The sequence below is a fragment of the Protomyctophum parallelum genome (assembly GCF_964188405.1).
Source record: "Protomyctophum parallelum genome assembly, chromosome: 7".
Lineage (NCBI taxonomy): Eukaryota > Metazoa > Chordata > Actinopteri > Myctophiformes > Myctophidae > Protomyctophum > Protomyctophum parallelum.
Genome location: NC_139705.1, coordinates 35,764,442 through 35,907,965, shown reverse-complemented (window position 1 = coordinate 35,907,965; position 143,524 = coordinate 35,764,442). Strand labels below are relative to the sequence as shown.

General features: G+C 41.1%; 3 protein-coding genes across 7 annotated transcripts in view; 1 reads left to right on the top strand and 2 right to left on the bottom strand.

The window, feature by feature from the left end:
- Positions 1-45,557: 45,557 nt before the first annotated feature.
- Positions 45,558-52,355, top strand: rnf223 (ring finger protein 223; the record flags this gene model as incomplete). Its single annotated transcript, XM_083769791.1, has 2 exons — positions 45,558-45,718; positions 51,598-52,355. Exon 2 carries the CDS (start codon positions 51,699-51,701, stop codon positions 52,353-52,355), a length of 657 nt encoding a protein of 218 aa, XP_083625917.1. The 5' UTR covers positions 45,558-45,718; positions 51,598-51,698.
- A 6,094-nt stretch (positions 52,356-58,449) lies between these two features.
- ptpn11b (protein tyrosine phosphatase non-receptor type 11b) lies at positions 58,450-120,486 on the bottom strand. Of its 4 annotated transcripts, none has more exons than XM_083769956.1 (16): positions 120,372-120,486; positions 92,985-93,107; positions 81,226-81,420; positions 77,524-77,716; positions 76,294-76,413; positions 74,603-74,716; positions 73,289-73,385; positions 72,479-72,558; positions 69,748-69,903; positions 66,294-66,425; positions 65,789-65,943; positions 64,302-64,369; positions 63,348-63,499; positions 61,615-61,715; positions 60,996-61,079; positions 58,450-59,097 (listed from the first exon to the last, which is right to left on the bottom strand). In XM_083769956.1, the coding sequence occupies exons 1-16, from the start codon at positions 120,383-120,385 to the stop codon at positions 59,007-59,009; spliced, it is 1,875 nt and encodes a 624-aa protein (XP_083626082.1). In that variant the 5' UTR covers positions 120,386-120,486; the 3' UTR covers positions 58,450-59,006. The 4 variants fall into 4 exon arrangements, 2 of the variants coding, with proteins under 2 accessions (XP_083626082.1, XP_083626083.1); XM_083769957.1 differs by having other exon boundaries at positions 76,294-76,410; XR_014569533.1 differs by having other exon boundaries at positions 59,026-59,097; positions 60,941-61,079.
- Positions 120,487-130,348: 9,862 nt separating this feature from the next.
- agrn (agrin) overlaps positions 130,349-143,524 on the bottom strand; it is a 346,246-nt gene continuing 333,070 nt past the window's right edge. For both annotated transcript variants that reach the window (XM_083770140.1, XM_083770141.1), the window contains exons 34-36: positions 135,290-135,514; positions 133,351-133,454; positions 130,349-131,118 (exon numbers count right to left, since the gene is read on the bottom strand). In XM_083770140.1, coding sequence (XP_083626266.1) covers positions 130,958-131,118; positions 133,351-133,454; positions 135,290-135,514 — 490 coding nt within the window. In that variant the 3' untranslated portion in view covers positions 130,349-130,957. The remainder of the gene's footprint in view (positions 131,119-133,350; positions 133,455-135,289; positions 135,515-143,524) is intronic.

Here is a 143,524-nt window from a genome sequence, read left to right as displayed (position 1 = left end):
TTTTTTTAATTAAAAAAAAAGAATTATCCTCGTTTTTCATCATTTTGGACCATGGGTATAGCCCATATCGTACAGCATACTATAGCACGCCGTTTTTCATCATTTTTGAGGATTTGAAAAAAATGAAAAAAATGATGTATAGCCCATCGTTTTTTTAATTTTTGAAATTTCTTTATCCTCGTTTTTCATCATTTTGGACCATGGGCTATAGCCCATATCGTACGGCATACTATAGACTATAGCACGCCGTTTTTCATCATTTTTGAGGATTTTAAAAAAATGAAAAAATAAGAAAACGATGGGTTATAGCCCATCGTTTTTTGAATTAAAAAAAATATATCCTCGTTTTTCATCATTTTGGACCATGGGCTATAGCCCATATCGTACGGCATACTATAGCACGCCGTTTTTCATCATTTTTCATCAAAAAGAAATTTAAAATTAAAAAACGATGGGTTATAGCCCATCGTTTTTTGAATTAAAAAAAATGAATTATCCTCGTTTTTCATCATTTTGGACCATGGGTATAGCCCATATCTTACAGCATACTATAGCACGCCGTTTTTCATCATTTTTGATGATTTGAAAAAAATGAAAAAAATGATGGGTTATAGCCCATCGTTTTGAATTTTTGAAAAAAAATTATCCTCGTTTTTCATCATTTTGGACCATGGGCTATAGCCCATATCGTACGGCATACTATAGCACGCCATTTTTCATCATTTTTGAGGATTTAAAAAAAATGAAAAAATAAGAAAATGATGGGTTATAGCCCATCGTTTTTTGAATTAAAAAAAATATCCTCGTTTTTCATCATTTTGGACCATGGGCTATAGCCCATATCGTACGGCATACTATAGCACGCCGTTTTTCATCATTTTTCATCAATTTTTTTTTTTTATTTAAAATACGATGGGTTCTAGCCCATCGTTTTTTGATTTTCTTTTTCTTTTTTTTATCCTCGTTTTTCATCATTTTGTATATGGAATATGGAACACACTCACACTCGCGCATACGCACACGTATAATGTCAATACAGTGACACTCCTCAGTTTTAATTAGACATTTCAATAGCAGTATACACAAAATACACCTCCTCCCAAAGTGTGTGCTTTTACATAAAGAATTCTCTTTATTATTTCATATATATATATATTCATATACATTTTCATATAATTGTTCCAATACCAGTAAGTCAAAAATAATAATCATATATAATATATATATATATATATATATATATAGAAAACTAATTGCATAATCTCTACTATATTTAATTTGACTTTTCACTTCCTCCTAAAAAAAACGACATAGAGAAAACCTAAACTCTCCTCTCATTGGCTGCGATAATAAAACGACATGGAGAAAACCTATACTCTCCTCTCATTGGCTGCGATAATAGGCGCTTGGAGGGATCAAAGATATAATAATACAAAAAAGAAAAGGAACACCTGAACATTGCATCTTGTGGAACTATATTAGAACATCTCTTCAGCAGCTAATGTCGGCCATCTTGGGTTTAAGACACAGGCGTCCTGGTGACCGGTGTCCATGTGTGTTGGTTCCCTCAATGGGGACGTCCTGGTGACCGGTGTCCATGTGTGTTGGTTCCCTCAGTGGGGACGTCCTGGTGACCGGTGTCCATGTGTGTTGGTTCCCTCAATGGGACGTCCTGGTGACCGGTGTCCATGTGTGTTGGTTCCCTCAGTGGGGACGTCCTGGTGACCGGTGTCCATGTGTGTTGGTTCCCTCAGTGGGGACGTCCTGGTGACCGGTGTCCATGTGTGTTGGTTCCCTCAGTGGGGACGTCCTGGTGACCGGTGTCCATGTGTGTTGGTTCCCTCAGTGGGGATGTCCTGGTGACCAGTGTCCATGTGTGTTGGTTCCCTCAGTGGGGACGTCCTGGTGACCGGTGTCCATGTGTGTTGGTTCCCTCAGTGGGGATGTCCTGGTGACCGGTGTCCGTGTGTGTTGGTTCCCTCAGTGGGACGTCCTGGTGACCGGTGTCCATGTGTGTTGGTTCCCACACACAGTTTGCTGCTGGCTGGGAGCTCCTGGTGTCTTTGGCAGTTGTCCTGCGAGTCTCATTCTCCTGGCTGCTCACCCTGAATAACGAAAGGACCTGTAAATGACAACACAAAAACTAAGGCACTGGTGTCGTACTTCTGGTTTACCAGAACGGGGTGCAACTCCCTGCAGTGCCCTGCTCAATGTGTTGTATTTACATGGTTCATTGGTCCATGGTCTCAGAGGTCATCGCTATAGTCTTCATCATTGTTGAGGATTTAAAAAAAGGTGAAAATCGAGGAAAAGCGAAAGGCTATAGTCCATGGTCACGGTCCGCATACTGGTCAAGGTCATTTATACTGGTCAAGGTCATTTATACTGGTGAAGGTCATTTATACTGGTGAAGGTCATTCATACTGGTCAAGGTCATGTATACTTGTCAAGGTCATTAGTCCATGGTCTCGGAGGGCATACAATAATAGTATGTCGGTTTTCAAGATTTCGGAGCATGGGCTATAGCCCATATCGTACGGCATAATATAGCACGCCGTTTTTCATCATTTTTGAGGATTTGAAAAAAATGAAAAAAACGATGGGTTATAGCCCATCGTTTTTTTTTACCTAGTTTTTCATCATCTTTGAGGTTTTGAAAAAATTTGAAAAAAAACAGCCCATTGTTTTTAGAGATTTACCTCGTTTTTCATCATTTTGGACCATGGGCTTTAGCCCATATCGTACGGCATACTATAGCGCGCCGTTTTTCATAATTTTTGAGGATTTGAAAAAAATTAAAAAAAACAAAACATGGGTTATAGCCCATCGTTTTTTGAATTTTTGAAAAAAAGAATTAACCTCGTTTTTCATCATTTTTGACCATGGGCTTTGAAAAAAAACCCATCTAAAAATAGATGTCTAAAAAACGTCTAAAAATAGACGTCTAAAACACGTCTATTTTAAGACGTGTTTTAGACGTCTATTTTTTGATGTTTTTTATCCCATTTTTAGACGCTCGTCTAATAGCCCATATCGTTGAAAAAACTAAAAACCTCGTTTTTCATTTTTCTTTTAATTTTAGAATTTTTTTTCATCATTTTGGACAATGGGCTATAGCCCATATCATACGGCATACTATAGGACGCAGTTTTTCATCATTTTTGAGGATTTGAAAAAAATGAAAAAAAACGATGGGTTATACCCCATCGTTTTTTTAATTTTTGATTTTTTTTTTTATCCTCATTTTTCATCATTTTGGACCATGGGCTATAGCCCATATCGTACGGCATACTATAGCACGCCGTTTTTCATCATTTTTGAGGATTTAAAAAAATGAAAAAAACGATGGGTTATAGCCCATCGTTTTTGAAATTTTGAAAAAGAAATTATCCTCGTTTTTCATCATTTTGGACCATGGGCTATAGCCCATATCGTACGACATACTATAGCACGCCGTTTTTCATCATTTTTGAGGATTTGAAAAAAACGGGGAAAAAAAACGATGGGTTATAGCCCATCGTTTTTTGAATTTTTGAATGTTTTTTAATCCTCGTTTTTCATAATTTTTGAACATGGGCTATAGCCCCTACCGTATGGCATACTATAGCACGCTGTTTTTCATCATTTTTGAGGATTTGAAAAAAAATCTAAATTTAAAAAAACTTGGGTTATAGCCCATCGTTTTTTGAAATTTTGAATTTTTTTTAAATCTCGTTTTTCATCATTTTTGAACATGGGCTATAGCCCCTACCGTTCGGCATACTATAGCACGCCGTTTTTAATCATTTTTGAGGATTTGAAAAAAATTCAAAATTTCAAAAAACATGGGTTATAGCCTATCGTTTTTTGAAATTTTGAAAAAAAAATTTACCTCGTTTTTCATCATTTTTGAACATGGGCTATAGTCCCTACCGTACGGCATACTATAGCACGCCGTTTTTCATCATTTTTGAGGATTTGAAAAAAATTCAAAATTTCAAAACACATGGGTTATAGCCCATCGTTTTTTGAAATTTAGATTTGTTTTTTAACCTCGTTTTTCATCATTTTTGAACATGGGCTATAGCCCCTACCGTTCGGCATACTATAGCACGCTGTTTTTCATCATTTTTGAGGATTTGAGAAAAAAATCAAAATTTCAAAAAACATGGGTTATAGCCCATCGTTTTTTTAAATTTTGAAAAAAAAAATAACCTCGTTTTTCATCATTTTTGAACATGGGCTATAGTCCCTACCGTACGGCATACTATAGCATGCCGTTTTTCATCATTTTTGAGGATTTGAAAAAAATTCAAAATTTCAAAAAACATGGGTTATAGCCCATCATTTTTTGAAATTTAGATTTTTTTTTTAACCTCGTTTTTCATCATTTTTGAACATGGGCTATAGCCCCTACCGTTCGGCATACTATAGCACGCCGTTTTTCATCATTTTTGAGGATTTGAGAAAAATTCAAAATTTCAAAAAACATGGGTTATAGCCCATTGTTTTTTGAAAAATTAAAAAAAAAAAAAACTCGTTTTTCATCATTTTTGAACATGGGCTATAGCCCCTACCGTACGGCATACTATAGCACGCCGTTTTTCATCATTTTTGAGGATTTGAAAAAAATCAAAATTTCAAAAAACATGGGTTATAGCCCATCGTTTTTTGAAATTTTTAAAAAACGATTTAACCTCGTTTTTCATCATTTTTGAACATGGGCTATAGCCCCTACCGTACGGCATACAATAGCACGCCGTTTTTCATCATTTTTGAGGATTTGAAAAAAAAAAAAAAAAAATCAAAAAACATGGGTTATAGCCCATCGTTTTTTGAAAATTTGAAAAAAAAGAATTAACCTAGTTTTTCATCATTTTTGAACATGGGCTATAGCCCCTACCGTACGGCATACTATAGCACGCCATTTTTCAACATTTTTGACGATTTGAAAAAATTTCAAAATTTCAAAAACCATGGGTTATAGCCCATCGTTTTTTTTAATTTTGAAAAAAAGAATTACCTCGTTTTTCATCATTTTTGAACATGGGCTATAGCCCCTACCGTTCGGCATACTATAGCATGCCGTTTTTCATCATTTTTGAGGATTTGAAAAAAATTCAAAATTTCAAAAAACATGGGTTATAGCCCATCGTTTTTTTTAATTTTGATTTTTTTTTTAACCTCGTTTTTCATCATTTTTGAACATGGGCTATAGCCCCTACCGTTCGGCATACTATAGCATGCCGTTTTTCATCATTTTTGAGGATTTGAAAAAAATTCAAAATTTCAAAAAACATGGGTTATAGCCCATCGTTTTTTGAAATTTTGAAAAATAAAATTAACCTCGTTTTTCATCATTTTTGAACATGGGCTATAGTCCCTACCGTACGGCATACTATAGCACGCCGTTTTTCATCATTTTTGAGGATTTGAAAAAAATTCTAAAATTCTAAAAACATGGGTTATAGCCCATCGTTTTTAGAAATTTTGAATTTTTTTTAAACCTCGTTTTTCATCATTTTTGAACATGGGCTATAGCCCCTACCGTTCGGCATACTATAGCACGCCGTTTTTAATCATATTTGAGGATTTGAAAAAATTTCAAAATTTCAAAAAACATGGGTTATAGCCTATCGTTTTTTGAAATTTTGAAAAAAGAATTAACCTCGTTTTTCATTATTTTTGAACATGGGCTATAGTCCCTACCGTACGGCATACTATAGCACGCCGTTTTTCATCATTTTTGAGGATTTGAAAAAAATTCAAAATTTCAAAAAACATGGGTTATAGCCCATCGTTTTTTGAAATTTTGAAAAAAAAAATTAACCTCGTTTTTCATCATTTTTGAACATGGGCTATAGCCCCTACCGTTCGGCATACTATAGCACGCCGTTTTTCATCATTTTTGAGGATTTGAAAAAAAATCAAAATTTCAAAAAACATGGGTTATAGCCCATCGTTTTTTGAAATTTTGAAAAAAAAAATTAACCTCGTTTTTCATCATTTTTGAACATGGGCTATAGCCCCTACCGTTCGGCATACTATAGCACGCCGTTTTTCATCATTTTTGAGGATTTGAAAAAAATTCAAAATTTCAAAAAACATGGGTTATAGCCTATCGTTTTTTGAAATTTTAAAAAAAATAATTACCTCGTTTTTCATCATTTTTGAACATGGGCTATAGTCCCTACCGTACGGCATACTATAGCACGCCGTTTTTCATCATTTTTGAGGATTTGAAAAAAATTCAAAATTTCAAAACACATGGGTTATAGCCCATCGTTTTTTGAAATTTTGGAAAAAAAAATTAACCTCGTTTTTCATCATTTTTGAACATGGGCTATAGCCCCTACCGTATGGCATACTATAGCACGCCGTTTTTCATCATTTTTGAGGATTTGAAAAAAAATCTAAATTTCAAAAAACATGGGTTATAGCCCATCGTTTTTTGAAAATTTGAAAAAAAATATTACCTCGTTTTTCATCATTTTTGAACATGGGCTATAGTCCCTACCGTACGGCATACTATAGCATGCCGTTTTTCATCATTTTTGAGGATTTGAAAAAAATTCAAAATTTCAAAAAACATGGGTTATAGCCCATCGTTTTTTGAAATTTTGATTTTTTTTTTAACCTCGTTTTTCATCATTTTTGAACATGGGCTATAGCCCCTACCGTTCGGCATACTATAGCATGCCGTTTTTCATCATTTTTGAGGATTTGAAAAAAATTCAAAATTTCAAAAAACATGGGTTATAGCCCATCGTTTTTTGAAAATTTGATTTTTTTTTTAACCTCGTTTTCCATCATTTTTGAACATGGGCTATAGCCCCTACCGTTCGGCATACTATAGCACGCCGTTTTTCATCATTTTTGAGGATTTGAAAAAAATTCAAAATTTCAAAAAACATGGGTTATAGCCCATTGTTTTTTGAAAATTTGAAAAAAATAAATAACTAGTTTTTCATCATTTTTGAACATGGGCTATAGCCCCTACCGTTCGGCATACTATAGCACGCCGTTTTTCATCATTTTTGAGGATTTGAAAAAAATTCAAAATTTCAAAAAACATGGGTTATAGCCTATCGTTTTTTGAAATTTTAAAAAAAATAATTACCTCGTTTTTCATCATTTTTGAACATGGGCTATAGTCCCTACCGTACGGCATACTATAGCACGCCGTTTTTCATCATTTTTGAGGATTTGAAAAAAATTCAAAATTTCAAAACACATGGGTTATAGCCCATCGTTTTTTGAAATTTTGGAAAAAAAAATTAACCTCGTTTTTCATCATTTTTGAACATGGGCTATAGCCCCTACCGTATGGCATACTATAGCACGCCGTTTTTCATCATTTTTGAGGATTTGAAAAAAAATCTAAATTTCAAAAAACATGGGTTATAGCCCATCGTTTTTTGAAAATTTGAAAAAAAATATTACCTCGTTTTTCATCATTTTTGAACATGGGCTATAGTCCCTACCGTACGGCATACTATAGCATGCCGTTTTTCATCATTTTTGAGGATTTGAAAAAAATTCAAAATTTCAAAAAACATGGGTTATAGCCCATCGTTTTTTGAAATTTTGATTTTTTTTTTAACCTCGTTTTTCATCATTTTTGAACATGGGCTATAGCCCCTACCGTTCGGCATACTATAGCATGCCGTTTTTCATCATTTTTGAGGATTTGAAAAAAATTCAAAATTTCAAAAAACATGGGTTATAGCCCATCGTTTTTTGAAAATTTGATTTTTTTTTTAACCTCGTTTTCCATCATTTTTGAACATGGGCTATAGCCCCTACCGTTCGGCATACTATAGCACGCCGTTTTTCATCATTTTTGAGGATTTGAAAAAAATTCAAAATTTCAAAAAACATGGGTTATAGCCCATTGTTTTTTGAAAATTTGAAAAAAATAAATAACTAGTTTTTCATCATTTTTGAACATGGGCTATAGCCCCTACCGTACGGCATACTATAGCACGCCGTTTTTCATCATTTTTGAGGATTTGAAAAAAAAAAAAAAAAATTCAAAAAACATGGGTTATAGCCCATCGTTTTTTGAAATTTTGAAAAAAAAAATTACCTCGTTTTTCATCATTTTTGAACATGGGCTATAGCCCCTACCGTTCGGCATACTATAGCATGCCGTTTTTCATCATTTTTGAGGATTTGAAGAAAATTCAAAATTTCAAAAAACATGGGTTATAGCCCATCGTTTTTTGAAATTTTGATTTTTTTTTTAACCTCGTTTTTCATCATTTTTGAACATGGGCTATAGCCCCTACCGTTCGGCATACTATAGCACGCCGTTTTTCATCATTTTTGAGGATTTGAAAAAATTTAAAAATTAAAAAAAACATGGGTTATAGCCCATCGTTTTTTGAAATTTTGAAAAAACGATTTAACCTCGTTTTTCATCATTTTTGAACATGGGCTATAGTCCCTACCGTTCGGCATACTATAGCACGCCGTTTTTCATCATTTTTGAGGATTTGAAAAAAATTCAAAATAAAAAAAAACATGGGTTATAGCCCATCGTTTTTTGAAATTTTGAAAAAACGATTTAACCTCGTTTTTCATCATTTTTGAACATGGGCTATAGCCCCTACCGTACGGCATACTATAGCACGCCGTTTTTCATCATTTTTGAGGATTTGAAAAAAAAAATCAAAATTTCAAAAAACATGGGTTATAGCCCATCGTTTTTTGAAATTTTGAAAAAAAAATTAACCTCGTTTTTCATCATTTTTGAACATGGGCTATAGCCCCTACCGTTCGGCATACTATAGCATGCCGTTTTTCATCATTTTTGAGGATTTGAAAAAAATTCAAAATTTCAAAAAACATGGGTTATAGCCCATCGTTTTTTGAAATTTTGAAAAAAAAAATTAACCTCGTTTTTCATCATTTTTGAACATGGGCTATAGCCCCTACCGTTCGGCATACTATAGCACGCCGTTTTTCATCATTTTTGAGGATTTGAAAAAAAAATCAAAATTTCAAAAAACATGGGTTATAGCCCATCGTTTTTTGAAATTTTGAAAAAAAAAATGAACCTCGTTTTTCATCATTTTTGAACATGGGCTATAGCCCCTACCGTTCGGCATACTATAGCACGCCGTTTTTCATCATTTTTGAGGATTTGAAAAAAATTCAAAATTTCAAAAAACATGGGTTATAGCCTATCGTTTTTTGAAATTTTGAAAAAAATAATTACCTCGTTTTTCATCATTTTTGAACATGGGCTATAGTCCCTACCGTACGGCATACTATAGCACGCCGTTTTTCATCATTTTTGAGGATTTGAAAAAAATTCAAAATTTCAAAACACATGGGTTATAGCCCATCGTTTTTTGAAATTTTGGAAAAAAAAATTAACCTCGTTTTTCATCATTTTTGAACATGGGCTATAGCCCCTACCGTATGGCATACTATAGCACGCCGTTTTTCATCATTTTTGAGGATTTGAAAAAAAATCTAAATTTCAAAAAACATGGGTTATAGCCCATCGTTTTTTGAAAATTTGAAAAAAAATATTACCTCGTTTTTCATCATTTTTGAACATGGGCTATAGTCCCTACCGTACGGCATACTATAGCATGCCGTTTTTCATCATTTTTGAGGATTAAAAAAAAATTCAAAATTTCAAAAAACATGGGTTATAGCCCATCGTTTTTTGAAATTTTGATTTTTTTTTTAACCTCGTTTTTCATCATTTTTGAACATGGGCTATAGCCCCTACCGTTCGGCATACTATAGCATGCCGTTTTTCATCATTTTTGAGGATTTGAAAAAAATTCAAAATTTCAAAAAACATGGGTTATAGCCCATCGTTTTTTGAAATTTTGATTTTTTTTTTAACCTCGTTTTCCATCATTTTTGAACATGGGCTATAGCCCCTACCGTTCGGCATACTATAGCACGCCGTTTTTCATCATTTTTGAGGATTTGAAAAAAATTCAAAATTTCAAAAAACATGGGTTATAGCCCATTGTTTTTTGAAAATTTGAAAAAAATAAATAACTCGTTTTTCATCATTTTTGAACATGGGCTATAGCCCCTACCGTACGGCATACTATAGCACGCCGTTTTTCATCATTTTTGAGGATTTGGAAAAAAAAATCAAAATTTCAAAAAACATGGGTTATAGCCCATCGTTTTTTGAAATTTTGAAAAAAAAAATTACCTCGTTTTTCATCATTTTTGAACATGGGCTATAGCCCCTACCGTTCGGCATACTATAGCATGCCGTTTTTCATCATTTTTGAGGATTTGAAAAAAATTCAAAATTTCAAAAAACATGGGTTATAGCCCATCGTTTTTTGAAATTTTGATTTTTTTTTAACCTCGTTTTTCATCATTTTTGAACATGGGCTATAGCCCCTACCGTTCGGCATACTATAGCACGCCGTTTTTCATCATTTTTGAGGATTTGAAAAAATTTAAAAATTAAAAAAAACATGGGTTATAGCCCATCGTTTTTTGAAATTTTGAAAAATAAAATTAACCTCGTTTTTCATCATTTTTGAACATGGGCTATAGTCCCTACCGTTCGGCATACTATAGCACGCCGTTTTTCATCATTTTTGAGGATTTGAAAAAAATTCAAAATTAAAAAAAACATGGGTTATAGCCCATCGTTTTTTGAAATTTTGAAAAAACGATTTAACCTCGTTTTTCATCATTTTTGAACATGGGCTATAGCCCCTACCGTACGGCATACTATAGCACGCCGTTTTTCATCATTTTTGAGGATTTGAAAAAAAAAATCAAAATTTCAAAAAACATGGGTTATAGCCCATCGTTTTTTGAAATTTTGAAAAAAAAATTAACCTCGTTTTTCATCATTTTTGAACATGGGCTATAGCCCCTACCGTTCGGCATACTATAGCATGCCGTTTTTCATCATTTTTGAGGATTTGAAAAAAATTCAAAATTTAAAAAAACATGGGTTATAGCCCATCGTTTTTTGAAATTTTGAATTTTTTTTTTAACCTCGTTTTTCATCATTTTTGAACATGGGCTATAGCCCCTACCGTTCGGCATACTATAGCACGCCGTTTTTCATCATTTTTGAGGATTTGAAAAAAAATCCAAATTTCAAAAAACATGGGTTATAGCCCATCGTTTTTTGAAATTTTGATTTTATTTTTTAACCTCGTTTTTCATCATTTTTGAACATGGGCTATAGCCCCTACCGTATGGCATACTATAGCACGCTGTTTTTCATCATTTTTGAGGATTTGAAAAAAAATCAAAATTTCAAAAAACATGGGTTATAGCCCATCGCTTTTTGAAGTTTTGAAAAAAAAATTAACCTCGTTTTTCATCATTTTTGAACATGGGCTATAGTCCCTACCGTACGGCATACTATAGCATGCCGTTTTTCATCATTTTTGAGGATTTGAAAAAAATTCAAAATTTCAAAAAACATGGGTTATAGCCCATCGTTTTTTGAAATTTTGAAAAATAAAATTAACCTCGTTTTTCATCATTTTTGAACATGGGCTATAGTCCCTACCGTTCGGCATACTATAGCACGCCGTTTTTCATCATTTTTGAGGATTTGAAAAAAATTCAAAATTCAAAAAAACATGGGTTATAGCCCATCGTTTTTTGAAATTTTGAAAAAACGATTTAACCTCGTTTTTCATCATTTTTGAACATGGGCTATAGCCCCTACCGTACGGCATACTATAGCACGCCGTTTTTCATCATTTTTGAGGATTTGAAAAAAAAAAATCAAAATTTCAAAAAACATGGGTTATAGCCCATCGTTTTTTGAAATTTTGAAAAAAAAATTAACCTCGTTTTTCATCATTTTTGAACATGGGCTATAGCCCCTACCGTTCGGCATACTATAGCATGCCGTTTTTCATCATTTTTGAGGATTTGAAAAAAATTCAAAATTTCAAAAAACATGGGTTATAGCCCATCGTTTTTAGAAATTTTGAAATTTTTTTAAGCCTCGTTTTTCATCATTTTTGAACATGGGCTATAGCGCCTACCGTTCGGCATACTATAGCACGCCGTTTTTAATCATTTTTGAGGATTTGAAAAACATTCAAAATTTCAAAAAACATGGGTTATAGCCTATCGTTTTTTGAAATTTTGAAAAAAGAATTAACCTCGTTTTTCATCATTTTTGAACATGGGCTATAGTCCCTACCGTACGGCATACTATAGCACGCCGTTTTTCATCATTTTTGAGGATTTGAAAAAAATTCAAAATTTCAAAAACATGGGTTATAGCCCATCGTTTTTTGAAATTTTGAATTTTTTTTTAACCTTGTTTTTCATCATTTTTGAACATGGGCTATAGCCCCTACCGTTCGGCATACTATAGCACGCCGTTTTTCATCATTTTTGAGGATTTGAAAAAAAATCCAAATTTCAAAAAACATGGGTTATAGCCCATCGTTTTTTGAAATTTTGATTTTATTTTTTAACCTCGTTTTTCATCATTTTTGAACATGGGCTATAGCGCCTACCGTTCGGCATACTATAGCACGCCGTTTTTAATCATTTTTGAGGATTTGAAAAACATTCAAAATTTCAAAAAACATGGGTTATAGCCTATCGTTTTTTGAAATTTTGAAAAAAGAATTAACCTCGTTTTTCATCATTTTTGAACATGGGCTATAGTCCCTACCGTACGGCATACTATAGCACGCCGTTTTTCATCATTTTTGAGGATTTGAAAAAAATTCAAAATTTCAAAAAACATGGGTTATAGCCCATCGTTTTTTGAAATTTTGAATTTTTTTTTAACCTTGTTTTTCATCATTTTTGAACATGGGCTATAGCCCCTACCGTTCGGCATACTATAGCACGCCGTTTTTCATCATTTTTGAGGATTTGAAAAAAAATCCAAATTTCAAAAAACATGGGTTATAGCCCATCGTTTTTTGAAATTTTGATTTTATTTTTTAACCTCGTTTTTCATCATTTTTGAACATGGGCTATAGCCCCTACCGTATGGCATACTATAGCACGCTGTTTTTCATCATTTTTGAGGATTTGAAAAAAAATCAAAATTTCAAAAAACATGGGTTATAGCCCATCGTTTTTGAAGTTTTGAAAAAAAAATTAACCTCGTTTTTCATCATTTTTGAACATGGGCTATAGTCCCTACCGTACGGCATACTATAGCATGCCGTTTTTCATCATTTTTGAGGATTTGAAAAAAATTCAAAATTTCAAAAAACATGGGTTATAGCCCATCGTTTTTTGAAATTTTGAAAAAAAAAATTAACCTCGTTTTTCATCATTTTTGAACATGGGCTATAGCCCCTACCGTACGGCATACTATAGCACGCCGTTTTTCATCATTTTTGAGGATTTGAAAAAAAAAATCAAAATTAAAAAAAAACATGGGTTATAGCCCATCGTTTTTTGAAATTTTGAAAAAAAAATTAACCTCGTTTTTCATCATTTTTGAACATGGGCTATAGCCCCTACCGTTCGGCATACTATAGCATGCCGTTTTTCATCATTTTTGAGGATTTGAAAAACATTCAAAATTTCAAAAAACATGGGTTATAGCCTATCGTTTTTTGAAATTTTGAAAAAAGAATTAACCTCGTTTTTCATCATTTTTGAACATGGGCTATAGTCCCTACCGTACGGCATACTATAGCACGCCGTTTTTCATCATTTTTGAGGATTTGAAAAAAATTCAAAATTTAAAAAAACATGGGTTATAGCCCATCGTTTTTTGAAATTTTGAATTTTTTTTTTAACCTTGTTTTTCATCATTTTTGAACATGGGCTATAGCCCCTACCGTTCGGCATACTATAGCACGCCGTTTTTCATCATTTTTGAGGATTTGAAAAAAAATCCAAATTTCAAAAAACATGGGTTATAGCCCATCGTTTTTTGAAATTTTGATTTTATTTTTTAACCTCGTTTTTCATCATTTTTGAACATGGGCTATAGCCCCTACCGTATGGCATACTATAGCACGCTGTTTTTCATCATTTTTGAGGATTTGAAAAAAAATCAAAATTTCAAAAAACATGGGTTATAGCCCATCGTTTTTGAAGTTTTGAAAAAAAAATTAACCTCGTTTTTCATCATTTTTGAACATGGGCTATAGTCCCTACCGTACGGCATACTATAGCATGCCGTTTTTCATCATTTTTGAGGATTTGAAAAAATTTCAAAATTTCAAAAAACATGGGTTATAGCCCATCGTTTTTTGAAATTTTGAAAAAAAAAATTAACCTCGTTTTTCATCATTTTTGAACATGGGCTATAGCCCCTACCGTACGGCATACTATAGCACGCCGTTTTTCATCATTTTTGAGGATTTGAAAAAAAAAATCAAAATTTAAAAAAAACATGGGTTATAGCCCATCGTTTTTTGAAATTTTGAAAAAAAAATTAACCTCGTTTTTCATCATTTTTGAACATGGGCTATAGCCCCTACCGTTCGGCATACTATAGCATGCCGTTTTTCATCATTTTTGAGGATTTGAAAAAAATTCAAAATTTCAAAAAACATGGGTTATAGCCCATCGTTTTTAGAATTTTTGAATTTTTTTTAAGCCTCGTTTTTCATCATTTTTGAACATGGGCTATAGCCCCTACCGTTCGGCATACTATAGCACGCCGTTTTTAATCATTTTTGAGGATTTGAAAAACATTCAAAATTTCAAAAAACATGGGTTATAGCCTATCGTTTTTTGAAATTTTGAAAAAAAAATTAACCTCGTTTTTCATCATTTTTGAACATGGGCTATAGTCCCTACCGTACGGCATACTATAGCACGCCGTTTTTCATCATTTTTGAGGATTTGAAAAAAATTCAAAATTTCAAAAAACATGGGTTATAGCCCATCGTTTTTTGAAATTTTGAATTTTTTTTTTAACCTCGTTTTTCATCATTTTTGAACATGGGCTATAGCCCCTACCGTTCGGCATACTATAGCACGCCGTTTTTCATCATTTTTGAGGATTTGAAAAAAAATCCAAATTTCAAAAAACATGGGTTATAGCCCATCGTTTTTTGAAATTTTGATTTTATTTTTTAACCTCGTTTTTCATCATTTTTGAACATGGGCTATAGCCCCTACCGTATGGCATACTATAGCACGCTGTTTTTCATCATTTTTGAGGATTTGAAAAAAAAATCAAAATTTCAAAAAACATGGGTTATAGCCCATCGTTTTTTGAAGTTTTGAAAAAAAAAATTACCTCGTTTTTCATCATTTTTGAACATGGGCTATAGTCCCTACCGTACGGCATACTATAGCATGCCGTTTTTCATCATTTTTGAGGATTTGAAAAAAATTCAAAATTTCAAAAAACATGGGTTATAGCCCATCGTTTTTTGAAATTTTGAAAAAAAAAATTAACCTCGTTTTTCATCATTTTTGAACATGGGCTATAGCCCCTACCGTACGGCATACTATAGCACGCCGTTTTTCATCATTTTTGAGGATTTGAAAAATAAATCTAAATTTCAAAAAACATGGGTTATAGCCCATCGTTTTTAGAAATTTTGAATTTTTTTTAAACCTAGTTTTTCATCATTTTTGAACATGGGCTATAGCCCCTACCGTTCGGCATACTATAGCACGCCGTTTTTAATCATTTTTGAGGATTTGAAAAAAAATCAAAATTTCAAAAAACATGGGTTATAGCCTATCGTTTTTGAAATTTTGAAAAAAAAAAATTACCTCGTTTTTCATCATTTTTGAACATGGGCTATAGCCCCTACCGTTCGGCATACTATAGCATGCCGTTTTTCATCATTTTTGAGGATTTGAAAAAAATTCAACATTTCAAAAAACATGGGTTATAGCCCATCGTTTTTTGAAATTTTGATTTTTTTTTTAACCTCGTTTTTCATCATTTTTGAACATGGGCTATAGCCCCTACCGTTCGGCATACTATAGCACGCCGTTTTTCATCATTTTTGAGGATTTGAAAAAAATTCAAAATTTCTAAAAACATGGGTTATAGCCTATCGTTTTTTGAAATTTTGAAAAAAAAATTAACCTCGTTTTTCATCATTTTTGAACATGGGCTATAGTCCCTACCGTACGGCATACTATAGCACGCCGTTTTTCATCATTTTTGAGGATTTGAAAAAAATTCAAAATTTCAAAAAACATGGGTTATAGCCCATCGTTTTTTGAAATTTTGAAAAAAAAATTAACCTCGTTTTTCATCATTTTTGAACATGGGCTATAGCCCCTACCGTTCGGCATACTATAGCACGCCGTTTTTCATCATTTTTGAGGATTTGAAAAAAAATCAAAATTTCAAAAAACATGGGTTATAGCCCATCGTTTTTTGAAAATTTTATTTTATTTTTTAACCTCGTTTTTCATCATTTTTGAACATGGGCTATAGCCCCTACCGTACGGCATACTATAGCACGCCGTTTTTCATCATTTTTGAGGATTTGAAAAATAAATCTAAATTTCAAAAAACATGGGTTATAGCCCATCGTTTTTAGAAATTTTGAATTTTTTTTAAACCTAGTTTTTCATCATTTTTGAACATGGGCTATAGCCCCTACCGTTCGGCATACTATAGCACGCCGTTTTTAATCATTTTTGAGGATTTGAAAAAAAATCAAAATTTCAAAAAACATGGGTTATAGCCTATCGTTTTTGAAATTTTGAAAAAAAAAAATTACCTCGTTTTTCATCATTTTTGAACATGGGCTATAGCCCCTACCGTTCGGCATACTATAGCATGCCGTTTTTCATCATTTTTGAGGATTTGAAAAAAATTCAACATTTCAAAAAACATGGGTTATAGCCCATCGTTTTTTGAAATTTTGATTTTTTTTTTAACCTCGTTTTTCATCATTTTTGAACATGGGCTATAGCCCCTACCGTTCGGCATACTATAGCACGCCGTTTTTCATCATTTTTGAGGATTTGAAAAAAATTCAAAATTTCTAAAAACATGGGTTATAGCCTATCGTTTTTTGAAATTTTGAAAAAAAAATTAACCTCGTTTTTCATCATTTTTGAACATGGGCTATAGTCCCTACCGTACGGCATACTATAGCACGCCGTTTTTCATCATTTTTGAGGATTTGAAAAAAATTCAAAATTTCAAAAAACATGGGTTATAGCCCATCGTTTTTTGAAATTTTGAAAAAAAAATTAACCTCGTTTTTCATCATTTTTGAACATGGGCTATAGCCCCTACCGTTCGGCATACTATAGCACGCCGTTTTTCATCATTTTTGAGGATTTGAAAAAAAATCAAAATTTCAAAAAACATGGGTTATAGCCCATCGTTTTTTGAAAATTTTATTTTATTTTTTAACCTCGTTTTTCATCATTTTTGAACATGGGCTATAGCCCCTACCGTATGGCATACTATAGCACGCTGTTTTTCATCATTTTTGAGGATTTGAAAAAAAATCAAAATTTCAAAAAACATGGGTTATAGCCCATCGTTTTTTGAAGTTTTGAAAAAAAATTAACCTCGTTTTTCATCATTTTTGAACATGGGCTATAGTCCCTACCGTACGGCATACTATAGCATGCCGTTTTTCATCATTTTTGAGGATTTGAAAAAAATTCAAAATTTCAAAAAACATGGGTTATAGCCCATCGTTTTTTGAAATTTTGAAAAAAAAGATTAACCTCGTTTTTCATCATTTTTGAACATGGGCTATAGCCCCTACCGTACGGCATACTATAGCACGCCGTTTTTCATCATTTTTGAGGATTTGAAAAATAAATCTAAATTTCAAAAAACATGGGTTATAGCCCATCGTTTTTAGAAATTTTGAATTTTTTTTAAACCTAGTTTTTCATCATTTTTGAACATGGGCTATAGCCCCTACCGTTCGGCATACTATAGCACGCCGTTTTTAATCATTTTTGAGGATTTGAAAAAAATTCAAAATTTCAAAAAACATGGGTTATAGCCTATCGTTTTTTGAAATCTTTGGAAAAAAAAAAATCCTCGTTTTTCATCATTTTTGAACATGGGCTATAGTCCCTACCGTACGGCATACTATAGCACGCCGTTTTTCATCATTTTTGAGGATTTGAAAACATTTCAAAATTTCAAAACACATGGGTTATAGCCCATCGTTTTTTGAAATTTTGAAAAAAAAATTAACCTCGTTTTTCATCATTTTTGAACATGGGCTATAGCCCCTACCGTTCGGCATACTATAGCACGCCGTTTTTCATCATTTTTGAGGATTTGAAAAAAATTCAAAATTTAAAAAAACATGGGTTTTTTGAAATTTTGATTTTTTTTTTAACCTCGTTTTTCATCATTTTTGAACATGGGCTATAGCCCCTACCGTTCGGCATACTATAGCACGCCGTTTTTCATCATTTTTGAGGATTTGAAAAAAATTCAAAATTTCAAAAAACATGGGTTATAGCCCATCGTTTTTTGAAATTTTGAAAAATAAAATTAACCTCGTTTTTCATCATTTTTGAACATGGGCTATAGTCCCTACCGTACGGCATACTATAGCACGCCGTTTTTCTACATTTTTGAGGATTTGAAAAAAATTCAAAATTTCTAAAAACATGGGTTATAGCCCATCGTTTTTAGAAAATTTGAATTTTTTTTAAGCCTCGTTTTTCATCATTTTTGAACATGGGCTATAGCCCCTACCGTTCGGCATACTATAGCACGCCGTTTTTAATCATTTTTGAGGATTTGAAAAAAATTCAAAATTTCAAAAAACATGGGTTATAGCCTATCGTTTTTTGAAATTTTGAAAAAAAAATTAACCTCGTTTTTCATCATTTTTGAACATGGGCTATAGTCCCTACCGTACGGCATACTATAGCACGCCGTTTTTCATCATTTTTGAGGATTTGAAAAAAATTCAAAATTTCAAAAAACATGGGTTATAGCCCATCGTTTTTTGAAATTTTGAATTTTTTTTTTAACCTCGTTTTTCATCATTTTTGAACATGGGCTATAGCCCCTACCGTTCGGCATACTATAGCACGCCGTTTTTCATCATTTTTGAGGATTTGAAAAAAAATCCAAATTTCAAAAAACATGGGTTATAGCCCATCGTTTTTTGAAATTTTGATTTTATTTTTTAACCTCGTTTTTCATCATTTTTTAACATGGGCTATAGCCCCTACCGTATGGCATACTATAGCACGCTGTTTTTCATCATTTTTGAGGATTTGAAAAAAAATCAAAATTTCAAAAAACATGGGTTATAGCCCATCGTTTTTTGAAGTTTTGATTTTTTTTTTAACCTCGTTTTTCATCATTTTTGAACATGGGCTATAGCCCCCTACCGTTCGGCATACTATAGCACGCCGTTTTTCATCATTTTTGAGGATTTGAAAAAAAATCAAAATTTCTAAAAACATGGGTTATAGCCCATCGTTTTTAGAAAATTTGATTTTTTTTTAAGCCTCGTTTTTCATCATTTTTGAACATGGGCTATAGCCCCTACCGTTCGGCATACTATAGCACGCCGTTTTTAATCATTTTTGAGGATTTGAAAAAAATTCAAAATTTCAAAAAACATGGGTTATAGCCTATCGTTTTTTGAAATTTTGAAAAAAAAATTAACCTCGTTTTTCATCATTTTTGAACATGGGCTATAGTCCCTACCGTACGGCATACTATAGCACGCCGTTTTTCATCATTTTTGAGGATTTGAAAAAAATTCAAAATTTCAAAAAACATGGGTTATAGCCCATCGTTTTTTGAAATTTTGAAAAAAAAAAAAACCTCGTTTTTCATCATTTTTGAACATGGGCTATAGCCCCTACCGTTCGGCATACTATAGCACGCCGTTTTTCATCATTTTTGAGGATTTGAAAAAAAATCAAAATTTCAAAAAACATGGGTTATAGCCCATCGTTTTTTGAAATTTTGATTTTATTTTTTAACCTCGTTTTTCATCATTTTTGAACATGGGCTATAGCCCCTACCGTATGGCATACTATAGCACGCTGTTTTTCATCATTTTTGAGGATTTGAAAAAAAATCAAAATTTCAAAAAACATGGGTTATAGCCCATCGTTTTTTGAAGTTTTGAAAAAAAAAATTACCTCGTTTTTCATCATTTTTGAACATGGGCTATAGTCCCTACCGTACGGCATACTATAGCATGCCGTTTTTCATCATTTTTGAGGATTTGAAAAAAATTCAAAATTTCAAAAAACATGGGTTATAGCCCATCGTTTTTTGAAATTTTGAAAAAAATGATTAACCTCGTTTTTCATCATTTTTGAACATGGGCTATAGCCCCTACCGTACGGCATACTATAGCACGCCGTTTTTCATCATTTTTGAGGATTTGAAAAATAAATCTAAATTTCAAAAAACATGGGTTATAGCCCATCGTTTTTAGAAATTTTGAATTTTTTTTAAACCTAGTTTTTCATCATTTTTGAACATGGGCTATAGCCCCTACCGTTCGGCATACTATAGCACGCCGTTTTTAATCATTTTTGAGGATTTGAAAAAAATTCAAAATTTCAAAAAACATGGGTTATAGCCTATCGTTTTTTGAAATTTTGGAGAAAAAAAAAATCCTCGTTTTTCATCATTTTTGAACATGGGCTATAGTCCCTACCGTACGGCATACTATAGCACGCCGTTTTTCATCATTTTTGAGGATTTGAAAAAAATTCAAAATTTCAAAAAACATGGGTTATAGCCCATCGTTTTTTGAAATTTTGAAAAAAAAAAAAACCTCGTTTTTCATCATTTTTGAACATGGGCTATAGCCCCTACCGTTCGGCATACTATAGCACGCCGTTTTTCATCATTTTTGAGGATTTGAAAAAAAATCAAAATTTCAAAAAACATGGGTTATAGCCCATCGTTTTTTGAAATTTTGATTTTATTTTTTAACCTCGTTTTTCATCATTTTTGAACATGGGCTATAGCCCCTACCGTATGGCATACTATAGCACGCTGTTTTTCATCATTTTTGAGGATTTGAAAAAAAATCAAAATTTCAAAAAACATGGGTTATAGCCCATCGTTTTTTGAAGTTTTGAAAAAAAAATTTACCTCGTTTTTCATCATTTTTGAACATGGGCTATAGTCCCTACCGTACGGCATACTATAGCATGCCGTTTTTCATCATTTTTGAGGATTTGAAAAAAATTCAAAATTTCAAAAAACATGGGTTATAGCCCATCGTTTTTTGAAATTTTGAAAAAAAAGATTAACCTCGTTTTTCATCATTTTTGAACATGGGCTATAGCCCCTACCGTACGGCATACTATAGCACGCCGTTTTTCATCATTTTTGAGGATTTGAAAAATAAATCTAAATTTCAAAAAACATGGGTTATAGCCCATCGTTTTTAGAAATTTTGAATTTTTTTTAAACCTAGTTTTTCATCATTTTTGAACATGGGCTATAGCCCCTACCGTTCGGCATACTATAGCACGCCGTTTTTAATCATTTTTGAGGATTTGAAAAAAATTCAAAATTTCAAAAAACATGGGTTATAGCCTATCGTTTTTTGAAATTTTGGAAAAAAAAAATTCCTCGTTTTTCATCATTTTTGAACATGGGCTATAGTCCCTACCGTACGGCATACTATAGCACGCCGTTTTTCATCATTTTTGAGGATTTGAAAAAATTTCAAAATTTCAAAACACATGGGTTATAGCCCATCGTTTTTTGAAATTTTGAAAAAAAAATTAACCTCGTTTTTCATCATTTTTGAACATGGGCTATAGCCCCTACCGTTCGGCATACTATAGCACGCCGTTTTTCATCATTTTTGAGGATTTGAAAAAAATTCAAAATTTCAAAAAACATGGGTTATAGCCCATCGTTTTTTGAAATTTTGATTTTTTTTTTAACCTCGTTTTTCATCATTTTTGAACATGGGCTATAGCCCCTACCGTTCGGCATACTATAGCACGCCGTTTTTCATCATTTTTGAGGATTTGAAAAAAATTCAAAATTTCAAAAAACATGGGTTATAGCCCATCGTTTTTTGAAATTTTGAAAAATAAAATTAACCTCGTTTTTCATCATTTTTGAACATGGGCTATAGTCCCTACCGTACGGCATACTATAGCACGCCGTTTTTCATCATTTTTGAGGATTTGAAAAAAATTCAAAATTTCTAAAAACATGGGTTATAGCCCATCGTTTTTAGAAAATTTGAATTTTTTTTAAGCCTCGTTTTTCATCATTTTTGAACATGGGCTATAGCCCCTACCGTTCGGCATACTATAGCACGCCGTTTTTAATCATTTTTGAGGATTTGAAAAAAATTCAAAATTTCAAAAAACATGGGTTATAGCCTATCGTTTTTTGAAATTTTGAAAAAAAAATTAACCTCGTTTTTCATCATTTTTGAACATGGGCTATAGTCCCTACCGTACGGCATACTATAGCACGCCGTTTTTCATCATTTTTGAGGATTTGAAAAAAATTCAAAATTTCAAAAAACATGGGTTATAGCCCATCGTTTTTTGAAAATTTGAATTTTTTTTTTAACCTCGTTTTTCATCATTTTTGAACATGGGCTATAGCCCCTACCGTTCGGCATACTATAGCACGCCGTTTTTCATCATTTTTGAGGATTTGAAAAAAAATCCAAATTTCAAAAAACATGGGTTATAGCCCATCGTTTTTTGAAATTTTGATTTTATTTTTTAACCTCGTTTTTCATCATTTTTTAACATGGGCTATAGCCCCTACCGTATGGCATACTATAGCACGCTGTTTTTCATCATTTTTGAGGATTTGAAAAAAAATCAAAATTTCAAAAAACATGGGTTATAGCCCATCGTTTTTTGAAGTTTTGAAAAAAAAATTAACCTCGTTTTTCATCATTTTTGAACATGGGCTATAGTCCCTACCGTACGGCATACTATAGCACGCCGTTTTTCATCATTTTTGAGGATTTGAAAAAAATTCAAAATTTCAAAAAACATGGGTTATAGCCCATCGTTTTTTGAAATTTTGAAAAAAAAATTTAACCTCGTTTTTCATCATTTTTGAACATGGGCTATAGCCCCTACCGTTCGGCATACTATAGCACGCCGTTTTTCATCATTTTTGAGGATTTGAAAAAAAATCCAAATTTCAAAAAACATGGGATATAGCCCATCGTTTTTTGAAATTTTGATTTTATTTTTTTACCTCGTTTTTCATCATTTTTTAACATGGGCTATAGCCCCTACCGTATGGCATACTATAGCACGCTGTTTTTCATCATTTTTGAGGATTTGAAAAAAAATCAAAATTTCAAAAAACATGGGTTATAGCCCATCGTTTTTTGAAGTTTTGAAAAAAAAATTAACCTCGTTTTTCATCATTTTTGAACATGGGCTATAGTCCCTACCGTACGGCATACTATAGCATGCCGTTTTTCATCATTTTTGAGGATTTGAAAAAAATTCAAAATTTCAAAAAACATGGGTTATAGCCCATCGTTTTTTGAAATTAAAAAAAAAAAATTAACCTCGTTTTTCATCTTTTTTGAACATGGGCTATAGCCCCTACCGTACGGCATACTATAGCACGCCGTTTTTCATCATTTTTGAGGATTTGAAAAATAAATCTAAATTTAAAAAAACATGGGTTATAGCCCATCGTTTTTAGAAATTTTGAATTTTTTTTAAACCTAGTTTTTCATCATTTTTGAACATGGGCTATAGCCCCTACCGTTCGGCATACTATAGCACGCCGTTTTTAATCATTTTTGAGGATTTGAAAAAAATTCAAATTTTCAAAAAACATGGGTTATAGCCTATCGTTTTTTGAAATTTTGGAAAAAAAAAATTCCTCGTTTTTCATCATTTTTGAACATGGGCTATAGTCCCTACCGTACGGCATACTATAGCATGCCGTTTTTCATCATTTTTGAGGATTTGAAAAAATTTCAAAATTTCAAAAAACATGGGTTATAGCCCATCGTTTTTTGAAATTTTGAAAAAAAAGATTATCCTCGTTTTTCATCATTTTTGAACATGGGCTATAGCCCCTACCGTACGGCATACTATAGCACGCCGTTTTTCATCATTTTTGAGGATTTGAAAAAAAATCTAAATTTCAAAAAACATGGGTTATAGCCCATCGTTTTTTGAAATTTTGAATTTTTTTTAAACCTCGTTTTTCATCATTTTTGAACAAGGGCTATAGCCCCTACCGTTCGGCATACTATAGCACGCCGTTTTTAATCATTTTTGAGGATTTGAAAAAAATTCAAAATTTCAAAAAACATGGGTTATAGCCTATCGTTTTTTGAAATTTTGGAAAAAAAAAATCCTCGTTTTTCATCATTTTTTAACATGGGCTATAGTCCCTACCGTACGGCATACTATAGCACGCCGTTTTTCATCATTTTTGAGGATTTGAAAAAATTTCAAAATTTCAAAACACATGGGTTATAGCCCATCGTCTTTTGAAATTTTGAATTTTTTTTTAACCTCGTTTTTCATCATTTTTGAACATGGGCTATAGCCCCTACCGTTCGGCATACTATAGCACGCCGTTTTTCATCATTTTTGAGGATTTGAAAAAAGAATCAAAATTTCAAAAAACATGGGTTATAGCCCATGGTTTTTTGAAATTTTGATTTTATTTTTTAACCTTGTTTTTCATCATTTTTGAACATGGGCTATAGCCCCTACCGTATGGCATACTATAGCACGCTGTTTTTCATCATTTTTGAGGATTTGAAAAAAAAACAAAATTTCAAAAAACATGGGTTATAGCCCATCGTTTTTTTAAATTTTGAAAAAAAAAATAACCTCGTTTTTCATCATTTTTGAACATGGGCTATAGTCCCTACCGTACGGCATACTATAGCATGCCGTTTTTCATCATTTTTGAGGATTTGAAAAAATTTAAATATTTCAAAAAGCATGGGTTATAGCCCATCGTTTTTTGAAATTTTGAAAAAAAAGATTATCCTCGTTTTTCATCATTTTTGAACATGGGCTATAGCCCCTACCGTACGGCATACTATAGCACGCCGTTTTACATCATTTTTGAGGATTTGAAAAAAAATCTAAATTTCAAAAAACATGGGTTATAGCCCATCGTTTTTTGAAATTTTGAATTTTTTTTAAACCTCGTTTTTCATCATTTTTGAACATGGGCTATAGCCCCTACCGTTCGGCATACTATAGCACGCCGTTTTTAATCATTTTTGAGGATTTGAAAAAAATTCAAAATTTCAAAAAACATGGGTTATAGCCTATCGTTTTTTGAAATTTTGAAGAAAAAAAAAATCCTCGTTTTTCATCATTTTTGAACATGGGCTATAGTCCCTACCGTACGGCATACTATAGCACGCCGTTTTTCATCATTTTTGAGGATTTGAAAAAAATTCAAAATTTCAAAACACATGGGTTATAGCCCATCGTTTTTTGAAAATTTGAAAAAAAAATTTAACCTCGTTTTTCATCATTTTTTAACATGGGCTATAGCCCCTACCGTACGGCATACTATAGCACGCCGTTTTTCATCATTTTTGAGGATTTGAAAAAAATTCAAAATAAAAAAAAACATGGGTTATAGCCCATCGTTTTTTGAAATTTAGAAAAAGAAAATTAACCTAGTTTTTCATCATTTTTTAACATGGGCTATAGCCCCTACCGTACGGCATACTATAGCACGCCGTTTTTCATCATTTTTGAGGATTTGAAAAAAAATCAAAATTTCAAAAAACATGGGTTATAGCCCATCGTTTTTTGAAATTTTGAAAAAAAATTACCTCGTTTTTCATCATTTTTGAACATGGGCTATAGCCCCTACCGTTCGGCTTACTATAGCATGCCGTTTTTCATCATTTTTGAGGATTTGAAAAAAATTAAAAAATTCAAAAAACATGGGTTATAGCCCATCGTTTTTTGAAATTTTGATTTTTTTTTTAACCTCGTTTTTCATCATTTTTGAACATGGGCTATAGCCCCTACCGTTCGGCATACTATAGCACGCCGTTTTTCATCATTTTTATCCTCGTTTTTCATCATTTTGTATATGGAATATGGAACACACTCACACTCGCGCATACGCACACGTATAATGTCAATACAGTGACACTCCTCAGTTTTAATTAGACATTTCAATAGCAGTATACACAAAATACACCTCCTCCCAAAGTGTGTGCTTTTACATAAAGAATTCTCTTTATTATTTCATATATATATATATTCATATACATTTTCATATAATTGTTCCAATACCAGTAAGTCAAAAATAATAATCATATATAATATATATATATATATATATATATATATATATATATAGAAAACTAATTGCATAATCTCTACTATATTTAATTTGACTTTTCACTTCCTCCTAAAAAAAACGACATAGAGAAAACTTAAACTCTCCTCTCATTGGCTGCGATAATAAAACGACATGGAGAAAACCTATACTCTCCTCTCATTGGCTGCGATAATAGGCGCTTGGAGGGATCAAAGATATAATAATACAAAAAAGAAAAGGAACACCTGAACATTGCATCTTGTGGAACTATATTAGAACATCTCTTCAGCAGCTAATGTCGGCCATCTTGGGTTTAAGACACAGGCGTCCTGGTGACCGGTGTCCATGTGTGTTGGTTCCCTCAATGGGGACGTCCTGGTGACCGGTGTCCATGTGTGTTGGTTCCCTCAGTGGGGACGTCCTGGTGACCGGTGTCCATGTGTGTTGGTTCCCTCAATGGGACGTCCTGGTGACCGGTGTCCATGTGTGTTGGTTCCCTCAGTGGGGACGTCCTGGTGACCGGTGTCCATGTGTGTTGGTTCCCTCAGTGGGGACGTCCTGGTGACCGGTGTCCATGTGTGTTGGTTCCCTCAGTGGGGACGTCCTGGTGACCGGTGTCCATGTGTGTTGGTTCCCTCAATGGGGACGTCCTGGTGACCGGTGTCCATGTGTGTTGGTTCCCTCAATGGGGACGTCCTGGTGACCGGTGTCCATGTGTGTTGGTTCCCTCAGTGGGGACGTCCTGGTGACCGGTGTCCATGTGTGTTGGTTCCCTCAGTGGGGACGTCCTGGTGACCGGTGTCCATGTGTGTTGGTTCCCTCAGTGGGGACGTCCTGGTGACCGGTGTCCATGTGTGTTGGTTCCCTCAATGGGGACGTCCTGGTGACCGGTGTCCATGTGTGTTGGTTCCCTCAGTGGGGATGTCCTGGTGACCGGTGTCCATGTGTGTTGGTTCCCTCAGTGGGGATGTCCTGGTGACCGGTGTCCATGTGTGTTGGTTCCCTCAGTGGGGACGTCCTGGTGACCGGTGTCCATGTGTGTTGGTTCCCTCAGTGGGGACGTCCTGGTGACCGGTGTCCATGTGTGTTGGTTCCCTCAGTGGGGATGTCCTGGTGACCGGTGTCCATGTGTGTTGGTTCCCTCAGTGGGGATGTCCTGGTGACCGGTGTCCGTGTGTGTTGGTTCCCTCAGTGGGACGTCCTGGTGACCGGTGTCCATGTGTGTTGGTTCCCACACACAGTTTGCTGCTGGCTGGGAGCTCCTGGTGTCTTTGGCAGTTGTCCTGCGAGTCTCATTCTCCTGGCTGCTCACCCTGAATAACGAAAGGACCTGTAAATGACAACACAAAAACTAAGGCACTGGTGTCGTACTTCTGGTTTACCAGAACGGGGTGCAACTCCCTGCAGTGCCCTGCTCAATGTGTTGTATTTACATGGTTCATTGGTCCATGGTCTCAGAGGTCATCGCTATAGTCTTCATCATTGTTGAGGATTTTAAAAAAGGTGAAAATCGAGGAAAAGCGAAAGGCTATAGTCCATGGTCACGGTCCGCATACTGGTCAAGGTCATTTATACTGGTCAAGGTCATTTATACTGGTGAAGGTCATTTATACTGGTGAAGGTCATTCATACTGGTCAAGGTCATGTATACTTGTCAAGGTCATTAGTCCATGGTCTCGGAGGGCATACAATAATAGTATGTCGGTTTTCAAGATTTCGGAGCATGGGCTATAGCCCATATCGTACGGCATAATATAGCACGCCGTTTTTCATCATTTTTGAGGATTTGAAAAAAATGAAAAAACGATGGGTTATAGCCCATGGTTTTTAAATTTTTTGGAGAAAAAAAATGAATCCTCGTTTTTCATCATTTTGGACCATGGGCTATAGCCCATATCGTACGGCATACTATAGCACACCGTTTTTCATCATTTTTGAGGATTTGAAAAAAATGAAAAAATGAAAAAAAACGATGGGTTATAGCCCATCGTTTTTTTTTACCTAGTTTTTCATCATCTTTGAAGTTTTGAAAAAATTTGAAAAAAAACAAAACATGGGTTATAGCCCATTGTTTTTAGAGATTTACCTCGTTTTTCATCATTTTGGACCATGGGCTTTAGCCCATATCGTACGGCATACTATAGCGCGCCGTTTTTCATCATTTTTGAGGATTTGAAAAAAAATCAAAATTTCAAAAATAGCCCATCGTTTTTTGAAATTTTGAAAAAAACATTACCTCGTTTTTCATCATTTTTGAACATGGGCTATAGCCCCTACCGTTCGGCATACTATAGCATGCCGTTTTTCATCATTTTTGAGGATTTGAAAAAAAATCAAAATTTCAAAAAACATGGGTTATAGCCCATCGTTTTTTGAAATTTTGATTTTTTTTTTTAACCTCGTTTTTCATCATTTTTGAACATGGGCTATAGCCCCTACCGTTCGGCATACTATAGCACGCCGTTTTTCATCATTTTTATCCTCGTTTTTCATCATTTTGTATATGGAATATGGAACACACTCACACTCGCGCATACGCACACGTATAATGTCAATACAGTGACACTCCTCAGTTTTAATTAGACATTTCAATAGCAGTATACACAAAATACACCTCCTCCCAAAGTGTGTGCTTTTACATAAAGAATTCTCTTTATTATTTCATATATATATATATTCATATACATTTTCATATAATTGTTCCAATACCATTAAGTCAAAAATAATAATCATATATATAATAATATTATATATATATATATATATATATATAGAAAACTAATTGCATAATCTCTACTATATTTAATTTGACTTTTCACTTCCTCCTAAAAAAAACGACATAGAGAAAACCTAAACTCTCCTCTCATTGGCTGCGATAATAAAACGACATGGAGAAAACCTATACTCTCCTCTCATTGGCTGCGATAATAGGCGCTTGGAGGGATCAAAGATATAATAATACAAAAAAGAAAAGGAACACCTGAACATTGCATCTTGTGGAACTATATTAGAACATCTCTTCAGCAGCTAATGTCGGCCATCTTGGGTTTAAGACACAGGCGTCCTGGTGACCGGTGTCCATGTGTGTTGGTTCCCTCAATGGGGACGTCCTGGTGACCGGTGTCCATGTGTGTTGGTTCCCTCAGTGGGGACGTCCTGGTGACCGGTGTCCATGTGTGTTGGTTCCCTCAATGGGACGTCCTGGTGACCGGTGTCCATGTGTGTTGGTTCCCTCAGTGGGGACGTCCTGGTGACCGGTGTCCATGTGTGTTGGTTCCCTCAGTGGGGACGTCCTGGTGACCGGTGTCCATGTGTGTTGGTTCCCTCAGTGGGGACGTCCTGGTGACCGGTGTCCATGTGTGTTGGTTCCCTCAATGGGGACGTCCTGGTGACCGGTGTCCATGTGTGTTGGTTCCCTCAATGGGGACGTCCTGGTGACCGGTGTCCATGTGTGTTGGTTCCCTCAGTGGGGACGTCCTGGTGACCGGTGTCCATGTGTGTTGGTTCCCTCAGTGGGGACGTCCTGGTGACCGGTGTCCATGTGTGTTGGTTCCCTCAGTGGGGACGTCCTGGTGACCGGTGTCCATGTGTGTTGGTTCCCTCAGTGGGGATGTCCTGGTGACCGGTGTCCGTGTGTGTTGGTTCCCTCAGTGGGACGTCCTGGTGACCGGTGTCCATGTGTGTTGGTTCCCTCAATGGGGACGTCCTGGTGACCGGTGTCCATGTGTGTTGGTTCCCTCAGTGGGGACGTCCTGGTGACCGGTGTCCATGTGTGTTGGTTCCCTCAGTGGGGACGTCCTGGTGACCGGTGTCCATGTGTGTTGGTTCCCTCAGTGGGGACGTCCTGGTGACCGGTGTCCATGTGTGTTGGTTCCCTCAATGGGGACGTCCTGGTGACCGGTGTCCATGTGTGTTGGTTCCCTCAGTGGGGATGTCCTGGTGACCGGTGTCCATGTGTGTTGGTTCCCTCAGTGGGGATGTCCTGGTGACCGGTGTCCATGTGTGTTGGTTCCCTCAGTGGGGACGTCCTGGTGACCGGTGTCCATGTGTGTTGGTTCCCTCAGTGGGGACGTCCTGGTGACCGGTGTCCATGTGTGTTGGTTCCCTCAGTGGGGATGTCCTGGTGACCGGTGTCCATGTGTGTTGGTTCCCTCAGTGGGGATGTCCTGGTGACCGGTGTCCGTGTGTGTTGGTTCCCTCAGTGGGACGTCCTGGTGACCGGTGTCCATGTGTGTTGGTTCCCACACACAGTTTGCTGCTGGCTGGGAGCTCCTGGTGTCTTTGGCAGTTGTCCTGCGAGTCTCATTCTCCTGGCTGCTCACCCTGAATAACGAAAGGACCTGTAAATGACAACACAAAAACTAAGGCACTGGTGTCGTACTTCTGGTTTACCAGAACGGGGTGCAACTCCCTGCAGTGCCCTGCTCAATGTGTTGTATTTACATGGTTCATTGGTCCATGGTCTCAGAGGTCATCGCTATAGTCTTCATCATTGTTGAGGATTTTAAAAAAGGTGAAAATCGAGGAAAAGCGAAAGGCTATAGTCCATGGTCACGGTCCGCATACTGGTCAAGGTCATTTATACTGGTCAAGGTCATTTATACTGGTGAAGGTCATTTATACTGGTGAAGGTCATTCATACTGGTCAAGGTCATGTATACTTGTCAAGGTCATTAGTCCATGGTCTCGGAGGGCATACAATAATAGTATGTCGGTTTTCAAGATTTCGGAGCATGGGCTATAGCCCATATCGTACGGCATAATATAGCACGCCGTTTTTCATCATTTTTGAGGATTTGAAAAAAATGAAAAAACGATGGGTTATAGCCCATGGTTTTTAAATTTTTTGGAGAAAAAAAATGAATCCTCGTTTTTCATCATTTTGGACCATGGGCTATAGCCCATATCGTACGGCATACTATAGCACACCGTTTTTCATCATTTTTGAGGATTTGAAAAAAAAGAAAAAATTCAAAAAACGATGGGTTATAGCCCATCCTTTTTTGAATTTTAGATTTTTTTTTTAATCCTCGTTTTTCATCATTTTGGACCATGGGCTATAGCCCATATGGTAAGGCATACTATAGCACGCCGTTTTTCATCATTTTTGAGGATTTGAAAAAAAAAAAATGAAAAAAACGATGGGTTATAGCCCATCGTTTTTGAATTTTTGAAAAAAAAAAGTATCCTCGTTTTTCATCATTTTTGACCATGGGCTATAGCCCATATCGTACGGCATACTATAGCACGCCGTTTTTCATCATTTTTGAGGATTTAAAAAAAATCTAAAAAATAGATGGGTTATAGCCCATCGTTTTTTTTATTTTTTTATTTTTTTAAATCCTCGTTTTTCATAATTTTTGACCATGGGCTATAGCCCATATCGTACGGCATACTATAGCACGCCGTTTTTCATCATTTTTGAGGATTTAAAAAAAATGAAAAAATGAAAAAAACGATGGGTTATAGCCCATCGTTTTTGAAATTTTGAAAAAAAGAAATTATCCTCGTTTCTCATCATTTTGGACCATGGGCTATAGCCCATATCGTACGGCATACTATAGCACGCCGTTTTTCATCATTTTTGAGGATTTAAAAAAAATGGAAAAATGAAAAAAACGATGGGTTATAGCCCATAGTTTTTGAAATTTTAGAAAAAAAAATAATCCTAGTTTTTCATCATTTTGGACCATGGGCTATAGCCCATATCGTACGGCATACTATAGCACGCCGTTTTTCATCATTTTTGAGGATTTGGAAGGGGAAAAAAATGAAAAAAACGATGGGTTATAGCCCATCGTTTTTTTAATTTTTTTAAATCCTCGTTTTTCATAATTTTGGACCATGGGCTATAGCCCATATGGTAAGGCATACTATAGCACGCCGTTTTTCATCATTTTTGAGGATTTGAAAAAAAAAAAATGAAAAAAACGATGGGTTATAGCCCATCGTTTTTGAATTTTTGAAAAAAAAAAGTATCCTCGTTTTTCATCATTTTTGACCATGGGCTATAGCCCATATCGTACGGCATACTATAGCACACCGTTTTTCATCATTTTTGAGGATTTAAAAAAAATCTAAAAAATAGATGGGTTATAGCCCATCGTTTTTTTTATTTTTTTATTTTTTTAAATCCTCGTTTTTCATAATTTTTGACCATGGGCTATAGCCCATATCGTACGGCATACTATAGCACGCCGTTTTTCATCATTTTTGAGGATTTAAAAAAAATGAAAAAATGAAAAAAACGATGGGTTATAGCCCATCGTTTTTGAAATTTTGAAAAAAAGAAATTATCCTCGTTTTTCATCATTTTGGACCATGGGCTATAGCCCATATCGTACGGCATACTATAACACGCCGTTTTTCATCATTTTTGAGGATTTGAAAAAAAACGGGAAAAAAAACGATGGGTTATAGCCCATCGTTTTTGAATTTTTGAAAAAAAAAAGTATCCTCGTTTTTCATCATTTTTGACCATGGGCTATAGCCCATATCGTACGGCATACTATAGCACGCCGTTTTTCATCATTTTTGAGGATTTAAAAAAAATCTAAAAATCAAAAAAACGATGGGTTATAGCCCATCGTTTTTGAAATTTTGAAAAAATAATTATCCTCGTTTATCATCATTTTGGACCATGGGCTATAGCCCATATCGTATGGCATACTATAGCACGCCGTTTTTCATCATTTTTGAGGATGTGAAAAAAACGAGGAAAAAAAAACGATGGGTTATAGCCCATCGTTTTTTGAATTTTTGAATTTTTTTTAATCCTCGTTTTTTATCATTTTTGACCATGGGCTATAGCCCATATCGTACGGCATACTATAGCACGCCATTTTTCATCATTTTTGAAGATTTAAAAAAAATGAAAAAATGAAAAAAACGATGGGTTATATATAGCCCATCGTTTTTGAAATTTTGAAAAAAAAATTATCCTCGTTTTTCATCATTTTGGACCATGGGCTATAGCCCATATCGTACGGCATACTATAGCACGCCGTTTTTCATGATTTTTGAGGATTTGAAAAAAATGAAAAAATGAAAAAAACGATGGGTTATAGCCCATCGTTTTTTGAATTTTTGAAGAAAAAAAATATCCTCGTTTTTCATCATTTTAGACCATGGGCTATAGCCCATATCGTACGGCATACTAAAGCACGCCGTTTTTCTACATTTTTGAGGATTTGAAAGAAATGAAGAAAAGAAAAACGATGCGTTATAGCCCATCGTTTTTGGAATTTTGGAATTTTTTTGTATCCTCGTTTTTCATCATTTTGGACCATGGGGTATAGCCCATATCGTACGGCATACTATAGCACGCCGTTTTTCATCATTTTTGAGGATTTAAAAAAAATCTAAAAATCAAAAAAACGATGGGTTATAGCCCATCGTTTTTGAAATTTTGAAAAAATAATTATCCTCGTTTATCATCATTTTGGACCATGGGCTATAGCCCATATCGTATGGCATACTATAGCACGCCGTTTTTCATCATTTTTGAGGATGTGAAAAAAACGAGGAAAAAAAAACGATGGGTTATAGCCCATCGTTTTTTGAATTTTTGAATTTTTTTTAATCCTCGTTTTTTATCATTTTTGACCATGGGCTATAGCCCATATCGTACGGCATACTATAGCACGCCATTTTTCATCATTTTTGAAGATTTAAAAAAAATGAAAAAATGAAAAAAAACGATGGGTTATATATAGCCCATCGTTTTTGAAATTTTGAAAAAAAAATTATCCTCGTTTTTCATCATTTTGGACCATGGGCTATAGCCCATATCGTACGGCATACTATAGCACGCCGTTTTTCATGATTTTTGAGGATTTGAAAAAAATGAAAAAATGAAAAAAACGATGGGTTATAGCCCATCGTTTTTTGAATTTTTGAAGAAAAAAAATATCCTCGTTTTTCATCATTTTAGACCATGGGCTATAGCCCATATCGTACGGCATACTAAAGCACGCCGTTTTTCTACATTTTTGAGGATTTGAAAGAAATGAAGAAAATAAAAACGATGCGTTATAGCCCATCGTTTTTGGAATTTTGGAATTTTTTTGTATCCTCGTTTTTCATCATTTTGGACCATGGGGTATAGCCCATATCGTACGGCATACTATAGCACGCCGTTTTTCATCATTTTTGAGGATTTGAAAAAAATTAAAAATGAAAAAAACGATGGGTTATAGCCCATCGTTTTTGAACATTTTGGAAAAAAATTATCCTCGATTTTCATCATTTTGGACCATGGGCTATAGCCCATATCGTACGGCATACTATAGCACGCCGTTTTTCATAATTTTTGAGGATTTGAAAAAAAATTAAAAAATAGAAAACGATTGGTTATAGCCCATCGTTTTTTGAATTAAAAAAAGAATTTCCTCGTTTTTCATCATTTTGGACCATGGGCTATAGCCCATATCGTACGGCATACTAAAGCACGCCGTTTTTCATCATTTTTGAGGATTTGAAAAAAATGAAGAAAAAAAAACGATGGGTTATAGCTCATCGCTTTTGGAATTTGGGATTTTTTTTCTATCCTCGTTCTTCAGCATTTTGGACCATGGGCTATAGCCCATATCGTACGGCATACTATAGCACGCCGTTTTTCATCATTTTTGAGGATTAAAAAAAAAAAAAAAAAAAAAAAAAACGATGGGTTATAGCCCATCGTTTTTTGAATTTTTGAAAAAACCAAAAACCTCGTTTTTCATCATTTTTTACCATGGGCTATAGCCCATATCGTACGGCATACTATAGCACGCCGTTTTTCATCATTTTTGAGGATTTTAAAAAAATTAAAAAATAAGAAAACGATGGGTTATAGCCATAGAGTTATATATCTATAGAGAAGACACCCGAGTTCTCCTCCCATCCACTTGCATTAAGTTGCTCAAAAGTTATAGTCCATCGTTTTTTGAATTTTTGAAAAAAAAATTATCCTTGTTTTTCATCATTTTGGACCATGGGCCCATATCGTACGGCATACTATAGCACGCCGTTTTTCATCATTTTTGAGGATTTGAAAATAATAAAAAATAATAAAAAGCCCACCCCGTTATAGCCCATCGTTTTTTTTTTTTCTTTCTTTTTTTTGGGGGGGAATTTTAGATTTTTTCTTATCCTCGTTTTTCATCATTTTGTATGTAGTAGCATGCCAAAGTTTGTGCTATTGCCATAGAGAATGCATTGGGCGTTTAAGTTAAATAACTCAGAAACTATAAAACATTTCAAAGTAAAAAAGTTCCAGCATGTGTCTCCACAGTAAACTGAATAATAAAAAGTGTGAATGGAGTTTCTAGGTGAAAGTGATTTGTGACGTGCCAATGTCTGCCATTGAGCCCCATTGTAAATTTGAAAGCACTATATTTCTAAAACTATGAAACATTTCAAAGATTCCTTTTCAGGCAAACATGTCCACCGTAAGATGAACCTAAGTAGGCTAGAATGGGGTTGCTAGGTGTAAGTATGTAGGACTAGTAGCATGCCAAAGTTTGTGCTATTGCCATAGAGAATGCATTGGGCGTTTAAGTTAAATAACTCATAAACTACAAAACATTTCAAAATAAAAAAGTTCCAGCATGTGTCTCTACAGTAAGCTGAATAATAAAAAGTGTGAATGGAGTTTCTAGGTGAAAGTGACTTTTGACGTGCCTATAGAGCTGCCATTGAGCCCCATGTTAAATATCTCAAATTTTGAATGGGATTTCTAGGTGTAAGTATGTAGGACTAGTAGCATGCCAAAGTTATACATTTCTCATATTTGGTTTCGGAAGGCATACTATAGCATGCCGTTTTTTTTGGAGGATTTGAAAGAAAAGATGAAAATCATGAAAAAACGACATACTATAGTCCATGGTTTCGGACGGCATACTATAGTATGTCATATTTTCATGATTTTGGGACAATATGTCATAGCCAGGACTTGAACCTGTGGCCTCCTGCTTCCCAGACTAGATAATGACAGAAGAGCCAGAGACTTGTTTTCATTGTGGTTAATAAACATTCGAACACACACACACGTATATATATACTGTACCAGTAAGACTCCTGATGGCGAGAAGCGACCTCGCCCTAAAGGGCGATGTCACATGCACGCATCCGCCTGGGTGACAGCAGACTGCTGGGCGAGCGCTGGCGCTTTGGCATGGAGTTTGATATAGTTAACTGCCATGGCTCAGTGGTCCAGGCACCATGGCTGGTAATCCAGTCTGGCAGCGTGCCGCGGGTTCGACTCCCGATCCCGACGGCCCTTACTGCATGTCTTCCCCCCCATCTCTCTCCCCATTTCCTGTCAGCCTACTGTCTGTCCCTCCATAAAAAATATAAAATAAAGGCGAAAGCCACAAAAAAACATTTAGATATAGTTAACTGCGACCTGCGGTCGCAATGGACATACATGGTTTTCAACCGACAGAGCTGAATACCAAATAAAGCTTTTTATCAAGGTCAATCATTGATTGGGATCACACTTGGAACGTAGGCCTTCTTCCAAGATGCAAACACTTCTAACCATAAAGATAGGAGATACTGAGATAGGCATATGACCTAAAGTGATTCCTTGTAATCGTATTCCCTATATGTCCTGTTTTGACCTCCTTTGCAAGAGGTTTGTTCAATGCCTTTTAGTAACCATGATGAGTCCCAACCAATGCAGTGGTGGAAGAAGTACTCAAATCTACTCCTTAATTAATAGCGCTAATAATAGTGAAGACATACTTCATTACAATTTAATAATTCATAAAAACATACTTTATAAAGTCAAAAAGTAGTCATTTTACAGGATGTTTATTTCAGAATCATATATCATGTAATTTGACAATAATTATTGATTACTTCCGTGTTTATTACTTTAAAGTTGCAGTTGGTAAAGATCGATTTCATTTTAACATTTGTTATATAGTATACTGCTAGCTTAATTTAACCTTTAGATATATTTAAAAATATATAATTTGTAATAATAATCTATATGTGCAAAGTTACCTCAAACTAAAAAGTAGCGTACTTCCCTAAGCAGCCTATACTTACTTCTGAAATTAAATAAAAATAACCTCTACTTAAGTAGCCTATAGTACTTTTTTAAACAATATATTTATTGACATTCTTTTTCATTTTTATAAAACATTACAGTTATTGCTTGTTAATAAAATGTCCCTATGAGTCCTCATTTAACTGAGAAAATGCACTACATTCCACCACTGAGTCCTCATTTAACTGAGAAAATGCACTACATTCCACCACTGAGTCCTCATTTAACTGAGAAAATGCACTACATTCCACCACTGAGTCCTCATTTAACTGCCATATGAGCCAACACTTCAGTCACTCACAACACAAATGCATGCAATCGCTTTAATTGTTTGTTGTGGCTGGAGTGGTTACAACTTACAATCATGTTTAGGTTGCCGTTTATTGCACCAATTTTGCACAGAAAGGTCCAAGTACAAGACCTTACAAGAAACAGCTTAATTGGGCCTATATAATTCTATGTATAAATTGTTACATTCATCCTACAGCCAGATCAGTTGTATTTTCTTTGTTCACAAAAAAACACTAAATCAAAAACGTGCCTGCTCATTCATGATGTAGGCCTATCATGAGCTTGTTGATTTTCTTTTTCTATTTTTGACCATTTCTGACCAAATTTAACCATTGTTGCCTATAATGACCCCATAAATAACTGGTTTAACTAACTTGTGTGAGGAGTGGAGGCGTTTTCTTAATGTCATTAAGTCAGTCATCACAATGTGCAGCTGCAACCTTTTGCAAACAATGAAACTTAACTTTGAAATGAGATGCATCAATTCCTTCCTCTATTGTCTGTATTTAGTGGGTACACCCCTGCATCATTTTAACTTTAATGATTAAAGGATGTGTTGCATGACAGGGTGGGGGCTGGGGGTATTTTAAACTTGCATACTAGAGCAGTGGTTTGCAAACATCTTTGTGTCAAGGACCCCTAAATTAAAATATTTTATCCCGGGGAATATATTTTTGTTATTAGATAAGAGATAAGATTTTGTACATTTAACAACCATCTACTGAGGAGATAAAGCCGATTGATTGATTTGGAATTCTGAATAGTCATTCTTTATACATTATCTTATCGGGGTAACAACTTCTAGCTAGCCAGTGAAATAATTGTATTGAAACAAATTGGAGTGCCGTGATTTAATCAGGCATTATTATTATGTCACGATGTGAGTCAAGTTGAGTATAGGACCCAAACGCAGGATGTGAGGCAGAGGCAGGGAAAGTCAGTGTTTTATTGCGACCAAACAGGAGTCCAGGTAGAGCAAGTCAAAAAACACTAGAGGCAGTCGGAACAAAACTAGGAACACAAAGAAGGCAAGGGGAAAACTATACTGGGAAAACTAGGGGATCAACAAGCAAGGAATCAAGGCTACAAAAATACTCACTGGCAACATAAACAACAAACCAACAGAGAACTGAAAACACAAGGGTATATAAATAGACAAGGACTAACTAGACACAGGTGAAATACAACAGACAAATCAACACAGGGATTGGCTGGGATACTAACAGGACACAGGTGGAGAACACTACACTAACTAGAAAAAGTGCCCTTCTGGGCACAGGTCTCAACCAGGAGGATAGGAATGTTTAGGAGTAATATAAACATGTTTTTTGTTTGTTTGTTCCAATCTTTGCCAATCAGGATGGAATATGGGAAATGGTGCAGATCCGTGTTGATCGCACGCATGCACAATCCACCTGTTGGTGGCGCTATAACAGGCCAATGTGAAATGGGTGGGCTATATTCCTCAGCCTAGTAGGAAAGTGCGTGAAAGATTTCACGTCAAATTGCACGCTGCGTTCATGATTTGAGGCTTTTTGTTCAAAACAGGCCAATCCTGCAAAATTTGAAAGCCAATGTTAGCCAATTAGGATGGAATATGAAATATCAGACACATCCGTCTTGAGCACATGACTGGAGATACTGTGTAACGATTTGCGGGATTTTTGGACAAAATCCGGAGGAGTAATATCCAAAAATGTTTTTTACAAAAGTCGGCCTCCTGGTGGCGCTCTAAAAGCCAGATGTGAACTAGAGAGACTGTGTACCAATTTGCGCGATGTTTGGACAAAATCTGTAGGTGTACTGTGCAAAAACTTGTTTTGCACAAAGCGGCCTCCTGGTGGCGCTATAACAGGCCGTTCTGGAGATTTTGGGGCAGAGGTTCATCGTTGGCATCCAGGGAGTGTGTGTGCAAAATTTGGCATCGACCGGGTTAACGGTGCCGGAGATTAGCTGCTCACGGACACACACACGGACGGACACACGGACGGACGGACGGAGTGCAAAACATACTCTCCCCCCATGCCTTCGGCCTGGTGGAGACAATTACAGGGTTAGACAAGGCAGGTAAACATGGGCAACACAGGAAACAAAGACACAGGTAAAAGGTAAAAGTACACAGGTAAAAAAAAAGGTAAAAGTACACTAAAGTAAAACCCAAAACAAGGAACATAGGGAAACACATCAGGGTGACAGAACAGGTCACGGATCATGACATATTATATAAGGAGGAGGAAGATTTTTTTGTGTACAGTATTTGTTAAAATGATGTTTTTATGTGGACACGGCCACCAGTTAATTAAAACCTCTTGAGCCCCATTTCCCCCGCCGGCGGGGGCAGTGGCTGTCCACCACTCAGCGGGTCAATGGAGACCCAATTGGTCTCCGGTTTCAACTCCGATGTTGCAGATTTTCCCCCTAAACCCCCCTGGGGTTTAAAAGGTTTTAATTAAGGGCACGTTCGGAAATACCGCACCGGAGCACACTCGCCTATTAGTTTGCATTGCACAGTGCGCTCAGTGTGCTATTTCCGAAGTATGCCTGGTTTGCCTGGTGGGTGGTGACATGGTGATCCACCTGAACTGAAGCCGCACCCACAGCTATTGTTGTATAATAAGGGGGTAGAGTTTAGGGGAGGGGATGATATTATGATGTGATGTCATATCACTGTATATTTTCATTGGCACGTTTGACTGTCAAGGTTTCAGAATCCAGGAAGAAACCCTAAATACAAAAGGGAAGACATCATTGCAATTTGCACATAACAACCACACCAAGGGGTCGAATTAAATACTGTTACCTCATAAACACATGAAAAACTGTGAAAAGAAAATCACGGTCCCCCATCGTTAAAGAAACTGTTCCTCATTTTGCTGGGGAACCCCACCCTCCAAGGACCCCACTTTGAGAACCACGTGCCCCAGGGGGTAACTAATTGTGTCACCCCCCGATCTCTGTCTGTGATCGCTTCAATTATTACACATCTCTCTCCACAGGCAGATTGTGGGGCAACTGAGCAAGAGAGGAAACGGTAGCTTCATTAACCCCGGGTGGAACTGTAGACATGTCCTTTGTGCCGGTATGTCATGTAGTTATGAGGATTCACAACAAAGGCACACGATGGTCACTCTGTCCGGTCAACTGTCCTGTAGGTCTGTGGTAGTTCTCAACCTGAGGCTGATTTTGGCGGGAGTTCCCAGATGACAGTAAAGTGACAATTTATATCATAACCTGAAAAGGTTGAGAGCCACTGCTGTAGGTCAACTGTGACCAGATGTCCCCCGTTGCGTGGGACAGTCCCTCATTTCCAAGACTTTTCAGGCGTCCCACAAACTGAGACCCTGTCCTCACATTATGACTGGCAGGCATCAGTGTTCAATTGCCCTAATAGTTAGTCCCCTAATAAATAGTTGGCTTTCTGCTGTAAAGCTCTCTCATTGTCTCTTTTCCTGCTGTTAAAATGAATATCCCCTAGTTTACAGACAACAGTAACAAGACAACCATACCACTCATGATGACCAAAATTAACATTTTAAACAAAATGTGAGACACCAGAGGGGTTTAATAATAAATGTATAGGCAATATTGGGCCTATGGTTGAATATGACATCAAGGCATTTTAGTAATAAGTTGCTAACCTCAAATGAATGTTTGAATCTGGTCACCTTAACTGTCACGTAACTCGGAGTAACACCTGTGCAATTGTGCACGTCGGCCACATCGTAATATCACCTGTGTTTCTACTGTTGTTGTTTTACTGATTAGCCTAGACTGTTGACACTTATAACAATATCAGGATTTCTGTGATATCATATAATGTCAGTGAGTGTGATTGTGTGTTATTTGCTCAAGAGTCTATGGACACTGTGAATGTGTTTTGATTTGTTCTGCAGTGCAGGCTTTAGTATTCTGGTATATTGTGGGTAGGCTACACCATTTTGCGTACATATTTGATTGTGCTTTTTGGGCGGGATACAGTGATTTAGTGTTATTCTGCATAGTGAAGGCTACTGTTTACTGGTGCTTGATGGTGTATCTGCAACCTAACTGCTGTGCTGTCTCTGGTGACAGAATTTCCCACGCAAGATCAATATCAATGTCCGTCGGTCTGTTTCAGTATATTGTATATTCTGAATCTATTATGGCATTAAATATCTTCGCCAAAAACCTACAAGCTCACAACACGTCACACGCAAGTTCCTTTTGCCGCCCCAGAATAGCGATGTTAGGATTAAGAAATGCTTAAATTGACAATTTTACTGTGTATAAAGGGCATTAGCACTACAGCAAAAAAAGAGACCCCAATGACCTTGACATACATGCTGCAACATGACAAAAGTTTGCAATGTTGGCTCTGGGTCAACTTCTGTTGGAGAAGAGGCAAATGACATGTTTTATCTTCTATCTCCTGTTTAAGCAAATGTGGGAACATGCCCGCAGCTGACTGAAACGGACGGAGAGTAAACATTGTATATTTTTATTGGCCTCTCCTGGACTGTGTGGATGCAGCTTCACCACAGTTAGCCCACTCACATGTAAGAGTCTGCACATTCTGCCAGAATCCAGAATGATTCTGGACTGGAAAGCAACTAGATGAACATGCACAGTAGTACTTTGAACAAAACTGAAGTTTTGTAGGTGAATAGGCCATACAAAAATGCTATTTGCAGGGCAATACATTGCCCATGAAAGTTTAAAACATTTTCCAAAGATTTTCAAGATTTCTCCACAATCTTTTTGTTTATTATTTATTATTTTTTATTTAGCTGATCTATAAGCTCATAATGCATCACAATGTGATATGATGTGAGCTTGTAGATCAGCTATTTCTGGATAACCGAAGTATAAAATATAGGGCTTAAAATAATGGTTAAAAATGAAATGACACCTGTATGCCATGTAAACTGTCCACTGTGGCACAATTTTAAACTGCCTAAAACCATTCTGAACAAAACCGAGGTCACATGCATTACTTTCTGAAATCCCCCATGCCCACATGCTACTGTAACTGAGTTTACATATTCCAGTCAAGGAAATAAAGGATAATTTTGAGAGCTTTTCCGCATCATCAAAGCTCACGCCCAATAAATGACTTTGGTGATATGAAACCGTGGTATTTGTATTATGGTTACTAAATAACCCAGGGAACGGGCTACTGCTAATGGCCCCAGACCCATTAGTCATTACCAAGAAAAGAAAACTACCAAACTATGTGCAATGACTTTTTCAATTGTCTTGTCTTTGTGCACTGGTTGTGACTGTTTTCCAGTCGTTGGCAATAAAGATATAGGCATGTGACCTAAATTGATTCTTTGCAAACTTGTAAAGCAATATTCCCCTTGAGTAGCCTATGCTTTGTTTAGAACTCCTCGCAATTGTTCAATAGCTCTTAGACCTAAATGAGGGGTTTTCAACCCATTTCACATCAAGGCCCATTATCTATTAAATTATTCAGCATTTGAGCCACGGACCACCATTTGATGTGATTTAGCCTTGCAGACCAAAGACTATTTTGTTGTCGTTGGATAGGATTTTGTCTACAATTCCATGCTGTATTGATGTTGGTACCATTAGGAGCGACAACATGGCATTGATGAAAATAATTGCATTTATTCTAATTGTGCATTATCTAATTGTGTAGACCGTAGACTTCTTGTAAATTAGGTAAAGCAGATGTTTAACAATTTTGTAACTCTTGAGAGCGTAAAATGAAACTGGTCCATTTGGTTTCATTTGGTTTCAAGATCTACAACCGTCCATTTGGTTACCACTTCTCCATCATTTAGCTGGGGACCATCTGGAACCCCCTCAAGGACCACTGGTTGAAAACCACTGACCTAAATGACACAGTAGACCTCATTTGACTGCACTCCCACTTTCAAGACTCAAGATTTTCTATTTGTTACATCTTACCTACAGTACTATAACTTGCGTGTGCGCAGTATTTATTTAAATAAGGCCAGGTTTGCAATGTATAAAAGTTAAAACATTCTGGCATGATATTTGTGATACACTGGCTAAAATTATAGATGCTCCCTTCCCGTTGGATCCTGAACTTTGCCTCTTAGGAAACTTCAGTGCAATCAGTGCAAATTTAGGTAGACACAAAATAAAATGTATAGGGTTAGGGTTAGGGTTAGGGTTAGGTTGCACTCAGGGTTGCTAGAAAATGTATTGCAATAACGTGGAAGTCTGACTCCCCCCCACCTATCGCAAGATGGTTCTCAGAATTGAACAGTTGTGTCCCTCTTGAGAAGATTACATATATTTTGAGAAGTTCAAGGGGTTTTGAGAATTTTTTGAAGATTTGGCAGCCCTATTTGAATTACATGGAGACTTTGTCCTTACCTGTATCAGTATTGTTATAGCTATCTCAGTCTGGATCGATTGCTTCCGGAAACAATTTTCTCTGTATAGTAGATTTGTCTCTTCTTGTTTTGTTTTGTTTAGTTTAGTATAGTTTTTATGTTTGTTTTCCACGTTTTTTGTATAATATTATTATTGTTATTATGCTTTAACTGTGTTGTCTTCTATGTATGTGGGTTTGTATGTGGGGAGGGGAGAGGGCTGTGGACGGGGTGTTCTGTGTATTTTGTGAAAATTGAAAATAAAAACAAAATATTAAAAAAGAAAAAATAAGGTCAGGTTTATTAGTATTAGTTTGATTTAAAGTACTCAGGGGCAGTAATAATTTCTCACTCTTTCTCACTCTCATTATTCAATAGCAGATGTAGTAATACACATTAAAATTGAATGTGTATTGTATTGAATGATTCAATGATGTCTGGCAGGTCTGTGCTGCTAGCCGTGGTATCAATGGCATTAGCAAGTAATCGTGACATTGCTGAAAAACTACAATTGCACATTGGTTAAAATTTGAACTCAGAGTTAAATTAACTCATTAGCTAAGCCCTTGCAATAAGGAAGTGTGGTGTATTGTGTCACTCAGAGTGATGTGGGAAGACGTTGCTTTGTCACCATCTGCTGCCTTATCACTGATTAAATGGAAATGTATCTATTGTCCCCTGTGTGTGTGCAACTGCATTTATATTGGCTGATGCAACGGAGGGTGGGGGCACATGTGCTTCACTTGCGTAACGGACAACCATGTTTAGTTTTCATTATTGTTCTATTCTATCTAGTCACGGATGGTGCATATGGCATTGTGTACGGTTCGGGACCGTATAGCCACAGTACGAGCTACAGTATGGTATACAAGGTTGTTTCCCAAACGGTGTGGACTGTAGACACAGGAGAGATTCACTCTCTTCAAGGTGTTTCGCCTCAGATGTGTGTGGTTTCGAGGTTAAGTTTGGGAATAGTTTCTGTGAGTGTGTGTTAGGTATATTAGGGGTGTGTCCCTGGGTGAAGCACCCTGGAGAGAGTGACTACTGACTTGCGGAACAGAGGATGTGCTGTCAGATAGATGGCTGTTCATGGGGTTGACCGGGGTCCCCCAGGGCTCTATTGTATTTCCCTCTACATCAAAGCTGTCAGTTAAACACTGATATTTGTGTTGTCTGCAGGGACAGGTAGAGTTGGGCGGTGTGTGTAGTGTGTGTGTGTGTGTGTGTGTGTGTGTGTGTGTGTGTGTGTGTGTGTGTGTGTGTAAGGGGATCAAAGTAAAGTAAGGTGGAAAATTGGGAGGATGTTTATTCTGTCCCTTGACGCCTACACCCCCCCCCCCCCCCCCCCCATCACACACACACACACACACACACACACACACACACACACACACACCTCTGTCCTCCAGAAACCCCCCAAAGCACCCCCCACACACACCAGCCTGCCCTATCCACCTCATTTGCATAGAGTACTTGAAAAACAGGGGGCAGGTGACACCGGCCGACAGAGGAACGAGGGACCTGGGGCTGAACACACACGTCACACACACTCACTCACTCATACACACACACTCTCTCTCTCTCTCTCTCTCTCTCTCTCTCCACACACACACACACACACACACACACGCACACCTGTCACTCAGACCAGCCCTCAAAGGTTCAGTACCCACCCAGAGAAGAGAGTCAGTGCAAGACACCAGAGAGACAGAGAGCAGCTCCCTACTGGGACCTCCTGGACAAATTCATCACACTTTAAAGTCTGCTGAGGGAGACGCATGTTGACGCCACAAAGGGAGCGAGGGCCCAGCAGGTGATAACCTGCTAACCTAGAGGACAGAGATAACGGCCGACTGCACCTCTTCACTGAACAATTAGGTAAGCTGAAACATTACTTTAAACATTTAAAGTGCCGTTGTGTAACTGCAGGTTATTCTAAACTCGTTCACTTTGTGAATCACTGCTTGGTTCCGTTTGTAGTACACTCTCAGAGTTACAAATGAAATATTACAATTGTACACTCTCAAGAGTTACAAATGAAATGTTACATTTGCACAGTCTCAGAGTTGCAAAGGTTTGAATCTGCAGTGAACTTCACCGAAGCGTTACTTTAACACTGTCACAAATGTTTGAATGAACTGTGGAGGATTTTCTGTGTAATGTGTAGACTTGGACACAGCACCATTGTTTCTGCACCGGCTGCTGTTGAGTGAGGGAAAGCAATTTCACCCATTGAGCTGTTCAACAAGTGAAGTTTGAATTTATTAGTGTCTGTGTGTGTGTGTGTGTGTGAGAGACTGTGTGTGTGCGTGCGTGTGTGCTTTAAGTTTTAACCCAGAGTGTAAACTTACTTTTTTTTAAGCTTATTTACACAACCTAAATATACCATATTGAGCCAAGCACACAGATCCAGAGCAAACAAAGGGAAAAGCTCAAGAAATGTATAGGCTTTGCAGCTGTAATGCATGAATGCATTTTATCCTCATGGACAATAAAGCCTGAAGGGGTTGCAAACGTGACAGTGAAAGCGGACCATTGTTAAGCTGTTGGGAATGATATTGGGATATTATAATACACGTATGTATTATGTTGCGTTCCTGGGAGCAGCACCTCCTTGCACTCGGCTCCGCTCTCCACTCTGTGTTGCGGTATCTCAAATGGCAGGGAGCTCAAATTACATTTACTTTTCAAATCCAGAACAGGTAGGGTGAGCAAATGAGCACACCGGTTTGGGAGCTTAAAACATACAAACAGGTGACCTCAAAGTAGTGAGTCCACCACACCTGTCTCCATGGGCAGAGTGGGGGTGGGGGGGGAAGAAAGAAAGAAAGAGTTTTCTATTTAACCAACCTGGTGACCAACCAACCTTGGACATGTCATCAGTTTTCCAAAACTTTCAAATTTTGTTTTGTTAATATAGCCTACCATCGTACAATGGAAGCATACCGTTATACTATTCTGTAGAGCTGTAGTTCCAACAGGCTGTTTTTGCCTCTGTTTTGAATACACAAATCATGGGTCTCGTGAGAGACATGGTAAATGGGTCAGTTGAACAGTTGAGTGCAGAACCAAAACACGTGCTCGCTGATAGTGATTGGAGGCGGGGGGGGGGGGGGCATATGTAGATAGCAGATCATATCCCAGACAGGCAGTGAGCAAGTTCAAACTATAACCACCAAACAGTGGCATTTAAACGTTTGGTTTGGTTTTGATTTCTGTTAACTCACGTTTTGGTTTTAAGAATTCTAGTCTGAATTGTAGTTTACTATAATAGTCCTGCTACAGAGACAAGAGGCAAAGGCCATCTCTGTGTAGTGTTGTGCTGCTCTGTCCTGGCAACAAGCGGCAGCAGCGTTTTACAGTTAATGTGTGACTATAGACTCATACCCAGGCCAGCAGCCCAACACTAACCCTGCACCTTTTAACCACTCCTTGAAAGGTTAGGGAAGGATTTCCCCTGTTGTGTAAACTGGCACTTAACGGTCTCACTTGGCATCCGGCATTCACCTAGCTGTGTCTAGAAATAATAGATTGGGACTGTTTACACAGTGTCAATAAGTGTCTGCTTTGAAATTAAATAGTTTGAGAACCAATAAGGCTCTAGACTGGAGAACCTCTTAAACTTGCGGGCCCCCGGGCAGTGGTGTAAAAGTAACTAAGTAAATTTACTTAAGTTCTTTACTTTTGAGGTATTTGTATACTTTCCAATAGTAGTATAGTATTTCCAATTTCCAGTACTTTTACTTCTACTCTACCACTACATCTCAGAGGCAAATATTGTACTTTTACTCCACTAAATGTGTGTGAAAACTGTGAAAAATGTGAAAACCTGAGTTACTATATAGTTACTTTGTAGATTTTGATATTGATTACAAAACACACAGTAACCCAATATACATTTCGGCTATTTGAAAATAGCTGATCTACAAGATCACATTGTAAGCTTGTAGATCTGCCATTTTCAAAAGATATTTATGCATTTGAAAACGTGAAAGGAGACATTCTGATTAATGAGTACTTTAAATACATTTGAATGTACTTTAAATTAAAGTACATTTTGAATTCTGGACTTTTACAGAGTATTTCTATATTGCAGTATTTTTACTGTACAACATTTGAGTACTTTCTGCGATCCCAAAGCAAAGAACGTTAATAAACAAAGAACACCTATGCATCAACAGCCCCGCCCGGTCTGGTCTTTCCAGCAGACGTCAATGTCAGTTAAACTGTCACGGAAACTAACGAAGGATGAAGCTGGGATGGCTGGAGCTAATCCCCCAGACCCCCCACACACACACACACACACACACACACACACACACACACACACACACACACACACACACACACACACACACACACACACACACACACACACACACACACACACACACAGTTACACACCACTACTTTCAGCTCATTGACTTCTGACAACTATGTATGTGTTGTTACATTGTTGCCCAATGCAGGGATGGTTGCTATGTACTTAAAGCTATCACTGGCTAACCTGCATGGCTTCAGGCTTTTGAGAACGGTTTCTACAGACCATGACCTTTCGCTGGTTTTCTGTGACTTTCTATGACTACAGGTCAACCCTGTAGAATCTGGGCGTTTTGGAGGAAAGCTTCACTTTTAATGATTGATTGAACTGGACCAGTGCTCCTCAAATTGAGGTCCGTGGACCCCCAGGGGTGAGCAGGTTCAAGGGGGTCCCCAGCAAAATGAGGATAATGTTGAACTTGTCATTGGCTAGAAGTTAACCTTATTGAATGTATTGTACATTCAACGACTGGAATTTAATTTAAACTAAATATTTTCAAATGGGGGTCTGCTGCGTAATACACATCAATAGGGGGTCTTTAACGTGAAACGGTGGAAGTATCTCAGAATCACTGCACTAGCAACACAGATTTCAAGATGACAACACTATTAAAAAGCTTTCAAGGAGTTTCAAAATGTTCACAATTATCGAAAATAGCTACAAGTATTGTTTTCAATATATATCGTACGATGGCTACCATATAGGGCTACCAGTACAGACAAATGGATGGATGGATGGATGCACACAGGGAGTGCAAGAGAGAGAGAGCTTGACAGAGGGGGTTTGACGGAGTAATGGGGCAGAGGCTGCAGCGCTATGTAGGAATGCCAAGGGTAGATGGAGCGATGGGCCTGAGAACAAGCAGGTACATTGTGTGTAGCTGGACACAGGGGCAGAGCCCCCCCCCCTCCTCCCGAGGGCACGGCGAGGAGAACACCTGTGAAATGACCACTCAACTCACCCCTGCCTACACTGTAAAAACCATGAGCGCTCAGAGCCAACAAATGGAACCAAATTGACTCAGGGTTTTATAGTGCACACACGCACAAAGGGCACCAAACATGGAATCATTTCTAATAGCGACTATAGCCCTGAACATGGTACATATAGCGTCCTGCATTACACTGTAATTTTATGTTTAATCTATATTTTACGATGGCGTAACGCCATATAGTATATACATAGCAAACCTCCAGCAAGACCAGCCGAGTGTCAAAACCTTTAACGTCTGTCACATGGCAAACACTCTGTTTGTTCTACAGTTCAACTGCCATGCTCCTTGTTGACATAATGCTAGTCTATTGTCAGAGCAAGTATTCTGAAGCGTAGTGGTTAACATTTGCTGAAAAGAAAAACAGTCCTCAAGTACAGTTTACTTTTACTTGACTCGAGCAATTTGTTATACTTCTACTCCGCTACCGAGACAAATATTGTACTTTCTACTCCTACAATTATGACAATTTTACTTTGCAGATTTAATTATTAATACTAAACATACATTAACTGATTAATGATGTATTATTATAGGTTAACACCCCCCCCCCCCTCCTATCAGCTGCAACATGAGTGATAAACACATGAGTATGTTTCGTATACTGTAAATATTTGTTGATGCCAATCATTTTGTACATTTGCTAATTTTAAACGCAGGACCTTTGGATTCTTCCACCACTGTTGAAGGGCATGCACCCTCCCTTGCTGACGTCTGAGAAAAGTAGACTTTTAAACAAAGCGACCTGTGTACTTTTCACTGCTCCTGCCCCAGATAGCGACACAGAAGTGACCAGAAACAATCTTTCAAGAGTTACTGGATGTTGAAGGTGCCCCATGGGGCTCAGGGTGGGGAGTTATTGTAGTTATTGTACCATAGTTACTGGATGTTGAAGGTGCCCGTGGGGCTCAGGGTGGGGAGTTATTGTAGTTATTGTACCATGGAGGGTACTAGGGTTGCATGGCATGAATGGAAGTCTGGCATATGCACTCGAAATGTTTTCAGAGATTAATGAATGAGCTGTATCAGGAAGGGGGAATCCTCAATAGCTGTGTAGAAGCATTATATTTCTGTTTCAAATAAAATGGGTGTTAAATAGCTCTATAGTCCGATAGCATAGCACTCGCTGAATGTTAAGTAACAGGGGTATGCAACACCTTTTGCACTAAGGTGCTGGCCGAATTAGACGCCCTGCAATCCTGATAACTTTGTAAAAAGGATGTACTAGCTGTGCCCTCTGTGTGGAGGCTAAAAATAGTCGGTGCAAAGTTCAGTAATTCAAACAGAAAAGCAAGGAAGGTGAAATGGATGGAATGTCACTGATGGTGAATCCTGAGAACTTGTCAAGCACAGTACAATCCTTAAAGTGCAATAATTCGGAGAGTTAAATAGCGTTTGTTCAGTAGCAGGCGTCTCCCTGTCTCTCCACCACTTTAGAAAACAGAAAATACATTTTCAGGATGGGATGCCAATGATTAGTATCAGGACATAGAGCTGTAAGTGGGCATGAAAACCTATAGGCTGTTTGTTTTCCAGTTCAGGTTAAACTAGAAAAAGTGCCCTTCTGGGCACAGGTCTCCACCAGGATAGGAATGTAGGACATTGCAGCTTGCCTTCATCTGGTGGTTGGATAAAAGGGCAACAAAAGTAAATCAGGATGGAGTCTGAGAAATCTGAAAGACCGGTTTCGTTGAATGGCTCTAGAGAGACTGTGTACCAATTTGCGTGATCTGTAGGTGTACTGTGCAAAAACTTGTTTTGCACAAAGCGGCCTCCTGGTGGCGCTATAACAGGGCGTTCTGGAAAGTTTGGGGCAGAGGTTCATCGTTGGCATCCAGGGAGTGTGTGTGCAAAATTTGGCATCGACCGGGTTAACGGTGGCCGAGATTAGCTGCTCACGGACACACACACACACACACACACACACACACACACACACACAGACGGACACACACACGGACGGACCGAGTGCAAAACATACTCTCCCCCCATGCCTTCGGCCTGGTGGAGACAAAAACTACAGCAGATGAAATACACGGCAGCTGCAGCTAATCAAATTAATAATGGGTGTTAGATTTAGATCTGTGCTCATGGGTGTGTCACTGTGCAATAGACAGACAGTAGTCAGCATTATTTTAATGCGGTTTGACAAACCTATCCACCGGTCGGTCCTCCCTTAAGCCAATTATAAAGATGCTCTATCACTAGCTATCACTGGTCTATAAGGTCAGTCTTATGTAGCTTGAGTCATGTTTTAAAACCCTGCTGCTGTTTTTAACCTGAACTGGAAAAAAAATATCAGTTTAGGGCTTCATGCCCCTTTAACCTTTCTATTTTTCTTCTTGCAACCCATTTAACACTGAGGATTTGCAGTTGTAATGAGAAAACGAGTACATGTCAAAACAGTCAAACTAATCTCTAATTCTCTTATTCTCTTCCCTTCAGATAACCCACACCTGGTATTTGGAGCTAGCTGGAAAGGGGAAAGGAAGGCTCATAATCAAGCAAGAGGAGCTGTGTGAGGAGCAAAGCAAGGCCCTTTGAAGATGGCGAAGGCCCCTCAGATTTGGCACATCCAGCTGGCCATGCCCCAGGAGCTGTTCGCCGGCGAGCTGGAGTGCACCATCTGCTGCAACGCGTACGACAACGTCTTCAGGACGCCCAAACTGCTGGACTGCAAGCACGCCTTTTGCCTGGAGTGCCTCTCGCGCCTCATGGCCATCTCGCTGACCGAGCAGGACGGTGGCGGGAGCTGCAAGCTCTTGTGTCCGCTCTGCCGCCACCCCACCACGCTGCCCGAGGAGGGTCCGCCGGCCCTGGCCACCAGCCGCGAGCTTCTCTGCAAGCTGCCCAGCAACCAGCAGCAGGAGCGTCCGGTCTGGCTGGAGGGCGAGAAGCTGTGCTGCAAAGACCCCGCAGCGCTGTGCATCTGTGTCAACATTGGCGCCAGCAAGGCGGGCTCCGAGGCCCCGGTCCAGACGAGGCCTCGGCCCACACACCCGTTCGACCGGCTGACCAACTGGAAAAGGCTGCTGCTCTTCATCGTGCTCATGGTGCTGCTGGTGGTCATCGTGCTGTGGCCCCTGCAGTGCATCGTCACCACGGGTAACATGCGTTGCGTGGCCCCCTACCGCCACGACGGCATCACCACCACCACCTCGATGGCGCCCGACATCACCAGGCCGCTGCCCCGAGGAGTATAAGTGTGGGGGAAAAAGATAACCAATGTCTTCCTTTCCCCCACAAAATGTATCTCCTCGCATGGTATATAGGTTTGAAAATCGTTAAAGGTTGATAAATTAACGATTTTAAAGTGTCGGGATGTGATTTCAATTGTTCTGCATAGCCTGGCTGACAGTAACTTCAACAAAGTCGTATACTGGTGTGTGTATATATCTAACTGTTGATGGAACTGACCTCCGGAAGCTGCTGTGTAGAAAGCTCCAACCCATAGGTTTGATGTCCTATCCAGGAAATGCAGGAACCCAACCCAGGTCTCCCACCTGAGAGACCATAGACGCATCCATGAGGAAATCCCTGCTTGACCAGGAGAGATATTGTGGTTATGAGTTCCAGGCACTACTTGGAACTACTACTTGTCAACCATTAGGGTTAACATAATATGCCATACAGACTGGTTAGGGGTGGGGGTAAAAAATCATACATGGATGCCAAATTCTTGCACTTTGATCAACTTCTGTGAAAACTGTACTGTGTTGTAAATACGTAGATAGAATATGTTGTAATATTCAGACAGCCACCCATCGTTCCTGTATGGTACAGTTTGTGCTCATACCTTTCCAACCCCGCACCGTGCAATATAGAGACATGACAGCAACATGATTGTTCGTCCCACAGGATTTGGCAGGTCTTTGGAATCGCCAATGAAAAATAGTAGTGACAATTGTAAAAGTGTTCGACAGTCGATAGAAAATGAAGAACCCATACAAAATGCCATGTAAATGTGCCAAGTGGGCCGAGTTACTTTGTCTCACTCGAGCGTTGCTCGATCAAAACATTTCCTTTTGGTTGTGCAACGAAGAATAAATTGGTGGTCTTATACATATTTGTACATATGATTTGAACATGTTTTGATATGCATTTTGTTTACAGGTGTTAATAAAACTAAAGAAACAAAAAGGACTATAAAAAGCTTCATTACTCGTTCATGACTGTGGCTAATTTCACTGGGTTAAAAATATGTTACTGTAACTTTATTTTTAACCTGAATAATACTAGCAGTTAACTAAAGCCTGATTTATACATAGCTGCGAGCCTGCGTGCCCAAAATAGCTGGACCGCAAGCACACCTTCTGCCTGGAGGGCCTCTCGCACCTCATGATCATGACCGAGCAGGATCTACAAACTCACAACATCACATTGCATCACAAATTCGCAACGCACTGTGAGCTTGTAGATGTGCAATCTCTTGGCACACGCCACCAGAACAAAACTACTGTATGGAAGTGATGCTCCTCGTCTAAGACATACATAAGTTGGACAACATATCGCTGCCGCCAGGCAGAAACCATATGTCCATATTTTAACTTTGTAAAATGAATGCCCTATGACTGTGATCACACTACAGTGTCACACAAAATAATCAAAAATAGCAGATCTGTTTATTTCTTGCCTTATAATCTAAACCCTTGCCTTATAATCAATTTTAAATGAATGTATCTATTCATTGATCAAGGTGCCTCTATGAATGGACATGCCTCCTACCAATACAACCTATGAACCTACTTCACTCTTTACAGGAAGTTGTATTTCTTCCCTGTGGGCAAAGGTTTACAGTGGGATTTTCCACAGGGTGAAATGGCGATGAGAAAACTGCATAATGTCTGAACATGACATTATTTGTTTGGGTGGAACCGCAATAAATAAAAGGACAATTTCCGCATCATTCACCAATCACCATGAGTCATAATTCCAAAACAACAACAAAGTAACTTCCCAGAAAGTCTTGTGTCTCGTCACACCACAAAATATACTGTCATCATGTGTCATGGGCTAGGAACAAAATCAAAAGGCAAAACCCCATTTGATGTTTTCAATTTGATACTTTTGAGATCATATTACAGTTACTTCAATGTGTATGTGTGTGTGTGTGTGTGTGTGTGTGTGTGTGTGTGTGTGTGTGTGCACGCGCACACACACACACACACACACACAGTGTACAGTGTACTTTCCGACACTGGTTGCAAACCAGGTTCAGAAATCACTAAATCAACACGACTAACATCTTAACGAGAGTCTACTTCTGGTTATCAAAGAGCATAATTCACGTATTGTTTTCATTTAGTTCCTTCATAGACCTTTATTATACTATCCAACATTTAAACCATTTGCCGCCATTTAGCAGAGTCATTGCATCAGCAGTTTTAGGACAGACTTATACTTGGTCATACAGCGGAGTCGCGTGGAAAAAAGAATAGCAGATTTACAAGCTCAGGTGCAGCGGTGTAAAAAGTACACATAGGTATCAATACCACAATGTAGAAATACAAGTAATAAGTAAAAGTTCAGAATTCAAAATTTAAATGAATAAAAGTAAAAAGAAAAAAAAAGAAAAAAATCACACCAACGTGTGAACTGAGCAGTGCAGTGTTTGTGTGAGTGACATACCGGTACATACATACACAAGTAGAGACACACACGGCCACGCTGCTCAACAGTGCCACTTTAGGTCACCCAGCGGTATTGCAGCTGTTCGTACTCAGACATACATACATACTTAGGGACAGACACACATAGCTGCGGTGAGGCCCCGCTCAAACATATTAAAGTACAGAAAGTAAAAGTGCTCATTATGCAGAATGACCCAAATAGCCGATCTAGATGCTACGCGTTGTAAGCTTGCAGATCGAGCCGTTTCGACCGAAAATCAACCGATAATTCCCAGTAGGTTACTTATTACGCCGATCTTATCTAGCCGATCGGACCTACTGCATGTAGTCTGGAGCCTACTGGCTGCGATTGGCGTTGATAACACGTTAACCGATCTTATCAGTCTACTGGACATGCTGGGAGCCTACTGGAAACGACAAGCCTCCTCATACCCTCACCTAAACATAACCGCAAGCATGTCGCAGCACGGTCCGAATATTAATGCATGTTCGCCAACCTTAATCCTGTCGTTTTCCGGGTTTTCGTTTTATCAATCGGCAGAGCATGCCCATACTCATCGAAAACAATCGTACTGATCCTAAGTGATCACTGCAGTCGAAACGGGTGTTGGAAATACTCAAATAAAGTAAAAATACCTCATATGTACTTAGATACTTTACACCACTGCTCACGTGTTGCAGTGAGACACGCTGTGAGCTTGTAGATCTGCTATTTTTCGCCTCGCAATTCCGTCGTACGACACAGGATAAATGATTAGGCGTTTGGGCAGAGCCAGTGCAATAGAGAGGGAAACAGCACAGTTCAAAACTTCAAATCAGGCATATTGCAGCCAACAGAGGGACAAGGAATAATAACAATAATGTTAACAATAATAATAAAAAAGAAACAATATCGACATCATATTCAAGTAGAATTTCAAGAGGACAAACAAAGAAAATAATTGATAAGTGATATTAATTTACACCTCCATCTCCATGTAAGCTTTCAAACGTTGCTGTGAATTTAGTCAGTGGCTTATCACTATTAATAATAGTTTCTTACAAAGTATAAAATGTGTGAACAATAGAAAAGAAAGAAAGAAAATAAGATTATGGTACAATTTGAAGATAAAATCAGAAGAAAGATGCCATATAAGATTAGCTAGTGCAGTACCAAACTACTTCCCCAGCTGACACATCCACACAGCCAACGAACGATCCAGCAGTTTTAATCACATTTTTCAAGTATTTAAGTGTCGACATTTCATCACATCATAAAAAAGAACTTGACCCATAGAGGCAAAGAAAGAAAATATCTGAATATGGCATCCACAACAAACGCAAAGAAATATGGAAAAAAATGTTTCTTCTAGGATTGGGCTGCCAGGGTGCAACGGGTAAGGGAATCCTGTCACTTCTCAAGTGTTCATAAAAACAATGCCCAAGGATATTTTGGAGCAAACAAATAACAGAAAAAGTCCTTTCGAACACCTAGTCGATCACCTAATGACAGGTGCGTAGGAGAAAAAAGCCAACCTGAAAAACAGATACCTGATGAAGGTCAGATGGACCGAAACGTTGTTCTCCATTTCATAAATGTTCCTGTAAGTAAAGACATTTACTGTGGGACATTTTCTCCACGGTTATCAAAAACAAACATAAGTGTAAAGACATACACTTCTTGACCATCTTCAATCCCTCAGCTGCGATTTATGAAAGGAAAACTCAAAAGACCAATTTATACTTGGTCAAACCTCATCACATTTTTGTCTAATTTGGTAAAGTTTGTAAAACAGTGACAGTAAAAATACAAATCGAACCAAACAGACCCTGAGGTCTGTAACTCAGAAAGTGTACAAATGGAATCAAATGGACCAGTATGGGTCCACCCGGTTCTGTTTGTACACTCTCAGTGTTAAATCAACACTGAGGATTTCCCAGTCTATATTGGGGTCCCAGAGATCAAAATAAATAAATCATTAGTCCATAGCATGGCGATATCAAACTGGGGGTGGTTGACATTAAATGGGTGAGAATCAGTGAGAGAGTGACAGTCTTTCCACTCAACATGAGGATTTATTTTCTCTAAACGTCCCACATGCTAAGAATAGTGGACAATCTGTCAGACAGTGCAGCACCACTGTGTTTCCCCGTTATCACAGCGCTGCCGACGTCAGCCCACTGTCATCAGGCCTGGATTACGGCCGTCTCATAAATTACTTTCTGGAGACAAATCTATGTTCTTTAATCTTCGGGTTGATGGCCCATCTGTCCAAGGACACAGGGAGGCAGCGGTCGGCCTTAAGCCCGATGTAGAGCAGCTATATTTAGTCGCGAGACAAACGCACAACTACGCATAAATGAGACAATGCTACTGCGCCCGGCCACAGGCCGTCATTAAGTGACCCCTCTCTTCCTTTATGTCCACACTTGTCTCCCGACAGATGTTCAACGACAGGAGGTATGGAGATGAATATGTGTGTGTGTGCGTGCAATCGTGCATGCGTCATTGCGTGTGTGTGTGTATAAATGAGACAGGACTACTGCATGTACAGTAGCTGGTTAGGTTAGTTGTGCTTTGGAACAATAGTCTATCACCTGACCGCTTTAAAAATCTATAATGATCATCAACAACTATTTAAAAAAGCCACACCAATATTACTAAAATACCGTAATACATCCAAGAGACTAATCAAAATGAGAGGGTCCACCATAACAATGAGCTTTGTGGATGTTTGCAGTGGGACCGTCTAGAAGCCATTTCTACACGGCGAGAGGCTTTTTACCACCAGAAATAAGCCAGAAATAAGCTCTTAACCTGGGGCCCTTTAGCTAAGCCTGTCAGTTGAACCAGTACAAGAGAAAAATAGATAGATTTTCTTGTTTTTGCATTGGCACAAGAGACAGAGGTTGGAAAGCCAACACACAAAACAACACAGAGACATTCTGTCTCATCTTCAAAAGAAATATTCACATTTACTCCCAGAATTATTCTTCAAAAGAAATATTCACATTTACTCCCAGAATTATAATGGAGTAAATCATAATTATAAACAGACCAAGGACTTGGTCCTCCTAGTGCCTTGTGGTACCGTAGCAGGTTACATAACTTGCCTTTGTCATCACTCAACGGCTACTATAATCATCGGCACAGCTGGACAGACGAATGCAGAGAAACAAGTCTGAGAGCCAGTGAAGAAAGAGTGAAGTGAAGGAGACAGAGCAGATTCTGCCAACGAGGGCTGAAGACTGCTTAGCTTTGACCTTTCACGCGCCGTCCAGCTGTGTTCAAAGCTTGCCGGACATCACGTAACATCGATGGCAGTGGTGGACTCAGTACTCAACCCCAGTACTTGAGTCAGTGTCTACTCCTGGTCAAACATTACACAAGCACACTCAAATTTGAACTTGACTTAAGTACTTGATGTGTAGTAAGTATTCAAAGGTACATGCTTCTAAATATACTTGAGTATTCAAAAGTACACATTTCAAGTACATATTCCTTTAAATATCAATGTATTGTATTGATTTGATTTTTCAGAAGTACAAAAAAATGAAAAGAAAAGAAACGCTTGTAGATCTGCGATTCTCACTACATTTTAAATGGGGCTTAAGTGGTTTATGTACTGTAATGTACTTTTTCACTTCCTGTAGCAAAATATACTCAAAATGTTTTGCTGAAGTACAGTACTTTGTTAATGTCCACCACTGATCGACAGTGTGTCAGAATGTGGAGAAGACACAGTTTGCTTCTAGTATCAGTGGGATATATCAGAACGAAGAGATTTGAAGAGTCACAGCTGTTGTGTACGTGTGGCCGGAGTTCATTGACAAGGCACTTGTTTCATGGGAGAAACTGTCGATATTTGGAAAAGTTACGCGCGTGTGTGTTTGTGTGTGTATATCTTTGTGGAGAGATAGAGACAGGGGTCCAGCATGGCAACCCCTCTAGTGTGTGTGTGTATCTTTGTGGAGAGAGCGGTAGAGACAGGGGTCCAACATGGCAACCCCTCTAGTGTGTGTGTGTGTATCTTCGTGGAGAGCGGTAGAGACAGTGGTCCAACATGGCAACCCCTCTAGTGTGTGTGTGTATCTTTGTGGAGAGAGCAGTAGAGACAGGGGTCCAGCATGGCAACCCCTCTAGATCTCCATGCAGGGTGTGCAGTAGAGGCTCTGGACAGAGCTCAGGACATACAGCAGTAGGACGGCAGTTGGGAGTATTTTGGGGCGGAAGCAATACCATCTTCACCCCAGGCAAGGTCCAGGTGCAGGGCCAGAGCACCACAGACCCCCCCGCAGATCCTCCAGTGCTGGCGAAGCAGCATGTCCGCCGAAACTGCAGGTGAACACAAGCAGTGCGTGCTCAGAATTATAAATTATTCTGCCCCCAGTCGCACATAGAGCAAAGATCAGCACAAACTCTGCTAATTCGTTTTCCCTTCTTATTATTTTACACCTCTTTCAGTGAGAGAGTCAGAGAGAGATTATTTTTTTGGACTGATATAAGTTCTGATTGCCTTGAAAATAATTCAAAGGAGGTGCCCCTCGTTCCCGAAACTGAGAAAATTAAGTTTGACTTTCGCTATGCACTCGGGTCAAATTCTTCTGCGTTTGCCTTCATATTTGTCACTGTCGGGTGCAAACCTCGTATGTGCAAAAATGGTAAATTTTCAGGAACATTTAAAAAATAATTTGTGCTCCAATCAATGGATCCAATTATTAATTAAGTGATTATCTTGTCACAAGCTATAAAACCCAAAGACACACTTAACCACTTTCACTTTAAGCTCACCTTTTGTTAATATTTGGCTACAGTATAGGTCTGCTATACAAGGTTTCTGCCTGTGTGGACGTGCCAGAATGGCATAAGTCCTTATCAGCGCAGCTGACAAAGGTTTTCATTCAACGACAATATAGTTATGCCAAGACCCAACAAGAACGTCCTTGTTCCTTCACCCTGTACCAAATCCTCCCTGTCCTTGTTTGAAAAGACTTAACATGAACATTACTCCAGCAAATAAATGTTCCAGGAGGTGATTTAGAGATTTTCTTCTAAAGGGCATGCAGAACATTTCATTTTAAAGTTATACCGTGTAACATTAATTTCAGCAGTGTTTTTGGTGACACCTACTGTTGGCTCTGTGGCACTACAGCGGTTGGCTATTAATACTTTCCCCGTGAAAAACGTAACCTATGTTAATCATTAGTCTCGGCAAGCGCCAATAAACTAGGTTACGTTTATTCAGTTGTATAAATGTTAGTCGAAAGGCTACTAACATTAGCTTCGGATGGCTATCTGTTGTTAGCCATAACACTGGACTGTGCCATCTTGATTTACAAGTGCACCCACGCGTGCGCGCACTTTCAGTCCCCTTTATCTCGAATTCCCTGTCCAAGGCGGCATTTCTGGACAAAACAACGCTTAGTGCACGGAGCATAGCGGTTACTGTAATGGCGCCGGGCCGTACTTCTTATCAGCTAGTGGAAGATCAACACCTACTCCGACAACACACACACCATTCAGTCAACATCCGGTTCCAGTCGTGGTGTTTTGGATCTTCAAAATAAGGACGGTCGGATATCCTGGCATATAGTAATCATTCTTTAATTAATCCTAGCGGCCAAACGGTTAATAGTGTTTAGAGACATTGTCAAAACACAGGTTATTGTGAAAAATATATACCAGTGAAAGATTTTGTGTAATTGAAGTACGTTTAGTATGACAAGCGACTGAATGTTAGGGATGATTTATAGTATACCATGGGTTCCCAAAGTGGGGTCCGGGGACCCCTGGGGGTACTTGACGGAGTTCCAGGGGGGTACCTAGCTCAATTAGAGATAGTTAGAAACCAAATGGACCCTTATGGGTCTGTAACTCAGAGAGTGTACAAATCTCAGAGTTAAATTAACAGTGGATTTACAATATAAATTGGGGTACCAGAGATAGAAATGCCATTAAATTTGGGAACCACTGATTTATACGCCGCCAGTGTCTGGCAGAATAGCCGATCTGCAAACCGAAAATAGGTCAGAACAAGTTACGTTTACGACACACTGCATTGTAGCGCATTGTGAGCTTGTTTTGAGCCATTTTCGGCGGGTGACGCGATGCACCACCAAATAAAACTCAGGCTTTATGTTCCAAAACAGCAGGATTAGAGATGTAAGCTATGACTCACACAGAGGCAGAGAGAGAGAGAGACAGAAGCAGAGGTCCCCCGGTGGTCTCTTTACCTCCTGGTGTTACTGCTCACAGATGACATTGGGCTCTTAATGTTGATGTTCTCGTAGACGCCACTCGACTCGTCATTTGTCACCCTGCATGGCCAGCACACACAGACACATCAAAGTCACAATGCCAACTTTGATGAGGTAGTATTGCTATGTTTTAAAAATATATGGTTTACTTCATTTCCTGAAAAAAATATATTATATATATAAATTAGCTGGTTTCTGCTCGACAGCAGAGATATATTCTGTTTCACAAGACAGCACATACACAATATAAGTACTGAATAGGCTGAAAATGCTCTGACACGCTTTTTTAAGTTTCTTTTCAAGCTGTGCTGTTTCAGCTAGAGATAAAATCCTCATTCTAGACTGCAGGCTGCCTGGAGGGCAGGCCAATGACTATACTCTGTCTGTCTGTCACTGATCACATGACCCTCAAAAAGGTATTCTCTGATTCCAGTCTGCACAGAAGTTGGGGAACTTCTTATTTGTGGACATCAGCCCCAAGGCATATACTGTAAATGACATGGTTTAATTAAGGTTGAAAATGGATGGCATATATTCCCATGGGGGTCTCGGGACCCCACTTTGAGAAGCGCTGGTTTAGGGAGTGGGTACTCACACAGAAGAGGAACGGGAGGGTGTAATACTGGTTTTGGACCTGGAGTTGGTCATCTGTGGATATTGGATATTGGAGTACTCTCGCTCCTTGGTCTTGTTTCTCTGCAAGGTCAGCACAAGGGAAACACAACAGTAATTTATTTTGTATTTATAGTTTTTATCCCACGATTTTTGTAACCCATTTTTTACCCCTGTGTCAATTATCTAATGTGATCCTGGGCTCTACACACCCTCCGCCAACCTGGGAAACTCATGCTTCCTTCATGCATGAGTGTCCAAGTTGCTCCTTTACACCTGACAGGGGGGAGTTTCCCTGGTTGGACGTAGCGCGTGGAAGGAACATGTTATTCCAAACAGTTCCTTTCCCACTCCACACAGAAAGGCCCTTTCACCAACCCCGCCTCGGGTATGGGCACTGATGACGTGGAGGAGAGGACACGCCGCCAGCGCCCACAGCGTGAGACCTTCTAGCTGTGAGGCGACAGCACTACCGACTGTGCCACCGTATTCCCGTAAACATGTACTCTATGGAGGCAAAGACCACAGAGTGTGATTCAGGGAAAACACACAAAAATGCCCTTTGGGGTCCTTTATAAAACACAACATTAAGGGATTGTTGTTCTGACTGTCATAGCATTCACAGCAAAGGCCTCTGTGTTATTTGATCTATTTTTATAACTATGAGGATGTAGAAATGAATCCATTTCAGGCGGTTTTACTGAAAGTCTTTGTGTCTGGTACACGTGAGAAACACACCCTATTCAATACACCATACAGCCACGTGAATATGATCGCATTACATGTGCTCTGTGTGCAACTGTGTATGTAATGTGAACAGATGCACATGCACTGTCGGCTGTATTTATATCGGCCTCACAGCGTTTTACGTCGTCATTTAGAGCTCTAAACAAGGGGCTTGAGGGGCTAGCTCACATACATTTTTGTAAATAATAAATTGTTGTTCATCTGCTATTGTAGAATAGCCAATGTATACTATAAACGGATAATGTTAACTACTTTTGCCCCCCTGGAACACCCCCCCCCCCCCCCCCCACATGGAGAACCAGTGCTGTAAAACCTCCATTTAGATTTGTCCAGCAGGTCCATGAGGAATACAACACACAACACGTGAGTACGTAACACACTCTGCTCCACCATACTGCTTCAATATTTAACTTTGTGTGTCTCGTCTAGGAAGTCTACGGTCGTCTGCTGTGTAAACACATGTTCTGCAATCAATGTAATGCTGTACTAGGGCTCGGCAATAACCCAACATATATATCGAAACCGACATTTAGAACCAATGTCGGATTGCCCCTTTAAAACCCATTTTTCTCGGAATCTACGCTGCATCCACGCAGAGAATCAAAACGTGAATGTTCTGCGCTCATTTTTTACTTCATGCTGCATTGTGATTACAATATTAACACTTCTAAAGATAGTTCAGACTTACGCTAGCCATGTAGAAGTGGGTGATTTTGTGACTGCTTTTTGGGGGAAAGGGAAAGTGGGCGTTTTCAGAATAAAAGCTCCATCATCTGCCTGGCACTCTAGCGCCATTATTCTGAAAGATTCAGTGGCACCAGAAGTGTTTTAAGCTCTGTATTATATTACAATGGTCGCATACAGACAAATCATAGACGTACATAGATCTACAAGCTCACAAGTATATTTGCGACACATTGTGAGCTTGTAGATCTGCTAATGGAGTTTGAAACAATGGTTCCTAATTACCTGCTCCTCCTCCAGCCTCTTCTGGGCGGTGTCGATGTACTGCTGCACCGCCATGTAGATGAACTTGTACTGAGCCTCGGTCTGCACCATGCCCGACCTCTGCTGCCGCACCCTCTGGATGGTCTTCGGGATGTCTATGTCACAGTCTAGACCTGCGCGCACGCACACGCACACGCACACACACACACACACACACACACACAACCCCCAGAACAGACAATTTATGTTAAAATTATTCAAAATTATTCAAAATCTTTGATGTTTTTCGAACATTTTCAAAAACAGCAGATATACAAGCGCTCAGCTTGTTCAAGGTCTTGAACCTTGAACAAGCTCACTGTACTTGTACTTTAATGTTACATCTTGTGTACAGGTACATAAGAAAGAGTAAGACTTATTTTTGTTTTGCTTCCTTCAGACAATGCAGCAGCAAATAAATATAACATCAAACAGAAAACACATCAAACACAGGGATATAATATAGAGTGCAAAAGAGAGAAAAAGTGTTTTCCTTTTCCCCGATTCGCTCTGTTTCTTATCATTTTGTTGTAGAGCTGCTGTTTTTGAATAGCCAACATAATAAATGGAAGTGGTAAAAATGGTTGTGTCGCTATGTTTAACTACTTTTGTAGGGGAACTCCCTGGAACCCCTGGGGTTCGCTGGACCACACTTTGAGAACCACTGGTGTAGAGAGACAGAGCTGCTGCTTTGCACCACATTATTAGCCTGCATGACATTGAAGGGAGTATTGTGCTGAAAAATGTTGTTGCTTCGTTGCTTCGCCATTGACCAGTGTTTTCAGGTTCTGTTGCCCAGCATTAACATCATTATTAACCTAGTGTTTTTCAAACTTTTTGAAAAAGAGAAAACATTTCAAAATAGAAACAATTGCTTATCTACAAGCTTGCAAGCTTGTGCCCCATCTGTACACTACCACGTGTAGTTGTCCCTACCTTGCCGGTTGATGATATCAATTAGGATGTCGATGACGATAATGGTACCCGTCCTTCCGATGCCTGCACTGCAGAGATAAATGACACAAAATATCAAACCGTATGGTTCACACACAGAACTACATTGTGCTAGTTCTTTCCCATCATAGGCCTATAACAGAATTATATATCACACAACACAGGGTTACATTCGGAGTCACACCTGTTGCAGACCATGGTATTCTGAAATGCGAACTAGCTTTTCCTCCCCCGCGAACTTGAGACACGAGACAACACCGAGCGAGCTAAACCTAAAGTTGCCGTGTCAAACGTTGTGAAGTTCGCTTGAGACGACTCAGCCCTGTCCGAGTTACGACTCAGCCCTGTCCGAGTTACAACCCGATAGGCTTGCGCCATGACGAGGGACGAGCAAATGAAGAGCTTGTGATCATAATATTATCACCAATATCATTAAAAATATATATTTAATTGAATAAAATGAATCAAATTCAACAAAACTGGCATAGGCCTAAGTCGATTTATGATTGGCCTTCAAAAGTAACTATGGACACCAGAATCTCATTTCCACTAAGAGTCCCATCTAGAGGAAGGTCCCCAGGTGGTTCTGGATCATCCGCTGGAGCTAAAGGCTCTGGCTAGTGTTAAAAATCCTGGATCCTAGAGTTAAATGACTCTAACTTGCTATAATGTCCGGCTCCCTTATGTTGCTATTCATATCCACTAGGTGGCAATAGGTATAGGATTAGAGCACTGATATTCAGATCTGGAAATTCTGGAAAATCTGAATCTGGATCAAGGCGATCCTATCCTGAAGTTGAACTCCTGGGACAACATCCGGCTGTATTGTCTGATCCTGGATCACAAAATGTAGGATTTCAAAATCTGATCTGATCAGATAGGGATTCAAAGTGTTGAACTCCTGGGCCCTGGGGACCCCATAAAATAATTTGGGGTTGATTCCCAAACGAACCACTGCAGTAGGCCACCAACCTGTTTTTGGCATGGTAGGCTATTTTAACCTTACTTTGACAGAAATGGCTTTGTGACAGAAAGCACCTTTCTGTCAGAGATGGCCCTTTCTGCCCTATAGTTTAATACATTTTATAAAGTGTATTATTATAGTGTGCAATACCCATTTAGGCCTGACGTCGTGATTTGAAAAATGTCTTCTAAATCCTGACAGTTTTCTGAAAAACCTCTGTTTCTATGTCAGTGGTGCTCAATATTTCATGTCAAGGTCAAGGACCCCGTAATTGGCCACCGACTTGCATCTGAAAATAATAAATATGTAGTTCCAGGGTCCCCCCAGAAGCAAAGATTTGAGTTAAAAAAGGTTCACTGAAAGAATATATAAAAAATAGCAGATCTACAAGCTCGTAGCGCGGCACTCGGTGCCGTGCTATGAGCTTGTAGATCTGCTATAACATAATGCTTAAAACACCAAAATTCCGCCCAGAATGGGTTGAGTGCTAACCTCCTGCTCGTACCTGCAGTGGACCACGATAGGCCCGGTGTCTGGAATGGCGCTCTGTGTGCGGTTGACCTGCTCCAGGAAGCTCAGGACTCCCCCGGGCTCGTTGGGCACGCCGTGGTCCGGCCAGCTCAGGTACTGGTAATGCCAGATGTACCTCACATGCTCCCTCTGCAGGTCAAACATGGTACAGGGTTTTCAGACCTTTTCATGTCAAGGACCCAAAATGAATATGCATTTGGCTGCGGACCCCCCCATCAGAACATATCTTGTGACCCCCTTAATAGATTTGTTGTTGTTAAAATGTTTCAATAACATTTCACGATAGTTTTTAAAATAATAGCTGATCTGCAAAGCTCACAGTTGAATCGCAATAATTCGCTAATAATTCTACGTTTACCAAATAAGACAGAAATGTCAGCAGGAAAGTCTAGAGTTCTGGCATAGCACATCAGAAATGGCCGATCACGCGGCTAAGCTATTATCAGTCTGGGACTGAAGCAACCGCCTTTCTTCCTTACCCGGTCCAGGCGGGTCACCTCCAGCTCCCTCAGGATGTAGTCCTGTGCCGGCCGCTCGTCCACATTCCTCACCACCACCTTCCCGAACTCCTTGGTGGCGTTGAGGTCGGGCCAGTAGCGGACACACTTGTTCTGCACGGCAGGAGGCAAGGCAAGATTGTACATGTTTTTATTGTGACGTTTTGTGTTTGTGTGTCTATATTTATTGTTTGTCATGGACCCCAGGAAGAGTAGCTGCTACTTCGGTGGCAGCTAATGGGGATCCATATGTATATAAAGAATAAAGGCAGAGATGGAGAGAGAGAGAGAGAGAGAGAGAGAGAGAGAGAGAGAGAGAGAGAGAGAGAGAGAGAGAGACACACACACTGTCGGATAGGCCTAGAACTACTCTTACATACCATTACTATATAGAAGTGTCTATTTGTACGTCTCTAAATGTTTTGATTAATTGAACAAGGTGGACCCTCTTGTAAACAAGTGTAATGCTCAATTGGGTCGTCCACTCAGTTAACAGTCTTTGTATTGAGTTTGTGCTTGAAATGTACTGTAATTCTGCAAACTGTTAATAAATATTTCAATCAATCAATCAAACATAATAGAATTGTACAATGGTCCCCTCTCCTTCTGGTGTTTTTGTCACTATATATATATATATATATATATATATATATATATATATATATGCGCGCACATACATGAAATTCGTCCTCTGCATTTACCCATCCTATAACAACTAGGAGCAGTGAGCATGCAGCCCCTCGCTGGGGAGCGAGTGGCTCACGGGAAGCAATTACCGTAGGGGTCTAGAGTGTTGCTCAGGGACACACATCCACACATTGCTGGCCTGGCCTTGAATCGTACCTGGGACAACCAGGGGCTCTGGCTCCCCAGGCGCTCTCACAACCACTCAGCTATGACCGACCCCATATCGCCTGGTTGAAAGTCGGTGTGAATTAATCAGTTGAAAGAATATAGTGGAAAGTATAAAATGATGAAATATGCCCCGTTTTGGACATAGGCCTATTACATAGTTTTTATTTATTATGATTTACTGGTCATTTCTGTGTATATTTTATTTATTATGATTTACTGGTCATTTCTGTGTATATTTATTTACATTATTTGTCATGTCTGCCCCATGCAACGTTTGTTTACAAAGCACACAAGGAAAACGGAAAAGTAATGCTAAGTTTTATGTTCAAATGTTCAACGGCCAAAAAACACAATTAAGTCGTTAGTTCGCAAGTATTTGTATGACAATAAATCGGCAAGTAAATTGTTATGATGGTGACGGCCCTAGTGTGGACGTGCTGATGGTGGCATTAAGACCAGTTAAACGACTGGCTCAGCTCAAGCAGCTTTGCAATCAGCTTAACGGTCATAGGATACTTGTTTAGGGGTGGGTGGGTGGGGGGGGGGCGGCGTCGTAGCTGAGTGGGTAGAGACTGAAGCCTTCTGGGAAATTTCACCTCTTCAGACTCCACCTCAGCCCCTAGCACTGCTCTCTCCTTGTATCCATTCTTCACCTTTGTTCGACAGATGCTAGTTAGTTTGCTATGTAGAGAGGGAGACACCCATGGCTGCAATTTCTCTTTTGGGTCTCAAGTCCCCTGGACAAACCTATAGACTAGAGCGTCGCAGTCCCGCCCCACGACGAGCGGCACAGAAGAGAATTTCCCATTCATTATTTCCCATAGACGTTTCAGAAAGTATTTATTTAAAGACCTTTAAGCCTCGGACAAAGCCAACTCAGCTCCTGACAAATCATGACAATAAACAAAAAATGTTGGGCCAAACAAGAAAGAAGAAAAAAGGGCAGGGTACAACACTTTTTTAGAGTTTTTCTTCTTTCTTCGGCCCAAACAATTGTGTTTATTGTCAGATTGATTTGTCAGGAGCCTAGTTGGCTTTGTCCAAGGCTTAAAGGTATTTAAATAAATACTTTCTGAAACGTCTATGGCAACGTCTATGGGACTTTTTCCACTTTTTTTGCAGCATCGAACAGTGGTCCCGCAGGGCTCCATTCTTGAACTGCTAATGATTCTGACCTGAATTAATGACCTAACTTGCTGATTTGTTCCTGATTTATGTATAAGGTCATGATGGAATGGTTTGTAATTGCAGCGTACCACAAGCACGCATGCGACAATGTACGCATGTACGATGCCCTGCCGATGGCTTTGCTGAAGCAAATTAGCTTAATGTACCCCTAAATCATAACCATGTTATAACATTACGGTCATATGCCTTGATTTATTTTTATTTTTTATTTTGAATGTGCTATACAATTCCAGTATTTCTTATACTATTATATCTGCCATTCCATTTTATTTGCACACACATTGCAGTGAGTGTCATTTATAGTTTATCTATAATTTCATTGCTTGAATACAACAGTGCTGAAGACAAAGCCATCCATTAAACTGTGAATCCCAGATATATATACCCTGGTTGACAAGTACTACTGCCTGAAGATAATACCGGTAAGCATATCTCCTTTGGACAAGCAGGAATTGCCTCTTGGATGAGCAGTAGAAATGTGATATTTCACGTGGGAGAGGTTTATGCATTACAGCCTTAAGTGTGCCTTCCAAATAGCAGTAACTGCAATAGTCTTTCCACACCCAGAAACACAGACCTTCAACTTTCTTTATTGTATACATTAGAATAGTAGTAGTAGTATAGCAGGTTTTATTTTCCAGGCTTTATCTCTGGAGATAAAAGTGGGACCGAGGTTAGCTTTTAGACTACTGCTTTGCACGTTGTGCTGTGTGCACAGCTAGAAAAACATCAGCGTGAGCTTTTAACCTTCATCAAACGCTCTCTCCAAACTCTGTATCTTCTCATTTAATATGCAGCAAAACAAGCAAAGGTGAGTTTCACCTAATTTTGATCAATGAGATCACCTCTAAAGAAGAAATGCTGGTACATTTCCATGAGGCAAAAGACCATGGGCAATGAAAACAAGCCATAAACTCTAATGCCATCATAAATCATCGAAACTAAAGCATAGGATACTACTTCATAATAACAACTCACACAGAAATCCTCAGTGTTCATTTATCCAATTGAGAGTGTACAAATGTGGTTACATTTGTACACTCTCAATTGGTGTATTAAGTGACATTTATTTGGTGTATTTTTTTGGTGTATTAAGTGACAATTGGTGTATTAAGTGACATTTCTTATTAAACTCATGGGATACATACACAAGTGTATGTATCCCCTGTCAGGTGAGAATAAGCGGGTTGGACTCCTCATGCATTGGAAGGAAGCATGAGGTCAGTCCCCAGGTTGGCAGAGGGAGTGTAGCGCCCAGGATTACATTAGACAATTGACACCAGGTGAACCAAATAGGTTAAAAAATAGTGGGATATATCAATAAATTAAATAAATTAAAGAAAAGGTTGAGAAGCGCTGCCCTACGTGGTGCAGCAGACAGACAGACGCGTACCCGGCCTCGCTCCATCTCCTTGGTGGTCATGACGATGACGTGGCTGTTCTCCTGGTACACCATGCTCCAGAAGTCCACCACGGTGTTGTGCAGACAGCCCTGCGTGGCGATGAACACCTTGCCCTCGTCCACGTGGTGGCCCTCCTCACGCACGCTCTGCACACACACACACACACACACACACACACACACACACACACACACACACACACACACACACACACACACACACACACACACACACACACACACACACACACACACACACACACACACACACACACACACACACACACACACACACACCACAACTGTTAGTATAGAGACCAGTGCTTCTCAAACTGTGTCATGTCAAGGACAGCCAAATTAATGTATTTGGCCGCGGTGGACCGCCATTTGAAAAGGGTTTGTGCCAGGGACTCCCAAAATAGAATACTTATGTTAATAAAAATCACACCCGTGTGAAGTGAGGGGTGCTAATATATTAAAGTCTAAATCATGTTGATTAGGTGATGTAATGGTCTTGTAAAACAAACGGTGCCAATTAAATTCTCTTTATTGTTAATGGCATTTAGATTTAATGTTTGTGTTAGGGACAAGATGATGTAAATGTTCCCTTCATTGTCAATGGTGTTTTTAAAACAACATTGAACTGACAAACATTAAACCTGTACATAGGAGGGGCTAGTGCCTCTCAAAAATAAAAAAGGAGGGAAAAATACTAGACCTATAAGCTCGCAAGATCTGCTATTTTTAGATAGCCAACATATACATGGATGAATACATGTGTTTTGATTCCACATTAACTGCTGTTGCTGGGGAACCCCTGGAACCCCCCCGAGGACCCTACTTTGAGAACCACTGCTTTTTTGATCGAATAGTCCAGAAGCATGTTTAACATATGTCAACAAATCAACACAAATATTTCAAATAGATTTTTTTATTATCAGATTTGGAAATACTCAAGTAAAGTAAAGTAATAAATTGGACTACTTTCATCTACACTTTCAGAGTAAAGGTCCTTTCAAACGGGCAGCGATTAACGCGCCTAGTAATTCATTTTCAATGAGACCTGCATATTTTTTCTGTACGTGCAGAGAAGTCGGGGGCGACAACCCCAAGCGTATTCACGTGGGCGCGGCCCCGTGAAATTGTCGCGTGCGTACTCGTTTCGTGTACACGTCCACGACTGACAAGACCTGGATTAAGGTTAGCTTTGTTTACGCTTGCGTTGTCGCGCCCCTCATGAGCAGAGTGAGCATGAGCATATAGTTTCACGGAAAAAATACAGATATACGACGATGACAGCAAATGGTGCATTTATATGGTAAATGGTGCATTTATATGGTAAATGGTGCATTTAGTATATAGCACCTTTATCCAAGGCACTTTACATAGATTGTGCATTACATGCATTACATTCACCCATTCACACACACATTCATTCACCAATGGCGGCGGAAGCCATGCAAGGCACCAACCACCAGCACATCAGGAGCAATTAGGGGTTCAGTGTCTTGCTCAAGGACACTTCGACACTAACTCTGGGGGAACTCAGGTTCGAACTGGCAACCTTGCGGTTACCATCCAACAACTCTACCCCTGAGCCACCGCCGCCGCCACACTCATTACATCCGCACCGGTGATGCTACCACACAACAACTATCTACAACTATTTTTAGGAGACCACAGTATAATTAGTGTCCATGACCATAACATCAAACAGGTCCCCTCATATAAATATCTGGGAGTACATATCGATGAGGACCTGAGCTGGCACACGCATGTTACAACACTGTGTTCTAAGATACACCAACATCTACACTTTCTCAGAAGACTTAGGTACTTACGGTATATCCAGCTGGTTTGGCAATCTAACTAGGTACTTACGGTATATCCAGCTGGTTTGGCAATCTAACTGTGAAATACAAGTCTCAAGTAAGTAGGCTAGCAAACATGGCTGGGAAGATCATGGGCATGTCCACCCCACCCATCACTCCCCAGGCCATCTTTGAACAAGCAGTGGTGAGACAGGCTCGGAATATTGTATCTGACCCCTAGCATGTACTGTACCGAGAGTACGAGCTAATGCCATCCGGTAGGAGGTATAGAACTCCACGGTGTGTATATAATAGATTTAAACACTCTTTTGTTCCAAATCGGGCACCCCCAGTTATGAATTGGCCTCTGCTCCCTTGATAGCAGCTTTTATTCACAGATAGGTGATGTGAACAAAACTACTTATGACATGTGTCTGTCTGTAGCTCACTCTGTCCAGCAGAGGGTGCTGAAAACACAAAAAGAAACTGGAATCACAGCCAGGCAGCTTCAGGTGACCTTTTTGTTATCAGTTTATGACAGTAGTTCCCACAGGCAGGGTGTCTTGAGGGGGCTCCAGGGGGTCTTGAGGGGGCTCCAAAATGACTTCAAATAGCATCACAATCACTTTAACCACTTTAACCCTATACATCGGCTATTTGAAAATGACGAATGATGAATTGAACAATGTGGACCCTGTTGTAAACAAGTGTAATGCTTAATTGGGTCGTCCACTCACAGTTGACAGTCTTTGTATTGAGTTTGTGCTTAAAATGTACTGTAAATTCTACAAACTGTTAATAAATATTTCAATCAATCAATCAATCAAACCGATTTACAAGATATTTTCTAAAAAAATAATAAATAAAAATGTGTGTGTGTGTGTGTGTGTGGGGGGGGGGGCAAGACTCACTCTGATGTAGTTGGCGTTGATGTAGTCAGAACCAGACACCTCTGGGTCCGCTTCCCTGATCATAACTCGGGTGGTGTCGACTACACACGCACAAGCACAAACACACACCATTACTATACACGCTGCAAGCAGTCTATAAATTGAGTTTACAAATCTGTTATTTTGGTATAAACCGGCCATAAATCCAATCCTAATCTCTAAATGTCTAATCCTAACCCCAAACTGAATCTTCTCCTAATCATAAATTAACTCTAAAAAGATTTTTTTTAACCCTAAAACAACCATTTCTCTCCACACACACACACACACACACACACACACACACACACACACACACACACACACACACACACACACACACACACACACACACACACACACACACACACACACACACACACACACACACACACACACACACACACACACACACACACACACACACACACACACACACACACACACACACACACACACACACACACACACACACACACAAAACTGTCATCTGTACCAGCATGGAAAACATCTATAATTGTCCTACATTAAAAGCACATATGTGACACATATATCACACACAAGAGTACATTAGAAACAAAGTATCTACAGTAAGTAAGTAAAATGGAAATACTCAATTAAGCACCTCAAAACCTTACTCAACAACACAGTACTTGTGCCACCGCTGGCATCAAAACATCATCACAATGCGTGGCTACAAGCCTCTTAACATGTTCCACACACACTATTATATTTGTGTCATTCTTTCCACAGGAAGTAGGAGAGAGAGAGAGAAAGGAAGTTGTGACGCACATGGGAGAATGTTCTTGTATCTGTTTTTACTCTTGTTCTCTGGTCTCTGGCCCTCCTTCCTGGGATACAACAGCTTACACTCCTGCTGCTGCAGCACCTGATGGAGAGAGGGGGAGGGGGGAGGGGGGGGTGGAAGTAGAAGTGAGAGGAGTTCTAAAAACAAAACCACACATCTGAGCTCAAGGAGAAAGTGCGTAAAACAATGCCCTATTTTATAATTTGCTGTATGTACGATAGTGTTGCGGAAAAAGTAGCGATATAACTTTCACCGACTGCATATCGTTGTCGGGCAGAAACCGCTCATCTCCACGTTTTAAGCCATTTTGACATGAGATCAGACCTGAAAAAGCTATGTTTCTATGTCAGTCGTTCTTCGATAAAAAAAAAAAACAGACCTACAAGCTCGTATGAGCTTGTAGATCTGCTATTTTTCAATAGCTAAAGCATAACATAATGCCAACACCAAAAGTGGTTCCCGCCCAAAATGGGTTAACTTTTTGTGTTTTTTCCTGTGTGCGTTACTTGATCATAACGCAATGTCACACAGAAGCATCAAAAGTAGCAGCAAGCTACACAAGCTCCAAACACAGCGCGGAGTAGATCTGCTACTTTTGCGATTTAAAAAATGCAAAGTAACAGATTTGGACATATGAGGTTTCCACGATAAAAAGCTAAGACCCTGTAATATACTTCAGTCAGGTGGGGTGGATGCTGGTAGGGTGGTAGAGCTCACTGTTCACAGAACCACCTAACCACCCCCCCCCCCCCCCCCCCCCCTTTGGCCCTTTCATCAAAGCAAAAAACAACAAAACTGTTGTCAGAAGCCGCTTTACTGTGAAAGACATTAATCCCATATTGTGTGGATTTAATACCAAAGCTGTGCGAGTTGATATTATTGAGACTTTTATGTATTGAAATGAAAGGTAATGCAACTTTCTTTTTACCCATGAACAATGTCACATTGAAATCTCCATTCGCCAAAACTTCTTCAGATGACAAAAAACGTGACGCCGCAGTGGGTGGAAGCTGCAAACCACTGATTTCCATGTTTTGCATAAACCAACCGAAAGACGGAAAACAATTGAGCAGCAGCAGCATTCGCTCTTCTGTCTACATTTGTGCGACACACTGTTGCACAAAGAAGTAGGGTATAATGTACCAAAAACAGAGGGAACAAAAGTAGAAAAAGTTGGAGATACAGGGTTTCAAACAATAGCAGCAGGACACCATGTGTTCCCGTCTATATTATACAAGCACAATGCGAATGCAACTTCAGTGACTGTAGCTTTAAGTAAAGACAAACACATACTGTACCTCAAACTCTTCCCAGAACCCTTGTTTTGGCTTCTCCGAGTTGTCGGCTACCTTGTTGAGTTCTCGTACCCTGTTCTCAATGTTGGCAGCATTTATTCTCGTCGCATTGAAGGGCTATGGTTATAAAAGACAACATTATGAGGATAGGAAATGAAATGTTGTCGCCGTAATTCTGTTCATACTTTCTATCTAGTTTGGTGGTTCTGTGGTAACGAGTTACAGTACATTTACCAACAACATACTTAATTAATTTTTTTATAAATTTGAGTGATTTCAATGGAATATATACTTTTCACATTTACGGTAGGCCTACTCAAACATATTTGTGACGAAAAATATTAGTTTTACTCCTTTGCATTTAGACCAAATGTAAAAGAGTAAAAGTAAATCATAATTTGGCTACATTCTGCTCGGTACTTTAATACATGCTATAAGTCCCATTCTCTTGACTTCAATCAATTTCCATGTCATTCTAACTATCTAATTATCTATCTAACAATACTTCTGACACTTCAAATACCATCTACGGTAAGTGCCTAGTCAGAGTTTCTCCAATGCTTCATATTACCATGAAAGAGACAATTTAAAGGTCAGCCCTCTCTTTTTGCTATTACCAAATGTTACGCTATGTGAGATCATGTACTGGTAATTGTAAAAGTTATCCAGGAATTAAATATTCAATACAATTCAAGCACCATCAGAGCTGAGAGCTTCATTCAGTATTCATGTACACCCCTCACCTCACCGGCACGGCTCGCATTTAAATGTAGGCATATTTAAGGTTTTCCAGCAAAAAAGGACTGGCTTCATTTATAGTTGGTGGGGCCACCAGTGTCGCACGCTGAAAATAGCTGATCTACAAGCTCACAACATGGCTCACAACATGACACACGACACTGGTGCATAACAGGGCTTTAACCAAATTAACCCTAGCTTCCATATCCTAGGGTAAACATGTAGGTGTAGACTGTAGAGGGACAAAAGGAGCGGACCAAATAAGAAAATATAGAGCCTATAGGGTTTACTAACTATACATCTGTTGACTTTTATACAGTAAGTGTGGTTCTGGCCTGGGGACAGATAGTATTAGAGAGAGAGCGAGAGCGAGAGCGAGAGAATGTCCAAATCTGTAACCAAATGGACCCTTACCCGGGAAAGAGTAAGCGTCCATTTGTACCCCCTAGAGGGCCCAGCACCAAGCGTTGGACCCCTGGAGGGCCCCGGACCAGACGTGGTACATTGGTTAAGGCTTCCTATATTGGTTTTGTAATAATTATCTAAATCAAAATCTACAAAGTAACCAGTAAGTAAAAATACAATATTTGCCTCTGAGATTACTGGGAATTGGAAATACTCAAGTAAAGTACAAAATACATCAAAACTGTACTTAAGTAAAGTATTGAGTAAATGTACTCAGATACTTTCCACCACTGTTTGTCTAGCCAGCTCAGTGGCCTTGTGGTGGCCTTGTGCAGTATCCGCCCTGAGACTGGGAGGTCGGGGTTCGATCCCCGGCCGGGTCATACCAAAGACTATAAAGGACCCAATGCCTCCCGGCTTGGCACTCAGCATCAATGGGTTGGATTGGGGGTCAAAGTGTGGCACGGCTGCAGCTCACCGCTCCTTGGCTGCGGACCACCACTCTAAGAGATGCGGGTCAAATGGTACGACTTTGACTGTCTCGTCCTCACCTGTTTGAGGTGAACGACGATGCCACTCTTCTCCACCATGGGGTTCTTCTTGTAATGGTCCACCAGGTCGGCCAGCGTGTCAAACCTCTCGCCACCGCCCACGTCGTATTTACCGTCCTGCTGGAGGGAAGCACCGACATCAAACATGACATTTCACCGGGGAAAAAAACTAAATCCCAAAGAGGATGACAGACTCAATGTCAAGCCCTAGAACTTAACCTGGTTACTAGCCTACACAGAATGACACTTTCACTTAACACAGCGGCTCTTAAAGTGGGGTCCGGGGGCACCCAGGGGTCCTTGAAGGGGTCCCCAACTAAATGAGTTAATATATCAATGATATAGCATCAAAATCAGTTCAATCATACATTTGAAAATAGCAGCTCTACAAGCTCACAACGTGTCATAATGTGATTGTAAAGTTGCCCGAGGGCCAAGGCTCCAAAAACAGTCAGCGATGCTTTTTGATGGTTTTTATTGCTCCAAACTCCAGCTCCAGTGCAGATATTCTCAACGGAAAAATCAAACAACCCATGACATGGGCCCTAGCAGCTCTCTCACGGGTGTCAGCATGATGCCTGCCCAAGACTAACTGACTAGCTCTGCCTGCAGTCTCCCCTTTATAGGAGAGGATCCTACCACCAACAGAGAAGCAATTACATATACACAGATTATCTACAAGCTCACAGCTATCAGCTGAACCTGAATAAGTAACCCCATACCTAGATGTTCTATTTTAGATTATACATCATATGGGGTTACATTCATTTCCCCAGATAATAGACATACTTTGATACTTGACATTGTGGAACACCCCTACTCCTCACCAGTACTTGGCACCTTCCCCCCCTTCTTAAAGTGACAGCACTGGAGAGGCCATACAAATACTGAGGTTACAATAAACACACAGGTTAATGAACTGACTGTTTTCCCTGTGTGTATCATTTCATGAAAGAGTGAGAACCATTGAGATAAAAGAGAATATGTCGGGTGGAAACCTCATGTCCAAAACTGTTACTTTTTAGGATTCAAAAATAAATAAATAGCAACAACGTAGCAGGTGTATACAAGCTCAAAGCGCAATGCGATTGAACTCGCGGATCTGCCACATTTGATGCTTTTTGTGTGACGCTGTAGTATAGTCAAGTAGGACATTAATTAAAAAAGTTAGAAAATGCAGATAAGATGTTTCTGCCCCACAGCGAGGATACGCAGTATTGTTTATGGTACCTGATAACGTATCATGACATGTGTGACCTTGGTCTTGCGGTCCACATTCTCTTGTTTCTCTTCGTTGGTGAGCACAGACAGGACAAAGTCCCCCGGTTTGCTCTGGCTCTCCCGTACCAGGAAGCTGCCCGGCTTCCCCTTGTCTGTGAGCAGCTTCTCTGCATCGCGCCCAGAAAGATGCCCATGGAACCACCTGGACAGAGGAAAAGAGTGTCTCACACACACACACACACACACACACACACACACACACACACACACACACACACACACACACACACACACACACACACACACACACACACACACACACACACACACACACACACACACACACACACACACACACACACACACACACACAGTAAAGTAACAGCTTTGGTTTCCACCCGACAGACGATGTTTCGGCCTTCAGAATCGACAAAAAATAAATAAATAGAAAATAAAATGCCAGTGTCAGAAGGTTATTATAGTTAGTTTTGACTTTTAGTTAGTTTGACTTCATGTTTTCAACTTCAGTACAGTTTTAGTAACTTTCTAAAGCAGGTTTGCTAGTTTAGTTTTTATTTTGTGAAAAGGTTTAATTAGTTTTAGTGTTAGTTTGAGTTTTTGCAATAGGGTAGTCAAGGTTAAGATTGAACAGATGAACTTCTGTCTGTCTGTGTCTGTCTTTTTCCTGTGTGGTGAGAAAACGTGTGTGTGTGTGTGTGCGAGCGCGAGGGGGGGGGGGTGTCATAAATCAATAGCGAGGTCGAGGTGTCATAAATCAGACACTATGGGAGTGTGTGTGTATACGTGGGAGTGTGTTACTACAAGAGACCCCGGCTATATGGAAACAAACCCCATATAAACCAAAAAACAGAGATCACAAATTGTTCCTGGACCGAAATAGGAGCCGAGAGCGCACACGATGCACAAACAAAAACAGACACTTTCTCAACAATCAACTCAATTTGTTTGCCTAATCCGTCCCTATTCAAAACAATATACGTTGGAATGAATTCATCTAACAAAATATAACAACCTTAAAACAGGGCAAACGCTGCACATGAGGGAATCAAACGAGCATTTCCAAACGTGCGATTGTACGCACCCATGCATGTGCGTGTTCTTCTCTCTTGTCAGTCGTTTGAGGTGTGTAATACGTGTGCCTGTACTGTATGTACAACTGGTGTTACCGTTCTCTGTGAAAGGATGTTTCTGAGCCCACTGACTTCAAACACAACACAACAAACACCACCCGCTGCGTTTGTTTGAACGTGCGTCCCTGTTTACGTGTACAGTGCATGAATATATTCACAAGCTCTTGTTAAAACTTGTCATTGGTTCAATATTTATAAAACGTGCGCATGCACACACACACGCACACGCACACACACACACACACACACACACACACACACACACACACACACACACACACACACACACACACACACACACACACACACACACACACACAGTGTTCAACGTGACATCCCTATTTTAGTTTAGGGTTATATTAGGACTGGCCTTGTGTTCAGGGTTAATAGCATTTTAATGAAAGAATGCTTTGAACGTCCCCACGTACTGGATGATCATTGGTTCTCAAAGGGTGTGTGTGTGTGTGGGGGGGGGGGGGGGGGTACCAGAGGGTCCCCCCACATTTGTTAAAACAGCCCGGGGGTATTTAGGACCATTACATCAGAGCGCCCAGCGATTTGCAGCAACGGAGCACATTTCAAGGTGCACCAGGCGCCATCTTGGATGTAGCTGAAGTAGCTAGATGTAGCCAAAACACCCGAGGCGATCGACAACGGGAGGTATGATTAATTCTTAACGCGACTAGCAACGGGACTATAGTACAGTATGTGTGTGTACTGTGGGGTCTCGCTAGCGACACCCCGCGATGGTAAGTGCGTTGCCAGGTCAACCAGACACGCTGTCAGACAGAAGACGCCTCGGGCAGTTAGGCCCGCCCGCGGCCGCGTAGTAGGGAATGTCTACGTGCCGAATATCCTCCTCTTTAATTCTTGATAAAGCATTGAGTCCTGTCCGGCAGACAGGCGCTCATTATATACGCCAGGAACGGATTGAAGCCTTGCGCTCCCTCGGAGCTGAACCCCCGCTATGGGAGAAGACCCGCTACAGTTAAAGATAAAGACCGATGACGTCACCCGAAGCAAGGCATCCCCGTCCCGTCTTATCGTTGTTAAAACCAGAGCCCTCCAGTGAGGAGCGAGATATAAGAGACTGTATAAACCTGAGTTGAAATCTAATCTTCTGTTCTCATCCTTCTCCAGGCTGTGGAAGACGCCTGTGAAACAAACATTGTATGGAATATAATTTGCCCGAAACCTATGTGGGGTTTTTTCCTGCCTGCTATATGATTTCCTGCTAAACAAATAAAAAGCTGTTTGAAACTGCTGCAATCCCCTATTCCGCCTGCTCATTGGTCCCAGACCTTCCACAGTACCCATAGATATATAAGAAAGCTAGATGGCTCACCCGCGCTCTGGCCAATGGAGAGCGACGTTGCTACGTGGCGGTCATCTTACCGAGGGGCAGCATACCATTGTGTCTATGGGTCATGTACTTTTTAAATAACCATAACTTGCTAAATTTTCAACCGATTTCAACCGAACGGATTGGTTTGTTATAAACATCAGAGACGTCCGCATACTTATATGTTTTACTTTTTATGCTTTTATACGACGTTCATATGAAAAACAAAATTAAGCAGATAAGCGTCCTGAATCATAGCCACGTTGTAATAAACCAACCCGTTTGTAAATCCGTCAGGATTTGAGGGAGTTATGACTAATTTAGTTTGAGCTGCCATTGAACATACTGTACTGTAGCCCCTCAGCAAGATGGCCGCCGGGTGAACTATACGTCAGAGACTCCATCTAGCCATCTAGCCTTTATATATGTCAATGTGTGTACCTCTCAGAGATGGGGTCCTTGCAGTTATATATGTCAATGTGTGTACCTCTCAGAGGTGGGGTCCTTGCAGTTATATATGTCAATGTGTGTACCTCTCAGAGGTGGGGTCCTTGCAGTTATATATGTCAATGTGTGTACCTCTCAGAGGTGGGGTCCTTGCAGTTATATATGTCAATGTGTGTACCTCTCAGAGGTGGGGTCCTTACAGTGTGTGTGTGTGTGTGTGTGTGTGTGTGTGTGTGTGTGTGTGTGTGTGTGTGTGTGTGTGTGTGTGTGTGTGTGTGTGTGTACCTCTCAGAGGTGGGGTCCTTGCAGTGTGTGTGTGTGTACCTCTCAGAGGTGGGGTCCTTGCAGTGTGTGTGTGTGTGTGTGTGTGTGTGTGTGTGTGTGTGTGTGTGTGTACCTCTCAGAGGTGGGGTCCTTGCAGTGTGTGTGTAGGGGTCCTTGCAGTGTGTGTGTGTGTGTGTGTGTGTACTGTGTACCTCTCAGAGGTGGGGTCCTTGCAGTGTGTGTACCTCTCAGAGGTGGGGTCCTTGCAGTGTGTGTGTGTACCTCTCAGAGGTGGGGTCCTTGCAGTGTGTGTGTGTGTGTGTACCTCTCAGAGGTGGGGTCCTTGCAGTGTGTGTGTACCTCTCAGAGGTGGGGTCCTTGCAGTGTGTGTGTGTGTGTGTGTACCTCTCAGAGGTGGGGTCCTTGCAGTGTGTGTGTGTGTGTGTGTATACCTCTCAGAGGTGGGGTCCTTGCAGTGTGTGTGTGTGTGTGTGTGTGTGTGTATACCTCTCAGAGGTGGGGTCCTTGCAGTTGAGCGGGTATTTGAGTTGGATGACGTGTCCGTTCCTCTCGCGCAGCAGGTCGTGCTGCTCCGTGTAGTACTGGACCAGCTCCGCCAGCGTGGCGAACTTCTCCCCTCCGTACAGGTCGTAGTAATCCCCTGAGTTCTGGATCTTAATGTGGGTGACCTCATCGCCCCTCCTGCAAGGCGGGGGGTAATTCATTCGGTTATGAAGAGACGGCAAAGAACCAGCAGACCTTTTTCTCTTGTTTTAGTCTGTTAAAAAAATAATCACACCCTTGTGAAGTGACTAAGTGAGGGGCACTCTAATCAGTTATCATCATACAGCATGTCATTCCGGCAGAATAACGATTTGCGTCCTCACTTTCGTCTTCAATGTTTGCGTTTACGCAATGTTTGTGTTTGCACAAACAGACTCAAAGCTGGCCATTCATCGTCAATGGCGTTCAATGTTTGAGTTAACACAATGTTTGAGTTAACACAATGTTTGTGTTTGCCCAAACCCTCAAAGCTGGACATAGCAGGGGCTAGCGCCCCTCAAAAATGTTATCAGGCCTGGACCGCTGGCCTAGCAGTCCGGGCACCTAGGATCATACTGTAAGTATAGTCTGGCAGCGTAGTGCGGGTTCCAGTCCCGTTCCTGGCAATCTTTGCCGCATGTCTTTCCCCATCTCGCTCCCTGTTTCCTGCCAATCTCTACTAGTATAAACTATGAATAAAGGCCACAAAAAAGTCTTGAAATAACAGAAATATATATTGTACACTGGTTTATGTCCCGAAAATAGACATTCTAGATTCTAGAAGGTCACAACGAGTCGCGATGCAGCAGGTTGTGAGCTTGTAGATCGGCTGTGTTTTCAGGACGTGACGCGATCGTACGATGGAGTATAAATCAAGCATTATTACTGTATATATTTGGTAAATTGGTACCCTTTAAGTTTAACAATGTGTCCAGACATACATGATGCATATTCTTACGGGTAAGTATTCATGCGCCTGTAAGGTTCCATTTGTACACTCATACAATTGGTTCTTTGTACTCTCTCTGAGTTACAGACCCGTAAGGGTCCATTTGGTTCCTTGTACTCTCTCGGAGTTACAGACCCGTAAGGGTCCATTTGGTTCCTTGTACTCTCTTGGAGTTACAGACCTGTAAGGGTCCATTTGGTTCCTTGTACTCTCTTGGAGTTACAGACCCGTAAGGGTCCATTTGGTTCCTAACTTTCAATCATTTAGTTGGGGCGGGGGACCCATGGAAACCCCTCAAGTACCTCTCAGGGTCCCCATACCCCATGTTGAGAACCAGTGTCGTACAGTACAATCAGCTGTGTGACATTCTGTTTTCTCTGCTGACATCAGTATGGTGACAAAAAGAAAACCGCAGGGTCTTTCAGGAACGGGAACAAAGGACAAGGACAGATTAAATATGGCTTATCTATTTTAGAGCTGTTTATCTAAGCCCCACACCGACAGAGAGAGAGAGAGAGAGAGAGATAGATAGAGAGAGAGAGAGAGAGAGAGAGAGAGAGAGTTAGAGTTGAGTTGAGTTGAGTGTTGATCTTTTGTGGAAATATCCTTCAGAAACGATTATCTCCATAATTCAACTTTGTGGTTTTTTTGTGTCAAGTTACAGTAATTCCCTACTTTGAGTGTCACACAAAAGTAGCAAAAATAGCCGATCTTTTTAGAACAAAAATTAAGTGAAAGTGGATAAGTCTTTTATACACATTGTGCCAATAAAAAGTATTAACTTAAGCTTAAGTTGTAAGTAAATAAGAATATAGGGGGCATTAGAATACAGGTTTATTTACACAAGGTTCCAAACACAATGATATTTGAATCGTATGTAGAGAGCAGGTTTATTTACACAAGGTTCCAACCACAATGATATTTGAATCGTATGTAGAGAGCAGGTTTATGGCGTTTGCGGCCGAGGATCTGCTAGCTGGACAGATAAAGAAACATTTGCAGTCATTTTCCATATTGAAGTGACTTCAGTGGAATGGAAGCTTTGAATCTGTGCGTTACAAATGCAAAACATGTGGATGCACGTGCACACTCACATCTGCGGAAGATGCATGTTAGTCCACACACATGAAGCTGGCTGGCTCTCTCTCTCTCTCTATCCAAACTGATTATCATCTAATGGTAGTATCAAGTGACACAAATCCTATTTACCTCCATCCCTTTTCACTCTCCGGCATGAAAAGGCCATTTCCTTTTCCTCTCCTTCTATCCATTCCCTCCGTCCCTTTCTGTAAAGAGCTCTCTCTCTCTCTCTCTCTCTCTCTCTCTCTGTCTCTCTTGTGTTTTCTGGTAATTGCTATATCGCCACTGTCGGGTACAAACCTTGTATCTCCCAAAACCGTTACTTTCAGAGAGAAAAAAAGATAAAGAAGTACCTATGTAAATAGTTATAATATGGAGATAAGTGGTTTCTCTGTATGCTGGCAGTGGACCAGCGGTCTCCACAGGGCCCACCCCATGGCCCCCCTCTGCCCCAGCATGGCGCCTCCTCCCAGCCTGCATGGGGCCTATATGCCCTCTAAGAGTTGGACGCCATTAAAACACTCCACAATCACCTAAATGCACCCAATTACATTTTCAGGCACTCTCCTGCTTCTGCTATATTCCGCTCGGACAAAACTCTTCTCTCTCTCTCTCTCTCTCTCTCTCTCTCTCTCTCTCGCCAATTTCTATAATGCATTATAAACATACAAATTAATATTAGTCTGTTTAGAACACAATAACTATACTTGTAAGCACTCATACATATTCATAATGCTTAACAAAAATACATAACTGTCTTTCCCATGATGATTCTAGTGCATTTCAATTCTCATATAATTCTATAATGCATTACAATAACCATTATGAATAGTAAATGGTGCATTTATATAGCGCCTTCATCCAGGGCTTTACATAGATTGTGCAGTACATTCACCCATTCACACACCGATGGAGAGAGGAAACCATTCCAAGGGACCAACCTGCACATCAGAAGCAATTAGGGGTTCAGAGTCTTGCTCAAGGAAACTTCGACACTAACTCAGGCGGAGCCCGGGATCGAACTGGGAACCTTCCGGTTCCTAAACGGCCGCTCTACCCCTGAGCCACTTATCAGTGATATGTTTTTTTTTAATGTACTGCACAAGGCATTTGTAGAATCGGCCTCAGCTCTAAACGGGTTAAAGGTTTCTGACTCAAGGACAGGCTGAGACAATCACTTTGTATCTACTACGGTATTCATTTCTCCTCATTGATCTGTGTCCCCGCACGCACACGCACACGCACACGCACACGCACATTATTCATTATAACTGTGTTCCTATGTACTTGATTGCTTTTACACTGGATTGAGGCGACCAAAATAATGGTCCATCTCTTCAGATCAGCCTACTGATCATTCCCATCGACATTCATGAAAGTCCACCATCTGTTCAAGTTATCTAGCAAACAAACCAGCAAACAAACAAACAAACAGGAGTGATTAAAATGCTGTAGTTCTCCCCAGAACCATCTTCTTGTGTCTCCTACACACTCTCCCCCTCAGTCTCAAAGACTTACTAAACTAAATGGAATATACTTGATTTGATTTATATTTGATTTGTTATGTTTGAAAGAAAAAAATCACACCCGTGTGAACCGAGTGGTGCAACTTCCCTCTCTCTCTCTCTCTCTCTCTCTCTCTCTCTCTCTCTCTCTCTCTCTCTCTCTCTCTCTCTCTCTCTCTCTCTCTCTCTCTCTCTCTCTCTCTCTCTCTCTCTCTCTCTCTCTCATTAGAAGGCAACAGTCTATGATCGGGATCCCCCCCGCTCGAGTCAAAATAAAAACCAACGGAGAAGAAGGGGGGAAGTCCCGCCTCGTTGTCTGGGCCAGCCAATGGCCAGCTGGGCCCAAACGGAGCCAGCCAATGGCCAGCTGGGCCCGAACGGATCTAGAAATATGGCGACTTACAGTTCAAGGACTGACAGGCTTCATTTTACGTCCATATTAGACCCGGAGAAAGCTTTGTCCATATTTTTTACAGTCTGGTGTACACGGACATTGCTGGTTGTAGGAGTGGTTGCACCACTCAAAAAACACATGTTACATGCTTCTCAAAGAAAGTGATAAAACACAAAGTTGACTCATTTCCATTGTGGTCCTGGTTTTAGACAAACAAAACAACAGGTATAGGAATATAAATTAATCACTTTTTTCTGTTTCAGAAAACTGTTTAGAACACATTTCGACCGCCCCCCGGTCGAATGGGTTATTAATGAATAATAATAATTCATTTCAGCCCTTCTCACTCCCAAGTCGGCAAACGGGTGGCGGCTTCGATCAGATTTGACCAAATGGCAAGCGGTTGACGTGTCGGGGTGGTAACCACTTTGAATGTATAAACATGCCTGGAGGGTTTTTAGGCTTTCTCCATCACATTTTGTATTGACCTGTATCATTTCCGAAATATTTTTGTATGTGAAAATAAACAAACAAAACTGGTAAATGGTGCATTTATATAGATTGTGCATTACATTAACCCATTCACACACACCTTCACATCCAGGTGCCCAGTTGTCCAGGTGCCCAGTTGTCCGGGTGGCCACTCGTTTAGGTGCCCAGTTGTGCAGGTGGCCACATGTCCCCAGTTGGTTTGTGCAGTGTGTGTGACTGTGTGTGGAGGTACAGGCTTTAGTTCCGACATACTATTGATCCGAAACCTCAATCCCTAACCTAACCATAACCGCAGGGAGCAGCGCATGTCGGCCCATCGCATTTTCGCATCGCATCACCCCCGCGCTTCGGACCTTTGGTGTGTCGGAAAAGCGTGCGCACCCCGTGTGTGGACCTTATAAATACTGAGCAAGCAGTCACGTCTGACTATTGGCAGGTCGGACCTATGTCTGTGGGACCATTGGCATAACGTTTGTCGGGCTAAAGTCATGTCGGACTCTTGGGGTAAAAATGAGGAATGTCTATGGTCGGAATATTGGATCGTCGGACTACTGGAGTGTCGGACTATTGTCTGTCGGACAAACGTCTGCGCCCTGTGTGTGTGAGGCTGTGTGCATGTGTGCGTGCGTGTGTGTGTGTGTGCGTGTGTGTGCGTGTGTGTACGCGCGCAGTGAAATGGAGAAGGGTCGGTTTGCATCACAGCAAAATGTTGCGCAATAACATAGTATGTCATACAAATGCAAACTGTACGGCAAATATGCAAGTTGGAAGCATGCGATGTAGTGCATTGTATTTTCTATGGCAGGCATTCGTATTTGTGCATGGAGAATGCAATACTTCGTCACACAAAAATAGTGGAAAAATTGCCCACTTACTGTACAAGTGCACACCTCGTCATATCGACCGTGGAGATCGGCAATTATCATCATTTTTTTAAATGTCCTAAAGTGAATCTGGTTAATAATGTATGTGGCTTTTATGAATATTTAACAAATCAAAAGTATTAACTACATTGGATCCATGGGAACACAACTTTATTGATTCTTTTTACATTTCCTGACAAGTTAAAGTGTTGGACGTTATCTGTGTCGGGTAGAAACCTCACATATCCAAAACATTTACTTTTTCATTATTCAAACTCAAAAGCCGTACAGATGGAGATGTACACGTTTGGGACATGCTACTTTTGAGTGACATGATAAAGTAGTGGGACATTAATATTTACAAAAAAAAACACAAAAAGTTAAAATATGGAGATAAGAGGTCTCTGCCCGACAGCGATGTCATGCATCTAATCAATGATGCTAATCTATTAATAGCCTCCCAGCGTCAGAGCTACTATGAGTGGCTCTCTGCCTGCCTGGCGTTATGGAATAATACAGCAGCTAGAGGGAGTGATAAATAAATCAATCTACTCTCCTAGGTAATAATTTCTGCAAAACAGGAAAAAAAGGTTTTATACAGTATTCGCCTTCTCTTTCTCCGCAGGGTCTTTCTTTGGTGTATAAAAGAGCATGAGAGATGACTGGAAAAACTTCACTAGACTTCTTCCCCAAAACCTCAGGCAGGCTGGTTGTATGTTTTCTATAGGTTTTCTCTCTCTCTCCGTCCGTCCGTGTCTCTCTGCCTCTATCTGTCTGTGTCTCTCTCTCTGTCTGTCTGTCTGTCTGTGTCTCTCTGTCTCTCTCTCCCTCTGTCTGTGTCTCTCTGTCTCTCTGCCTGTCTGTCTGCCTGTCTGCCTGTCTGCCTGCCTGCCTGTCTGTCTGTCTGTCTGTCTGTCTGTCTCACAGTCTTCAAAAGCTGTCTCTGAGTGGAGGAGTGAGCCATCCACCAGAGCAACTTTTGGCTCCGTCTATAGAAAACACATCTGACAGCGACCCAAATACCTCCTCCCTCCCCCTCCCACTCCCGGGCCAGGAAAGAAGGGAGCGGGGGAGATAAGCAGAGGAGGGAAAGGCAGGGAGAGGGAGATAAGAGCGAGTCCCCCTGCGTCCATTAGGGCCTGAACAGTGAGACTGACTGTCCCCCTCATAATGGCCCCGGTAAGAAGAGAGCCCGGCTGGCTAATGACTGGCTAATTATCCTCTCCTCTGCTCCGATAAGGCACGCTAAGGGATAATTATATTCTCCGTCTAATGACCGCATCAGCCGGCGGACATGACGTGTCGCCAAGCTGAAAGAAGAGTGTTGACGAGTGCAATTTCACGGTCCAGAAATAGCCGATGTACAAGCTAACAACGAGCCACGCATGCAAACCGTTGTGTGCTTATGCTATTTTAGGGATCCATTGGCCTCCAATACAGGCCAATGGCCGTTGTGTGTGTTTGTGTGTTGTGAGCCTGCGTGTGTATGTGCGGGTGTGCGTGCGCATTTGACAATAACAAAGTAAACACCGATAGGAGCGCGTGTGGAGGGAGAGGAGTATGAGATGCATGTGGTCATAGTGTAGGAGGACCTGGCCTGCATGGGCTCTTGTGTTTCGCCTTTTGAAGTTCATCAACTTCCTCTGACCTTCACTTCCTGCGTTCCTCCTCCTCCCCCCCCCCCACCTTACTTCAAAATGCCCCCCCCCACCCTCCTTATAGCAGGCCAAAAGGCTATTTCTGCCAATTGACCCACAATGTGTGCAATGTGCATGCGTGTATGAGTGGGTGTCGGTGTCTGTCTGCCTGTGTGAATGTGACAGGCCCTATGTGGCTAGACAGTCCCCCCCCCCTCCCCATAGTGTCTGATTTATGACACCTCGGTCTACTCACCCCCCCCCCCCCCCTCACACACACACACACACACACACACACACACAAACACACACGCCAGCACGCCCAAACCCTTAAAGGACCACTTCACCTATTTATACATTGGTCCTCAGCCTCCTCATTAATGCTCAGTATAATATGGTACAATTTTTTCCACTCACTCTGTGTCTCAGAGGAGGGCTGTGGAGAGTTCGGAAACCTGCCTACCAGTGACAACGTCGGTAGGCAGGTTTGATCATTTCAAGAGAGATTTTCAGCATTTTTTTAGTTTTGTTTTTATTAGTGCTAGAACAATGGCTTCTATTTCAGCGTGCTAACTTTCCTGGAAGAGAAAGACTGTTGTTTCTGTGGTAATTAGCTTGGAATCCCCATCGATGAGATCATTGGTAGGCAGGATTCGGAACTGTTCACAGCCCACCAATGAGACGCATTGTGGGCATCTTATAATGAGCATTAGTGCGGGGACCAATTATATGAAGATATTAATGGGTGAAGTGCTCCTTTCACTCTGAGAGTGTACACACTACACATGGGACCAAATGGACCAGTAAGGGTCCATCAGAGTTAAATTAACACTCAGGATTGTACAGTGTGGTTCTTCTCTCCCTGAAGCCTAGTTTTATTTATACGCACGCACACGCATGCACACACGCATGTGCACGAGCACACACACACACACACACACACACACACACACAAAGCCATGCCAACACCAGCTGCACAGCCACAGAGTAGAGGGCTACTAACAAATGCTTTCGGGTCCGTTTCCAGGCGCTGCGCTCACTGATGATGAGCCTCTTAAAAGCTTCTGTTGCCAAGAGAAGAACCGCTCGGACAAAACTCTCCTTCCTCCCTCTCTCTTTCTCCCTCTCCCCCTCCCCCTCTCTCTCTACCTTTCTCCCTCTCCCTTTCTCCCTCTCCCCCTCTCTCTCTACCTTTCTTCCTCTCCCTCTCCCTCTCCCTCTACCTTTCTCGCTCTCTCTCCCTCTCTCAAAGAAAAATCACACCTGTGTGAACCGAGTGGTGCAACTCCCCTCTCTCTCTTCTCTCTTCTCTCTCCCCTCTCCCTCTCCCTCTCCCTCTCCCTCTCCCTCTCTCTGCTTTATTATGGATATCAATGAACCTAGACAGTCAGCAGTTGGATTTGCGTCCAGCAGGTGGCAGCCATGTCACATACTTCTGTCGTTCCAATTTCACTCATGCGCACACCACTCGTGCTCTTGACGGATACATGATACGGACATTCCTGGTTGTAGGAGTGGTTGCAACACTCAAAAATCAAGGCTTAGCGCTTCTGTAAAAAGAAAAAGAAGAAAAGGAAAAAACAAACTCTTTAAAATATTGCTCTCTCTCTCTGCCATAGGCTGTAGTTGAGTTTACCAAAAAATTGAACATTTCTCTAACACAAATTCTGCATCATGTCCAGTTTATTTTGCTCACGACCCATGGAGATGTAACGTATATTTACTAAGAATATTTATAAATATAAGTACTGTGCTTAAGTACAAATACTACTACTAGTACTTTTACTTTGCTTGAGTATATCCATTGGTACATTATACTACTATTACTGTATACTATACCATTACATCTCACCAGCAAATATTGTACTTTTTACTCCAATACATTATTTGACAACTTGAGTTATTAGTTACTCTGCAGATCACTGAGTTTGTAGAAGTATTATACAGTAAAATACGGCTTAAGTGGTTAATCAATCAATCATTAATTATAGTACAATAACATGATACATATTATGATTCTGATAATTAGTACTTTTCCTTTAGCTTTTAAGTATATTTTGCCAATATAAATGTTTGTACTTTGACTAAAGACTTAAATAGAGGCACTGAAGGCCGTTTCTGGCTTCCTCCCGGGGCTTTAATCATTTGGCGTGTGATCAAATTCAGGCGGGAAAGGCAGCAAACGGCCACTTCCCCTCAGTCTGTTATTCAACTACTTTTCCTGGAAGAGCGTCCGAGAAGCGTGTCAGAGATCCCCTGCTCCTCCAAGGACAGACGGACAGACGGGCGGGCGGACGGAGGGAGGGAATTCAGGGAAAGCGATCGCTTTCCATTTCAAACTTGGTCAACTGCACACAGAGGCCAGGCATACTGACTCTGACAATGTGTCGCAATGCGTTGCTTATAGATCTCTTCTTTTTTAATGAAAAAGTGTGACACATTTATGTACTTTTCTCCTGTAGGCATATTTTGATCCCAATACTATTGTACTTTTACTCAACTAAAGGTAGGTATTTGACTTGTAACAGACAGTAACACATTTAGTTTCGTAAATAGTTTTATATTGTGGTATTGCTACTTTTACTTAACCCTTTCTGGACGGGAACCCCTTTTGGTGTTTTAAGCATTATGTTATACTTTAGCTATTGAAAAATAGCAGATCTACAAGCTCATAGCACGGCACCGAGCTTGTAGGTCTGCAATTTTTGAAAAATCGTGAAAATGTGGCTCAGATGTTTGAATATATTCTTTCAGAGAGACATTTTTTTACTCAAATCTGTGCTTCTGGGGGGTTCCCTGGAACAACATATTTTCAGATGGGGGTCGGTGGCCCATTACAAATACCGTAATTTCCGGACTATAAGCCGCACCTGAATATAAGCCGCACCAGCCAAATTTAGGGAAAATCCCATATACAAGCCGCACCGGACTATAAGCCGCACCGGACTATAAGCCGCAGCTACGTTAGCTCAGAGCCTGAGATGGCTCTGCGTTAGCTGTAAAAATCCATAGATTAGCCGCACCGTTGTATAAGCCGCAGGGTTCAAATCATGGGTAAAAAGCTGCGGCTTATAGTCCGGAAATTACGGTAATTTCATGTCCTTGACATGAAAATGTTTGAGAATGACTGACATAGAAACATTGGTTTTTCAGAAAACTGTCAGGATTTAGAAGGTATTTGTAGAGTCTAAATGGGTTAAGTAAAAAAAGAAAATGTATATAGGCCTATATCACAATATTTCTTCCACCATTGTCCATTTCAAACTTGGCCAACAGCACACAGAGGCCATGCAGGCAGATTGACTCATGCGTTCGTTCGGTTCATCGCCTGCCTGGCTCCGAGGACCACAACACCCCAGAGCTTTGTTTGTTCACCCGGCTGAACTTTGCACCAGCCAGAAAGCCCCCCCCGGTGCCAAAGAACAGCTAATGCAATACTTTATCCACACTGTAGTTGCACGCAGAAAATAGCAGATCTAGAAGCTCAAGGAGTATCAATTTCTTGACTTAAAAGATGCAAATTACCCATGTTCAACTTCATTTAACTGGTCTTCACAAATGCTCATTATAAGATGGCACCGCCTGTCTGTCTGTCTGTCAGGTCTGTGTCGCAGAGGACTGTGGACACGTCAGAAACGTGCCTACCAGTGGCATCATCGGTATTGGCAAGTTTGGTCATTTCAAACAAGACTTGAATTGTGAAATGAAAGAGCAATGACTTCTATTTCAGCATAACTTTCCAGGAATAGATAGACTGTCGTTTCTATTAGCTTGGAATGCCTATCAATGATGTCATGGTTGGCAGGTTTCTGAACAACCACCAATCAGACACAGAGAGACTGAAATTGTCCTTACATTGAGCATTATGCAAGGAGTCGAAACCAATTAGAAAATGTAAAGTGTAAAGTAAGTTTAAAAAAAAGTGTAAAGTAAAAGTAGCAATACCACAGAGTAAATTAAAACTATTAACATGATGCTAAATGCATTCATGCAGAAAGCCCATTTCAGAATCAGAACCCTGCTGTGTGTATCATGTTAAATTGCTTCCATTGGCGCAGGCGCTTCAAAAACACCTTGGCAAAACAGTGCATTGCGTAAAACAGTGTGACGTGCCCGGTGAGCCATGTGATCAATCATGGGGGGAAAATACATTCAAGCAGGTGTTGAGTCTTGGCATATTGTCTGTCGGGTAGAAATAAAATGATGTCCAAAATAGTTACTTTTTAGGATTCAAATTCAAAAGTAGCAGAAGTAGGCAAGCTCGAAGCGTGGCGTGAAACACAGAAAGTTAAAATATGGAGATAAGAGAGGTTTCCGCCCCGACAGCAACGATATCCAACTTTCATCTGCATTGGCCATTGTTCCACTGTTCATACCACATCTACCAGTACCAGTACCAGCATCAGAGTGGTGTGGATCTTTTTAGTTTTAGGGGGAAGGGGTAGGAAGAAAAAAATCTAAAGTATTCAACAAACCATACAATAGAAACTGGTCAAACATTGGCCAAAATGTCAAATGATATAAGAAAGGAGCAGAAACAAATCGTGAAAATTTTATTTTCACCGTGGAACCGAGTCCAACAAAATGTAATGGCTCAACTCCTACAATTCCAACTCCTTGTCAGGATTGGGGGTCCCCAGTTCAATTTTGAAAATGGTTGAGAATGATGAAGCATTGTTCCAAGGGACCGTGAGCAGAGGTCCAGTACCTGAGGTCCAGAACCTGACAGAGAGAGTGAAGGTCCAGTGCCTGACAGAGAGAGTGAAGGTCCAGTGCCTGACAGAGAGAGTGAAGGTCCAGTACCTGACAGAGAGAGTGAAGTCTCCTGGGTTGCTCTTGCTGGGACGGGCCAGGAAGCTTCCGTGCACCCCCCGCGTCAACAGCAGCTGTTCTGCCTCAATGCCGGTGACGTTTGGATGGAACCACCTGGAAACATATGACAAAACATGAGAGTAGGGCTGGGCAATGCGTCTTCACTATTATGGTAAAACTACCTTAAAACATTGTCCAAATAGTAATAAAGTTCTATAACCTTATGTCACTTGATATTTGTAATACCATATATCTCGATTTTAGCCATTTTTTTCTCCTTTTTTTATTATTCATCTCATTTGTAATCAGTTATTTAACATAGACCCTTGGAGGAGAGGACTCCGGTCAAGTATAGAGCTCAACAGAAGTCAAAGAGTATAGTTAGTACATTTGCATCTGAGAGCTTGAGTGTGACGACGGTGAATAAACAACACGATGTGAGTTCTGCAGTTGGAATGGAAGGACATCAAGGTTTACAGTAAGTCCCAGCTGCAGCAGCTAATGATTACTGGCTCCTTCCTCTGTTGTGTAACAGTGTGCAGGCAAATATTTATCCCAAACACTCCACAGGTACAGCACACGGCACACAGACTCATTCACTGGTTTACACTTAACATCATGGGGAAGTACACACAGTGGACTGTTTGGAAACTCGCAGTCGGTGATGCTCACGACACAACCTTTTCCCATTTCAAGGTCACCCAGTTTGTTTTGTTTCAAGGTTCGAGGTTGTACTTTATTGTCACATCTTGTGCACAGGTACACGAGAGTAAAACACGTTTTTGTTTGGCTTCCTTTAGCCGATGCAGCAGCATATATATAATATGGATCTACCCTGTAAAATACTTAATTTAACTCAAAGATACAGACCTGTAAGGGTCCATTTGGTTCTTAACCATCAATCATTTAGCTGGGGGCTACCTTAAAACCGCCTCAGGGACCCCTGGAGGTCTCCAGACCCCACATTGAGGACCAACCATGCATGCCATTGCCTCCAACGTCTGGCTTTCAGACAGCCAAGTCTATGGACTTTTAATGTTTGTCTTATTCATGCTCCCCCACCAAAAAGCAGGACCCCACTCGTGATGTCATGTGGCAGCCAAGTCTAAGGACTTTTAATGGTTGCTTTGTTTAAGCAGTGACGTCATGTGACTTTCAATCACTTCATCACAGCATTCACACACAAGCGTGATTTTTTTGTTAACAGTAATTTAAACGTTATTGGTTTATCCCCACAGCGAAGCCTGCTTAACGCATTTAGACCTAACTTAGATTCTACAAATGCCTTCTAAATCCTGAAAAACCCATGTTTCTGTCAGTGGTTCTCAAACTATTTCATGTCAAGGACCCCCAATATTATTATGTAATTGGCTGCCGACGTATCCCATCTGAAAATATGTTGTTCCAGGGACCACCCAGAAGCATAGCTTTTAGTTAAAAACGTGCTCTGAAAGAATATATATTCAAAGATTTGCACTACATTTTCATGATTTTGATCTGCTATTTTTCAATAGCTAAAGTATAACATAATGCTTTAAAACAAAAAGGGGTTCCCGCTCAGAATGGGTTAATTGAGTTCTGTAGCATGAAAAAGGTTCCCTCTATTTCATTGGAAAAAAATGAAGTAAAATGAAGTAAAGTATAAAACACTGCACTGGCGCAGGGCATAACGCGCTAGAGGCACAGTGAATGGCTGTCAGCTGTGTGGATTTGGAGATATCATAAACAGGGATCAGGCTTAAATGTCCCTAACTACCGGGTGACCTGGTCAGCTAATCCAACGCACCATTAGCTGCTCCCAGACCCATTTGTGCATGACGGCAGGAGGGCTGGATCAAACTGACCTGAAAGTGATTTGTGTGTTTACCAGCAGTGACACCAAATAGACAAATTAGCATAATACTATTGTGTGTGGTCAGGGTTAATCCCTGGATTTTCCTTCAGCAAGCTTCAAAACATGTGTTGTCAAATATGAATGATAAAAAGAAAATAATAAATCGACATAAATTGATTGGGTACCACCAACCAATAGGAAGAATAGGAAGTGCGTCATCTACCACACTTGGCAGCCACAGCGCTTGAAGTTTTCTTTGAGTGAGTCAACTATTAGCCTCTCGAGACAGACTGTTGACGCAAATTCAAAGGAAAAAAAGAGGGCACCGTTTCTTTTGTTTTGCCAATGGGTTCCCAGATTGGTAAACTACAAACTATATACAAACCGGAAAAGTAAGCCAAAGAGAACCTTTTTTCGAAAGCTCATAATTTCATAGGACCAATAATGGTGCTACATTTACAGGTATAGTTATAAGTGTTCATTTTGTTGACTAAGACTTAAAGACTAAGACTAAACAATTTTAGAAGTCTAAAATATGACTAAGACTAAATGGTGTGTAATTCAAAAGACTAAGAATATAAATATTTTCTGGCAAAAACAAAACATTGCATTAAGACTAATACTACTACTAATAAGATTTTGATATTTAGTCGACTAAGACTATAGAATTCAACTCATAATCTCCCAATGAGTCAATTATATGATTTGCTCGATCCACCTTTGATGACGTCAAAGAATTTCGTAGCCTGGTTAACTACTCTAACTGAAATCGCAATTCCATTCATGCGAGTGGAGTCTGGACTCTGGTTATGGGACTAGAGCGTAGACAGACAACCCCTTCAGCTAATCAGCATAACAAAAAATAATTACGTCATCTCCAGTCTCCAATCAGTGAACGACACTAGCCCGGAACACGGAACCTGATTGGGTCCAAAATCTTTACCCTGCTAATGCATGGTTGATTCGTGGGGGTAACAAAAAGAGTTCCGTCATCTCCAGTCTCCAACCTTTGTTAATTTGGAAGAGTATGACATCACTCCTCTCTGTATAATCATTACTTGTTAGTCCTAATGCAGTCATTGTAGTTATCAATGTAATCAATGTATCAAGTATCAAGTTGTATTTCACTGCTAACACGGAGTCCACCAGAAACAAGGAACACGGAGGGTTAAATTAGTACCCTAGCCCGCCAAACTCGAGATTCTCGGGTTCCAGGGCTTGATTCTTTAATCCATGTTTTAATCCGATCGTATCGTTAGCTAATGTTGCTACCCGCATCAACACAAAGTGGGACAGTGGCTGCGGCCATTTTGAAGATGCGCGCGCAAGTCCTGCATTCAATGCTCTGTATCTCAGAAACGACATTGAGGGGGTCGTTTCTGGTGAATACAAGTGTTTTCAACGGGCTGTAGCAGGCGTGCTGACACTCCCGGTCAGGGTTTTCCCACCACCGACCGAGACAACAACAACCTGTCATGACACCACACACACACACACACACACACACACACACACACACACACACAGCAGTTTGTCATTGTAACATCCGGTTACAGATATTTGGCTCTTCAAAGTAAGTGTTACGCGCGATAAAACCTTGGCTATCGAGGGATTAATTAATGCTGGCGGAAATTGGGCTAATTATAAGACCGGCATTGTGTTTATCTTTTTGAAACATTGGCTTGTGATTGGCTGATCACCCCATAGTGATGATTTGATTGGCTGAGCAAAGTACGCAAATTGTGATCGGCCAGAATGAGATGATGTATGATGATAAGAGCCCCTCACTTCACACGGGTGTGATTTTTACTTTATTGCTTTATTACATTTATGGCTTGACCCCGTCTTATCGCTGCTTGCAGCTATATTGACACTTGCATTTGCTTTAACAATCTCCGATTATGCTCTGTAAGCAAGTTGGGACATTACAGATGACCTAATGGCAGTGTGTGTGACTGACGTAGTGACCGACTGCTCTATGAATGGACTAGAATGTCTCAGAAGCTCTACAATCGGAACCATTCATATGGCCTTTTGTGCAGCATGAAACTTCTGTTCCTCAGAATAATCAACCTCGATGTAGTAAGTGTCCCCCAGACCCGGGCGGTCCACGCACATATCAATGATTCAGCAGGAGTGTGAAACGAGGCCCACATTTATAGAACTAAATGACTATATGAGTCACAGAGCGCATGCAGAGCTCATGCAATTCACAAATCTAAACCACTAAAAACTTTACAAAGGGAAGGCGTAATATTAACCAACGTAGCCCTAGCGAGCACATGCCACAGGCCCCGCAGTGTGGGCTTTATTGCCATGCAATCCCGCGTGCTGTTGTCCAGATGACATCTGGAAGCCTCTCACAGCCGGAAACATTGGTTGGACAGTTTCTATATATGGAAGTTACGATGACATAAACCCATGATACCGAGATGAAAATAAGACTTGTGTCGTCCTTGGTGTGTGGGCACCGGGCACAGCGCTCGCCGGACAATGTGGATAGCGCGTCACACAGCTAGTGACGAGGGTTGGAGTCCCAGCTGACACTGTGATGACATCTCTCTACAAAGCTACAGGCTAGGCTACCTTTCATTTTCAATGTAAGCCAGCGACATTTGCCGTAGTTTGCACGAGCCTCGACGAATTGACAGGCGCATGCAAAGGCTAAACTTGTGTAATTTAGATAGCATCTTATGTACCGTATAGACATAGCACTAGTACAGTTTTACTGTACAGATGTTCTACTGTTAAGACAGATGCTAGCTAGGTTCTTAACTTCTTTATGATTATTGATGACTTTTTTATGTATTTGATGTCTAAATGCCTACAGTAAATTGTAAATTGACATGAAGAAATAAAACTGACGTCTGACACAAGTGAAATGAGCAAGTGTTTCACCATTTACACTCGCAGTCCTCTCCACAAACATGCAGAGAGAGCCAATAGAGTCCAGACATCTGCTCTCCCCTGCGTGGAGTTCTGGTGTAACTGGCAAGCGGCGTATGTTTCTGTAAAGCTGCTACAAGATCAAATCTGTTTTGTGACCTAAAACCTTGGCTGTCATCTGTCCTGCAACTGAGCCTGTTACGCAGTACTTATTTACAGTATATTCACATCTCAGATGAGATCTATACATATTCACAATTTCACATAGATCTGTACATTCATGTACCCACATTATGATAACTGGGCTCGTCTGTGTGTGTGTGTGTGTGTGTGTGTGTGTGTGTGTGTGTGTGTGTGTGTGTGTGTGTGTGTGTGTATATGTGTGTGTGTGTGTGTGTGTGTGTGTGTGTGTGGGGTGGGGGTCAGCGCCCATGGGGATCAGATTAGAGCAAGAACAGCCAATGATTACAGCAGGCGACGGGCGTACAATACCAGTACATCAGGGGATTAGTCACAAATACATGTAGATGAGGGGTGGGGTGGGGTGGGGGGGGGGGTCGACATGTCCCTTCCACGTCGCCATCAAAGTCTGTCATGGGCAGTGGAGCCGGACACGAGAGCAGGACACATGAGAGGTATTTCAGAGCACCGTGAGTGCTGGTTAAATAATTTATTCATCATGGCACGGCCGTGCCACTCTAAAATATTATCTTCAGTCACTTCAGTCAGACACTTTCTTCAAGACATGCCTGAATTATTGCAATGGCATATTCATCGAGGGGGCACGGTGGAACAGTTGGTAGTGCTGTCGCTGTCGCCTCACAGCTAGAAGGTCTTGGGTTCGATTCCCGCTGGGTACGCTGTGGGCGTATTCTCTCCTCCGCGTCATCAGTGCCCATACCCGAGGCGGGATTGGCAAAAGGGCTGTGGTTGGTGGTCTGTGTGGAGCTTGCATGTTCTCCCCGTATCCCCTAGGGTAGGCGGCAGGGCTCGAGATTAACGGCGTCCCGACGTCCCGGGGACTGTAAAATATCTATTTGGGACGTAAATGTATCTCATTCGGGACGGTTTCGGGACGAGAGGAGTTTTTACACTGAAAATGCGCATTTCGTGTGCAGCGATGAGCAGCATGAGAATTTGCCGTGCCGTCAGAGTCAGACAGTTGACAACAACAACGCACACACTACATTCACCCAACGGAATCATAGGAATTATATTGCTTTTGCCCCGTGGATGGGACATTTAGATTGAAAAACTATCGGTTGGAACTAAGCGTGGATAAAACCATGTTTGTGTGCCACAGAAAGGTTCCATATGGACATGGGGCTACACTACAGCAACGTTTAACGTTAGCTTCCATGCTAGGCTTGCTAGCTGGCATCGACAGGCTTGCTAGCTGGCATCGACATTAATATGTTGGTATATATCCTCTGAAGCAACAGATGGTTTTCTAATGCTCAGATTGTTCTGGAATTGCTGCCCCAACACTGTGGAATGCACACCCCAAAACGCTCTCATTCCACAGTTTTTATTGATTGTATTTATTATTATTATTATTTATTGATCCTTCGTCTTAGTATTCCCCCTAATAAAGTTGTTTTTATTTGTTTTCTCATGCCAACCATGTAATAGACATTTGAGTATTCATATACCTGCATTGCTGCACGTTATCTGTTGGTCTTGATCAAGTAGCCTACACCAAAGTTTTATAAGCTACTGTAGTCACTATTCATTGATTCACTGGTAGGCTACACCAATATAACAAAATCCATTTGAAAATAAATATCACTGTTCTCAGGTTGAATATTGATATGCGATTAAAATATGATTAATTTAGATTAATTAATTACAAAGCCTCTGATTAATTTGATTAACATTTTTAACCAAGCCCTATTTTTCATCTGGGAGCATTTTAACTAAATCAGTGTATCTACAGAAGAAACATGACCCCAAACAAATAATGTACTGCATGTATGTATTCAATACATGCAGTACATTATTTGTTTGGCTTAATTGTATTTCTATTACAATAGGAATACAGTTATTCATTTCACAATTTGAGTGGTGCTTTTTTGTACTTTTTTTCCCCGGGACGGTATATATTTACTTCGGGACGGTTCAAATTGTATTTTGGGACGGTTCAAATTGTATTTTGGGACGGTTCCGGAACGGTGGTGAAAAAAGTTAGTCTGGAGCCCTGGTAGGCGGCGGTGGCTCATGCACGCACGGCACGTGCCCCCCCCCCCCCCCCCACACTCACAAATGCGCGCCCACACACACACACACACACAAACACACACACACACACACACACACACACACACACACACACACACACACAGTCTCCAAGTTCAACTGTTATCCTACAGTATGCTGAACTATTTGATCTAGGTCAAACGTTTTGTGCCCAAAGCACACCAATAGATAAAGTCAAAATCTCAAAGCAACACTGTATTCATAGCCAATGTAGAAAATATAGCCTACCATATAATTTCACACATATTTAAGATATTTTTCACAAGATAAAACCATATTGTTTGTAATTATAATGACATGCATATAATAGTTTATGGAAATGAGTAATGGTGTAGTAAATAAGAAATGTAAATGTAAATCGTCTGTCGGGTGGAAACCTCATGCGTCCAGGATTCAAATCCAAAAAACAGCAAAAGTAGCAGACCTACAGTACAAGCTACTGCCAAGAGGTTTCTGCCTGACAGCAACGATGTGTGGTTCCCATGGCACACCTGGACGTGTGTCATCATCATCACAGCATTGTGTTCTGGAACCACTGATAATAGGACTGCAACTCATTATTTACTGAACTGACATTATCCATTATCCATTACTTTTTCCATTAAGCAGCATTATTTTATACTTCGCCGCACAACGGTGCTGCATGTGCAAAAATATATGCTTTAGAAAATTCTTCACATCTTTTTTGACGTTTTGAGCAATGACATGCCCACATAATAGGGATACATTTAATCAATTATTTTATTATCCTATCAATTACCTGTGCGGCCCGAATATGCAATGCACTGCTGCAGCATTCCATTAAGCCCAGAAGAGACACATCACAATCAAATCAAATCTAAACACGGTCCTTTGAGGAGAACAGGCGTGGGATAACAGCAAGCCAACTGAAGCGTAATCATTTTGCGGCCTACCTCACCATTCTGATAGAATGCTCTCTCTCTCACACACGCTCGCACGCATGCACTCGCACACGCACACACACACACACAGTCCCCTGCAACTGTATAGCTAATGTAGCCACAGAGTTCTGAAATCCAGCCCCAAGCAACATTACACAAGACAGGAGGGAGGGGGAGAGAGAGAGAGAGCTGCGAGGGGGTATAGAAGGGGAGAGGGGGGAGGGGGGAGGGAGAAGGAGGGCTTGTGTTGCTACGTTAGACAGTAAGACAGATTGAATTTAAATTTAATTGAAAATGTATAGAAGAAGAGAGAGAGAGAGAGAGAGAGAGAGAGAGAGAGAGAGAGAGAGAGAGAGAGAGAGAGAGAGAGAGAGAAAGAGAGAGAGAGAGAGAGAGAGAGATAGGTCAGGGAGGTTACTGTAAGCGTGTTACAGAGCAAGCGAGAGTGTGCTGTGTGAGGGGGGGGGGGGGGGGGGTTAATCTGGGATTTGGATAAGCGTGAGCAGACCTGATATGAGAGGCTGCCTGTCTATAGACACCCCCCCCCCCCCCCCCCACCACCACCACCACCACAGGCACAGACCAGTGTAATTGCACCGCTTCCCAGTTGCAGGGCAGCTCCGTGCAGACAGCGTCCAGCTACATTCCCAGCATCCTCTACTCTCTGATCCTCCATGTAATGCCAAGGCCAACTACTCATATCTGTTACTTCAACAACTTTCAACCCATCTTCATTTTTTGAGGGGCGATCCTATGCCCAGCTTTTAGTGTATATGTCACCCAATTTTTGTCCCAACACAAACATTAAATGTCATTGACAAATGAATGGACAATTTTGAGTGACAAACATTGATGACGAAGGTGAGGACGCAAATTCTGATTGGCCGGAATGAGATGATGTATGATGGTAACTTCACACGGGTGTGATTTTTTTCCTACTCAGTCTGTAGGAGGGAGGGCTGTGAGCAGTTCAGAAACCCGTTCACCAGTGACATTATCGATGCAAGCTAAAAGAAACCGCAGGCTTTCTGCAAAAGTAGCAGATCCACAAGCTCAAAGCTTGGAGCTTGGGGATCTGCTGCTGTTGATGCTTCTGTGTGACATGCTGTAGTATGATCAAGTTGGGCGTTCATTTATGGAAAAACACAACAAGTTAGAATATGGAGATAAGATGTTCCTGCCCAACAGAAACAATATACTTTCTACCACTGGTTGCTGAGTGAGAGCCCACGAAGGCTCCCCTGGCAGTGGCACACGTGCACTCACAGTGCTATCTTGTTGGCGGCTAAAATGCAACAGCTGTGTTGCCGGTGCTGGGAGATTACACGTAATGCTGGGCAGCATACTTTACACTGGATAATAGTTAACTCTAGGCAAGCTAAAAAGCCCAATCGAGCCAATTCAGCAGCATGCCATTAAGCCATTATTTGTGGCTGTTTGGAATTAACGGTGGGGGGGACGGTGGGGGGGGGGGGGGGGGGGGCTGATTTTCCATCTGCCAGTGAGATAGAAAATGATAACTGAACCCAGGGAAACTTAACGGCAGCCAATCGTGTGCTTATCCACTTAAACACTATAGTTTAACTTTTTCTTTTTTCAAACGTTTTCAATATTTTTCAAAAACAAAAGAAAAAAAAGAAAACCAAAGATGTGATGTGAAGTTGTGAGCTTGCTTGTACTATCCAGCTATTTTCCAAACATTTGAAAACCTTCGCCTATAAAGGCACGCCTGTAACATGGCTGCCAGGGATAAAGTGGTTATTATGATTCATGACTCGACGATCTCAGTATCTATCTTTTGCAACAAGCCAGGCTGAAACACTGTTTGGAATTGAATGGCGCAGAGAGACAACCCCAAGGCCCACATTACAAAGAACCTGCAAGAGAGCACAGCCACAAAAGCAGGCAAAGTAAGACGGTTCAAGTACAGAAGTAGAAAGAAAAACCCCATGAGAATACTGTATATCTTCAGGCACAAGCGCCTTCGAATATTTTTAGTTTTCCACCTAGCCTTGGATCAAGACTATCATAGATGTATTTTATCAAGTCTGACTTTTACCACGGTATCTATATGATAGTCTTGGTCTCTGCCTCCCTATAGTCAGTGGAAATCCACGTGCAAAGCCCATACAAAATAATTGTGCTGACCCTGTTGCCACGGATGTTTACTCGACATTCGGAACCTGTGTGCACTCTGTATTAGTTAGTATTTTTCAATAGAAATGTATTTTAATCCTGTCTATGTCGGATTCTGTCGAACATCTGTCGGGCTATTCCTCACGCATCAGGTGAAAGGCCACAGCGAATATTACACTCGATGTAAACAGGATGTAAAAGATGAAAGGATGAAACAGGTCGTTTCGAGGAAGCAATCTGAACAGCTTTCTAGTCGTGCTTTAACCACGATATTGGAACGGCTAATCAAAACAAAAAAAATCAGCCGTGCTTTTCTCTCAGAGTGCAGCAGACTAGTCTTGACCCAAGACTATTTTCCACCCACAGGAAGACTGCTACCGGCGTCGGGTGGAAATATTGTATGTCCAAAACTGTAATTTTTCAGGAAATCAGTTTTCCATTGGATCCGATATAGTTATTTAGTCACACGCTCTTGTTAATGCTTCTCATTGCTTCAAACATTTTAAAGATGGTGAAATAGAGTAGACAACACTGTTGTATGATAAGGTATGGGTAGGGCATTAATTTACAAAAAAACCAAAAGAAAAACACAAAAACTAAAAAGTCAAAATATGGAGGAAATGCTAAGTTTCTGCCCAGCGTTGTCTGTTAAGTTTTTCCATCCATGTACACACAAGGAGACCACTACCATGTACACACAATGAGACCACTACCAAGTCAATCCACCCATGTACACACAATGGGACCACTACCAAGTCAATCCACCCATGTACACACAATGAGACCACTACCAAGTCAATCCACCCATGTACACACAATGAGACCACTACCAAGTCAATCCACCCATGTACACACAATGAGACCACTACCAAGTCAATCCACCCCATGTACACACAATGAGACCACTACCAAGTCAATCCACCCCATGTACACACAATGAGACCACTACCAAGTCAATCCACCCCATGTACACACAATGAGACCACTACCAAGTCAATCCACCCCATGTACACACAATGAGACCACTACCCAACCATGTACACACAATGAGACCACTACCAAGTCAATCCACCCCATGTACACACAATGAGACCACTACCAAGTCAATCCACCCATGTACACACAATGAGACCACTACCAAGTCAATCCACCCCATGTACACACAATGAGACCACTACCAAGTCAATCCACCCCATGTACACACAATGAGACCACTACCAAGTCAATCCACCCCATGTACACACAATGAGACCACTACCAAGTCAATCCACCCATGTACACACAATGAGACCACTACCAAGTCAATCCACCCATGTACACACAATGAGACCACTACCAAGTCAATCCACCCATGTACACACAATGAGACCACTACCAAGTCAATCCACCCCATGTACACACAATGAGACCACTACCAAGTCAATCCACCCCATGTACACACAATGAGACCACTACCAAGTCAATCCACCCCATGTACACACAATGAGACCACTACCCAACCATGTACACACAATGAGACCACTACCAAGTCAATCCACCCATGTACACACAATGAGACCACTACCAAGTCAATCCACCCATGTACACACAATGAGACCACTACCAAGTCAATCCACCCATGTACACACAATGAGACCACTACCAAGTCAATCCACCCATGTACACACAATGAGACCACTACCAAGTCAATCCACCCATGTACACACAATGAGACCACTACCAAGTCAATCCACCCATGTACACACAATGAGACCACTACCCAACCATGTACACACAATGAGACCACTACCAAGTCAATCCAGGACACAGTGCAAGACTTTCTCTACAAGGTCGCATTCTGTCACTTTGCAGAGCGGTGGCGAGACAGGGCACCATGCGGGCTGAAAGCTTCTTAAATGTCCCCTGTGACATTCTACTAAGCTGCCGAGTTAAGACTTCTCCAGAGCCTCCGCTCCTGTCCGGCCTGCCATGAACCACCCAGGGGTGGATTTAAGGGCGTTTTAGACCCCTTTCAAGCTGCCCATCCCCCTCACCCACAACGATTATTTTCTCACCCATTTTCAAACATTCTCGTCATATAATTGGTCGTTGCTAATGCTTATAAGATGGTACCATTTCTGTCTACTCATTCACAATGGGTATGTGACCCCATGTGAGCGTATAAAATAAACGTACGGTAAGTGTTGGATCGTTGAAACATTTATATTTATATCAGCCAGACTGATATATTTTGGTCACAATGGTCAGACTTTACACAGTGTGTACAAGCCCTACATACAGTATCTATATATATCCATAGATTTGATTTATGTTCCTAGAGTCTACTCCTCTCCACACAATCAACATCTTTTGCGTGCATCTGTGTACAGTAAGTATACCAAGTAGACATATAATCAAATATCAAAACAAGTGTCACTGATTCCTCTGTATATAATTATAATCATAGCATAGCCACATAGTTGAATGAACAATCAACCTGTATAAATTAGCCCTTAATGTGGTGTGCATTTGCCTTTTCGTTCGCCTTATCTCCCTACCTCACTGTACACTCTCTCTTTCTGCATGCTTTCTCTAATGATTAACTTTTATGTCCACGCTTGGCTGTAACTTTTAAACGTGCCTGCACTCAGACTCGCAGCAAATGATCGTCATTGCAACACAAAGTCACCAATATATGCATGTCCATATTGTGCCTGCATTTCTCATCTAGTCCTGGTCCTCCTAAGCAGACCATGACGGCAGCAGTGGCTAAGGGCTTTCCAAGAATAGGTTTCCTTTTGACAACAACCAGGCTCCCCACTCCCCTGTATCTGGAGGGAGGGAGAGAGGGGGGGGGGGGGAGAGAGAGAGAGAGAGAGAGAGAGAGAGAGAGAGAGAGAGAGAGAGAGAGAGAGAGAGAGAGAGAGAGAGAGAGAGAGAGAGAGAGAGAGAGAGAGAGACCCAGAAGTGAGACTGAGAGGACAGAGTATACACACACAGAGAGAGACACAGAGAGGACAGAGTATACACACACACACACACAGAGACAGAGGACAGAGTACACACACACACAGAGACAGAGGACAGAGTATACACACACACAGAGACAGAGGACAGAGTATACACACACACAGAGACAGAGGACAGAGTACACACACACACAGAGACAGAGGACAGAGTATACACACACACAGAGACAGAGGACAGAGTATACACACACACAGAGACAGAGGACAGAGTATACACACACACACAGAGACAGAGGACAGAGTATACACACACACACAGAGACAGAGGACATAGTATACACACACACACAGAGAGACAGAGGACAGAGTATACACACACAGAGAGAGAGACAGAGAGGACAGAGTATACACACACACACACACACACACAGACAGACAGAGGACATAGTATACACACACACACACAGAGACAGAGGACAGAGTATACACACACACACACACAGAGAGAGACACAGAGAGGACAGAGTATACACACACACACACACAGACAGACAGAGGACAGAGTATACACACACACACAGAGACAGAGGACAGAGTATACACACACACACACAGAGACAGAGGACAGAGTATACACACACACACACACACACACACACAGAGACAGAGGACAGAGTATACACACACACACAGAGAGACAGAGGACAGAGTATACACACACACACACACACAGAGACAGAGGACAGATTATACACACACACACACAGAGAGACAGAGGACAGAGTATACACACACACACACACAGAGACAGAGGACAGAGTATACACACACACACAGACAGACAGAGGACAGAGTATACACACACACACACACACACAGAGACAGACAGAGGACAGAGTATACACACACACACAGAGACAGAGGACAGAGTACACACACACACACACACACACACACACACACACACACAGACAGACAGAGGACAGAGTATACACACACACACAGAGACAGAGGACAGAGTATACACACACAGAGAGACAGAGGACAGAGTATACACACACACACACACACACACACACACACAGAGAGACAGAGGACAGAGTACACACACACACACACACACACACAGACAGACAGAGGACAGAGTATACAGACACACACAGAGACAGAGGACAGAGTATACACACACACACACAGAGAGACAGAGGACAGAGTACACACACACACAGAGACAGAGGACAGAGTATACACACACAGAGAGAGACAGAGGACAGAGTATACACACACACACACACAGAGACAGAGGACAGAGTATACACACACACAGAGACAGAGGACAGAGTATACACACACACACACACAGAGAGACAGAGGACAGAGTACACACACACACACACACACACAGACAGACAGAGGACAGAGTATACACACACACACAGAGACAGAGGACAGAGTATACACACACACACACACAGAGACAGAGGACAGAGTATACACACACACAGAGACAGAGGACAGAGTATACACACACACAGAGACAGAGGACAGAGTATACACACACACAGAGAGACAGAGGACAGAGTATACACACACACACACAGAGACAGAGGACAGAGTATACACACACACACAGAGAGACAGAGGACAGAGTATACACACACACAGAGAGACAGAGGACAGAGTATACACACACAGAGAGACAGAGGACAGAGTATACACACACACAGAGACAGAGGACAGAGTACACACACACACACACACACACACAGACAGACAGAGGACAGAGTATACAGACACACACAGAGACAGAGGACAGAGTATACACACACACACACAGAGAGACAGAGGACAGAGTACACACACACACAGAGACAGAGGACAGAGTATACACACACAGAGAGAGACAGAGGACAGAGTATACACACACACACACACAGAGACAGAGGACAGAGTATACACACACACAGAGACAGAGGACAGAGTATACACACACACACACACAGAGAGACAGAGGACAGAGTACACACACACACACACACACACAGACAGACAGAGGACAGAGTATACACACACACACAGAGACAGAGGACAGAGTATACACACACACACACACAGAGACAGAGGACAGAGTATACACACACACAGAGACAGAGGACAGAGTATACACACACAGAGAGACAGAGGACAGAGTATACACACACACAGAGACAGAGGACAGAGTATACACACACACACACAGAGACAGAGGACAGAGTATACACACACACACAGAGACAGAGGACAGAGTATACACACACACACAGAGACAGAGGACAGAGTATACACACACACAGAGACAGAGGACAGAGTATACACACACACAGAGAGACAGAGGACAGAGTATACACACACACACAGAGAGACAGAGGACAGAGTATACACACACACACAGAGAGACAGAGGACAGAGTATACACACACACAGAGAGACAGAGGACAGAGTATACACACACACACACACAGAGAGACAGAGGACAGAGTATACACACACACACACACACACACAGAGACAGAGGACAGAGTACACACACACACAGAGAGACAGAGGACAGAGTATACACACACACAGAGACAGAGGACAGAGTATACACACACACACAGAGACAGAGGACAGAGTATACACACACACAGAGACAGAGGACAGAGTATACACACACACACAGAGACAGAGGACAGAGTATACACACACACAGAGACAGAGGACAGAGTATACACACACAGAGAGACAGAGGACAGAGTATACACACACACAGAGAGACAGAGGACAGAGTATACACACACACACAGACAGAGACAGAGGACAGAGTATACACACACACAGAGAGACAGAGGACAGAGTATACACACACACACACACACACACACAGAGACAGAGGACAGAGTATACACACACACAGAGAGACAGAGGACAGAGTATACACACACACACACAGAGAGACAGAGGACAGAGTATACACACACACACACACAGAGACAGAGGACAGAGTACACACACACAGAGAGACAGAGGACAGAGTATACACACACAGAGACAGAGGACAGAGTATACACACACACAGACAGAGGACAGAGTATACACACACACACACAGAGACAGAGGACAGAGTATACACACACACACACACAGAGACAGAGGACAGAGTATACACACACAGAGAGACAGAGGACAGAGTATACACACACAGAGAGACAGAGGACAGAGTATACACACACACACAGAGACAGAGGACAGAGTATACACACACACAGAGACAGAGGACAGAGTATACACACACACAGAGAGACAGAGGACAGAGTATACACACACACACAGAGAGACAGAGGACAGAGTATACACACACACACACAGAGAGACAGAGGACAGAGTATACACACACACACACACACACACAGACAGAGGACAGAGTATACACACACAGAGAGACAGAGGACAGAGTATACACACACAGAGAGACAGAGGACAGAGTATACACACACACAGAGACAGAGGACAGAGTATACACACACACACAGAGACAGAGGACAGAGTATACACACACACAGAGACAGAGGACAGAGTATACACACACACACAGAGACAGAGGACAGAGTATACACACACACAGAGACAGAGGACAGAGTATACACACACAGAGAGACAGAGGACAGAGTATACACACACACAGAGAGACAGAGGACAGAGTATACACACACACACAGACAGAGACAGAGGACAGAGTATACACACACACAGAGAGACAGAGGACAGAGTATACACACACACACACACACACACACACACAGAGACAGAGGACAGAGTATACACACACACAGAGAGACAGAGGACAGAGTATACACACACACACACAGAGAGACAGAGGACAGAGTATACACACACACACACACAGAGACAGAGGACAGAGTACACACACACAGAGAGACAGAGGACAGAGTATACACACACAGAGACAGAGGACAGAGTATACACACACACAGACAGAGGACAGAGTATACACACACACACACAGAGACAGAGGACAGAGTATACACACACACACACACAGAGACAGAGGACAGAGTATACACACACAGAGAGACAGAGGACAGAGTATACACACACAGAGAGACAGAGGACAGAGTATACACACACACACAGAGACAGAGGACAGAGTATACACACACACAGAGACAGAGGACAGAGTATACACACACACAGAGAGACAGAGGACAGAGTATACACACACACACAGAGAGACAGAGGACAGAGTATACACACACACACACAGAGAGACAGAGGACAGAGTATACACACACACACACACACACACAGACAGAGGACAGAGTATACACACACAGAGAGACAGAGGACAGAGTATACACACACAGAGAGACAGAGGACAGAGTATACACACACACACACACACACACAGACAGAGGACAGAGTATACACACACAGAGAGACAGAGGACAGAGTATACACACACAGAGAGACAGAGGACAGAGTATACACACACAGAGACAGAGGACAGAGTATACACACACACAGAGACAGAGGACATAGTATACACACACAGAGAGACAGAGGACAGAGTATACACACACACAGAGACAGAGGACAGAGTATACACACACACACACAGAGAGACAGAGGACAGAGTATACACACACACAGAGACAGAGGACAGAGTATACACACACAGAGAGACAGAGGACAGAGTATACACACACACAGAGACAGAGGACAGAGTATACACACACAGAGAGACAGAGGACAGAGTATACACACACAGAGAGACAGAGGACAGAGTATACACACACACACAGAGACAGAGGACAGAGTATACACACACAGAGAGACAGAGGACAGAGTATACACACACAGAGACAGAGGACAGAGTATACACACACACAGAGACAGAGGACAGAGTATACACACACACACAGAGACAGAGGACAGAGTATACACACACACAGAGACAGAGGACAGAGTATACACACACACACACACACACACACACACACACACACAGAGACAGAGGACAGAGTATACACACACACAGAGACAGAGGACAGAGTATACACACACACACACACAGAGAGACAGAGGACAGAGTATACACACACACACAGAGACAGAGGACAGAGTATACACACACACACACACACACACACAGACAGAGGACAGAGTATACACACACACACACAGAGACAGAGGACAGAGTATACACACACAGAGAGACAGAGGACAGAGTATACACACACACACACAGAGACAGAGGACAGAGTATACACACACACAGAGACAGAGGACAGAGTATACACACACACACACAGAGAGACAGAGGACAGAGTATACACACACACACACACAGACAGAGGACAGAGTATACACACACACACACACACAGACAGAGGACAGAGTATACACACACACACACAGAGACAGAGGACAGAGTATACACACACAGAGAGACAGAGGACAGAGTATACACACACACACACACAGAGACAGAGGACAGAGTATACACACACACACACACAGAGACAGAGGACAGAGTATACACACACACAGAGACAGAGGACAGAGTATACACACACAGAGAGAGAGACAGAGACAGCTGGAGGCTGTAGGTTAAGGCCGCAGACAGTCACGGAACGACGGCCCTCTCTCTGCCGGCCGGCTGGCTGTGGCCGTGTGTGTGTGTGGGCGGGGGGGGGGGGGGGAGGCGTGACAGAGGTCCCACGTGCATCCAGCCTCTGCTTCTGCTCTATCCTCTTACATAATGTCTCAAGTTCAATACAGCGCTGGGCTATTTAAAGCCACCCCCCCTAAACCCCCCCCCCAGCGGGGGCCGGTGCTGACAAAAAGGTGATATATTTAGTACCGGCCAGCCAGCGTGGCTTTAGAGACCCCCGTCAGGTTACTGTTACTGGTCCCAGACTAGCCCCGGGGTGTGTGTGTGGTTTTTTTTTGGGTAATGTCGGAGTTGTTTTTAGCCATGCTGATGATGATCTGGGTTAGGGGCGGGGTGGGGGCGGAGGGTGTTGTAAAAACCACCCACCATCACTGGATGCTCCACATCTCTTGGCAACACTGCGTGGCATGCCGACGAGCTGAAAATAGCCGATATGCAAGACCACAGCGGCATGACAGCGCATTGTGACTGAGCTTGCACATCGGCTATTTTCAGAGCACCACACCATTGTACGATGAAGTATGAATTGGGATTTATGCATCCAAAGAAGGGAAATAAATCAGTCTATTCTTTGGCGAGAGCTCGCCATAGCTTTAATTTGAATAACCTGGCTCTTATAATGCGTTTCGTTTGCGTTGAATTGCCCCGTTGTTGAAATCTGATACTCGCTTTTCCAACTGAACTTCTATAGAACGCACGTCGCACATTAGTGACTTTTACCCACGTGTTAGGCCCTGTTTCTAGAGGACGCCAAAATGGAACAATTGCCTTAGCTCCGCAGTGAGCGCTCTACCTCTGACATTAACAGCTAATAACTAACCACTGGTGAACTCCTATTCAACAGGCTGTATGAGAGTGTAACGGTACAGAACATGAACATTTTGCCTAGCTATTCCACCATTCTGAAACACTGATATATAGAAACTCTTTGGTCGCTACCCCTTATTGACTGCTACGATACTCCTTAAAGAGTTCAGTTCAGTTCAAGACTTTGTGATTACGACTACTACAATAATTCAAAGTGAATAATAAATCAGGGAGTATAAAAGCCAAATACCATACATTTAGGCTGTAAAAGTACAACTCTCACATTTGACACGCTTTGGTTTTAGCTCAGTTACTAACTTACTATACAGGAATAGCACATGTTTATTGTCTCCACTAGGCCGAAGGCATGGGGAGAGAGTATGTTTTGCACTCCGTCCGTGTGTGTGTGTGTGTGTGTGTGTGTGTGTGTGTGTGTGTGTGTGTGTGTGTCCTTCCGTCCGTCCGTTATCAGCTAATCTCCGGCACCGTTGGCCCGATCCATGCCAAACTGTGCACACACACTCCCTGGATGCCAACGACGAACCTCTGCCCCAAATATTCCTAAACGGCCTGTTATAGCGCCACCATGAGGCCGATTTAGGCAAAACACATTTCTGTAGATAACTCGTACACATTTTATCCATACATCACACAATTCGGTATACACTATCTCCATAGTCATGTGATCAACACAGATCTGCACAATTTCCCATCTTCCATCCTGATTGGCTAAGATTGGCTTCCAAAGCTAAAATGATTGGTCCGTTTCGAACAAAATGCCACAAATCACAAACAGTGTCCAATTTCCATTAAAGGACGACTATTTTTTCCCAAATCTGCCTCACGGTGGTGCTATAACAGGCCAATTCCTGTTTTACCTATAACTGCATCGACAACTTATGTATGCGCACTCCCTAGAGGCCATGGAAAAACATTTTCCCTGCATCCCTCCACATCTGCCGGTTATAGCGCCACCATGAGGCCAATTTCTGCTAAACACATTGTTTATGTTAGTCGCACAGATTTCATCCAAATCTCACGCAAATCGGTACACATGATCTCTGTAGTCATGTGATCAAGACGAGCCCGTTGGATTTCTCAGATTCTACACTGATTAGCTAAGATTGCCTTCCAAAGTTTTCAGGAGTAGCCCGTTTAGGTACAAAATGCTGCACATGTCCTGCTCATCCAGAATTCTATCCTCAGAGATGCTATGAGTGATCTGGCTCTGCATTTCCTCAACAAAAGGAAGACAATTGTTGCAAGAAACAAACAAACAAAAAAACATGTTTATATTTCTCCTAAACATTTTGCCAAACATCACACACACACTCGTATCCTCCTGTGCCCTGAGACCTGTGCCCAGAAGGGCACTTTTTCTAGTTTACTGTTATTACTTAAGAGTTTTGCACTATCATATCCGTAGGGTGAGGTTGCCAACAGAATACCATAAACCAATTGCGGAAGAATGGGTTTCGTTTGAGGAAATCATTTCAATCCACTCCCTGACAATTGTAAAATGTAAAAATAAAATGTAAGACATCGCTCTTTCTGTCAATATTATAAGAGAGAAGGCAATTTCACCGAGACATTGTTCAATTTGGCTACAGAAATCAATAAGGAATGTTGGTCTGCTGCCCAAGTTTAATGACCAAGCCATATTAGTGTTTGAAGGGATAAATGTTACATTCACATTGCATTACTGTGTGTATTGATTCAAAACAGAACAGAAGCCATTCACCAGCATAGTTGAATAATCTATAGGCCTATAGTGCATGCATCCTGAAAACCTCACAATGTTTCACATCTGAGTTCAAACAAGCTCACAGTGACACACTGGCATAGACAATATATTATTTCAGTCAGTGCTGGCCTGGGAGAAGTACTCAAATGGAGCAGAACTCAAAAAGAAGAAGAGTAAAATACTAAAATATGTGTTTAAATACTTTTCACCACTGTTGAGTAATATCTTGAAAACCTCACAGTGTTTCACATGTAAGTTCAAACAAGACACACTCCATAGAGACAACTATATTAGTTCAGGTGCACCACCACTTTGTGTGCCCTATTTCCTATAATTGTGCTGCTGTGGCGTCAATATATCCACATAGACAGGTTCGATGGGAAACGTTAGTCAGTGGCTTGTTCCTCTTTTCCACTCATTTCATTCAACTTGTGAAAAGCATTGTTCCATGAATCATATCATCATCAGTGTAGGGCAGAAACCTTGTATCTCCATGGTTCATCTTTTCATGACGATCTACAAGCTCACAAATGTTGAGATCAAGCAACGTTTTTTGAGAACGCAAACTTTCCTCCTGACAGCGATGACAATTTCAGGATTTGCAGGATTTGTTGTTTCGGTGACATGTGAATTTATCAAGGCAGTCAGTGTTTCATACCGTACATACTACATACTGTGACAGGAGATAAAAACATTATTCAAAAATGTTTTTCTGAAATGTTCAAACATAGCTGACATATTAATAAAATAGGCAATTGGGTAATAATGGTTAAACTGATGTTGATGCTATATCAATTTAGCTGGGGACCCCCTGGAATGCCCTCAAGAACCCAAGGGGGTCCCGGACCCGACTTTGAGAACCACTGGAAGGGGTGGGTGATGTCACGGCTACAACATCTCAAGACACAAAACTCCCCCAGTAAATACTTTGGGTTCACAATCCCACCGTGGTCCATTTTTCAAAGCTTTTCCTGCATTCCTTTCCTTTGTTTCCCTCACTTCCTTACAAGTTAATAGGAATACAACGCCAAAAATATGGATCTGGAAGAGAAAAAACATCAAGTGCTCGGCTCGGAGCACTCCTGGAAATTTTCGGCTGTGCTATCTCACTGCTCCACATGGCCAGTTGTTTTCCTGTCGCCTTATCAGCCAAAAAAAAAAAAAAAAACTTGACTCATGGGCTCAAAGCTTTGTCGAATCAGTTTCAGTGACAGACGACAAGGCCTGTTCCATAAACAAAACACTAGGGCCAGAGGTGCTTTCCAATAGTGGAAAATGGGTATAACACCATTTGTGACTGTGACGGTGCAAAGCGTGACGCATTGTGTCTGTGCTTTTCCTTTGTGGTCGATCAGCACCAGTTTAGCCTTGATTTATACTTAGACCAGCCTACCATGGTGTCACCGTCGAAAATAGACAATCTATGAGCTGCAACTATGGATTATTTTGTTATCGATCATTATATTGATTACTTTTTGCGATGAATCGAACAATAACTAGGCATGTTGTTACCGTCACAGTTTTGGTCGTAGGAATCACTCAAGAACTGAAGCTCACAGTCATTCATCAAAGGACGTCTGACATTTAGATCTTCCAATGAATGAATTATGTGATCTGCTCTATCCACTTTTTTACGTCAAAAAAGCGACATCAAAGATTTTACCCACGACCCTGTCTTGACCCTACTAATGCATGGTTGGCTGCGGGAATACAGCAGTGAAAGACAACCCCTTCAGCCAATCAGTGTAACAAAAAAGTGACGTGATCTCCAGTCTCCAACCAGCTATTTAAAGAAGAGACGCTGTGAAGAGAGGGCTTGACCCCGTTGTATCGCTGCTTGCAGCTATATTATACTTTGTTGTTCACCGGGGTCAAACAAAAAGACAGCTCACGTGCACTTTTAGATTTAGTGGGCAATATTATAGACATGAGTCAGCTGTTATACACGTCCCTCTCTGTCAGACAGAGGTTGCACCCAGGCCATTGTTGTGCTGCAGGCAGCGCCCCCCCCTGCATGGCACTTTGGTGGCAGGAAGTATAGAATGACCAACCATCAGACTGTCTGATGACTGTCTGAGCCGGCCGGCGACTAAACATGGAAACCGCTGGAGGTTGGAACAGCTCTTAAAAACTTTGTCCACTATTTCCGAAGTCAGGTTGAGGGGGGAAAGGGGCTTGATGATCCATTTGGTTCAACTTCAATTTGTAGCCTACTCTCTCATCGTAACGTTTCATTTGGAGACCTGGTGCTCCCCTGACCCGACGTTGAGAATCAGTACTTTATACTGCGAAGTCTTGACCGAAAATGCAACAAATAGATGTCATGAATGCTACACATGGCTCGAAAAATGGGAACCGCGCCGTTTAGAAATGACAGCAGCTTTGGTTCTCGGCACACCACCTAGGGTGCACTGGGATCCTGGCCATATCCACACACATTCAAAGGCCAATATTTTATGCAGCCATTGTTCTGTGAAAGGGAGAAATGAACTAGAGTTTGACCCATGCCAGAATTTTTGGGGGGTCCAATGAATGGCTGCGCAATTAACGAAATATATATACAGTATACCTTGTATACCGTAGTTGTTCTTCTATACCTGAGGTGAATTATACCCGTGCTGTGAAGGTGGTTAGTAAAAACTGGCCATACCTATTGAACAGCACTTTAACTGCTGCTACTATCTTTAACTTCGCCTCAGGGCAGCATGTTATGTGTACACCTGCATACGATGCTGATGTTCCTAAAAGAACACACACCTGCATATATGATGTTCTAAACATCGTGTAGGCCTACCTGCTACTACACACGCTATCTGTAGGTCAGATAGCGTGCTCAAACTACAGCATCACACAAAACTGACAAAAGCATCAAAAGTAGCAGTTTTGAGCTTGCAAATCCACAGAGATCTTGAAGAAAAGTAATAATTGTGATTCTGATTCTGATTCTAATTCTATATCTAAACTTTTTTCCCTTATATATCAAGGAATCGACCCAGTTTTCTATAATTGACTAAATGCATTCGTCTGATTAAACCACTTAACCCTGTATTATACTTTGTTGTAAAAGGTGTTGTACAACAGTGAGCGGTGAGCACGTAATATTTACAGTTCAGATCTTGTCATAAAACTATGATGGCAGTGTAAAATAAAGTGTATTTCATAAGTAATTGTTCGTTAATCATAATCGTGGAAAATTATCGAAATAATGATTGATTTGAATTAATATCCTGATTTTGGAGGTCAAATATTTTTAAATGTTTCTCTCAATAGGCCTATTAAAGTTTCTGTTTAATTTAATATATAAGCAAACAAGTACATTTTAATATACACATAAAGTGAGCTTCATTATTAAATCCTATCCTATCCAACATTTAAAAAAACAGCAGTTCTACAAGCTCTCAACACCGCACATTGTGGGCTTGTAGATCTGCTATTTTTGAGGGGCGCTAGCCCCTCCTATATATATATACAGGTTTAATGTTTGTTTTTAGTTCAATGTTTGTTTTAAAAATGCCATTGACAATGAAGGGAAAATTTACGTCATATTGTCCCTCATTACGTCATATTGTCCCTCATTACGTCATATTGTCTAATGGCATTTAATGTTTGTTTTGGCACCATTTGTTTTACATCACCATTTCATCACCTAATCAACATGAGTTAGACTTTAATATATTAGCGTCCCTCATGTCACACGGGTGTGATTTTTGTTATCTAATCCTGGTGGGTTTCGCAGCCCACCTGCAAGATGTTGCACGCAGGATAGAATTCCTATTCCCATGTGTTCCGCTGCATGTCTTATCTTTTTTCCACCCATATAAAAGCCAAGCTATTTGTGTAAACTGCAAACTGTCAGATGGCTGACAAGGCTTTTATTTTCACATAACGCTGCTAATGACAAGCCCACACCACACAGTCTCTGTAAGGTGGAAACCTCATATGTCAAAAACTGTTACTATTCGGAGTTCAAATAAAAAGTAACATAGCAAAAATAACCAATTTACAAGCTCAAAACGCCATGCATCGCGATTCAAGCTTGTAGAGCGACTATGTTTGCTACTTTTGTGTGACACTGTGGTATGACAAAGCAGGGCGTTAATTTACTATAAAACATAAAAAGTGCAAATATGGAGATAAGACGTTTCTGCCCGACAGCAACTATGTGGGAGGTCACCTTGGCAGGTAACTCCCCAACAAACGACAACAAACTGTTATATTAATAACACCAGAGGTGAAATAAGTAGTAGTAGTAGTAAATAATATGTAGCAATACCACAATAAAAATAAATAGAAGCTCTATTTAATACAAGTAAATGTCCTGTACATTTTTACTTGAGTATGCAAGACCTCTTTTCTGTCATTATTCGCACTGGTTGCCTGCTCCGACTGTCCCTGTAGGTGTGCAAAATGTCACTATTCTCTACAAACTTGAGCAAAAGTACAAAATTATTGCTCAAAAGAATTAGTCTGGCTCCAGCCCTGAATCACTAGCCACGGCCATTAAAAAAAAACATGTTCTGACAATAATGAAGTGAAACTAAATGAAAATTTGAGTGTCAGGCTACAAAAGTATCGAAGTAAAAGTAGTAGTATTTTTCAAGATTTGTCAATCTTTTTCTCTTCTAGCTGATCTAAAGCTCGCGACCCAGTGTAAGCTTGTAGATAAGCTATTTTCGAATACTATAAGCTAGGGCTTAAGTGCTTAATGTATGTTTTGTATTCATATTTGAAATCTGCAAAGTAACTAGAAAGCTTTCAAATAATTGTAGTGGGGTAAAAAGTACAATATTGGAGGACATTTTTAAATTCTTGTAAATGTACCTCCAACTTGAACTTAATAAGTATAAGCAGTACACGAGTATCTATGAATCATTAGGCATTATGGTTCATGGCCATTGGCCACCTGTTGCAGTACAGTGCAGCACTCTCATAATTAAGATAAATTACATAAGATGCAGTATTACTATTGATTATGTCATATACAGACAAAGCTCAAACTAAATATAGGTACAGTAGACCAGGGCAAAGCAGAGCCTACTGTGCACCCTGCTTTTGACAGAAAGCTTACACCCCCAATTTCCTGCACCACACACACACACACACACACACACACACACACACACACACACACACACACACACACACAGTGGGTGTGTGGTTGTAATGTATCAAAAGATTCCGTGTGAATATGATATGAATTTGACTAACCTCCATATGCCTAGTTTTAACAGAGCAATCGTTGATTGATGTTAACTGTGGACAACACCATAAAGCATTACACTTTGTTAAGTTTAAATGTTACCTATAGTTAGTATACTTGCCAGCCCATAGAGCATCATTGTGAACCCAGACATTTTGAGTACACGAAGGTTTTATGTTACAAATGTTGAGTATTGGTCCCCAGCAGCCTCAGCAGGTAGAAACTGCCGGATGCTAACTGTTGAGCAATTTTCATAATTGGCATAATATAATGTGATGGAATGGATTCAGCACCATGAAAACCCCCTAGTTTTACTCATCATATGTTACTTAAAGCATGATGAAATTTTGATTTTTTTCCCCCCTCATAGGTTGTTAATGGTATGGTATTACATATTATGCCAATTATAAAAATTGCTCATATACAAGTTATCATACGGCAGTTTCTACATGCTGGGGACCAATACATTTCTAACATAAAACTTTGGTGTACTGAACATGCCTGGGTTCAGATTCTGGCAAGTAAAGTGGACTATGTGTGTTTACATTTCTTTGGTGATATGAACGTTATATTTCGCATGCCAATAATATGAGAGAGAGAGAGAGAGAGAGAGAGAGAGAGAGAGAGAGAGAGAGAGAGAGGAAATTCTCCCGTCCCTTCTCCTGCTGCTGTAAATCGCCAGAGCATAAACAGACAAGCCTGAGCTGAGTTGATACTTTGATAAGTGATAACAGTCCACAACTATAATAATATCTAAAGCATGCAGACAGACAGTGCGCGTGAACACGTTTACAACGGCGGCCAGTCAAGGTGCGCTGATTTTGAACAGCGTTTTGATCCACAGTGAGTCTTGATCGGGGAAGTCAGAGGTTGGGAAGTTAAAAATAAATAAATAGCACGGGCTATATTCATGTCAGCAATTATTAACGTCAGTATAATAATCCTGGCATACCTGCGAGACGTCATAGCAGACTTTGGAAGCTGTCGGTCGTCCTCGAACGAGAAGGGAAAGTCGGGTAAAGTGAACCTTCCTTCCCTTGTTGCGTCCCGGTGCACAGTCAGTGCAGTGCTGTGTGTGAGTAGCGGAGCGCTCCGGGAGGGCGGTGCATCTGTACAATGTTCAACTACCAAACGTACACACCCCGCCTCCAAGGGGACAGTGCAGCTTCAGTAGTATAGCGGTGCTTAATTTTGTTCTCAAACTTTACATCAACTTCCAGTGCTACTATACATTCTCAGAGTTACAGACCTGTTTAATAGAATATAAGGGTCCATTTGGAAACCCCTTTGAGAACTATAGCCTATTGTTATTGTACAATTGCTACTTTCGGCTTAAATCATAGCTTGTTGTATCGGTCAAAATTGTCTTCGTATAGGCTATACAAAAAATATATAACGTTTAAATAACTTATCAAAACAAAAATATTCCACATGGTTGATGGTTTAATACAAAAAAGTGCATGCTGTTCTCATACTGACAGTCAGCACTAGCCCCAGTATGTTCCCTCAATCCCTCAGCACTAGCTCATTCTGTGGGGCTAAATGGCACCTGTTTCTAATCAACATAATCAAGTAGTTGCATAATATGCAACTACTTTGATTATGTCATTCAGTAGGCCTATGCTACTTTGTGTAGACCTATATTGAAACACATTAATTTATCAATTTGTTTATCTTACATTTTAACTTTTCATTATGTTTTAAACCATTTTATATCAAATTAACTAGGCTATACTTACTCAATATGGATTATGAAATTGCTAGAGAATTAAAATGTGCTTTATAACAACTTTGCTGACTTAAATAGAAAGAAATATCTGCTTATGTGATACTTGTGTATACTTATGGAGAACGTGCTTCATCGTGAAAGTAAAGGGAATTTTACCATGGGAACCCCTCATAGACATCACTTCTGAAACCACAGCCAGTGATTTCTATTTTCTTATCTTGTGAATCATAAAGGTGTAGCCCTCAGCCAAGACCCAGCAGGTTGTGAGTTGTTCTGGCGAGTGGGAGCCCTGGGTTCAATCCCCGCTTCCGCGTAATGCTACAAAGGCAAATCTACACAGTAAAATTATCCTCTCATTTATTTACCATTATTTAATTTGAGTTAAATTTAACTTGAACACTGATATTGATGTTGACTGTTGACTGTTTTGAGGCAGGGCAGCATAATATCTCCACCAGGCTGGGTCATCTTTATTTTTAATTTTACATTCCCAGTTCTCAGAGTTTCAAATGGATTGATTGTCTATTTTGATAGTAATCATATTGTTCAGTAAAAGTCTGGAGACTGCATGGACTCTAATGCTACCTTTCACAGTAAATGTATACACTTGTGGGAGCATTAATTTGTGTGCGGACACTTTTTATTCTCTCTGTTATTTTTTGTCCAGCACCCAACATAGTAGGTTTTTAGTCTGATGTTTTTAGTAGGTTTTTAGTCTGATGTTTTTTAGAAGTCTTTTGGCTGTTTTGCAACCTCTTTCTCAACAGTAACAGAGGTCTCCCGTCTCTCCAGCTCTTTAATAAACATAAAATAAATTTTTCAAGTGGTCGGTTGCCAATTTCAGTCAATCATGAGAAAGTCAGTTCCAATTTTACAGTGTCCCAGTTCCAATTTTGCATGCTCACTGCTCTGTGCCATCACTTCCAATTTCACTTATTTTCTCTCTCTCTCTCTCTCTCTCTCTCTATATATATATATATATATATATATATATATATATATATATATATAATTATACATTATATAGCCAGTATATAGCCTACTGTGCTTTGTAGTGTGCACCCTGCTTTTGACAGAAAGCTTACACCCCCGATTTCCTGAATCTCTCTCACACACATGCACACACACACACACACACACACACACACACACACACACACACACACACACACACACACACACACACACACTAAAGAGCTGGAGAGAGACCCCTGTCCCTGAAGGGGAACTACCCATAGATCCGAAGTCCCGTTAGACCGAACATGCACTGCTCCCGTGCTTGCGGTTAGGTTTAGGTTTGCTCCCGTGCTTGCGGTTAGGAGAATTGACCTTTAACACAGTGGGATTCTTGAGTATGTTTTTTTTTTTCTTCTTTTCAAAACAGATATGAAGAGTGTATCAATTTCAGTTCAGGTGATAATTAAAATTGGCACCGCTGCACAATGGAAATAAATGATTGCCCGGTAGATAGGGGGGGGGGGATCAAGCAGAAAAGGGCACCATCATTTACTGGAGCCAGAGCTGCCCTTTGAGGATCAAATATAATTATTATTTTCAGGGAAGGTGATGGACAAAAATGATGGAGTGAAAGTGATGGAGGAATGGCTTAATGACCACATGATGCAACCTTCAGCCCTTCGTCGATAGTATTGTGTGAAAATAGGCGATCTACATGTTGCGGTACGTGCATTCTCAGCCACATTGTGCCACAACTTGTATGTGAGTTGGTCGGGAGATTACGTACCTTAACATCTGTAAACCTGCGAGTGACAATACAAAATAAATATTATTAAATAATATATAAAATTACATTTCTGACTTTGTAAACACAAATATATATTTCCAAACATTTTGGAACATGTTTTTTAAATGATGTCCTGGATACCCAAGATGATGCCATGGTTGGTTTGGCAGTGCTTGAAGCAGGATGAAATAGCATGGCTTTCCCGTCATAGAGAACAGACCCCAGATGGCCATGCAGTCAGGATGTCCATTCTTCCCTGAGGTGATTGGTGCCGGCCTGCCGGGTTGACCTTTGGCCTCTGTTCTGCCCTGAGACAGGCAAATCCTCTTGCACAAAGTAGTATAAATCTGCCTGTGGAAAACAAAGAGCACTTAGATTGAGAGTAATGCGGCCAGACAGCCAGGGCCTTGTGTGCAGTGGTGGAAAAACCTACTCACACTTTTACCTAAGAATAAAAGCACCAATAGGCCTACTGTACATTAATATTGAAAGTACAACGTCTGGAATTCAACATGTACTTGAGAAAATCATGGAAAAGTATTGGCAACAAAATGTACTTAAAGAACCAAAAAGAAAAAGTAGCCTACTCATTATGCAGAATAAAGTACTCATTATTCAAGTTTTCAAATGTATAAAAAATTAAAATCTTTTGAAAATAGGCGATCAACAAGCTCGCAATGCATCACATTGCGAGCTTGTAGATCGCCTATTTTCAAATGGCCAAAATGTATAGGGCTGAAGTGGTTAACTCTCTCTACGTCGTCCTCAGACGAGCCCTCCATCGGCGTCTCCAGTCATCTCGGTTCTCCATACATCTGGCCAGCTCCTTTGTGCTTTCCACACCAGTATCTTTCTTTAGTACGTCCACGTAGGTAGGTGTGGGACGTCCTCTCAATCGATGCCCGTGTGTTGGTTCCCACAGTACAAGATTTTTGTCCGGGAGTTCTTGGTGTCGGTGGCAGTGGCCAGCTAGTCTCATCCTCCTTACTGCTATCTTCTCTGTTACACTTGGAAATGCCCCGTACAGACGCTTGTTGGTGATGTGCTCATCCTGGTTGATGTTCAGTACCACACGTAACAAGCTGGTGTAGCACCCGTCCAGGGATTTCTGTAGGGCTTGTGTAAGTGTCCAACATTCACAGCCATAGAGGAGGACGGACTCCACGGTAGCAGAGAAGAAACTGATCTTGATGTGTCGGTAACATATGTTTTGTAATTTGTAATAATTAAAATCTACAAAGTAACTAGTAACTCAAGTTTTCAAATAAATGTAGTGGAGTAAAAGTACAATATTTGGATCCAAGATGTAGCGGAGTAGAAGTAAGTATTGGAAATTGGAAATACTCAAGTAAAGTACAAATACCTCAAAATTGTACTTAAGTAAATGTACTTAGTTACGTTCCACCTACGCTTGTGTGTGAGAGAGGAAAAAAAGAAAGAACCGTTCATTGTGATCAGGTTTGAAACAGAGTAGGAGTACGCTTTTTAGTATTCAGTAGTGGAAAGTACTGTAAGTAGACATTTGAGGTACAGTACTTTTACTTGAGTATTTCCATTTTTCAATGCATTGTACTTCTACTCCACTACATCTCAGTACTTGTAATCCACTCCACTGACCTCTTTAGCTAGTTGTTACTTTGTAGATCTAAAGATGACAAAAAAAACAGACACACACATTTACCCTATAAGACCTATTTTACATACTCAGTTTGAATACAGGCCTTTTACTTGTAATAGAGTATTCTTATATTCTGTGGTATTTCTGAAGTCTGCAGTACTTCTTCCACCACTGTTGGGCTGTCAGGAAAAACAAAAAGCTTCAATGTTGATGAGATTGTCTTTTCCGGAGTGTGAGAGCTGTCAAGGCACAGCTGGAGCCATCTGATGACATGCCATTAAGGAGGGCCTGTCTCTGTTGCAGGATTTATCAATCCACCCTGACCTTTGTACAAAACCGCTTTCCCCAACGAGTATAAAAATAACACATTGTGAGATGCGCTTCTGACTCATGATGCTACTCCGTCTGCCAAAGGCGGCTACTGAATATATGAATCATTTATGTGCAAAGATAAGCATGAATGATGTATGGATGCCTTCTATAATATCTCTACTTTCTATAAATAAGTGTATGGATGTATAGATCTACCAATCTCATACGTTTTCTTTTGTTGCACATTGCTGCTAAGTTTTCTTTCCAAAGGTTAGAGGTTAGTGTGAGACAGATGTAGCCTACTCGGGTACCGTACAACGCAAGTCAGGAACAATTGGGAATGCATGCCCCACCTGTTATGTACAGTAATACCCGTTGTACCTGATGTCATCTTACAATTTATGTATTTAGCATCTTGTCAGAGTACTCACTGTACCCAGTTCTGTACTGTTAGCACAGTTAGAAATGGGCACCGGCCTACTTGATTGATTAAAGTCAGGGATGATATGAGTTGGGAATCCATGGCCAACCCGTTTCGTGTACTAGTCATCAGACTACCCGTTGTACCCATTCTCACAGCATCCAGTGTGGTACCCACTACCATAGTAAGCCTTGCCAAGCCACGAGGCCCATAGGGGCAGGAGCCTATCTCCTGTTTCTGTAGCGTGAGACGGCTTGATGTACAAGTACACCCCCTGGACATGATGTACAGTCCCACTGTGCTGGTCAAACTACCACTAGCCACTACCACATGACCGATTTAATGAATATAATGGACATCCCTGATGTCATCAGAAACTGCTGATCTTGTGTTGATGATTGATGACATACATGGGAATACAAAGACGAAAAGCTCAGCCAATCAGGGAAGCCTGTCACCTACACCCCTCCCATAGGCAGAGATCAGGTGCGACCTCCACAGACCCGCACATTATTTTATATTATTTTTTTAAGAAATCTCATCTGGAAACAAACAATTCAAAATATCAATATACAGCAATGCATTGGCATTAACAAGAACATGCACACACTTTGTACTTTTGAATAATATTTGACCAGGAGGAATGGAGGCTCTATTCCAGTGCTGCATGGGGTTGAGTGCTCTGTCCACCACTGTGTCAGTAAATTGGAGATGGTGAATGAATCCAGACGACCGACAAGAGTGGGGTCCATTTTGGTTGACACTTTATTTTCATGGTGGTAGGAACACAAGACAAAGGTCATAAAGTTAGTAATGGTCAAGGTCATGCCACTCTCACTCGGCGCACTGCCCTTCTGTTGAAGTGTTTTGGCAGTCGGACAGACAGACAAACAGACAGTAGTATTCCAGAGGCCAGACATGGGGGATATCCACATGTAGACATAAATAAGGAACAGAAAATAGATCCAAAAAAACAGTAAATAGAAGTTTTTTTTGTAAAAAGCCAGAGGAGACGTTTTCTGGAGGCCCCCCACTGGGATATTTTTTTCCTCGTATGAGCATTATTACTAATATAATTATCATCATTATTATTATTATTATTATGTATTATTCATTTACAGTATGGGGATGAGGTTATACACTGGCTAAAGAATAGAGTATGGAAACAGCTATATGGAAAACATATTTTGTCACCCGTTTATGAAGTGACCAGCTTTTTTTTTCTTTTTAAGGCAATTCATAGTATTTCAACCCTAATAACCACAGATTGCAACGGTCTATTCTTTCGTCTTCTTGAAACCCACAGGATTAGTCTGCAAAGTGCCTCTCCAAGTGCACAGGAATCTCCCTTCTTTTAAGCGCTAGTAGTACCACTGGAATGGGTCCATCTAAATAGTCTGTAAAAGACTCGGGAGAATTATTTGTGGCCATTTCTTGGGGGACACGAAAGGCCGGTTCCTGGGTTTTAGCTTTCGGGACACTGCAGCTTGAGGTCACAACGCTACAAAATCCTACCATTAGAATATCCCCTCCCCCCCCCACTTAGGGCCGTTCACACCAAGCACTATAACCATCGATAACCATAACTATAAAGATATAGTTTTAAAAATGGTTCCAAGTCAAGTGGATGGCAAAGTCCAAACCACAACTATAACATAGACAACGGTGAACGATATAGTTATACAGTAGTTATCATTAGTTATCGTTCTAGTGCTCTGTGTGACTGGTCCTTTTGACATGAGAATATCGTATCACGTGTGGTTGGACAGACAAGTAATGCTCAATTTATATCCAGTCGTACGCCGGTGGTGCTGGCCGAAAATAGCCGACGTACACACTCACGAGAGCTTTTGCGTCGGCTATTTCCGGCAAAGCGATGCTGTCGCATGACGAAGTATGAATCCGGCTTTAAGACTTGGTTCCAGTGTATAATACTAAAAAACATAAACGTCCACAGATTACACATTTACTAAATTTACACTTAAAAATTGCAGGGCTGTACAAAAAATACGGTCAAAATGATGCTTTTTCTGGAGGGAGGACAACTTTGAAAAAGAAAAAAGTGTACAAGACCATTGATACTCGAACCACGAACAGGCATGATATTTGTCTTATAATATTGCCATGTTATCTCATATAAACAAGAGTGTCTTTAAGTCTTATCAGCCTTATTGTTGTTCAGCAAAGGATGATTTTTTCCATGGTGCATCTGATCAGCTCTCTGAATGTTATGGAATTCAATACAAACCCATGCATTACTACTATGTTAATTTGCAAGTGTGAATATACACCTTTTTTTCCACCTTTGTGAACGGCTTGACAAAAATCACTTTTGTCCCCTTTGTCCCCCAACAGCCGGAGAGAACTCTCAGCTTCTCGGTCAGACCTCGGAAAAGAGATAGACTCTCTGACAAAGTATTTGTTTTTTTGAAGTTCAAAGACTTTTTGCTGTCGTCGACGGCCGTCTGTAGGTCGTGATGAACATCCCCGAGTTCAGTTCTGCTAGAGTACTCCAATCTTCTGCAGGCTCTCTTCTCTCTGCAGCCTTTGCTTTTAGCACCTCCTTAAGGTCGTTCGTGGCAACAAACTCTGTATGCACCGTTCAAGGTCCAGCCAAAAGTAACCTCTCCCACCGAATAAAAAACCCAAAACAGAACCACGCAAAAAAAAAAGAAAACAATAAAAACATCAGAGGGAAAAAGTAACAGGGTCAATATTTCTCTGAGCTATGCGGAAAAATACCTCAGCCTGCTAGAGTGAACTTTGTTTTGTTTTACTGGCATGGGTAGCCACACACACACACACACACACAAATCTGTGACATTTGAGAATAAAACACTTTAGGGACAAAAAAATAACAGTGAACAACAGTGAAAGAAACAATCAAAACCAACACTGCAGAAGTGCATGCATTTATAGTGGTCATCGTTAACCTTCGATTGCTTGATTTCGGAAAAATAGATCGAACAATACATGAGAAGCACAATTCTCCCCGACAGAGAACCCATCGTACGCATGTATTCACAGTCTCGGGTATTATTTATATACTCTGTTATTCTTTACATCTATTCATGGCGATGATTAGTTTCTCGATTGAAGCACTTGACTATAGGTACAGGGTGCAATTCATTCTCTCACTAACTCTTTCTCTCACTCCGTCTCAGCACTGGTGGGGCTGCGTGTTAGTAAAGAACAGTTCAAAATTAAAGCAAAACTCGGAGAAGATTCATATATCTAGGAGTACACAGTAAAATAGTTGAGTGCTACTTTTAACTCGGAGAGCGTAGAAATGGGCCAGTAACACTCTGTGTGTGAAGTGGCCTGTTTGCACTATGCGATGGGGGTGATGGTGTGCGGTGCTTCTGAAGGATTGTTAAAGGTTCATTCTTAGCAGCTTGATCATTGAAAGGTCCCATGAGTTTTACAGCTCTCTGAGGCTTGTGCAGGACACACAGAGTATAATGCCTCCCAGTCTCTCACATAGGAATGTACTGTATGTATGTATGTATGTATGTATGTATGTACAGTATGCTGTATGATTGTGTGCAGGGTTCGATTGTAAAAGAAAAACAACAACACATCGAACCCTGGATGTACTGTATGTACTGTATGCATGTGTATATATATGGTATATGTGTGAGTGAATGTTAGGCCTGTTAGGCCTACACATAGTTACGTGCCAGTGTCTCACACCAAAACATGTGCAGATCTATCGTACAAGCTTGTAGATCAGCTATTTCCAGCACACGACACGACGCAACCAGGGGTAGAAAGTAACTAAATATGTTTACTTACAGTAAGTACTGTACTTAAGTACAATTTTGAGGTATTTTACTTTACTTGAGTATTTCCAATTTCCAATACTTTTTACTTGTAGTGTACTTTACACTACATCTCAGAGGCAAATACTGTACTTTTACTCAGCTACAATTATTAAAAATCTGTAGTTACTAGTCACTTTGCAGATTTTGATTATTATTACAAAACATACATTAACCACTTAAGCCCTATATACATTTCGACCATTTGAAAATAGCCGATCTACAAGCTCACAATGCGTCGCGGTGTGACGCATTGTGAGTTTGTAAATCTGCTATTTTCAAAAGATCTTTATACATTTGAAAACATTCTGCAGAGTACTTTTACCGTTGGTACTTCAAGTACATTTTGATGCCAATACTTTTGTACTTTTACTCCAAGTACAATTTAAATTCCCAACTCGTAACTTGTAACAATAGTTCTATATTGCAGTATTAACTTAAGTAAAACATTTGTCGTACTCTTTCCACCACCGTAGTGTATGGCACCGTGCAGTGCAGGGATCAGCCAGGACCAGTGTTTCAAGTAATGAGCTGGAGGACGGGGAGACAGTATGAGGGGACAGGCCCGGGAGGGACGGTATGAGGGGACAGGACCAGGGGGGACGGTATGAGGGGACAGGGACCAGGGGGGACGGTATGAGGGGACAGGACCAGGGGGGACGGTATGAGGGGACAGGCCCGGGAGGGGCGGTATGAGGGGACAGGACCAGGGGGGACGGTATGAGGGGACAGGCCCGGGGGGGACGGTATGAGGGGACAGGACCAGGGGGGACGGTATGAGGGGACAGGCCCGGGAGGGGCGGTATGAGGGGACAGGACCAGGGGGGACAGTATGAGGGGACAGGACCAGGGGGGACGGTATGAGGGGACAGGACCAGGGGGGACGGTATGAGGGGACAGGACCAGGGGGGACGGTATGAGGGGACAGGCCCGGGGGGGACGGTATGAGGGGACAGGACCAGGGGGGGGGGGGCGGTATGAGGGGACAGGACCAGGGGGGACGGTATGAGGGGACAGGACCAGGGGGGGACGGTATGAGGGGACAGGACCAGGGGGGACGGTATGAGGGGACAGGCCCAGGGGGGGGCGGTATGAGGGGACAGGCCCGGGGGGGACGGTATGAGGGGACAGGACCAGGGGGGACGGTATGAGGGGACAGGACCAGGGGGGACGGTATGAGGGGACAGGCCCAGGGGGGACGGTATGAGGGGACAGGCCCAGGGGGGACGGTATGAGGGGACAGGCCCAGGGGGATACGGTATGAGGGGAGAGGCCCAGGGGGGGGCGGTATGAGGGGACAGGCCCGGGGGGGGCGGTATGAGGGGTCAGGACGGAGGCAGGTGTTTCTAGCGGACATTTAATTTTAAAATCACAAAAGGTTTGATACAAAACAAAATATATATATATTTATAATCTTGTTGGTGTGTGCCTGCGATTGGAGAGGGATGGGATGGATCGGCGAGTGTGTGCGTGGGTGCGCGCGTGCCTGCGTGTGTGTGTGTGTGTGCGCGCGCATGTGTACATGCATGCGTGTGGTGGATGGGTGCATATACTGTCAACAGAGGTGCAGATTTTAAGAAATAATAACCCAGACAAAAAATTTATATATAAAACAAAACAAAACAAAAAACAAACAAAAAATAGAAATTAAAACAACATACTAATTTTTGTCATTTTCTCCGATATAAAAAGTGATGAAAAGTATATAAAAATAGAAAATAATTACAGCAGGAGACACGGGACGCTATGGATGGAGGGAATGGGTGGGTTTTTTTCTCCATATATTTTTCATTCTTCCGTTTCTTTTTTCTCTCTCTCTCGTTCTCTTTTCTCTATTCCTGGAGGGGGGGGGGGGTGTAGGAGGAGGGGGAGGAGGGGGTGGGGGTGTCATGGCTATTTGGCGGCAGGACAGTGTAGTATTTTGGGGCTGTTGAGGGCATCCTCCACCAGGTGGAGCTCCACACCGTCCACCAGCACGTCCTTCACGCAGCCCATGAAGCCTGTGCTGTAGGCCTTGGGCAGCCGACGGGCCACTGCTGACTCCTCTAGACCACCTAGAGAGAGAGAGAGACAGAGAGAGACAGAGAGAGAGAGATCAACTGTCAGTTTGACACTAATGGGGCGTACTCAAGTCCTCGCACCAGTGTTGATTTCGTCGACTAAAACTAAGGCAAAAAATGTTCGTTGACTACCGACGAAAACTAAATGGAAACTAAATGAAAACTAAGACTAAATATACCGACAATTTTGTCAACAAATAAAAACTAGACTAAAATGTTAAGAAGGGACTAGTGGACAAGAGATCCAGTACAAGTCATTTTACACTTGGTTGCATGCTGAAAATAGCAGATCTACAAGCTCACAACGCGTCACGCTGCAACGCGTTGTGAGCTTGTAGATCGGCTATTTTCAGCAAGTGTCATTACAGCGACCCGCCATTGTAATGACTAAAATACATTTTAGTCGACTAAATCAACTGTAGATTTAGTCGACTAAAATCTAAGACATTCCAGGTGATTAAAATGTGACTAAAACAAAGTGAAAACTATTCAAGAGACTATGACTAAAACTGAAATCAAGATTTGCTGTCAAAAACAACACTGCACTGCACGCACAAGGTCTCTCTCTCTACCTTAATTGGCTTCATATAATAGTTGCTGTTGGGGAGAAACCACCTAACTCCATTTTTTTTGTTATACAGGCATAAATCAATGCTATTGGACACCCTTTACGCCCGTGTGTTGGTTAAACAAACGTAAAAAGCACTTCAGACCTCTTAACTCCATTGGACCCTCAAACTGGCTGCTAAAACAGCTAACTCCACCACCTCCCCCCCTCTCATGCAAGTAATTGACAATATATGAAGTCACAACACCAACTTTTATGAGGCAGTATTGCTTTGTTTTTCGAAATATAAGGTTTTCTTCATTAACTGAAAGAATTGTATTTTTCATTTACCGACAGCAGAGATATCATAGATAAACTGTAAAATGCGTTTATTTAACATTTCAACTTCTTCTTTCTCAGATTCTACTATTCTTTCTTCTTTTTTTTACTTCTCCTCTCCTTAATCTGTGGAGAGAGTTCATACCCACGTCGAGCTCTTTACACGGCCTCTCTCTCTCTCTCTCGCTCTCTGCCCCCTCCTCTAATCGGATTGTGCGCCTTCCGAATCACGAATCGACGACGGGGCTAATTTCATGCGAGTTACAGATTAATTAATGATGAGCGTGGAAAGGGGGGATTTAAAGCGGAGAAGGCTCCTTGATGGGAGGCTGTGTGAGGAGGGATTATGTATTCCTGCTGCGAGGCAACGCTCAGCACCTGTTCCACCACACTGCTTTACGCGCACGCACACGCCTGCGCTAGATGCAAGCGTGCGTGCGGATTTGTGAGTGTATACTGTACTGCTTAATTGCTTCAGTAGTTCACAAACATTTTCAGGTCAAGGACCCCCAAATTGATATGTAGGGGCAGGATCTTTAGGGCAGTGGACCCCCAACCGAGATATGATGTAATTAGGGTTAAAGTGGTTAAACTGATTTTGATGCCATATTAATGCATTTAGCTGGGGACATTTTGAGAACCACTGGCTTAATTAGAGTAGAGCACCAGTAATTAAAGTAGAGCACCAGTGTTGCAGGCTGAAAGTAGCAGCTCTACAAGCGGTGTGGCTGGTCATGAGCTTGTAGATCTTGTAGCTTGTAGATCTGCTATTTTCGGCATACGACACCGGCATGCAACTAAGTATAAATCAGGCTAATGGACGCATCTCCTCTCAAACATGCCTCTCCACTGCCCACTGTGCATTTTTTAACAATATTCCAGGATTGATTCAGGCATCCCCCCCTCTCCTCACACTACCCCGCAGCAAATGTAATTTCCCCAGAATGCTTCTATCCGCCATGTGTGTTCTTCTCCTGGGCAATTTCTTCTCCTGCAAGGTTTTCAGACCAAATTGAACTCCGGGTGGCCGATAACGGAGGAGCCGGTCGGTTGGAATTCTGGATAGGGCTTTGACATTTTCTTTCGCCTACCCTTCCAACCCCCCCCCCCCCCCCCCCCCCCCCCCCCCCACGACCACCACACACACACAACACCCTCCGCCAGAGCCTATAGTATAGGTATTTATAGATACACTTATCCTCTGCAGAGCCAATGAGTTCATTGCTCTTCATTGCGGCTGGAAAAGTGCTGGAGAATTCCAAGTATTACCATGGTGTGATGCATGCAGTGTTTCCCAGTCTCTATGGATGAGGTCTGGTAGTTGGTGCTTTTCTACGTACCCAACCAGAGCGCTCCATCAGTGTCCAGCTGTGTTGCTGCCAGGGGTGACGACCCCGTCACCGCCGCCTCGTTGCCCACCTGTAGAGAGCCATCCCGAAGCGCTCTGAGGGAGAGAGACAGAGAGAGAGAGAGAGAGAGAGAGAGAGAGAGATGGAAAAAGAATGGAGAAAGTGGGCAAGAGAGATGCGTGCACGTCACTTTGAATAACTTCCGTTTAATCTGGAGCACCGCGAGGAGGCCGCCTTGGCTGCGCCATCAGAGCGCTAAGCGCTTACATAACTCCCCAGGCTGGGTGCTGGGTGGCGTTCTGAAAAATTAAAAAAGAGAAGGCTGCCTAAACCACTGACAGATGCGGCTGGAAATTCCATTCATTATAGATGGCACTGCACTAAACACTGGCACGCGATACAGTAGTGTGAGGAGTTTCAGAAGAGAGAACAGCTTTTTAACAGCACGCCGCTAAACGGCCACTGCCAAGTTTCATCACGGTTTGGCTCTCTTTCTAAATGCTATCTCCTTTAACACCTACTACAGTTCCCCTAAAAACTACGGGTAGGATTTCAAAATCCAACATTGATTTTTTTTTAATGTTAAATTAGATTCAGATTTGGGGATTATGAGGAAATTATGAGCAAATTATGAGGCTGACAATACAAACCAAGGACACTTGCGTACCCCCAGAGGCCTATACTAGTCCCCTTACTTTTTTCCCTCTACAAAAAGCATATCTACAAGCTCACACCAGTTAGCAATGTGTGGGCTTGTACATCAGCTCTTGTCGCCGTATATTCGCCCAGGAATAGAGCTGCTAGGGTTCATGTGGTTAAGCCTTATTTAAAAAAAGGCAACAATACTGCACCAACACACAACGGCTCATATTGAGTCGGGACACGTCACAATTTGTCTTTTTTCTCAAAACAGGGACGCCGAGTTGAAAGTGATATCTGTTTTGTCCTAGAAAAGTAGTGTCATGCAAGAGCTGCTGGTATTGACATTATGGCATATCCTATGGTGGAATCATTTGAGGTTTCTTTTTTTTGCCAAATCAACGTATGTATCCTATCCTATGTTGTAACCAGCAGCATTGTTTTCCTACAAATGATACCTAACAGGCTAACAAGGAAGGATTCTTTGATACTGATTCCAGGGATGCATCAATATAAAAAAAAATATAAAAAAAATCTCTCTCTGCAAACTGATATTGAGGATTAAAATAAACCTTGGCTGATAGTTACTGAGTGAGTCCAGTGGGTCCACCACATCTATATATATAACACAGCATATGTAATACAATATGGAAACTCAAGTATCCAGGGATACACTCACAGAATAGAAAATATTGGCTTAGATCTTAGATGACAAAGATTTATAATTCTTCACTGATACGATGGAACCCAGGAGAGCAACCCCCGAAACACCAAACCTTGCATCCAGCTTGGGCTCCAGATCAGAGTCAGACTAAAGCAAACAAAGGAGGTAACGTTGAGAGCTTTAACCACTTAAACAGTAGCCTGGAATTTCTGGAAACAAATCAGCTAGTACGTTTTTTACGTTTTTGTAAAAATAAATAAATAAATAAAAACAATGAGATCCAAGACGACTTATTCCACAATCTCCGAATGCTATAATAGAGTCTGGAACTACACCTCCCCGAAATCATTTCCGTTCACGAAAATATATTTAAAAATTATTTGTTTTTAATTTCCATTTCTGCTAAGCAGCAAGCTATATGGTTAGGTGATTTTGATTTATGTTAGGATAACTTTGCTTGACTGAAAAGACAAAACGGAAGTGGGGAGGAGGCTTCACTTCCGCTTTATTGCTTCTCATGATCAGAGCTTCCGTTCTCCAGACTGTATCTTGAAAATTGCGGGCAATAAAGAGCAATTTAACATTTCGTAATATTCCCCAGCAACCCCCGGTGAGGACGAGCCTTACCTGCTGGCCTTGATGCGTATCCAGCGGTTGGTGTTGACGCGCACCGAGGAGCGCAGCACCACGGGCTTGGAGCCCAGGTCGTAGGTCATCTGCACGCGGCCGTCCACGATGGCCAGGGCCATGTAGTCGGAGCGCTCCACCGCCTTGCCGCTCCACAGCAGCAGGCCCTGCGTGGCCTCCGTGCGGATGCTCAGCTCAAACTTGTTCACCAGCAGAGCCTTCTCGCTGCGGGAGAGCCAAACAGTAACAGCCACACGTTAGCATGGATAATGGCACGGGACCTTTTTTTTCTCTTTTCTCCGGAGATCCGTTCTTCGCAGCTGCTCGGAAGGTTAACCCGGTTAAGTGTCTGGATGTGAAGCGCAGCGGGTGTGTACTGTTCGCGCGTGTGAGTGGGCGTTTTTGTTGTTGTTGTTTCGTAGTCAGGGTATGAAGAGAGGAGCAGTGGTCGTGTGGCTGTAATGTGAGAGGAAATCAAATTCTCCGGGGCTACCGAGCCTTTCAGCGGCAGCCATCTTCACTGGCTGTATACGCGGTTAATGGCCAAGGCTGATTGTCTGTTCAGTCAAGTAGTCAGTCTGGCTTTTGGCCCTATATGTACTTAATGTATACAGAAAATAGCCGATCGTCCGCAGCGCTCTGTGAGCTTATGGATCGGCTATATTTTCAGCATGCGACACTGCCTTACAGCAGAGTACAAAGCCAGCGTTGTTGTCTTGAAGAGTCATCAGGATGCACAGTGAGTGGAGAAGTGGCAGGCAGCTGTTTTGCTATTAAGCTTCCAACTGCGTTTGTGCTGCATAGCTGCTCCGCTCTTCCTGTGTGTGCGTCCGTGTGCGCAAGTGTGTGTGTGTGTGTGTGTGTGTGTGTGTGTGTGTGTGTGTGTGTGTGTGTGTGAGCACTATATGAGCTGCTGTTTGATCTCCTGTCTGTTGATTGCTGAAGCTACGGGGAAGAGAGCGATGTAGGGGAGTCTGGACCACTTCCACCCATCCTACAGTGAGCCTGTTATTCTGCGTGCGTGCGGTGTGTGTGTGTGTGTGTGTGTGTGTGTGTGTGTTTATTAATGTACCGGTATGCAATGCTACGGTGGGCGATAATTAACCACACACACACACACACACACACACACACACACACACACACACACACATACACACACACACACAGACACACACACACACAATGTAGATTGCAAAGAAAAACGTGTATGCACACCTTGCTCGCACGCGCATGCATACATTAAGTGGAGAGAGCAAGGACAAACATTAAGATAATAAAGAGATGGCTTCTTTCAACGTGTGCCTGCCTGTGTGTGCATGTTTCTGTGCACGAGCGTGTGCATATCTGTGTGCTACAGTGTGTCTGCACAGCTGCCAAGGCGGAGCCCCTTCCTCAGTCTTCAAAGGTAGCACTCAGGGGAGTGTTTATGACAAACAGGAGGCGAACACAAGAACACACAGGACGCACACACAGCAACACACAACTCAAGACAATACAAGAAAACACAACACAGGACTGCAGACAAGACAAGACGAGACAGACCAATCAGAATAGCAAATGGGGAAACATGTGACCATAAACACATCAGGACAGTGAAAGGGGGGGAAGGGGTTTAATCTGTTGTGTTGGGTTATTACACAATAAAATCCAGAGTGTTATTAATTTAACAACTCTGGGATTTATACTGTGTACTTTTTTCCCCCACTTGCCAAATAATAAAACATTTATTTATTGGGAACAAACAACGTTTCAGTACACAGCCCTACATCATCAGTTTACGAGACAAAAGGTGAGACTGTCATAATAACTTCTCAAACGAACTCAAAACTTTTTCTTTTATTGTGCACATAGTTCAATCCTCAGTGTTCATTCATTTTATCCGCGTGTGACTCTGAGAGAGTGAAAACATAACAAAATGGACCCAAATGGAGTTAATGTAAAGCTCTATTATGTCATTTATTTTGTGAATGTATTGGGGTGGTTGTATTAGGTCTCCCTGCTCTTCCATTGAGACATTTAGAATGTATTGGGGTGGTTGTATTAGGTCTCCCTGCTCTTCCATTGAGACATTTAGAATGTATTGGGGTGGTTGTATTAGGTCTCCCTGCTCTTCCATTGAGACATTTAGAATGTATTGGGGTGGTTGTATTAGGTCTCCCTGCTCTTCCATTGAGACATTTAGAATGTATTGGGGTGGTTGTATTAGGTCTCCCTGCTCTTCCATTGAGACATTTAGAATGTATTGGGGTGGTTGTATTAGGTCTCCCTGCTCTTCCATTGAGACATTTAGATTGTGTCTGGGTTGGACACGACCTTTGACACAATCCTATTTCTGGTTTGACACAAATTTTGACCTGAAGGTTAAAATTCCATTTCTCCCCAATCAGGCAGGCTCTATTGGCTCAGTGTTAAAAATGGCATCACTTGCTCAGGTTCAAATCCGGGGCAGAACAGGACAGTTACTGCATAGTGCAGCTTTAACATTGCTTATTGAACTGGGACAGTGAGAGCATCAGGGTGTTTTGCCCTGTTTTCCACTCTATTGAGGTCTGGCCTGAGGCAAGCTAACAGAAATACAGGTGCATCTCAGGGGATTGACATCCATAAAGTGAATTTGATTTTCTCCTTCAAAAACTCCTGCTTAGGTTGCAAATGTATGCCTCGCTGATTAAGTGAATCCGCTGAGGTGAACACAAATAATAAGGTAGGATTCAAGAGGATTCCAAAAATGTAGACGGGGGGGGGGGGGGGAAAGAAAGAAAAACTAAACCATTCCAGACTTTGGTTAACTTTCTGACTTGTCTCATAAACTACAGTACAGCATAAAGGTGCCAAAAATCTCCATGGATTTGTCAGTACTATATATGGCCAAGGTTATTAAAACGGTTAGGCATATCATAACTAAAATGTGTGTGGTTTTCGATTTATAAAAATAAATATCCACATAGTATCTATGTAGTGTGTCCGTTGACTTCAGTGTGGACTTTCTGCACATTTCTGGGCACACTATCTGAGATTATATAGAGGAGCGTTTCAGAGTTTTTAATCATGTACCAAATGTACTTTCCACCCTATGACCTCTAGGGGGCAGTCATGAACAGAACAACACGGAGCCCGCTGCATAGAGACAGCATGCCAGGCTGCTGCTTCTTGCTGGATGAATCAGCCTCTTTTTAAAAGGAGCTCACAGCGAACAGAGCCGGCTGACGTTGATACCGTCGCTGTCGGGGGGGAACCTTGTATGTCCCTATAAGAGTATACGGCCATACCAAAACAGTTACTTTTCTGGAACTGGAGAAAAAAATTACCTACTGTGTTCCGATGTAGCCGATGTAGTTATGAAATAATATTTATAAAACCCACAGACACTTAACCACTTTCACTTTTCCCAAAACATTTCTAAAATAGCTGATCTACAAGCTCACAATGAGTCACATTGCGGTGCATTGTAAGCCTGTAGATGTGCAGTAGTAGGACATTCATTTACAAAAAAACCCAAAAACATAACATAATACGTGGAACTATGGAGGTACAAGGTTTCTGCCCGACAGCAACTTTATGATGTGAAGATTTATCATTCCCGCTGGTCACAGTATCTGAACAGCACAACCAATGGATTTGATAGAAAGTCTCTGTTTCAGACTTATGAATAAAATAGACAGAACAGTGTCAGTGGGAGGTATACACTAAGGGCCCTGCTTAAAATATACACGGAAATGACTCATGTTTGACCCACTATCCATTGTCTTATTGTATTGTTGTGTACCTGTATTATTTTCTTCATTTTCTTCTTTTCTTGCCAAAATTGTACCAAATGTTTTGGTTTTGTGTTTACTGTATTACATACATGTATGTTGTCTAATTTGTACAATCTATAGAATACGAATCATAAAAAAAGTATGTGTTTGTTTGTTTTTCTGCGGAGGAGGTATTTAAACCAAGAGTTCAACCAGTGAACCATTGTGGAGAGCGAATGGAGAGGATTCGGGGGAGGGGGACTGGCAGCATGCTAGTGGGGGACGCTGGCAGCATGCCGGCCGGACGCTGCATGGCAGCAGTGCTAGTGCAGTGGTTCCCAACCTGTTCTGGACAAACTGGGCCCGAAAGGCGTTCGTGGCCCACCTATCTGACCGCGTAACGCGGCCGCCACGCGGCTTCAGACTCGGAATTTAATGATCAAACGATGGATTGTGTTCCATCTTCGATCGATGAAACTTTAAGGTCCACTTCATCTGTAGCACAATGAAAACTATATTTTTTAACATGAATTTCTTCAGTTGGTTTCTTTTTTGACTGACAGCCCAAATCCAGCCAAAATCTGATTTCCTGTCCAGACTCCAGATCTGAAACAAGGCTAAGGAATGTGATTCAAATCTGATTTGGCACAAATCAGTTTGCACCAATCTGTTTCCAAGTATGTAGGAAAAACCTTTGATTTGGGGTGCCACTGTAAACATAATAGCCTTAATGTTTTTCCAATTATTCGGGGGCTCACTTGCGATATCCTGGCTGCCCACAGCAGGTTGGGATTCGGAACCACTGTGCTAGTACTAGTGCAAAACGCTGACAGCTAAAAGCATCGTTGGAGACTCACCTCTGGTCAGAAGGGTTCTCCAGTGATTCAGGACTTAAAGGGAGCAGGGAGGGAGAGAGTCAAGGGCATGCAAGGTAAATGCAACAAGGCCAGAAGAAAGGAAGCGAGGACCCTGTGTGACCCTAAAGCAGGTGATTCACAGAAGGTCCGCAAACGGGGCGGACGGGGGAGGCCGGGGGGACTGTCTACTTTACTTCTAGAGCTGTGGAAACCACGACGGTTTCTGCGCTAGAACAAATCCCACGCGTCTCTGTGCGTGGGATCAAGGCGTAGACTAGAGTTGGGCCTAGCTGTGATCAAAGCTTAGCGACATCATTTGAGGTCCTCAAGAGCACATCCATCCTTACAGAAATGACATGTTTGCATAGCAGAACACTGAGACTACAGCACATGTACATGTACATGTACATACACTGCATTGTGTCCTTGTGAGCAGCGCAGCTCACAGGCTGCTTCTGTCTAGTGTTCAATAATTGGACGGCTCCATTAAAAATGATGGTTCTGCACGGCTTGCCTGCAGTGCCAATTATTACATGTCATGAGAGATTGAAGCGGTGAACATGAAGAAGTAGGGCAATCGACGGAAAATGGGGTCAACCTTCATATCGCCAGGGAGAAATGGCCAAATGTGATTGGTCAGTCCAATAGAGCAAAATCGACCAATTGACCTGAAGATTAAAGAGATTGTGGGGGGGGTAGATGAAGAAGCATGGGGCTGTGCTGTAAGTAGGAACAGACACATTAACCCAGGGGCGACTGTTGGACACACTGGCCTCACTGGGCTCTTAATGGGCTCTTAAACCATTAAGACTTGAGGCCAATTCTACAAAATGCTTTCTAGATCCGTAGCTCTCACACTGTACATCTGCTACTTTTGAATAGCTAACACAAAAAAATCTAAACTGACACGGATGCTTCTCCGGTTTTAATGGGTTAAAAGGAATTCGTTTATTTCCACTACGAAGTTCAAATCGGGTTCATTTGATCACCACTCTGTTCAGAGTGTTCTGCCAAGCAGCGGTTGACTGAGGCGCTCATTTCAATTGTGGCTGCGGTCGTTACTGGATGTGACACGCATTCAACTCAGGCACAGTCTGTTTCCAAGGAGGACCACTGTAGGACAGTGAGATGGACGCCTGCGGCTATGCGGCTAACCCCCGCCTTCAGAGAGAGATGGGAGTTTGAGGTCTATTTCATGACTGCGAGACAAATCCGCGATTAACATGTCACTGCCTCCTCTTATACAGCTGAGAGGCATAGCTGTAATTATTCACAATTACAGTTAAGAGATCTGGCCACGGCTACATGTCAGAGACTCTGGCAGGGATTGGAACTCTGGGTTCAATCCATACTGCTAGAATTCTGAATTCTTCTCTCTTTTTTTTTTAAAGAAGGCTATACTAACTACCGTAAGCTAATTACCGGGAATCTTACTTTAAGAAAAAGGGTCATTTATATATTGTCTAATGATGTTGCACAACCAACATAAGCATTTACATGCTTTTGTGTAGACACTTTTTAAAGAGCATAATATTTTCCTTTTCATCACACGGCCATACGACAAATGATAGATTAGGCTTATATGTCAAAGCAAAAGAGGTATTTCTTTCTACTGGTGGCAGAATGGGGGATTGATGAAGTGCAAGGTGCTCCAACTTTTCCTTTTCAATAACCTCTTACAGTTATGAAGTGGTCTCATTCATATTCAACACCACGGTGATATCATTCAGTGTACCGAGAGCGTAGGGTGGGCGGCTATTCATTTTGTAACGGGAAGAGTTACAACCATGCATAAATTATCGCGCCTTTCTCGGAACAATCCATTTTCTCGGGGGTTTGAACACAATGCTTATCATGCATTCAGACAGACATGCTTCCGCTTTTATGTTAGACAATGGAGCTTCAAATGACACCGTTGACGTCCGAAAATGAATAAAGCCTGTCAAATTAAATGATGGGGTACAGCGCTGGAATATAAAATCTTAACATTTTTTTTTAATGGTACGGATGGCAGATGTCTCTGGGCGGACGCAGATGGAGTTATGAAAATGTGGAGGGAAAAAAAATAATAATGTAATCTCGTTAACTGGGTTAACTATCAAAAAATGATATATATTTTGTTTTGGGTGGGAGTTGACGTTGTTGTTAGTTAGGCTTTCATCCAAAGCCAGTGGGGAAAAACACCCAGGGGTGGAAATCTACTTACTCTGGAATCTCATTGGTCAGTTGGCTTGGGTGGAAAGGAGAGACAGTGGGGACACGTGAGACGAGACAAAGACAGTGACACGGGCAGTAGGGACGGTTACACAGGACAGACAGACAGACAGACAGACAGACAGACAGACAGACAGACAGACAGACAGACAGACATTCCTCTGTGTACAGTACATGTACAGTACTACATGAATGTGTTGGAGTCTTGGAGAAATGTTCATACAAGGTTTTTAAAGAAAATAGCAGAAATGGCAAAAACTGTAAATTCAGAACGCATCACATCGCAATCACGTGTTGTGAGTATTATAGATTACAGGCGGAAATGTAATTTTGATTCACATGCTCCAGCTAGTGTACATTGCCCAAAACACAATGACATCATTAATCACAATCGTCATACTGTATGCCAATTAACTGGCGAATAAATACTTTCTCAGGCTAAAAAAGACAAGCATATTGAAAGCTTGGAAATGAAAGATACAGAAATACAGACGGATGGACTAGAAGCTGAACAAACAGTTGTTTGTGTGTACTGTACATTATGTACACAGTGTCCGTAACATGAGTGAGTGTACTAAATGTGCGCGTTGTGCATGTACATGTACACACCGTGGCCCCGGTTTCACACCCAGAGTGTTTGTGTGAAACGCTGCGAGGCATGCAGCTATATAGAAGTGTATGTTTGATGTCTTTTCAGCATCATCACATAATCATTTTGTTCTTATGCCAACCTGCAGGCATGGCATGCCAGCCCCCATAACTGTACTGTATATATAGATGGGAATGAGGGAAAGATGCCTCATTAGCAGTCAGCAGTCAGCACTCTACATCCACAATTAGATTAAAAAGTTGCTGTACATCAGTGTCTCCCAAACGTATCCACCAAATGCATCTTTTTGGTATGGCGCTAAAAGGTTTCTTTTGAACCGCTAAAAGGATTCTTTTAGCGCCATACCAAATAGATACATTTGGTGGAACCCAAACAAAGTATACAGTATGAATTAACCGTATTTAACAGTAATAAATAGCTGCTCCACAAGCTCACAATGTGTCACGGTGCAACGTTTTGTGAGCTTGAGATTTATTATCTTATTATTGTTATTTTGTAATCTTCTGAATAAACTATAATTACAAAATGATAGGAAACATAAAAAAGGGATGTCTACCCATAACAATGGGTCCTTGACCCAAACGTGGGTCCCGACCCATTGTTTGGGAACCCACAACACAACATTCAGCCAGTAGATAGATGCATCACACTACCACTGTTGCATAATTTCTTATTTCCCTGAGCAATGTCTACAAGGCAGCACTCATGCACGTTTGCACCGTCATTAAGACCTAATCATACAGTTTTTGGTGATAAGGTGACCACCAAAAAGGTGGTCACCTCATCACCTATAAACTGGAGTATGAATGGGCCT

Excerpts from the sequence above, each read along its gene's own strand:
- ptpn11b (XM_083769956.1), bottom strand. Across the intron at positions 77,717-81,225 it reads AAGGACCCCACCTCTGAGAG|GTGGTTCCATGGGCATCTTT; the intron begins GTATACACACAC and ends TCCTCTGTCCAG. Across the intron at positions 72,559-73,288 it reads ATACAAGAACATTCTCCCAT|TCGACACCACCCGAGTTATG; the intron begins GTGCGTCACAAC and ends GTGCGTGTGTAG.